Genomic DNA, 107,591 nt, shown 5'->3' on the forward strand with positions numbered 1-107,591 from the left:
ATTAACATTATTTTATGTAACTATCCTAAAATAACAATAATTCTGTCTTCACAAGTGGTTATTGTATGATTGTGCATTTGTCATCATTAATCGAGCAATCCTCATTTTGAGGATCATTTTTTCAATCAAAAGCTCATAAATGACTATAAATTCATGTGATATTTTCAACCTTTTTGCTAGGTTTATGGAAGCAATCCCTCTTAATGGGCGTGAAAGAATTCTTAACATAGACGTACATTGTACAAAAACAATTAAAGTCAATTCAATTTATATTGAATATATTCAAATTATTTACCAGGAGATGAACTTTCACTCCAGATACTGGATGAACTTCATATTCTCCTTTTACAAGAACATCTTTATGAACTTCTTCTTTCAAGCATTTTTCAGTGTTAACAGGTAGTTTAAAGTACAGTGCATTGCAACAAATTGCCGATGTGAAAAATAATATACAAGTCAGGAGTCTCATGTTGATCCGAGTAATATATATTATATAATGTGGGACTGATATAAACTGTAAGTACAACATGATATAATAATAGTATGAAAAAGGTGCGGGGGGGGGGGGGGGGGGGGGGGTAGAAACATACTATTTTTGTATTACATATTCATGAGTATTTTCTCTCCGAACAAGACTCGGTGCTCCCGAAGTATGCAAACCAAGATGGCGGACATCGGAACGTAACATGGGTAACAGGTTAGGGTTAGGCGATAAATTTTTTCCAATTTTCCTTATTTTAGTCCTATTATCAGTTCGAAGACTAGCCAAGAGCCTCCTGTAGTATTTATACCTAAAATTATGGCCTAACACTAACCTAGTACACATATTACATTCCGATGTCCGCCATGTTGGTCGCATACTTCGGGAGCCCCCAAGACTCTGCAAATGAGGCCACTGCTAGGTAAGAAGCCACTGCATTAGAAGTACAGGACTTTTTTTCGGTTCGGCCTTATCCAGCTAATTTATTACACAATGGGGTGGGGGGCATGAGATTTGAGACCAAAATTTGAGTTATCAACTCTAACACTTTACTCACTAGTTCACCACACCCACAAATGATATACATGCTCAACAGAACATATTGACGCTACAGCAATGATAGACCCCATCATTCAAGGATGTGGATATCCTGGTTACATGACTTATGAATATGAACCTAATACTCAACTAGTCTTTTTTATTAACAATGAATAAGTAGGTCACCTAATTAGTTAATCCAGGAAATAGGAAACTAGGAGTCCATTCTGAGTACACTATACTATGAAACAGCAGAAAGTGTTTCTGATCAAATGACACAAATTCTGTTCTGCTAAACATGTTTTTCATAATGATTTTAATTCTATGACAAGGTTGAGAATGTAGAATGATTCCATTAATTAAATGCCAAATTTACGAACTATAATAGTTTTTAAAAAATGATGTAAAATACTCATTTTTGATAAAGAACTCCCCAACGAATTTGGTGGGGTTCCACAAATTTGGTGAGCCAAAAATGTTATGATAAATATATATGTAAAATATAGTTATCAAAAATCAGTGTGGATTCTAACTACTTACTGAAGACGGTGTGAAACACAAAACACAGTTTGAAACAGAAAAATGAAAATGCATCTCAAAACAGAAGGAAATATAAATAAGCACAATACATAATGATTTCCAGTGATATATGTTAATATTGAAATAAAGCACTATCCTACCATATATAATGCAGTAATGCTTTATTTCTGATACCACCAAATTGCACATTGTAGCAGAAATGAACAATCATAAATTATAGGCCTAGGCTAGTTCCATGAATTCCAGAATTCTGTAATTTAAATTGAGACCTCTGTGCCTGTGAAGCTAGTAGAAAACCGAGAAATTTGAGCTGACAGAATTGTGTAAGAGCAAATGTTGCCACTGATTTCTAGTCAGTTCTTGTAATATGGTACCGTACTGCTGTATGATTCAATAATTTCCAGATTTCTGTATTCTTTCAGTTTTTATTTAACAGCTGCACTGCATGGTAGCAATAAATAGCAAATTGATATAAATTCAGACATTAGTAGACTAAATTCTCACTAATGCGATTTTTACAAAACTTCAAGCAACAACCAAATAATTTGTTTTCTCTGAAATACCGGTAAAGGTACCGGGGTAGGTATTCATTCAATGCCAGAATGATATGCGCACTTACTGACTTGACTGCTTGTCGTTACCCTCCCAATGCGACAAGGCAACTTATCTGCGTAAAATGATTTCTGGGAACCATCAAAAACCCTCACATCCCTTTCTAAATTAAACAAACGCTGTGGGAAATGCCTGCCATACGGACGAGTTGCGAATAAATCCAAACGTGGTTTTGGCAATTCATTTACACGTCACTACTCACGGTTAGCAATTTTCAATTTGATGAACGGAAACTTAAGAGCGCCATCTTTTTCATTTTATTTTAAAATATTTCGGCTTTGACATTTCATATTTTGGGTCTTGTATAATTCTTTTAGCTCTGTTTGTTTTTTCTGTCTAGTATAACACTTTTTCTCTCATTTTCAACACACAATAATCCACCACCTTGTCGCCAACCGTACAGCGAAATATTAGAGTTTCAAATCCATAGTTTTCGTGATATTTCACGTCCGTGGCAGTCTTGCATGAATTGGTGGACGTCAACGTTGAATCCAAAACAAGCAACGCTCGCCAGAATAGCTTACTTTCAAAACGGCCTTTTGTAAGTATTGCTTGTCGCTGTTCTCCATCAGTTCATCATACCTTTCCAAACCTACATACCAAGCATGTTTCGGTGACCCAACCCGTGCTTCTGGTTATTGTGATTATTCTGACTATTGTTGTCACCGTTATTCATAAATTTATTTATTTGAAGTTAATGCCCGATTCTGTATTTTTGTTTTATTGTGTTATTTGACTGTTTTTGGTGAACGGGCGCGTATTTTCACGTTTTTAACTTTTCTTTAGGTTATGCCCGTCCTCCAGGTCCTCTGTGTTTGTTCGTTTGTTATTATTTTTGTTTCGTTTTATACCAGAGCGACCGAAATAAAATTGATTGATTGATATCGCACTAGTATGTGTATAGTATAATAAAACACATCCCGTTTGCATGTTCGAAACCCTGTTTCAACTTACATTCATCCAGAAGTATACAAGTCACCTAAACAATTGGAATCTTGTCCAGCGCTCTCACCTATCACGTTCCCATCATATTTATTTTCTCCAATACAATTTCAATGTGGAAATTTCCGTTACTGTATTTAAAAAAAAGCTTTCATGAGAGAAAATAGTGAAGACCTGTAAATATTATATGTAGTAAACAAACATGAGTGATATATTGACGCCGAACCTGTTGTATTTATGCTTATTTAATTGAATTGGGTGGCAACGGACTCTGATGACCCTTTAAGGTCGTATCGTTGCCTCCCAGTCACGTAGCGAAATAATCTGCTTATTTGATATTTATATATGTATGAATATATTGTTTTGACGGAATGAAATAAAACTATCTCAATCATTTTAAAGGACTCTCAGGATTTCTTACCTGAACCAAGTCCATGCTTCCGAAAACGAACTAATCCCATCCCCGACATGGAATGGTAACCGGACAAGAGGCGTGGCTCGCCATATAGTTAAGCCGTCTTATCGACTTTCCTTCACCCCAGGATAAATATGTGAAATCTATCCTATCCCCCAGGATAAATATGTGAATTCTATCCTATCCGGTTTTTACAACTAGATCTTGTATTCATTGTAAAAGAAGAGTGACAAGGTATTCAAATAATTTCAGTGCATTTGTTTTTATAATCCTAGATCAACATCAGACTTTGTAAAACATTTCTATTCACTGCACCAAATTTCGCCAACCCTGAAAAGGTACAAGATACTGGAAAGTGAAAACATTGATTTTTAATAGTAGAAATAAACTAAATAGAGAGGAAACAATAACACTTTGCAGTTTGTAGTAAAACAATTTGTCAGGTTAAATGATGATGAGAAAATCACAATCACCATGACAATGTTTGAGAACTCTAAAATGAATTCAGCAACGGAGTCCACAAAACTTGGGGGCTTCCAATGAGCATGTGACTTCTGTAACGTGTTCCAAAAACTTTTTATCCATGCCCCCTCTCTGATGAGGTCTTTGTATCTTGACCTTTTTCACCAACAGAAACAACTTTACTTTGAACAGCAGTTTTTGGCAAAGGATAAAAGGATTCCAATGCTATGTGCTGATCAGTGTCCAGACTTAACCTATCTTACCGATATATCAAAAGACGGCATAGCCCAAAATCACAGCTAATTTGATAATGATAGATTACTATGACATATATCATAATACTCATTAGTCATTATACTATTTTGCCATTCAGATCCATGGAAATCATCTCTCTGGAATTTTCAACTTCTCATTGGATAAATCCCATTTATCCTGCAACCATTGTCCAGTAGCATGACTGTATTTCTTAGTTTCATTTTCAATTGACTGATACTTATGTAGTGAAGCATTAAAATGATGAGCATCCGATTCCATTATACTGAAAGGAAGGTCTTGTTTAACCTGTAATGAAATGTTGTATATGTACATATTGTGGTGTGGCGCATCGTGCTAATCAATAGAAATTCGCTCGCTCACCACAGCATCTCTGATGACCCTGCATGGGTTCGAATCCCATGAGAGGATAGTTATGTGCAAGAGGATTACTGGACTCCTCGCTGCCGTAGGATGGTTCACTTAACCACTGGTTGGTAACAGCTTCCTCCACCATCCAGTCCATGCTTCCGAGAACAAGTAACTGGCTAACTAATCCCATACCCAACATGGACTGGTAGCTGGACGAGTGTTATGTTAGCTGGACCCCATGTTTTTTTTACGAATTTTCCCCATAGGCTAGAAAAAAATGACCAAGTGAAGTCACAAGTGACCAGAAATCTGCATGATTTGTTTCAAATATTTTTTCAATTCAATTCACCTAGCTACTTTTAGATCAGCCATTCTAGAACCTAAAATTGAAAAAACTCACTAGATTTCTAGCTCTGTGTTCCAACATTGCCCATATAGCATGATGAACTTGAAGCTGCTTAGGCAACGATAAACCTTGAAATCTCCACAAACATGTTCCTGTCCTATCTGGGTCAGAACATTTCAACTGATGAACCTGATGTTATGAATTAAATATATAAAATGCAATACTATATATATTTTACAGAAGTATAGAAATGTGAAAAACACTATCCAACAGTAAGCATCAAATGGGCATTCCCTCTACATCTGATATCACATTATTTTAAAATTATTCAAAAAATTAAAATTTATTTTCAAACTATTTACAAACTACTGCAAAATACAGAGTAAAATATGAAAAAATAACAATATAAGAATAATTTTGATAATGTTGAAACTCATTACCCATGTTTGAGAATCTCTACTAGTCCTACATTAAGATTTGTTAATTATAGCGAAGGCACAAAGTACCAAAATTTTGCTATACTTACCGCAGTGACAACAAAATGATATATCGATTCTGTAGATGGTATGAGTGGTCCTTCACATATATCAATATATTTTCCAAATTTATAAACAGGAATATATGAATTGGGAAGAGAAAGATAAACATTTTTCTCAATGCGCTGCAACTGATACCTGTTGCACGAATGAGACAAATTTTTTCAATTGCAAATAATGATACAATTAGAAGATGCGACTAGGTTGATATTGGCTAAGAAATAGTGATTCGACCTACAATTGTTTCATAACAATTTCTTTTTGCAATTTTGACTAGGGATGAACAAAATAAAGATGGGATGATAAATTATAAAGTTTTTAATATATCAGCTCAACAAAATGGGTCAAATTCTGGTCACATATGGGCAATCAATAATGGCATTTATTCAAAATACACCAAATAAACTGAATGCAATAAGTTTCCATATTTCATACTTACTCATTATGTTTAAATAATTCTTTAGCATCATCTTTATGAATTTCCAAATATTCGAAACGTAATTTTTGTGACAAAATATTGCGTGCTGTTTTTGTTAAAGCGATCAAAACAGATTCATCAACAATCCACTTTGCGGATCCATCAGAATGAATCAAGTCTTTACTCAAATTTATATCATAACAAAAGGCTCCATTTTTCTCTGTATTAAAATTGATACATATTCAAATGTGGAATCAAAAAGTGGAATACCTCATTATGAATGCTCATCATGACTATACAACCAAAACAGTGAAGTATTTAAATTAAATAAGAAAATGTTCAAGAAGAAAAGTAAGATAATATCTGTTTTGTTGGTTAAACTGAAATCCAGGTGTATAGATGCCAAACTATAAAATATAAATCAAGTATAGATTGGCATTCGAATAAGTAACCAGAAATTTGATAAAAGATAGTTCTAGCTTGCCTATCAGAAATACCTGATATATTTGGCAGATAGGCAAGTTTAATATCGACATCTTCCTGGAAAGCTTCTTGAGCAACAGCTCCCAATATTAAGGAACATGATTTCCAGTAAGCCTTAGAAAAAAAAAAGGGAAATATGGTATGTGAACCCAGATGGTACGTATAGCATCACAATGAATGACGATACGAGAAAGTCAAGTTTAGTACTTATCGTGCATATTTCTCAATAAATTACAGTAATATGTAAAAAGAGTATTGAAATAATTGAAATAAAAAAAACCTTCTAAACCATTTGAATATATAAAATATACACACCTAGGTGAGAAATTTTTATGAACATTTTCTGAGATAAATCCAGAATGGCCGATAAAAAATCAAGCATGAATAAATTGCACCAACCCTGTTGATCATAATCATTTCTTCTTTTTCAGGTTGATACATATTATATTTCAAGAGTTTAATTTCGCAATCAAAATCGAGGGGTCTGTGCATATCCCATGGTATCCATTCAGGCTGTGAAATCTCACCTAATGTAATAACCTGTGAAATTATGGAAATGATTTTAACATGTAGACTGAGTAATCATATTGGGTGTGGTGAGACTTCCTCTACCTGCACATATCTGTTCCATATTGCTATGTAATAGATTTAAGTAGATCATTGGAATTAAATTTTGCAGATCCATGATAGAAAGCATGAACTAAACCCCAGAGCAAAATTGTTCAACTTTTTTTTCGGTTAGGCCATATAACCAACATCACACATCTGGCTGGGTCACACAAATACGCGAAATGTGGTTATCGCTTAGCATTACAGCAACCGGGCAAATCTTCGAAATTTTTTATGCATCAACAATAGCAAAAAAACATGTATTTTTACCCATGTAAGCCTTTCTAAACACAAACTGTGAGGTAAGGAATATATAGGTGATGGGGAAAAATCTCAGTGTTGACAAGGGCCACACTAAATGGCTTGGTGAACTTAGATTGTGGCCCGAGGGCCGCCTGTTGTACACCCCTGCGCTAAACCTTTGGGCTATGTGGGCCTCGCAGGTACAGATCTCGAGTTTAATCATCGAGCCAACCACCATTTATGTGTAATAAATGTATGTTATTGTAGGCAATGCTGAACCAAAAAGATTCCAGCCCTTCCAAGATAATAGTGGCTTCTTAGCTATCAAAACCGCTTGTACAATGTACAGAGCCCTGTTTGGAGAGAAGGTGTGAAACCACTCTATAATAAAGAGGTAGTGATGATAGAAAATGAAGTGGGTGGATATTTATATAGAATATCCACATGGTAAAATTGTTTTTCTCTATAATAAAAACCATTTTGTCAAATACAGCCATTCAGCATATCATGCACACGCAAATGTTGAACTATGTCTACAAATCAAGATCACATAAACATGATTTTCCTATATGAACTGATATAAAGTTCTGACCTCTGTGCTAGGATTACTATCATCGACATCTGTCCTTGCATTTTCGGTTTTGACTGCAACAATGACCCCGTCTTGCTGATTAGATTCACCGTTCTTCTTTACTAGTGCAAGTACTGAATCATCGGCAAGATTTTTTGAAATGTCTGAAAACAAGGAATGTCATGATTTTATTAGAAGATTATACAGAAAATTACAAACAATAAATATCTGTGTTAATATTTTACCTTTTAGGGGAGAATTGTGACTTTTCTGAACAAATATATCGAACATTGATAAATCATTATTTGGTTCATTGACAAAATTCAAGATTCAGTTGTTGGAATGACAGAATAGAAAAAAATTTACAACATCAACCTAGTTTTAAATATTAAACTCTTTATTATCTATACCAGGGTGGTCCAAGGTTGTCGTCTTCGCGGGCCACAAAATTATTTTTGCATTGTTCGCGGGCCACTATGGTGTCAGAACAAATAGGTGAAAAGGGAAATACAAAACAAAACTTTTATTGTGCAATCAATTGATCTTTATTTGTCATTAACCAAACTAAAAAAACATGCAAAATACACCAGAAAATCACTGAAACATGCTATGTTTTTCTATATCTACGCTTAATGTAAGATTTCAGACTCTTCACAGCGGAGAAAGAGCTCCCGCAATGTAAGTGCTCTCAAACATCGATGGAGTTCTCGAAGCAAAATCCCTCAAAATTTGGAAATGGTCATTGCTCCCATGATAGCAAAATGCCGTTTTAGATTATATTTGCCATAACTGCAGATTGATTTATCCTCAAATTTTACCAAATGTAAGGTACAGGAGAGTAATTACTAATTTTTCTGACATATAGTAGAGACATTTTTGTAATACTGTTTAGGCTGGTTCCCTAAAGTCACCGGAAGGAATTATATTGTCAGGCTATAACATTAATATTCAGTTATTATACCTGTTGGAATATATTCCCAGCAAAGATAGAAGGCCAGTGAACAATTTGGGCTACCCAAGCACACTATTCAACTCCGCTAGTAGTTTCGGCTAGTGTGACACGAGTCAATTTAGTGACATTAGTGAAGTAACAAAATGTTGAAAATAAGAAGAAACCACAAAATTTTCTGCTACCAACTAGAATAGGAAATATTAATTCGAAAAAAACTAACTTATTTCATACCCACTATGAAAAGCTGAACTATACATTATGCAAATAGATTGATATTCAAGATAAAATAACAAAAATGCACTAACGCATTGCACACTGATATGGTGTTGATAACATTTTATTCATTAACATTGTCGCATCATCTGCTATGTTGCGTCCTCTGTATTCAACCTGGAAACAATATCAATTAGAAAAAACATTGGCTAAGGCTAATTGCCGTCATTGCCACTTTTGTATATAAAAACTTTTGACCCAAATGTTACAGAAAAGTACATCAGAAAGAGATAAATAAACACTAGCATACATATTTGATCTCCAATAAAATCTCACCAAACCAAATAGTACAATGAAAACAGGAAAATGCTTTGTATAGGAAATATTTTGCACTGGTTTGTCAATTTTATATATAATAAAACTATTTGAAAATTGATTTTCTGAAACACAAACCTTAATTTTTTCAATTCTTGGAATTTTAGCCGACATGATTTTGGATTTTAAACTTGAAAATAAATCATTTTGCTCTTTGACGATTTGATCACGGCTTGATTGAGCAATACATAATTCACTGGATTCTTGTGCAGAATCTGTAAAATCAGTTTCGCATACAATAAAACAGATGAAAAACATTCAAATACATGAAACATTCAACATACACAAACATTCAGATATGTAAATAATAATATTCTCATATAATATACTGATATAATGATTTTAAAGTCTAACATTATAACGAGAGCATTTGCAGGGTACCTTACTCATCATTTTATAAGCTTTGCATGTGAAGTAAAATAGAAAATGTCAATGTCTTGATGTGAGGCAGGTTGGGTCATCCACAGAAAATGAAAACAAGCTGTGGGGACAAAACAGCATTTCAATTCATCAATCAATCGAATTAATCACTACAGGCCTATTATGAATCATTGATGACTGTATTTTTTGGTTGAAAAAATAATAAATCTTTCTCTCTATTAAACATTCTAACCTTTTGACCTTAAAAAAAGTGAACTCACTTGAAAACGCATTAGATCTTTGGCCTCCATATTTACAATGTGCCAGACGAAACAACAGGATAGACCTGCATGATCGTAATTTTATGCATCCTTTTATCATTGCAACCTTCCGTATTATTCGTTTGAACACGAGATTCTCGGGCAGCTTAAACTTTCAGGGCAATCAGGCAAGGGCGGTATGTTAGTCGTTGGGCAAGGGTCAACTCTGCAAACGGCAACATGTGAATCCATGTGGATTGTAAATGACTAAATAACTGCTACCGGTAGATGTCAATAAAGAGTATTATCGTTCATCTTGACTTTTCCCCTTTCATCACTGCAACGAAACTCGGAGGCAACTATTTGAATTGCTCATAAAGTTCTGCAGTTCAGCAGTTACATTCGAATATATTTTTAACGGAATACCGTACGGTAGAAGACCGGTAGTCAAAAAACACATTGATGATGAAGAATGACTACGAAACAGGTAGCATTGATTTGATTTCTGATTTGTTTGCAAAATATCAGCTTCGAAGCTTTTATGTTAATAGTCTACCTGCAAACCTACCTAACTTAGGTACTTTCTATTACTGAACAAACTGGGAAAAGAACATTTAATATACATAGGCCTAGTCTATATAGGCTAATTGGGTCATAGCCCACTAACAACACAAAATAAGGCCTCATTTTTAAGGGAATTTTCTCAAACATGTCAAACCAGGGCGCGTGCACACTCATTCGAAAATAAAAGAGATTTAAGTAACATTCAACCTATAATATTAATACACATCCGTACCAATATCTTAGGATATTTTGCCATGTGCATTATCAAATAACGTTATTATGTAGTCTAGATAGAAAATAATAATCTTCTGCTAATTGCCGTCATTCTATAATACAGTAATATGAATTTCAAGCTGAGGATTTGGTATGACTCTGGAAGTCTCTAGCTGTTTGACCTGATTTGACATAGTACAGTAGTATGATTCAATCTAACAATTCTGTCATCTGTCTCAGTTACAATGATATTGCTATTTACCTCATTCAAACTGCACCTCATGTCAGCATGTGGAGAGTTGTCGATAATGTGATGCAGACTTTATTTAATTCTAACTGTTCACCACCTGACTTGCAATATTCTCATTTAAGTGTATGTCTGGGAAAATTATGAAATATTATCTGCCTAAACAAAATATTCATCATATTTCAGGCTTACAGCGTGGAAGAGGATCTCGACACAATATGAGTCGAATAAGATGGGTTTTGCTAGCACTTGTTGTTTTTAACATATTTCTTCTTTATAAATTATGGACCCAGAATGTTGAAATATCTGCAATTGAGGTAAATATTTTTTGCTTTATTAAATATCACTAACCTGACGTTAATTAAGATAAGTCATTCAATTATTTTTGTGGAACATGTAATGCAAAATAGCGTTTAAACGAAGTAAAAACGTAGTTTTAAACTAAACTTTTGTTTTAGACAAAAAATAGTGAAATGCATGAACATATTGAAGATACCAATAGAAAGAAATTAAAAGCGGAAAAGATAACTACGGAAATTCAAATGGAAAAAAATGAATGTGATACGAAATTGGCAGAAGAAAAAGGTAGAAAATTGATTATTATTGCATTCTGAGCAGAGTTTTAGGCATGATCTGAATCTTAGACATCATTGCAGGCTTGAGATAATAGGTCGACACTGATATGACTGTAACACATTGGTTTTCTCTCATTTTATACAATTCCATGCATTTCTCTTTTTAAAGGCCACAGAGCTAGCCTTTTTATTGCGAACAGATCTGTGTAGTCATCTTTATTGATATTAGGGTGGTATCTTGAGCCGAAATTTCGAATTATTCGTATTCGGAGTCTAAATTTTTGTCCTAAAAATTGTTATCAACACAGAATCTAAATTTTAAGCTTGAGTCTGGGGGTCTCCCGAAGTACGCACCTGCAAGTACTTCTAGTTGGTATAGTATAATGATTTTCGCATATAATACTCCTAACCATCACCAGACTATGTCATAGTTTCCAGACCCCTGGTTTTGAGCCAATAGTTATATATTGTTAATCAACCAATGAAGTTTAATTAGCATATGTACGGCATTAGAAATTGAACCGAATCTGGCAGCTGAATAGATATTAAAATATTTCAGGTTTATCAGCCAAATATAAGAATGAGAAGGAATCACAGGAAAGGGTTCTTGATTCATCGCGATCGGATTTAAAAGAATTAACTGCAAGTTATGAGCGACTTAAAAAAGAGAAGGTTTGTGGAAATTTTCATGTTGTTTTCTCAACTTCATGGTGTGATGCTGGAGAAACTTAGGAAATTTAATTTTATAAATAGGAATATCTACAAAAACTCACTGGTACTAGGAACCAAATTCCAGATTTAAAAAAAATTTCTGTTTTGAGATTTCTGGTAATCATATTTCCAGCTGTTTTTTCTGTAAAATTCTGTATGAAAGTTGAAAATACTGGTTCACAAGTGTTAATAATGGACCAAAGGCTAGAATTGTTAGGTATCTACACAGTTATTGTAGCATAGTGAACTTTGATTCAAACATTGCAAAATCAAACCCTTCTAATTATTCTAGTAGTGGTGAATTCTAAAAACTTTTTATCTGAAGGAAACTGTGGACTCAGAACATGAACGTTGCCTTGCTGAACTTGAGAGTACTAAAGAAATTGTTGAGCAATTGCAAGCCAAGATACAAAAGTTAGAGCAAAGTCCTATTGGGTAATTATATTATTGTTAATACATTATTGTGCATTTCCTTTTGAACAAGAATTTAAATTAGCAAAAACCAAAAAAAATTGGTGAGGTTGTTCAACTTTTTATGTTCAATATTTTTAATGTTGAAATGAGTGTTGATTGGAGCATGAATTTATCAAATCAAAATTCAAGAGCAATACACTGATATAAGTGACCTGCTGTTCATCAAAATTGATCACCAAATGATCTACATGGCGGCGCAATCTCATAAATCATGGTATCACAGCATGTACCAACTTCCCTAACGGCCAAAAAAAATACACAAAAAATAGGAGACATATCCATCCAATTCGGGAGTGATTTAATTAGCATATAAAAAATTGATTTTTGTGTCAAGAGCAGCCACAGTAGCTTTCAAAAGGATCAATAGGTAGGTCCGCTTCTCCCAAATATGTGAAATTCATAACTGTAGTATGCTTCATGTGTCTTGTTCTTTATTGCAATGTTCTGTTTTCTAATTCAACCATGATTCATTAAAGCAAAAAAGCATGCCTATTATAGTTTTTTTGATACTATCATAACTCATAAGCATAGCTTAGGAATAAAATGTTTCGATTCGATTCTGTGAAATATATCGGGGAAATTTCCTATCTTTTCCTTGTTTGACAAGAGCCCAAATTTTTCAGTTTATATATTTATTTTTGCAGTCAAACAACTCCGAATGATGAAAACAAGCCAGTTGTCAAAGATATCGGTACCGAAAATGAATCTGAAAATAAGGTAAAACTGCTTCAATATATTTTATGACACAAACCTGTATAGCCTATTTATCACAGGTTTATGTTATGCTGAAATAATACCATGTATGGTAATTCTTGTATTTTTCCCTATACTATTTTAAATGATTTGAGCAATACAAAGATAGATTTAATATATGAAGATTGTGTCCAATAAAATTTATATAGATGCTATAATAATTACATAACATTTATTTTAAAAATTCAGTATTCAAAAACACTCTTTTTGTGTAAATTTTGCACTGGAATAATTTTTTATTTTCATGATATATTTATCCCGACAAAACTTTATATATCGAATGAATGAAAAAATTCAGAGGATAAATGAATTTTCCAAATTATGAACATGAAAAGAATTGCGAAGTAGAATTTCACAATACTTACCGTAACTTCTAATTTCTAATATGGAATAAATCGCATTTTCCATATGTAAAGATACAGTTGCAACAAATTTCGTTTCAAACTTCCTTTTTAAATCGGTGAACTCTACCAGAGTATCTTTCTAAATTCGTTTCAATGGTGTAATCCATGTCTTTCTCTAAACAAAGCTCTGCCCAAGCATGTCCGGTATGTTTCTCAATGTTTGGCTTGCAAGTCATTTTATTTACCTAAATATTAGATTAAAAGTTTTAATGAAAAAAAAATAAAAAACGAAAAGCAAAAATTAGAATTCAATTATCTTTATTTGAGGTTTTTTTTTCTGATATTTTTATATGAGAAAGAGAGAGAAACTCGTTATTTTGTCAACCAGAAAACAAGCAATGGTATAATAAAATATCAACAAAATATGCAAGTCAATTCGGTATAGACTGGAGGGAGCGATACGACCATAAGGTCATTGAAGTCAGCTCCCCCGAAATTCACTATTAAAGAATCACAGTTAATGTATAAACTATGTATCATCAGATCTGTTTGACACACAAAACATTTAGTTTTAATATATACGTTGATAATAAGACACAAATTCAAAGAGTTTGGTCGTTAATTCTTGAGAAAAAAAAGTGTCCTTCGCTCTGAACAAGGCTATGCACAAGCAGCCATTGCCAGGTACGGAGTAATTATAGTTTGGAATATCGGCGAACAAGTTGTTGTTAATACACCCATGGGTGAGGAGGTGAGTCCGGGATTTGAACTCTAAATTTTAACCTGTACTTTCATTGATATACAGGATCAGCCACCCGCAGATGACAGTGAAGAAATCCATGACGCGGATGCACCAGGTTAGCAATATTGAAAGGATTAGTTAGCTCTTTCCTTTTTCCACTCAAGTATATTGCATATTTAATGGTGTATCATAAAATATATCAAAACTCTGTATAAGAACAAAGATTGTTAATTATTATGTATTAGCCTATTATATAAAGTAGTGCATGGACAACATAATTCGTTACACCTAGAAAAAGTGGTGCATTTGTACTGGAGCAATATTGAATTTTTAGTACTTGAATATAGTTGAAGTTGTTAGCAGGCTATTACTTACTGTTCTTATTTTTAAACTGCCTCGATATTTTAATTAATCAAAATTTTTCCATTTTATATGAATATTATGCCACCTCATGTCATTATATTGTCATATCAGTCTGCTACCTTCGTGACAAATCCAGTGCTCATTGCTCAACTGTGCTCTTACCGGTATCGATGTGGATTGCTGTAGTGGGAAATTTGATTTGCAAATTTGAAGCTTAAGTAACAGATTTTAGTACAGGTCACATAGGCTATTTATTGGTAATGCGTCGAGTAACTGCCTCAATGGACCTTCATGTGTTAATATTTTTGGGCATTGCTCATTTGTAATTAATATACATTATTGTAGTATATGTAACATAGCAGCACGGAGTCTTTCCGATTGCATCATATTTGACATTTAAAAAGCAAATTTTACGCAAAAATATATTTATTTCAGGTTCAGTCGCCTTGGTGCAATGCGGATTTGAAGAAAATCCAGAAGCAGAAAGTCCGCTTTGTAAATATCACGATGATTTGAGTAGCACAGGAAAATGGAAAATCGGAAATTCTGACATCATAAACTCTCATTTAGGAGACAACAGTAAAGCTGAAGGTAATGTGTATTTTGAATGATATGTTAATACTAGCAAAATGGTTGGCGTACTTGATAGAACATATTAAATTAAAATAATATTGATTATTGGTTTGGAAGCGGAAGGAAAGAATTATGATAGGAAGGAAACGTGCGTCATCAAATATTCATAATAAGTTAATTTACTCTATTGGACCTGCCTCAACAATTTCGACAAAATGTCCATTGAGATTGAATCTTAAAACTGTTTTTCACTCTGTCTAAGGGCTATTTGTTTTATAAAACTCACCACACTACTCGGCATAAAAGTTCTTTCGATATGAATTCTGTGTTGAATGTGGAATGGGAAATTTTTTTTTCAATGGTATGTTTGGGTACAAAATCCTCCTCCCATAACTATTTTCCTCAAATTGTTCATTAAAGCAAAAGGTTGTTAGTATATAAATTCAAGAGAGATTATGTCCAACTTATGGTTATCTGTATTAATTGGTACTGAAGTATCTGTAACAGGTTAGGGATAGGCCAGGTTAGGTTATTCCGATTTTCCTCATTTTAGTTCCATTACGAGTTCGGACTGTCTTTGTTAGCGAAGTGGATATACCCCCTTCCCATAGGTTTCAGTCCCTTTACACAACTTGATGTAAAGTAGGCAAACCAAATTAGTTACCTTCATATTGGTACACACACTTCTGGAGCGCCATTAATTGAGAGTCACCTTATATTAGTTTCAAATGAAATATTCATTTCTAATAAGATAGTTAAAACAAGCCTCTATCCAAGACTATCCAATCATTTCAGTACCTGTTAGGCTGTTAGCATTATATGGCAAATTGGATTACCAGATAAGTTTCATAGCTACCTTTCCTTGCTCTATGCCTTTGTGAAAGTTCAGTCAGACTTCTTCAGACAAGCATTTTATAACTATTTTCAACTAATTACAGTTTGTTTTAGGTTCAAACTAGAATAGAAATCAAATTTTAACAAAAACAGCTTTTTTTCATTATTTCTGATACCTATTTTTTATAATTTTGATTCCTTTTGTTCAGCTTCTTATCTGTTTATTGATGATACTACACTGGCATCAAATATTCCTGCTGGGATAATATTGGATTCATTTCAATCAAACCAATGTGCGAAATTGACTTTGACAACATTTTCTGTGGAATCAGGTAATAGGTTTTCAAGTAATTTTTAGTAGTTTTCTATATATTTTTTGTATTAAAATTTATTTATATTTATGTCTTTTGCTCTGAGCAAGGCTCTTTACAAGCGACCACTGATATGTATGCAGCTACTTATTTTATAAGATTTTGTAATATCTTTCTGATTCGGCATTACCTCCTCAAACGAAATGGCATTATGCTTACTTAATTCCAACAGCTACAACTTGTACGGTGTGTTACGATTTGTAGGGTCGGCTTATATGCAAATTTTTATAAATGCATCGTTTTTGGGTCGTTTTTAGAGGGTCGTCTTATATGCGAGGACATACTGTATGCCAAAGAGAATTGTATACACATGGTTTGTATTTAAAAATCACTATGTAATTGTTTTCATACAGGTGGCATTAAAATTGAAAATAACGGTGAAATTTTTGAATTACCTGGACTGCTTGAAGGTATGTATATATATGTTTATCATTAGTTTATAAAATTGACGAATGTCAAGGTTATTGTTCCTATTTTCTATTATTTCTAATTTGTTAAGCAATTTTAGTATTGTCACTTCTAGCCAGTATAAATGAGTCATTAAAATTAGTATATGTGACGAAATGCACTGAAAATTTTTTTCAATTGTTTGAAAAAGTGATTCTGGCCAAACACATGGTTTTTCAGTTTTAATAGAATGTAATTACAATTTTTATGGAAAGAAATAGGAAACAACACCGTTTGTATTGTTTGCCGCTTTGATGCTCCTAATATGTTATCGTTATCCTGTTATTAATGATGACTCAGTGTGTTTATGTAATACAACATATTTATACAACTTTTGCTCTGAATAAGGTTCTGCACAAGCAGCCGTTGCTAGGTAGGGAGCTACCATAGTTTGAAAGGGCAGAATCTTTTCCATTCAGAATTGCCTACTTATTTATTACACTCTGGGCGAGGCGCTGGGCTTGGGATTTTAACCTACCAATACGATGTCATGATAGTCAAGTCTAATGTTATAATATGTGCGGTTTTCTCTCTTCATTAAAGTAATTTCTGGGGAAATAAAATGTTATATGAAATTACACATAAACACATAAAGGCCCCTACCAACTACATTTCAATATCCCTGGCATACTTTTCAAACTTTTATTTTTACCGTCAGAGGTATTCATAGATTCTATTTCTGACGAAGTTTTAGTTCCTAACCACACCCGTAGGCTGTAATTCAGCTCAATTTCTGAAGCCTTGAACATGCTTCAAAGAACTTTCTGAATAGAAAGCTTAATGCTGCCATAGCAATCTCATGGAAAATCTTATCATTATCCCATCTGTACAGCTTTAAATCCCAGTCATGTTATGTGTTACAAAAGCATTGTTATTAGCAACATACTCATTCAAAATTATTCTGCATTTTATCAGTAGAAGTTTTAAAAGAATGAAAACTATCTCTAATATTGGTGAAAATAGATTCTAAGACTTTCCATTTTATATTATGAATAAATACATTTCATGAGAGTTATACTGTTGATCTATATGAATATATATAGAATAACTTACTTGCATGTTAAAAAAGTTATTCCTGTGACCCAATTGAGTCATTATATACAATATTTTTTATGCTTACAAATTTACAATACATCTCTACTTCCTCTTAAAATGTTCTTTAAATCATTTTTATATGGAATTCATCATTTTGTTTAAATTAAAATGCTGAAAAATCTTTATATCTGCTATTATTGTAATGGACATTAAGATATAAATGTATGGAAATTTGCTCCAAGATTTTGTCACAAAATTGTCAGTGTGTTGACAAGAGTTTTTTTATGCCACCTTATAATAAATGTGCTCTATTATTTAAAATGCTATTTTGAAACTTTCATATTGTCATATTAGAAAAATAGTTCAATATTTCATTATTGTTTCAAAACCGGATTGTAGAAGCCATTATCGTAAGTTGTGATAATTGTAAATTAATATGTTTAAATCCATTGTATATTTCAAATATATATCTTACAACTTTAGTTGTGATGCTTATTTCTATTTATTAAACTTTTTAGGTGATGCTGAGAAAAATTGGAGAAAGGATACATTTCATTTTAAGAAGAGTGATGAAGCACAGTATAATATTAAAATAACAGGAAGGATGGTATCTAAAGGAGCGTTTGCTATTGCCAATCTTTCAGTAATAGAAGAGAAATGTAAAGAGGTATAAATTCCTATTGAAGTTAACGTCTAATCTCTAATAATTATCACCATTTAAGTATTGTCACTGTTTTTTTAAATTGGTCTGGACAATAATATAAAATTCAAATTATATTTTATTTTCAAAAGATTGTTAAAAGTTGAACCGACAGGAACACACAATGCTATTTTAAAATTTATGTATAAAGTGTATCTCACTTTTCACTCTTGAGGAAAGTTATAGAGAGTGTTTACTGGTATGAAGAGAGCTGCTACTTTAAAATGAATCAAAATCTTTTTGGTTTGGCGTTGCATACCAAATTTTGTTACACTATGGGTCAGGTCACGGAAGTCAATGAAACAGATCTTTAACTCACGCTCCGACTTTAACAAAGTTGAGTAGACAGTCGTAATCACCATGACGACATCAAGGGCACGAAATCATACAAAATTGCTTTTGAACTGCTTTCGTTTTTATTCTGGAATCTTTACTGAGACTGTGAGGTAATGTCTCGCTGTTTCTGTTTGAGATGAATAAGTAACTTCCAGGTGTCAGGGAAGTTGTACTAAAATATTTTTTATTTTATAGCCTTATCTGCTAAATATCCATTTTTCTGCTTTTATTTAAAACAGGAAAAAACTGAAAACACAGAAGAAGATGAAGAAATTACTGATGAGGAAAGGAAAGATATTAGTGAAATTGTGAAATAAATCCTTTTTTTTTATTGTTTTTATCATTATACTTTGGTTTTATTTAACAACCATTAATAATATAATCTTTTCTGATATGAAGTTTTCAAACTATGCTAGATTTTTATAGCACTAAATATGAAGCTGAAGATAATCATGTCATGTGAGTGGCATCAATGATCTCACTTTTATTTTACTCATTTTATTTAAAAAATAATAGAGATCTTGGGTGTATTCTCAGTTCTAAATTTTTTTCAATTATGCATCAAAATTACACATCAATGTCGATGTCATGGTAATTGTCAAAATTTTGTATTGCAATTAAAAAATTTCAAAAATTCTGAATTGAGCTGTTTTGGCCGCTCTATGGCAAATTTCGGCGCTCCAGAGGTGTGTTTATCAATATGGAGGTAACTAATTTTGTTCGCCTAATTTACATCAAGTTGTGTAAAGGAACTGAAACCTGGCTATGGGCTGGGGGATATTCAATTGGCTAACACAAACAGTCCCCGAACTCGTAATGGAACGAAAATAAGGAAAAATCAGAATAAAATTATGGCCTAACTCTAACCTGGTACACACACTACGGGAGTACCAAAATATCTGCTATTAATCTGTCCTTAATGCTGACGACCCTTGTTTCCATCACTCTTGCTTCAGAAATATTATATTTTTGGCGGCTCTTCAACTCTTCAACATAAAATCAATTTTATTTAAAAGTTATATACTACTGTATTCCTTTTTTTTCATGGGCAATATTACGGATCATTGCGGTACATTCACACACCAAAGAGCTTGTTCTTTCAAAATGGTAATTTGTCACCTTATGTTTATATAAATGTCAGGAAATATAGTTCCAAATTTAAATATTTTCACTGATATATATCACAGTCCATCGATTTTGATTAAATAAAATTGGAGGAATTACCGTAGGTGGCATTATACATAATTTTCCCCAAAGATCTGAAATAATGTTTTCTCTATTTTATTTGTCTTTTGTATATTGTTATTTGTCCTTGTTACTGGTCACCACTCAATTTAGTAATATGCTTTTCTAAGTTTTTTTGTCTCACTAATTAGCTGTATATCTAATATCTACATAATTTATGTTGTAGCAATGTTTGGGAAGTCAGGAAAAAATATCTTGGTGGCAAATACAATAAAAAAAATCTTGTTATTGTCATAATGTCAAATTTATGAAAAATAGGAGGTGTGCGTATTTGTGACAGTTTTTCCTAAACATGGTGAATCAATATAGTACTGAAACTGTTGTCGTGTTATTAAAATCGGTTAGTTATTATGTGTGTGTTTCTCAAATATTATACAATAGGAATCAAAAGATTCAGTGAAAACAAAATCCGGTTTCTTGTTCATTAATAGAATCTATTTGTTTGTGGAAAATTACTAGTTAATTTGTAGAAGCACATATCAAGATTCTTCTGCATACTAATTCAATATTAAAGGATTAAACAAAACAAATCATTTTGACATTTTTAAACACAGTTTGACCAAAATTCATACCAATTTGTCTTTGGTATTGTGTGGGTTTCACCTTTAATAGTGCGAATAAGACCATTAGTTATCACACCACCCTCTTTTCAATTCTACATTTACACATTCAGTTTTGTGTTTTTTTGTTCACATTGCACAAAACAATATTTCGTGGTGAAAATTATATGGTAAAGCAACTTTGCTTTCGTTATTTGTTTCCACTGACGATATAATTTGTTTGTCGTCTAGATTTCTTTTTAATTTCTTATTCAGTGGATAAATGTAATGATGACCACAATCGTAATGGGCTTGTTTCTTCTAAACTATTGAGTCAGTAACTAACATTCAATCATGTATTTCACCAAAACAATAATAGAAAAAGATTTTCCATTCCATTGCTCCGAATCTAGAACCTGCTGACATATTGAAAGTATATCATCTAGTAATGTAACACTAACTTAGCATTGAATACCTCAATATTTATTTCAATCTGTCATTGTCCAAAACGTGTCGTGATTGCTAGACTAAAAATGCTTCATCTTCAAGCAACATTCAAGTGATCTGCTAGAATTACTAACGACATCAGAAACTCCGAATAGATTTCTAGAATGCAACTTGGTAGCATCCTATGTATATTCAAACATTTATTTTCTTTATAGACATTAAGTTTCACATTTGGGAATAGCTTACACAGATTTGATGAGCTTTTAAGTGTTGTATCATGTTATTGACTAACATTCCCAAAGCGAAACAATGCAAATAGGGTAATGCTGTAAAAATTACGAAAATACTTTGTAGAAAAGTGATTTTTATTTTGAAAGTATATATTAATCCATTCCATTAATGTTGTCTTAATAATATCGGAAATGTGTTTATTTTATTAAAAACGTTCAACAAAAATAACTTTTATTTTTGGGTTAGTAATTAAAATGCAAATAAATTGTTATAAAACTGCTTCAGTCTTCAACTTGTGTTGTGCAAAAGTTCCAAGTCATAACCAAATTTGCTGTGTCATTATTTAAACTTTTTTTTCTTGTTTTTATGAGCAACTTCTTTGGACAGGCAATGAAGTAGTTTTTTTTTTGAAGCTTGATGCAAGTTTGAGTATTTCTATTTTCCTCTTTTTCGTCATAATGCAAATTTTGTGTCTTAATATGGTGGATAATAGGATTGTAATTTGTCATATTGTTAATGTACTGAAATCCTAATATTTATCATGGTTTAATAATAAACAAACAATGACCACTCAGCTATCTGTTTGTGGGTAACTTTTTGAGAACAATTCTTACGACAAATTTTGTTTTCCATTGCGTCCTAAGTGTAAATTATCAATATTATGGATGCTGCTGACAGCCTCAAATGATAGATGATTTATTGTGTCATTACTATGTACGTAATGTCGAAAATTACTGTGGGTATTTTGTTATTGGGATTTGTTGGTGTGGCATATATATGTATCTTTACACAAAAACTCCAGGCTATGTCTTAACAATTTGTTTTTTTATTATAGCTTCTCAAACAAGAAGTCAGTGGATAGCTTTGTTTAACACTTTATTACAAGGTTTTTCAAGTGTCGACCCATGATCTAGTTTTCACTTGTTTCCGGGTTGCCTTAGATAGAATCTTTTGGCATTTCCACCAGCTTGCGATGGAATATTTTCAAGATTTAGTATATCATTGTGATAATATTAATCTTTCTTTTCATCAAAGTGTCCATTACTATAATTTGCACTCTTATTTTAAATATAACATAATCCATTGAAATTAAATGTGTAAATCATTAATTTTCGTTGGATTTTGCATATAAACTTCATTGAATGTAAGACACTAGATTTGATAGCAATATATTGCATTGTTTGGTTGCATGGCCAATGACCGTCCAGGCAAGCGGTGAAAGACTTTTAACATTTGTGGCCTTTTGCTATTTTATAAAAATACCTAGTTTTAATTTTAATGTAGCCCTCGCAAATGGTATGTGGTGGAGACGCTTGATAATTCCCACCTTGAAAACCCTTATCTAACAGCAAGTTGGGCAATCATCTACTCGCATATCCATATTGTGGAGTATCCTGTTGTCAGAGGCCATCGCTCTGGTATTTGCGCTCCACGCCTTGTCAAACTGGATAACACACACAGAGGGGTTTCGCACAAGAATGAACTTTTTGGAACGTTAATGTAAGTTGTAGAATACGAGTGTTTTATTTGACTTACAACTTCCATGGCCTCATGAGAAGCAAATTGTATGAATTCATGAAAATTGGTTTAGGCTGTCCCAGTCAAAACTGCGTTACACAAATTGTCTCTCGTCTTGGATTGAGAATACAATCGTCATTCGGCACCACGTTGTGTTCATTATGTACTGATATTTACATGAGCACATCTGGTTATAACGTAAAATAGAAGGTAAGCGTTTAGAATAGTGATATATAGCGGATAGCTTTTGGAGCCAGCTCGCGACGAAGTTGCATTGAAGAAAATTTGCGATTTTTACCATTGCAAACATGATGAATCGTAGTAGCTTTGCACCCGTCATGCGTCAACACGCCACAGCCTGTGCTGTATTTATACAATTTGTGATTCTAATACCAAACCAGCCTTGGTAAAAATCTGATCGTACCCGTGTTAAATGAATTTTGAATGGAAGGCAATTTTGAATAAAAGCCTGAGCGACTGAACCCAAACGAGTAGTTGTAGCATTGCATAATGCGACTTGTCCACATCGAAGTTAAGATGCCACTGGGTGCATATCTCGAAGAACGTGTAATTTCACTATTTTTAAAGGCATACTCAGCAGCAGGTTGAGTGTGATACGATAAATTTGTGACACATGGATCTACTGTATGCGTGTCATCGTCGAAAAGTCAAACGCGCGAAATTGCACGCATCCGCCTTACAAAGCTACGTCTAAATTGAACAAATGAAGTAATACCCATCTTCCTAAATGACACAATACTCATGTCAAATGTATGTTTTGTGGTTTTGTAGATCAACAGAAGGACTCGCGAGTGCTTTCATCGTTGCGATTTCCGCGACATCCTCTCCGGGTCAAGAAAAAGTTTCACAAGTGCCCTTTACCCACTTACTGTACACTTTTCGTCAGTTGGCCTACTCGAAACATCGAATATTGTCGAATTATCTTTTAAATCAATTTAAAAACCTTTGGGTGCCAACCAATAATTTTGCTTCCGTCGAGAGTGCTTATTGACGCTCGCTTCAGTAGTTATCCATTCCAAATAAATTTCGGCAAAGTATACGGTTGTCAATGTGTAAAGTTTGAGATGTCTTGCAGTATTACGTCCTATTTCACTAAACTTTTGGCTTTTAACGCAAGTGTTTACTGGAATGTGCTTTTAAATAATTCGGGATCTAGTCAGTTCATGGACCTATCATGAAGGAACGGGCATTATCACCCGTAGGCTCTAAGAATGTTGGCAGTCCAACTCTTCGGAGACAGTCATCTACTAAGAAAACACTAAAACGGCGGAGGGTAAAAGTTGCTGGATGCGATGAAGACATAAACAAGTCCGTCCAAGATTTTTTATCAGCTGTACGAGATGTCCCAGTAAAGCGAGAGACTCGGTTTAAACCGTTACCAGCTATTGGCAGCAAAATAGATACGGACGATTCTGATGCGACAAGTAACACCATCCAATTAGAGAAACTTGCTTTTACCGATTCATCTACATCAGGACTAGCCAAATATGCTGAGTTAGATGAAATTCTTTCCAGTTCATTTGGATCGCCAACAGAAAAGAATGAAAATGTATTAGAACAACCGACAGATGTCAAATTTTGTAACTCACCTAATGTTAACCTAACCAAAATCAGAATGACATCTAGAAATCAAGTCCGTCGGTCGCGAGGTAAGGATGAAACAGAACTTCTAGAAGAGAAATACGTTCCCACTTTCCAGCATCTCGAAAAACAAGAAGTCATAAATAATTCGCCGAGGACAAGTGCCGACATTATGAAAGATTTAAAACAGTGTTCTATTGCGGTTACCGCAATGTCACCTATGTTCACCAGAGCGCGAGTTTCGCGAAATGACTCAAGGGATATTTTCAAAAGTCGTAGAAAACACCAGCAATCAGACATGTTTACTTCTAGTGAAAATGTACATACGTCTCTCACTCCAGAAACTAAACGTCTAATTGTAAAAGAAAGTGATGCAAATCTTGAAAACACAAATGAGGAGCAACAATCTCTGTCTCCTTTTTGGAAAGATGGATGCGACGGAATACTGACTCCTCCGAAACGTATGAGTAGACGAAACATTCTACGTATATCTCCCAAACACGGAGACTCGGGGTTACAAGTAACGAACAATTTAAATGGAAGATATGATCCTACCTCACTATGTTCACCAGATTCAAAATTTGATTTAGTCGATATACCAGCGAGAAAACCTCGTTTGCCTCGCCGTTGCGGTTACAACAAATACCTCCCACCACTGTCAAAGACTACATTTCGTGGCGATGAATCTTGATGCCTCATTCTGTTTTCTTTGTCTTTATAAAAAGTCGTAAATATATTTTGAAGTTGTACTAAAAATGAGTGGCATTCAAAACAGCGCAGTACCTAACCGATCGTTAAATTCATATATATTCAGAATATAATTGAAGAAATAGGAACGAAATTTCCTGTAGTTAACCTACCACTTTGATACCCGCATTTAAATTAGAATTATTTGTGAATATTAATTAAAATATATTTTACATGCATTTGTTAAAAAAGTCTTGTGAATCCAGATTTCGACTGATTTTAAAAAGTTGCTGAAATGCAATACTACGAATATATTTTTAAGGTATTCCGAACTAAAATGACTTTTAACATTTGTTTAGTAGACTTTCGCTCAACAAAAGGCTATTTTTTTGGGGGGTCTTTTGTACATAGTCCTCACCACTAATGCAAAAATGTAAGATTTAAGACAAAACACCCGCGTCACGTTTTAAAATTAAAATGAAAAATTATCCCGTTAAGGTTAGGAATGATTCGAAAATTCGAAATTACCAGTGCAATCTGCATTCAACCCTAACTGAATATTTTTTTATTTTGAGCGTTGGGGGGTGTTTATTGGCCAGTGCTTTGTGCAAAACATTCCTTTTTTGCTTTATTCTAGAATCGTATTACAGAACTGTTTTATTGCATTTGGAAAAATGTTAAACAGCATATTTGTCAAAGAAATTGTGACAAGCATTTGTTATATGAACTGACTTATTGGTGTATGAACTTTTGATTTTTTACACTGTACTTTTGTCGAAACAGCATGCCCATGCCTCGTTATACATATACGAAAAAACAGTATATCTGCTCTAATATATATATAAATCTTATACGGATACATGATTTTTCCATCCCTAACTGGTGAATAAGAGGCGATTGTAGATACATATTTGCTGTCGTTTTAGGCCTACGTTATGTTTAACTATTCTATCTTTTATACTTGTGATTTCAAAATATACTAATGAGCAAAAAACTGAATGCACTCGTTATAATTGATAGATATTCAGAAATAGGCATGAACAACTACGTTTCTTATATATGCATTATATATTATTTGCTTACTAACGAGACCGAACTAGCCTTCATTTTTATGTATACGACTACGGATGCGCGTACGCCGGTTCATGTCAAAGTTACACTGTTTTCCAGCTAGGAAGCTAAATATTTATTGTTCATTTTTGAAACAGATTACTCTTTCCTATCCCAAATATGACCTGCACTAATGACATGTAACGCGTTAAAACTGCACACCACCCACCAGAGAGAAAGAGTTTATTTGTTTTGTTCCCCACAAAATATATACGCAACAAAACATAATTGGACACGTCGGTGGACATAAAGATCGTTTCAATATTATGTCCTGTTTTCTTCTCCTTCGTCATGATAAAATCACCTTTCTCTTCGAATAATGGAACAATTGCTTAGAAATTTTCAGTGGTTAAAGATTGATTTTTTCGTCAGAAGGCTATTACTTTTACTTATTTCAAAAATTTCTGTGGACTTCAAGAGATTCGTTTTTATGTGTCATAATAAAAAAAAATAGTGACACTTTGTGATGTGTCCATATATTTGAGCATAGCTCTCTCGTTAATAGAAAGCAAAATAGTTCTCGTTAAAGACTGGGTGGCAACGATACGACCATGCGGTCATCGGGGTCGGTTACCGCCCAATATTAATATCAATAAATATGAATCAAAAACGCTTCAGATATGGTTTAACATATTCCAGGTGTATTCAAAGCAATATTAAATTTCAATGGAAAGAAAAACAAAAAAAAAATGCGTTACATATACGCAATTGGCAAGTAATATATATGCGTTAAAAACTAAGTAAAATGCCAGACAAATTACACACTTGATCAAGTGTGGTATTGGCCGAATTTGACAAAATTACAAGACTTGAGGAGAGAAGATTCAACAGTACGCTCCTCATTGGTGCAGATACCGACAGTGGTGGGATTCAGCCGGTTCGCATCGGTTCTATAGAACGATAGAACGTAGTAGTATATATTTACGATAGAACCGTCTCACTGAATTTTATAAGATCAGCAAACCGGTTAGCATTACTGGTTACTGTCAATGTTCTGTTTGCAACAGAACCGGCTGAAAAAAATGGTTTTTGTGAAGAAACCGGCTGACAAAAATTAGAATCCCACCACTGGATACCGATATTGCTTAAATCTTTGACCTGCATTTTTTATGATAAAAATTTAACTGTTCGCCATTCCTATGCTCTACTGCCAGCTAGCGAGTCTATATTGCTATTCTATAACCAGAGACAATACATTGTTGTGTAACATTCATGTTATCGAGAGAGAAAACTAGAGCTATTGCTAGCGTAAAAATCACATGATTATGTAACATTTCTGAATTGATTATTCAATTTTAGTACGAGGCGTGACATGTCTGCATGCGGTAATGTGTAGAAGTGTTTTTATGTCAGAAAATACAGATATACCCGTAGCGGTCATGTTGGCAGATGAAACCATCTTATTGCAATTTTTGGGGGTCAAAAGTAAAATGTTATTTCAACTTTACCCCAGAAAAAAATTATTGTGACATAACAATCACCCAATTTAGAACTGTAGTTTCAACTTTCCCCAGAAAAAGTATTGTGACATAACAATCACCTCATTTTAAACTGTGTTTGTAAATACTTGTAGATAATTCTATTGATAAAAAGATCACTGTCTCTGTACCACTTTACACAGATGTTATTTCAAATTATGTAGTTTTATTGAATTTGCTCATATATCAGTATATTGAACAAGAGTGAAGGTTATTGAAGTGGCTATATTTTGCCAGCATGGGTTCTGGTGCAGCAAAGTGGCGACAATTTATCCTCTTGTTATGGAAGAATTTTATTTTGCAAAAACGACGACCAATTGCCACTTTTGTTGAGCTTGCTCTGCCTTTGCTTTTTGCTGCATTGTTGGTTATAATTCGTACAACTGTGGACACAACAACTCATCCAAACATCACAACATGGAGGTAAGAATGTACCTTTTTCGTTTTTGTTCACCAGATTCTAACTTCTGAACTTTTAGCATTAACGTTATACTGGTTTAGTTTAACGCGATGGTTTTCAAATTTTTATGGGGTCTGTTTTAGTATAGTTTAGTACCACATGCACTTCTAGTTGGACTGGCTCAACAACAGACAATCACCCGAAATCAAGCAAGTTAATTCTCTCGTTTTCTCGTCACAATGATCATGATAGAAGAGAGATCGCCGGCGTTAGCGAGTCGTTATCGGTGCATACTTCTAGAGGACCTAGCATGACATTTTTTTCATGTGTCAATCCTAACCCCCACCTGACTATGCCATCCGAAAATTATGTCACTACGACGTCACAGTGAGGTAATAAAGCGCTTCAAACTACACGAACTGCCATCCAAGGCGAGCACCCGAAATCGATCAGCTATTTCTCTCGTTTGACATATCAAATAATTGTATTGCTACGCCCACTAGGGTTAGGTACTAAACTACACGAGACCCTCTATGCACTGCTCTTTATTTAAAAATATCTGGTTTTATTTTAATGCTTTCCCTCCAGTTATTTCATGTGCAATTTTACTAATAAAAAAGCCAACAAACAAAATCAAAACAATAAAGGCTTTGACACTTGATCAACGTGGTTATGGCAAATGGTACCTAGCGAACACCTTCGTTTGTGGCCCCCAGTGAACCGCTCCATGACTATTTAGGTGGATCGAGGGCCTAGTTTGGGAAACCCTGTTCTAGTGTGTGTATCATGCATATATTACTATTTCAAAAGATACTCGTCTTTAGTAATTTAGTAAAAGGTATTTACATGAGTTTTGCTCAAAAAACAAATAATCATTTTTTATGCTTTAATTATTTCAGAGAGTTTTCTGTCAACAATCTACCAAATTTTAAGACCAATGTTGTTCCAAAAGATGGAGTATGGACAGTGGCATACGCTCCGAATAACGACTCCGCAGTGGAAAATATAATGGCAAATTTTGAGACTTTTCTCAAGCATGGAAAATCAGATCTAGAAATCAATTGCCCTGGTTTGTATAACAGTATAAATAAATGAAAGATTTTTTCCATTTTCAAATCAGATTTTTTTTAGATGCAACTAGTGTGAGCAATTAATATTTTTCAGGTTTAAGTTTTGAATAAATATGAAGTTTTGCAGATTAATACAACTTATTCTCATGGCATTGCTTACTAATTTGTAGAAAATTATATATTACGTAACATACATTGTTTGCTATAATGTATATAAATACTTTCATTCAAATCTCTTAGGTCTCTCTTTTGTTAAAAATATGGGATCACCTGATGAAGATGCAGATGTAGGATCTGGGATGGGAGGACCACCACCAGGTGCAGGTGCAGGTGCAGGAGATTTAACTGGTGCAAGAGCTGCATTTTCCATGTTTACGAGTGCTGTAGGAGGAGGAACTATGACCAGATCTATGTCTGCTATAGCAGGTATGTTTCCAAATATTATAAAATACAATGCTTTGTTTATAATAGCTAATTTTGAAGATGGCAAAAATTTATCAAATTACTGCTTTCGTGGTTCCCTTACTTTCTGGTGCTTGGAGTCTTTTTTTGTTTGTAACAGATCAGGCACTTTGGCGTATACTTTTTAGTATCTTATGTTCGATTTTTTTTTACTTCTGTAATGATTTCTGTTAGACTTTATCATGTGTGTCGCTGATCGATAAATCAATGTTGGTGAAATGCCATATTTTCATTATTCTCTATACTCTGAACGTACTAAGTGTATTTTCAGAACGATGAAAAATAAACTTCTGTTTATTGCGTCTACAATGTTATTTCTATTAATATTTTGTTTATTATGTGGTTATAGTTGTTTTAAAGTAGTAATGCTGAAGATCCACAGTCAGACATTTTATTTTCTTTAAAAAAATAGGATTTAACAAGTGAAGCCTCAAGTTTTGTTGACACTCTGACTGGTGCCTAAAAAAACATATATTAAATTATCATGAGGCTGATATTTTTTTAAAATTGATTTTTTAATTTCCAACTTTATTTTAACAGCTCCAATGTTTTATCAAAACATCCCTCAAATTATGAAAGATATTATAATTGAACGAGCAGCTGATGCAGGGAAAGAAAATATCGAATATGTTTCTGATATGCTTGTTGAGTTAGGACCGGAAGAATTTATGAAGGATGTAACAGAAGAACTCGTAAACAAAACAATGGGTGAGAATTAGAGATGCACGGATGAACTTTAACACCTCCAAATAAACACTTTCTAAAAAACACTCAAGTATCCAGATTTAAATATATTAACTGATAGTAATAAAACATGACAAATTTCTATAACCAAGCTTTTTTTTGAGTAATAAAATGATATAAATAAAAATAGAGACCATTTACAAACAAAAATTTCATTTGCAGTATAGTATTGATAGATGGGTTGTTGAATCAAATATATTCCTTAGGGATTGTTATTAGGAATTTTATCAATTTAACGCTTAGCCGAACTCACTCTCAATTTTGCAATTATTGTGTGTTAATTGTTCAGTGGCACAGTTTTTATTTCAGTCAATTTTATTTGTTCCATTCTTATTAAAGGCCATGTTGAAGATTTGTTGAAATTATGTTTTTGTATTCAGAATGTGTTTTTGATGAGCTTGATCCCCGCTTTAGAGAATTTTTTGAAGAAAATAAATCTAATGTATCATCATTGGATACGGATGGATCTTCAGATAACTCAACTGAAAAAAGACAAGGAGGAAATTCATCCAGTGGAATGATGGCAGCTATAGGGGCAATTCCCAAGATTCAAGGTATATTTCACAATATAAGTAGTAAAAATTCTACAAAAAAAATGCAATTTTACTGTCTTATCCTTGTTGCCAAAGCTGCGCAATCATGGGTATTCCTGCAGTATGTGTAACAGATTAGGGTTAGGGCATAATTTTTTTCTGATTTTCTTTATTTTAGTTCTATTACGAGTTCGAGATTGTCTGTGTTAGCCAAGTGAATATACCCCTGCCCATAGGTTTCAGTTCGTTTACACAACTTGATGTAAAGTAGTCGAACAAAATTAGTTACCTCCATATTGGTATTATTGGTAGTATAAAGATTTAAAAAGGGCATGCTTCTGAAGTTTGATTTTATTTGTTTGGTTCCTGTTATTTGGACCATTTTTTTCTTGATGGGAATGACTTATATATTATGTTATATCTTTTAAAATCTTAGTGGCATACCATAGCGTTAGACATGATGGTTACCAATTGCCATATATGAAAGTCTTTTAAATAGAATTTCAAGTATCACGTTATCAATTTGGATATTTGATATCTAACAGTAATATAATTAACTTTCAATAAATGAAAAATCTAGTAAACCGATCAGAACAATGTTTAAAATTCTAATTCTATTGCATGCTCGCTGATGAGTCAGGTATTATTAGGGTTTGGTCATTTACGTCTTGGACCTAAGTATAAATGGATTAAGATGAAATTTTCATATTGCTTACGGGAGAGCTAGTGCTTGTTATAAATATTATAGTACTCTAACCAGATGTATATGGTTATTTTATTCAGCCACTTTCATTATTTTTTATTTATTTATATTGTTATTGTGTTTCTCATTACATAGAAATGTGGTAACAAGCTGTTTGTGTTCTATATGAATATGAATAATTCTTATGGGAAAGCTAGTACTTGTTATAAATATTACAGTAGGTACTCTAGCCAATTTTATATGGTTACTTATTTAGTCACTTATGTTATTTTTTATTCATTTATATTGGTATTGTTTCTCATTACATGGAAATGTGGTAACAAGCTGTTTGTGATCTATATGAATTATTAATAATGGTTTACTATTTTTTTATTATCCGTGGGCCATGCGTGGTTAATATGTTGATCATACTGACTCAACAATTTCCTTATTAGCTTTACATTTCACCTATATTTTGGGTTTGGCATCATCAATTTTAATATATCACTGGTTGTTCTCCACATATAGCTAAATCAATTTACATATTTTGTTTTTTTAATAGTTTGGAAGTTAAAAAATTTGAGTCAAAATTTTATTATCTTGAGATATTCAAATGCTGCTTCATATAAATGCTATCTCATATCTCGGGGTTTTTCGTTTTGATTTTAAGATGTCAAATTAAAGTAAATTCAAGATATTATTCTTTGAACTAATTTCCGTATTTTTATAATCTAACTCTATCCACTATTATTATGATAATGAGTACCTATGTACAAATCAAAATATTGCATATGGTAAGGCAATTATGTCATCTCTGAGTGGATAAAAAATGTAAATGTCAGGAGTCTTAACCTGTAGTCGTTTTTAGTGAGTCTTGTGTGAATTTTTCCACTCTCTATCGAACCAAAATCTTATCATTATGATTTTGTGAATCTAGAATAAAAGTCGAAATAAATACTAAACGAACAATCTTTTGATTACAACACTTTGTAAAACACTATTTGCCATTATGAATACTAAAAAACAATGAAATACTAAAAAACAAATATGTCTCATATGTATTACAACAGGCATCATTATACAAATTTGAAAAAAAGTTCCATACTGATAATTAGATGGAGTTGATCTTGAATATTCGTGCATATTCATATTATTACCGTCGTACTTGTATATATAATATTTTTTTATTGCTTAATCATATACCCTGATACACCTAATTATATGATATTATACTACTCATTTAAGTTATAAATAAAGATGTAATGACAAGGAAAGCACCAGTTTCAATACTTAAATTTCTTCAATAATTTGTATATTCATTGATTACGAGAAGCATTTAATTATAATCAAAATGTAAAAAATGACGGCGCTCCAGAAGTGTGTGTACAAATATGGAGGTAACTTTGTTCGCCTATTTCACATCAAGTTGTGTGAAGGTACTGAAACCTATGGACAGGGGGATATTCACTTGGCTAACACAAACAGTCCTCGACCTCGTAATAGAACGGAATAAAATTATGACCTAACCCTAACCTGGTACACATTCTACGGGAGTACCAAAATGACTGATCCCTGGACTGGCCTATTTTTTCATTCATATCCCTAAAACTTGGCATTGATATATTTTAGTATTTGTCGAAAATAGAAGTTAGAATGGGAACACTTGTACAATCTCATTCAAAATCTGTTGGTAAATTTTATGGGAATGATATATTCCTAACATAAGAGCTATTTGAATGGACCATAAAATTTCACAGCCAATATTATTTGTATAAATGTATACTTATTTGTGTTTTACTGTCAAATCATGTCTTGTTGTAAGCAGTTCACCAAACATGACTGAAGCAACATTTGAAAATTATGTTTGAATTTGTTTCGTTGAATATTACTTTGATTGTATTCGACATTTGATTTATTAATACGGAGAGTTGTACTACAAAACAAAATCTTACAAATATTATGCTTGAATTTAGAAACCTTATTTGAATGAATTTCCTTTTTATATTTAGTTATGGGTTTTGAAGATGAAGCAAGTTTCATGGAGTATGTTACGAATGACACAAATTTGGCTGGAACTCTTGGTGGAATTATATTTACAAAATCGGAAAACACATCAACTCCGAAGTTTAGTTATAAAATACGACTACATTCTGATCCTGTGAATGTAGGACCTGGAGATGATTCAAGAATCACGGGAAAGTATGTTGTTACGAATTAATATATCAGAAAATATTTTTAACAAGTCAATTGATTCTTATGAAAGAGTAGGTTTTTTTTTTCTGAAGGTGCAATCAAGCAAATAATGAAAATTGAATTAGATATCCATTGCTTTCAGAAAATTTGGACGATCAAAGTTAGGGTGATAGATTTTATCAGTTTTCACAAAACTTAGCATTGATATATACTGAAATGCAGACCAAATCAATCGAATATGAACATTCATATTCCTCTCAAATTATCAGTCCACCAATTTCGTATTCCTTTTATTCGACAAGCTATTTATTTTACAATTGAATCTGGCACTTGTTTGTGATGAACATTCACACAATAGAATAGAAAATGACCAATTTCTATTCAAGGGATTTAACCCGAAAGGGCAAAGCTGAAAAAACAGTTTTAAGAAAATTAGGAAAAAGTATATTTTGGATTTTTAAACTCCTGTAATATTTTTTGAAATACGTTGGTGTATATGGCTTCAAACTATAACAAGATAACAGTCTAAAAAAAACGTATTCCTTTGTAATAGTTTTGACTAAAAATTTAAAATTTTCCAACATTTGCTCTTTTGTCTTGAAACCCTCATATTTACACTCATGCATTTATTGATTCACGATGCAATTCACTGAAATATCAGAAAATAAATTATTCTGATTTCCCAATACATAGCATAATTTCATGCTAAAAGTCGGGATGCTTTTCCATAAATAATTCTGTGTGTTGTATCATTGTAAATATTATTTATGCTTTATTCCCAAATAAAACATTGTTTTAATACTGTTCACTCGGAACAAGGCTCTGTGCAGGCTTTCACTCGTATAAGAGCAGCTGTCCCTCTAAGTGTAAGGACTGTATTTTAACATCACTTACCGCATTTATTAGAGCCCGGATGGGGTGGTGAGCATGGGATCTTTAACCTGCGATGCCAATGCTCTAATCCAGGGTGGTCCAAGGTTGTTGGCTCCGCTGCCACAAAATTATTTTTGCATTGTTCGCAGGCCACAATAGTGCCGAGAATAGGTAAAGAGTGCAATACAAAACAACCACTTCTATTGTACAATCACATAGTTATCCGGCATAGCCATTCTAGGCTAATAAAAACCGCATTCAATTTTTAGTTTTCTATGATGCTAATGTTGTTAGCATATGTTCCCGACCAAAAAGTTAGTGAGCCAGATAACAATTTAGACTGCCAAGCACATCATTCAACTTCGCTAGTTTCCCCAGCTAGTTATAACACTAATTGATTCAGTGCCATATGTGATAACAATATTTCAAAAGATTTTTCTGATTAATTTTATGACGAAACAACACAAAATGCGATTTTTTGATTACTCTCCGAATGTGACGCGGGCCACAGATAATGAAGCGGCGGGCCATGGTTTGGACTACCCTGCTCTAATCACTAGGCCATTGCCATACCAAAGAACATTTCTCAACATAACAATCTATTACGTATTTTTCACTAGTCCTGATACTTGGAGAACAACTCAACTTTTTCCTGGATTTCAGCGACCTGGTCCAAGAGATGGCAATGATAGATATGGTGGGAAACCTGGTTATTATAAAGAAGGTATGGCATTGTTTTCTGATGAATAACATGATTTAACAGTATGAACAAAAGGATTTATATTGTCAAATTTAGTTAGATTCTTGTGTTATTCTGTTTAAACTTTTAACAAGGCCTTAGTTTTATCAGGCAAAACTTCCATCTGCGTAAAGTAATTGAGACTTAAGAGACATAGAATTATAAAATAGAAGATACATAGAATATGCATGCTATGCACATGTATTCAAGCAATAAGAAAACACATGTTTAATATAGAATATAAATACTCGAAAACCCAATAATTTACTATTACAAATTTCGGCGTATTCTTCAATGACATTTTTAAGTATGGAAATTTCATATAACATTGTATATTCAAACGTTTAAATTTGGAGATAAGAAAAGTTTAAATGAACATTGGTTTGATTGGCTCTTCACTTAACTATCATTGGAAATAAATGAAGGCTTTTGATATTTCAATTTTTCGAAATGATAAATTATCTAATGAAACGTCTAAATTATACCTAAATTAAAATATAATATAAAGTAATTAGTTTTGAATCAATTTCGATTCACTTCGGCCACCACCCGCTCATGATGAATTAATTTTATCAATAGTTACCCAAAAGGCGGATTGATGTCAGACTCTAATTCAACGACTTAAGATGACCTAATTGAAATAAAAAAATATCAGGCTTAACCTGCATGATTTACATGCTTGAGAATGTTGTTGTGAAAAGCATTGAAAATCCATTTATTATACAAATCAAAATATTGTGTGTTATATGTTGCTACCGAATAGCTGAGTGGGTGAAAACGTGTCATTCTATTTTAGATCCGCAATTAAAAAAGCAATCTTTCATTTTCGATTTGTGTTTAGTTAACGTCCTTCCGATGGTAAATAGATATTATGTAATCATGGACGTCACTGTGGTTATCGGTTTATTCCTCAATCATTAATTAATTGAAGAATATAATATTATTCTTTTCATAACATTTCACAATCAGATCAAACAAAAAATGAAAATGGTATTGGTTTAGAATTGACTAATAACATGGCTTTCTTGTTTTCTAGCAGAGGGGAAAATTTGAGTTCATATCTGACATAATGTTTGATTTTTTCTTAAATTTGCACTCAACATATACCTAATGTTGTGATTGTAAATATTGCCTTTTTCACATTTCAATGGCTTCGCTGAAGTTTGTGTAATTCACTTATCTATTTTTAGGTTTCCTTTCCCTTATGCATGCTGTTGATATGGCAATCCTGGCAACAGTTGGTGATGAGAATATAGTTGACTTGGCTGATGGTAATTTTCGAATGAAGAGATTTCCATATCCACCCTACGTTGAAGATAATTTTTTGGGTAATATGATAAAATATCTATGTTCTACCTGTAAGCTCATCTTTTTATGTTAGTCATGAATTCTGTTTAATTGTAGAAAAGAAAAAGCCTGTTGTATCTTCATCATAATTTTGTTAGTCCATCTGTCTACTAAAACTCATAGGGACAACATTAACAAGATTGAAAGATAATCAGCGATAACTAAAAATATGCAACATCAAATTGGCATTTTCATATTCATAAAATTCACATTAAAAAATGGCTGAATTGTTCAAATTTCTTTCATAGTGTTATACATTATACTGCATAACTATTACAACATCGTAATTAACCGTAACCTACACTCAATGGCAGGATGTGACCTTTATACAGTTTTTCCGTGCATTGTATGCTTAAGTATAAAATTTTCTAATATGGAAGTATATTTTCAACGATGGCTATCCCTATCGGAAGTTTATATCATTTTTTAGGTGTAAGGAATAAATATTTCATAATAATAACATATATGGCGTAAATATAATATACGTATGTAAAAATCAATATGATGGAATATCTCATGAGCTCAATTATAACTAAATTGGTTGTTTTTTACTTTTATTTTTGTTTTCAAATTTCAGTTGCAATATCTCAATTGCTGCCCTTGCTCATCATGCTCAGTTTTCTTTACACTGCTCTGACCATCGTCAAAAGTGTTGTGCATGAAAAAGAGTCAAAACTGAAGGTATCAATTTTTGTAGACTTATTCTTATCTCTAAGATGAAAATCATAGGTGCAACTTCAATAATAATAGTAAGGAATTTTCAAAATGAATCGAACTTGCGATTCGAAATTAATCATATACGATATTTTAAATTCATTTTTGATTTTGGGAATAGTTTAGAATAGTTCTATCATATTGTCAATTGAAGTTTTGCAGTATCACCGAATAAGCATTTTTTTATTTTCTAAAAATTGTGAAAATTTGAAGATAATCAAATAACTTTTTACTCATTAGAATAGATATATGCTTCTATGTGTTCTTTGTTAAACATAACCCAATTTATATCATATTCATGAAAAATGATGTCATAAATTAAAATGCAAACAAACAGTGTACATGTTTACAATGTATTTCAGTAATTGTTAAATGCAACTAATTCCTATTTTTCAGGAATACCTGATGATGACTGGTCTACCAAACTGGTTACATTGGTTGGCTTGGTTTATTAAATATCTGGTTTTTCTCACCATATCCTGCATGTTCTTTACCATATTGTTCAAAATAAATGTAGGTGTTATTTTTATACTTTCTAATTTTCTTGGTGATAATCATTCATTGTCCTATTTTAAACTTGCCCTGGAGCGACTACTCAGTTCATAGAAATAATTTGCTTTATAATATTAAATTTAATTTTGTTAGTGTTTATTTCTGATTGTCATCAGTAAATCCTTCGATTTGCTATTTTTGGATAATGGAATTTTTGAATTTTTCCTTATTAATAGGAGAACATTTTTGTCATTGAGACATCCTATCTTGGTCTTTATGTAAGGCCATGAAATTAACTAACGATAAGAAATGGATTATTGGTAAATTATTTTTCAGTATTAACTTATATAAATACATTTGCATATACAGAGACTAGCCTAGACTGGCGGTTTTGCGCTCCGTTCTATGTTTTACAAACTCCTCATCGGAAACACTACATTTTCTCAATATGTGACAGTTGTGTATAGTAAATTGAGTGAATAATACAATTTCTTTTCCAGACTCCAAATGGCAAAGTCTTCACCTACACTGATGGAACAGTTTTATTTGTGTTCTTGGTTTGTTATTGTGCTGCGACCATCTGCTTCTGCTTTATGATTTCTGTCTTCTTTTCCAAAGGTTTGTTCTGGTATTAATGAAAAAATAATGATGTGAGATTTCATTGAACATGATACATAGTGGACATGTTATGGTATTTAGTATAAACAGGGTGATAAAAACTCGTAAATTTCTAAATATTTCTATGAAAATACTTCTGTTTGTGTATGATTGTGCCCAAAAGTTTGAGCTTGTAAAAAAACATTTTATTTGAATTTTCAGCGAATGTAGCTGCAGCTGCTGGAGGAGTTCTCTTTGGTCTCTCGTACATGCCATATCTGTTTATCGCTCCTAGATACGAACAAATGACTTTCACTCAAAAATCTCTATCAAGTTTGTTATCCAACATTGCCATGGCAAATGGAGCAACAATTCTTAGCATGTATGAAGGCAAAGGTTTGTATAATTCATTTTCCTCAGCGAGAGATAACATCAGGGGATGGGTGGCCCTGATACATTTACTATATCGAATATATTTCACTATATTCTTAATCCAGTCATATTCAAGGGCAAATTCAATGCATTTTTTCTTACAAGCAAGATGTGCAAAACTTGTGTGAAAGTCAATTGAAAATATTCTAAACCAGGGGTGTGCAACCTGCGGCCCAATTTACGATAGAACAAATTTCTGTAGTAAATAAATCATAAAGCACTACTTGATCCACACACTAAGTGCACCGGTTTTTAAGGCGCACAATCGTTTGGGAAAAATAGGATTTGAAGTGCCGCTTGTGGTCCGTAAAATATGGTATATAGAAATAGAATTGCTTGAAATAATTTGAATTACGTTTTTTATCTTTCATTGTTAACATTTCAACTTGCTGAATTTTAGGAACTGGTGTGCAATGGTCGAACATCGCAGACACTGTGACAGTTGATGACAATTTTACATTCCTACAGGTATTGGTAATATTGGGAAGCTTTGAAATAACATTATGCTTGGAATATTCAGTGATTGTGACAGAGATTTTGTATGAGACGTTTTTTCACCAAGCTTTTCACAAGTATTCGCTGATATATAATGACATATTATTTTTAAATGAATCTTTATTATTCGGCATTGTTACCCAATTTTTGACCCCTAGGGTGAGAGGAAGGTTGGCATGGGTTATTAAATCGAGATCTTCAGCTTATGATGACGACATTTCTAAGTTTAACACTCTAACTACTGCGTTCAATTCTGCCCCGACTTTGCTGGAAAATCGAAAAAAGGTTTATATTTTGAGTCTCTTTTGCAGGCAATGTTTTTTCTGATAATTGATGCAATTCTGTACATGACAATAGCATGGTATGTTGAAGGTGTACGGCCCGGGGAATATGGAATACCAAAAAAGTGGAATTTTCCATTTACTGTGAGTATGATAAATAGGACCACAATTAATAAACAATATAATAGACAACAATGTGTCCTTAATTGGGGATGTTTTTACTTTAGTTGGGGTTAGTGTCTTTTGATTTGGGGTGCATTTCACCAACACCAATAAATTTTTGTGTCAGAAACTGAAATCTTCATCATTTACCAATTCGCAGAATCACTAGGGTAGTTGTATAATCCCCATATTTTGCTACTCACTTTTATCAACACCTCTGTGCTCGTATTCAAGGTGATCCAAAAAAACATAATTCAGTTCATTTAAATTTTATATTTGTTAAATAAGTTTCTTTATTTTCGTAGAAGTTATTGAGAAATGTACAGGTTCCGCTTTTTTGGTCACCTTCCACATGTTCATTGCTCTAATGTCAATACTAAAAATATATTGAGATAATCAGTAGATTTACTAATCACCCTAATATCAGCGTTCTGTCACTATCAGTATCAATAACATTTACTCACTTTAGAAATCTTACTGGTGTGGTCCCCCAAAAAAAGTAAATGTCTATGAAGCAGTGGCAGGTGGAGGTAGCAGTCAAGTTCTTCAACCATCTAATGGTATAAATGGTATTGAGAAAGGAGATGCTGATGATGAATACTTTGAACCAGAAGCACCAGATCAAAGACATATTGTCCAGATTTTTAATCTTCGAAAAGTAAGTTAATTTTATTTCAATTTTTTACATATAGTTACTTATAGTAGATATCCAGGTCTAACTTAGGATCAAATCCGCTAAGATATTGAATAGAATAGATTTTTTTACTTCAAGACTTTTGCTCTATTTACTTACGGCACCAGGAATAAAATGAATTATATAATATGAAAATAAAAGGAAAGAAATGAAATGACTAGGCTATTTAATTTGATATCACAATTTAATATTTTATAGCAGTTTAATATAGTTCGGGAGGTTTTGTGTTTTTGATTCTAAACACATGAGGAGGTGTATCTACGCTCATAAATATCACTATAAAATATTTACATTATGTAACATTGTAAAGTAAACAAGTAAATTCCAATTTCTTCTATAAGTCATCCAACAAAATACTTGTTCTCATGCTCATCTTAAAGTTCACTTTAAAAGCAAAAGTAAGCTCGGCTGTATTATGCGATGTCATGCTAAGCGCATTGAATATGCTTGCTATCGCACCTCTGATGACTTTGCGCCTGGTAGAGAAATTAATTGTGCGTGAGAAGATTGCTGTACTCCCGTGGTGGTTCACGTAATTGCTGGTGGGTGGCTTCCCCACCATCAATTCCATGCATCTGGAACTAATAACATGATAACTAATCCCATACCCAACCTGTCTTATCAACTTTCCTCTCCACCTGGATGAATATGTAAATCCTATCCTCTGCTATTAAAACTATGAATTTGATGGAAAGCCTTATTACTTATCGATTTTAATTGGTAAGTATGTTGATAGGTATTTGTCTGTATGTCTGTGTGTCTGTCTGTTAGATGCGCGCGATATCTCACGAAAGCGAGATTAAATCTGCTTCATATTTTGCATGTGCATTCATCATATCTCGGACCAGAAGCCTATTGATTTTGGGCGAATTATGTCGTATAATTAGCGAGTTATTAAATAATTAGTGCTTGGACACAAGGTGTCACTATGGAGTAAGAGCGCTCTTTTTGGGGATCCCCTATCTTTCGATCGATACGTTTTCGGTTTCTGACAGATATTTTCGTGTTTCATATTGATTATAACCATAACATATATGCTTTCTATTGTAATATTATTTTCATCTGATTTAACAACATAGGTATTTAATGCTGGCCAACCAAAAGAAAAGATAGCTGTACATGGTTTGAATTTAACAATGTATGAAGGACAGATTACAGTGTTGCTTGGACACAACGGTGCTGGGAAAACTACAACCATGTCTATGCTAACAGGTATTATTTTGGATTTGTTTGTTTTGAAGGTTTTATAATTGAGGTGTTGTTTGTTTCATACGATATTTCATAGGTGCCTGGGCTTTGAGGTAATGGTTATAGGTATTTATTGGATTTAGATGTTATGCCTGTATCAGACATGTTCTTTTGATACTTCGGCCTCGTTTATATACAACCAGCTCTACATTGCATTTTATGTTTTCATTATATTATTCATTGTTACTTTTACTTACTTGTTGTTATATAATACAATGTCACAATGTTTTAGTATCAATAGGTTATGGCAATAGTGTTGCATAATGCATATACAGTGATACCTCGGTAGTCCAACATAATTCGTTCAAGATTGGTGTTTGACTATTGATTTGTTTTGAGTACGAAACTTTTTTTCCATAAGGAACCATGGTGATTATTTGGCCCACCCTGTATATCGAATTACTTGGAAAAAACATCAGCGAAATCACTATATTTTTCAGGACTTTTCCCCCCATCATCTGGAAATGCTGTTGTTCTTGGTCATGATATAACTACGGATATTGAATTGGCAAGAACCTCAATGGGACTCTGTCCACAACACGACATTTTGTTTGATGAACTGACTGTTGATGAGCATATTTACTTCTTCTCAATGGTAAGTAGACACAATTTAACAAAAAATACAGGGTGTCCATAAAGTCAATTTACAATTTTAATTTTGTCATGAAGTCAGTTCTCAATATATCTTAACCAGGTTTGTTAATTTTCAATCGATAATCGTTCAAGTATTTTTATTTCATTTTATACATTTGTGAGTGCCAAAACAATATATGGTATCGATAATTACCCTTATACTTTGCGAAGTAATTTGTCAATGTTGTTGTATGGTACTTAAAAAATTTGATTAAAATAGAAATTGGAATATACCAATAAAACATACTGTTTTTCAAAGAAGTTTTGCATTATTTGTAAAATATATTTATGCACACCATATTGAGTGTTCATAAAGTCGTGTTACAATTTCAATTTTTTTATAAAGACTGTTCTCAATATATTGTAACCAAGGTTGTCTTATTTTAATAATCCGTGTTTATTTGCGTTTTTTATTTTTTTTAATACATCTGCACTGGCCATCAAACTATAAATATGGATTTGTCACTATATGGATATTTCATAGAATAATGCATATAATTGTAATTGAATTATATTTTTTACATATTGATTTTGATTTCTCTTGGACAGATTAAAGGATTGAGTAGCGAAGAGGCAAAAAAAGAATGTGACAAAATGGCTGAAGTATTAGAATTAATGGATAAACGTGAGGCAAGATCATGCACTTTATCTGGTGGAATGAAAAGAAAATTATCTGTCGGAATCGCTCTCTGTGCTGGATCGAAGGTGACTATTAATAAGAACATCGTTCTTGTTTTTTTACTCGCTACCTTGCAATTTGTGTTCTAGTCCTATTCTATAAACTGTAAATTGTATCTATGTCTGTGGTCAAATAGGCGGATATTTCCAGTTCTGGTTAGAGCAGGGCTGTGCAACAGGCTGTCCGTGGCCTTCAAATGGCCCGCCAAGCGATTTAGTGTGGCCCTTGTCAATATTTAAATTTTTATCCATCAAGCGTAAAATCCTAAATTCGAAAATTTATGTTTAAAAAGGCACTCGCATCAATAAAAATACGTAATGATTTTTGCTCTCGTCACTGCGTTGAATCTTCCGCCGTTTTGCCCCCTGGGTTAGGGCACCGTACCTCACATGTGAATATTGCATTTTGAAGATCCTTGTGTTTAACCTGCGGTATTGTTAATACTAGTAACTTAATATATATGACTGACCGCTTATGTAGAGCTTTGTTCAGAGTGTAGATGTGCAAACTTTTTATTTTTTAAAGTTTATTGTTCTTGATGAACCTACTGCTGGCATGGATCCCGCAGCAAGAAGAGCTATATGGGACGTTATACAAAAATATCGAGACCAATGTTCAATGCTTTTGTCTACTCATTTCATGGATGAAGCTGATTTACTAGGAGATAGAATCGCTATCATGGCTGAAGGAAGAATTCGTTGTGCAGGTCATTTGAATTAAAAATTCTTTTCCGGTGTATGTCTCTAATGTTTTGTTTTCAGGCAATGACTGTGATGAATACAATTGGTTATTTGTTAAAAAAAATCATATTAATGATAGCGTAAATTATAGCAATCTTCTATATGAAATGTTGGTGGAAAATTTGTTGTATCCTAAAGTATTCGCCAACAATTATTTAGGACAGGGGTCGGCAACCTACGGCCCGCGGGCCGGATCCGGAGCACTATAATCCGGCCCGCGACGCTTCACTAAATTATAGTAACAAAACATCCGTGACGAATATATTCTTCAGACTAAATTATATTATAACCTAACAATTATATATTTCACAATTACTCGTTTAATGAGCATATAATTTAATTATAATTAAGCAAATGGCAACAAAACGCAGAAAAGTTGATGCTAAGTGCAAAGGGTTCAATGGCGCTGAAAATATTCAAATGGAATTTTATGAGATGCAATGAGGAAATAAATCTATGTTCTATTCGAGAGATGTATCACTGCTTGATTTTTATTATAAAAAGTACCATTCTTTCGGTTTTTCAATTTTCTGAAAAGATGTGCGGCCCGCCAATGACTTGCATGCAATGCTTGCAATCTTAATTTTGGCCCACGAGCGACAAAAGGTTGCGGACCGCGGATTTAGGGTATCTAAATTGCTTTTATTATTGTGTTCTGCAGATGACATATATTTACTACACTAGAAATAGTCACAATTACAGTCATATGAATAATGAATATATTGGAAAATTTTCTCGTAATGTTCTCGAACATCTGAGTATATATTATTCATAAAAGAATATATTCAAATATCTCTTATTATGAATTAATGGTAATTGATTTAGTAAAATTAAATTAATGATTGTTTTGAGTAATAGGCTTTAGTACTGGTACATATTCATATTTGAAAATCTAAACTTACCGGTATGTATACCAAAGCTATTTTTAATTTTGTGAAATTTTCAGTAATTTTAACTCATTCAAAAATCATTTCATTATGTTCTCAGGTTCTGCTGTATTCTTGAAAAATAAATTTGGTGTCGGATATCATGTTGTACTGAACAAAACACCGGAATGTCAAGTGGAGAAGGTAAACTTTATTTCTTTTATTCTCTGTAAGAAATCTTGGAAAAATTAATAGAAACAAATGTTAACTGTATTTTTTAAACCAAAAGGACCTCAAAAAAAAAATGTTTTTTTTAGATTTGCAACTATAGCACAAGTCATTTTGTGAATAAGTCTCCATATGTTGTCCCCCCTTTTCACAAAACCCAAATTTGAAAAGAAATTATGTGATTTTTCAAATGCACATATCAAAAGCTAACAGGAAATATTGGTAAAAAACTGGGAACGAAAGAAATTTTTTTTTTCGTTATACAGTGTAATTTATGTGAATCCTATTCCTTATCAAGCGTGAATAGATCATATTGACAATTTAACATTAAAAGATTCTAAATAATTTTCAAATCAAGAATTAACTATATTGAATAGGCTATGAATAATTTTGAATGTATATATAAGTTCCCGAAAGGCTCCGCGAGAGAAAACTATGGGCTTCACAATCTATTGGTTTAAAATACTAAATATTTTTCTAATAAAAAGCAGAAAATACATTTGAGTCAATAAATAAAGTGATTTTAATCTTTCAATAGCAATTTGTTTTTGTTTTTATTTCTATCAATTTGTTGTAGTGCTCCTTAAATAATAGTTGACCTCTTTACAGGCTCCGTAACACCAAGGGTTTTAGTTTGAGCACCCCTGCATTAGTCCAACTTTTTCATGTTTCTTTCGAAGGTCTCCGACTTTTTTCAAAGTCATGTACCTGACAGCAGAATGGAGAGAACAGCAGGAGCGGAAGCTTCTTTTCTTTTACCATTTGAATCGAGTAGTCTGTTTCCAACATTATTTACTGAACTCGATAAAGCAATGAATGAACTTGGAGTTCTAAGCTATGGGGCATCAATTACAACATTGGAAGAAGTATTTCTCTGGTAAGAATGTTTGTTTTGAATTTTGTTAGGCGACATTACCTGATCAGGTGTTGCTAGCCTCTGTGTATATTCGAGGCTAATATTTGAGAAGAGTCCTATTCTCCTAATTTTATTCTATTATTATCCTAGTTTTATTTTTATTATCCTACTATTAAGTAATTCCCATTTCAAGTACGGTAATCTAAGTAGATCAATTTTGCAGCAAAAAGGGAAATTTTTTTTGTACTTAGGAAATTGGTGACATAGTTGTTGTTAGTTCTTCAATTCAGCATTCAATCTTCTTCATCTGAATGGTATTTCAGGTTGAAATCAAAGTTGCTTTTGCATTAACAGAAAGACATTTTTTAGATTAGTTTTATGAGGGACAGGGACTTTATTGTTCATCCAGAACAAAGCAGCTACTTATACATAGGAGTCTAATATGCCTTCCAAATCAGCAGAATAATGTCGATTTAGCATAAATTTTCTAATTTATTACTTCAGGAGTGTACTTCAACTTTCAAACCCACTGTCAATAACTAAATTCGTTTGATATCAACCTAATTTTTTTATAGTGTCACAGAAGACGTAGCACAACCAGTAGCTGTTGCAAGCAGAAGATTATCGTTAACAGGAGCAGAGGAAGATCATAAAACACCTGCTTCTCCAACAATGAGCTCCGCAGGTAACAACAAATACTCTAATAGAAGCGATATAAATAGCTTGTTTGAATGCTGCCACGAGTCGGCCTATCTCAGTTAGAGTAAGGCCGTAGACACACCAGCATCTGTCTTACTAAAAGTATTCGTCATCATATTATGATTATTACTTATAGTCAGAAATGGATAAAATCCAATATTCCACTATTCTGAATATATTTTAAAGTTATATTTTTATATGTGTGATATCAAATATACTTTACATTGGACAACATTCTATGAAAGCCATTATACATACAATGAGTTTAATTCAAAAATACAGGAAAGTTCATTGGTTATTGGTTCTCTATCTTGTATAGTTCATGTTATTTTCAAATAATCCTTTTAAATTATTTCTAAAATCAAAAATTTAACAATATAATTAAACTCTATTCGTTTTGGACATGCCTGCTTACAGTCATTGCTTATATATGTACAAACTATGGCAATGCATTGGATGATTAAAAGAGCACTTGCAACCAGTGTGATTGACATTTTTAGTTTGATAAGCATTTTACTGTTTTTTCATAGGTGATGGAAATCCTTTATTTTATTTAACAGATATATTGCAGCCACCTGATGTACCAAATACAGGAACAGCATTATGGTTCCAACAATTCCATGGATTACTCGTCAAAAGAATTCTGCATTCGAGAAGACATCTTAAGGTTTGTAATTGGTTTTTGGAATCATTTCATTTTGCCCATCCTCACACATTAAGTATTTTTCTAAGGCTTCTTTGGACTGTTACAAAATTAGCCAAGTCAGTATTTTAACAAGTAAACGAATAGCTCACGCCCTCGTGGTGCCCCTTGTTTTCTCTTGTGAAGCCATTGGGCTCAGTATGGAACACTTTGCGCGTATTCCTGATGCTAAACATGATGCGCCAACTGCTTTACCAATATGAATTGGCGTTTCCATTTTTTTGCTGAAGATTTCATATTTTGGAAATTATCAAATATTTCATGTTTGGGAATATTGTATATTCAGAATAGCTTATTTTTCAGTTTCAATTGCATTGAAATTTTCTAAATGTTTTTTCTTTGCCTTTTAGGTTCTGATATCACAATTATTGGTTCCTGTTGTTTTTGTCATTCTTGCGATCATCAATGCAAAATATGCTCCATTCCTCGAAACCAACAAAGAACTCGGTATTCACTTTCTTTCTTGAATACTTTTGAATATGATATTTCATAGGAAATGATGACTGCTCATCAATTAGACCAATTTGTTGACTGCTAAAAAAGAAAACAGTTTTAGCCTCAATCATAAAATTATTACGAGACAATTCATCAGTGTAATTGTCTCATAATTAGGAGTGGAGAAAATCGAATAATTTTATTAATATTTTAATATCAAATGTTTGAATAATGGATAGATATATTCTCTTACTCGATTCGAAGCAACGCGATTGGCGGTTGAAAAATTATTTGAATGACGAAAAATTCGATAAAAATGTGCATGTTTTCTGATTTTGTCATAATCGCTGACTGTTTTTAGTCAGTGTGATATTTTCGGCAGTGGAAACCCTAAATGTTAGTAAGCTATCTCCTGTCAGTACTTATTTTTTTTACAAGTATTAAATTTTCGCCCCTGCGAACATTGAAATTTATACCATAATCCCTGAAAATGATAATTCTTATACAAGATATGAAAATCTAAATTAAGAAAATTGCCAGACCGGCATATATCTATTTAGTGTCAATATGCATTAACGTCATAGTTTCTTATTTTGTATGATTTTCCACATTCCAGATCTTAGTCTATTTGGCTATGGGAACACCACAGTATCTTACAATGGGAGCACTGATATTCAAAAACTCACTGATATATATGCACAACAGTTTACAGGTTTGTGAATGTGTAGGCAAAGAAGATAAGTAATAATATTTCAAGATTTGTATGGATAAACCCCTGTTATATTATTATCAGTATAGATTTAATCTTGCCATGATTTTTCGAGATTTGAAAATGGCATTTTCCATTTTCCAAATATTGACAATACTTCAAAGAGTATATATATATAGTAACATAGAAATCTACGGTATATATATATCCATGTATAAAACATTTTACAATTCATTGCATTAATAACAGATTAAAGGTTATTTACTTTATCTCCCCTCCAGCATGTTTTAATCCGCTCGTATCAACTTTTCTACCATTTTGAAATATTGATAAGGTTTAATCTTCCAGAACATCAATTTTATTCTATCATTATTATTGTTGATATTACTGTTTTTGAAACTCGATTCTCGTTGTTTCTTTACTTTATAAATTGGTCTTTTTTTTGTCAGATCTTGCAGATGCCGTGAACATTCAAGGAGATCTAGAAATGCATTTGTCTAATGAATACAAAAAACAAGGAGGCAGCTTCAACAATAAAAATATTATCAGTGGAACCGTGAGAGATAATAAAAGTATGGAAACTTTTTCTAATTTTTCTTCTTATGCTTGGCTGTTGAATGTTCTGAAATACTGTTTCACTGTTTTGAATAATGTAAATATTTTCTTTATGATAATCTTAATTCTCAATTTAATTAATGGGACAACTAATGTTTAATAATATGGTGAATGATATGAATTTTTAAATAAAAATCCTTTTTAGGAAGATTTTGGATGGTAGAAATTATTAGCATTTTCTTTAAAACAAGACGAATGCAGTAAAACTAATGCAAATATAAATGTTGTAATAAGGTTATGATATATTTATTTATTCAAATCGGAGGTTGCCGACGGCAACGATTCATTTAAGAGACAACGCTGGGCATAACAGACATATTACATGTGTCATTTGAATTCCATAATTCTGCCTGGTTGTGCAAAACAAGCTCAAGGTTCTCATTGCTGAGTAAATATAAGTTGTGATCAATTTTCATTTCTAAGATTTGTGGATATTTTGAAAACCTGGTCCGAGAAAAAAATTTTGTTTTAAAATCTTGATATAGATGATTGATTTTATTTCATTTACCTCATTTACTGTATTTCAGGTCCTTTGAATTCCACCGTTGCTTGGTTTAATGCTCAGGGATGGCATTCATCGGCAAATACACTTTTGTATGCTGATCAGGCCTATATAAGATGGAAACTCAACAACACTGGATTCGATTTGGATGTTTCAAACCATCCATTGCCGAGGAATTCATCTGCTAGAGTGCAGGAACAACTCGTCGGGTTTGTGATTAAATTTATTATAATTCTAAACAGTTTGTGCTTTACATTTTAATAAATTTGTTTTCACGACGTTTTCATAAGTCAGATTTCGTAACTATTCTTGAGTTCCCAATCTAAGCTAAGGTGACAATTCACTTTGTAGTAGGGAAGTGCCATTGAATTTTCAAATTGATGATGTGAAAATATTTAAAAAAAAAAGGAATTTAATGATTGTTTTTTGTTTCTTGCACATAATGGTATTTTCAACATGAGCCATGACAATATTTCTCAAAGTAAATTCTTGTGCCGCAAAATTAATATATTCAGAATATTTAAAAAGTGTTCTACTCAAACTATTTCGATTTGGATATTCTGAGCGATATAGCCTACCTTTTTTATATATCACAAATTTTGCTATTAAAATATTCTCATGAGGCTTAAACATACTTATCTTCTTCTAGGTCAATTGCTGGATTCATGATTGCATTCAACGTTGTTCTTGGCTTTTCTTTCCTTGCTGCTTCGTTCTCTATCTTCATTGTGAGAGAGCGAACAGATCGAGCATCGTTACTTCAAACACTAGCAGGTGTCGACCCTATTTGCTTCTGGCTTTCTGGTTTTCTATGGGACTTCATCAACTTTCTGATTCCGTGTTTGATATGTATGGTGAGTGACCATCATTTTATTCAATTTTTGTTAAATGGCTCATTTGCTCCGAGTATCAAGAAATAAGGGCTATGCAGCATAATTCTCGGACTTCATTGGCATATGGGGAGTTTTGCGGTGTAAGATTAGGGTTATGTATGACTAATAATTGTCGGTGCCCAAATGTCCTCTTATAAATCCACATATATTTGTAAACCTAATATTTATTAATTAACTGGCTGAAAAGCAAACTCTTGTGCCACCTCATGGTCTGAGACTAATGTAAACTCTATAAAAAGATAAATGATAATGACTTTGAAATTTGATTGTTTGATTGACCAACAGTACATAATCCATTGGCTGTTCAATTTTTTAAATGCATTTCGCGACCAATCATTTTTCATTCAATCTAAAGTTGGATCTGAAATTTAAAATCCTTTATTCTTCAGATTGTTTTTGCCATTTTTGGAGTCGAAGAATTTTTACACAACGGTCAATTTGCAATCACACTCCTGCTTTTTGCTCTCTATTGCTGGGCTGCTTTACCATTGACTTATTTGATGTCTCTGCTATTCTCCTTGCCAACAACGGCACTGGTTACCATCACCATATTTGGAGATATCATGGGGCTTGCAACCATTATTACAATCAATGTTTTAATGCTCATTGGTACGTCATTTGAATTGTCATCAAGCCGTAAGCTAGTTTGCTCATAGCTGAAATTCTTTTCACTATGTATCACTGTTATATAAATTTCAAGTATTATGTACTAATGTGCAAGCTGCAGCATCAAACGAAACATTGAAAAGGTTTAAAAAAGAGTGGATATCATAATTTTACTATTAGACAGCCTAGACCTGAACTAGACAGCCTATTTATATAATAAGCTATTGTTTCAGCATCAGTTTGACATTAATTTGTACCAATGGAGGTTTGTGTAACAAATGTAACCAACCAAAATTTATGTTAATCATCTTACAGCAGTAATAACTTAGATATATACTGCTTAATTACCATATTGTCTGATGAAGATCAGAAAAACATCTCGTTGTAAATATGAAAATTCATATTTTTTGTTACAGATGACAATACAAGAGATGTTGCAAAAATACTGGATTGGGTGTTTTTGATTTTACCACAATATTCCATTGGACAAGGGCTGGCTGATTTATACACCAATGATAAGATGGTGAATGTTTGTACCACGGATGCCATGATGGAAGCAATTTGTGAGGAATATGGTATGTAATAGTACTGTTGTATTAAAGATTTTCAAAGCGCTTACACTAATCTTCCATTTATATATGGATTTTATTGGTGAGAAGTCACCAAAACAAGTTAGTAGGCATCCACGATCTCCGTTGATAGTTGAGGCCCGCGCTCAAGCAACCAGTCAACCATCTATAGAAACTTGCGTTTCTATAATGGCAGCGTGATTAAGTGTAACTGAAACTGCAAGTTCATTTTGAGCACTGCGCGTTTCGTAGACATTCTCGCGTGAGTGATATACCGTTGCTAATAATTAAAATAGAGTTCACTAAAATCACTAAGGCGTTCCCAGTTTATGGAGTATCGAGACAAAAGACGATTTTGAAGGAGTATTTTCTTCAGCGGTAGCGTTCTTGCAAGTTCAATTTTCGACTTGGTTGATAAGAAAGCAACAATACAATGTAAAAAAATTAGAAATTTCATAATGATCGGCCTGTTTTTCGTTGTTACCATGGAAACTTCAATCCGGACTTTCTATGAAACGCTTATTACTAGGGTGACAGGATAACCCACATGAAATTTCATCCTGATCGGTCCAGTCGTTAAGACGCTAGAGCTTCGACAAACAGACATAAAGAATAAGGGTATCCTATACCGGAGATCCAATATATGAAGCAATGATTAGTAATGTCGTTTTTGGAGTTTAATTGATTAATTAATAATGAGGCGTGTTGTACTCAGCATTATGTCTCTTCCTGTTATCGCATTATCTGCTTGCTTATGTTTGCTCTCAACAAGGTTCTAACGAGCACTCACAGATAAATTAAAATTATGTGAGGATTTGATCATCCTGGAGGGTAAGACTGCTTGTTGCCGCGGGGCTGTTTTTGGTTCAGTTTAGACATTTTTCACTTACTATTACCAGGTATTGGAACAATTCGAACTTGCACGATAATATGTGTCTATTAGTATGATTAGGATATCTTTTATCAGTAATCCTCTCTCTTTTGATAAATGTGAAATTGTATATTATCAGACGATTGACCACTTGTAGCAAAAGTAGATTTTTAATTTTCTATTTCAGGAATCACTTTTCAGACGAATTTCTTGGCATGGGAACGATATGGTGTCGGTCGATTTGTGGTCTTCATGTTTTTAGAAGGACTCCTCTTCTTTGGCATCTTATTTGCAATAGAATATGACATTGAAGGAGTGTTTTTGAGACTCTCAAGATCTCTCCGTAAAAAAGTGACCGTAAATAACATTTTGTACCATGTTCACCATTACGATAAATGATAGTCTATTTAATTCATCATAATTTTTCAACATCTCAATCTAGACTGTAATTTGCTTAAATTACTGTATTTAACGCAACTGTGTGCCAAATGACGGCCTTTGCTAGTGGTCCCAAGCATGCCTCTTAGTGTACTCTTGCTGTACTAGCCAAGATTTCTCAATTTGGCAATTGTCCCTTATTTGTGCCACTACTTTAATTTAAGCAAATTAACTGGGACTATTTTCATTCTTCGACTGTAATCCATTTTTTATTTTCGAATGTGGTACATGAAAGAACTGGTGGAAATCCTTTGAACACAAAACTATTTTGTTTTATTGAACGCCAGGGGCCGCAAAGTCCTTGGAGGTTTTCCATCAACTTTTTCCTCCGTAGTGATAAATATAAAAAAATTTACTTTGTGAATTTTTCATTTTATTAGGTTCGAAGTGTTTAGCATTTTGTATCAATAGACAATAAAATAATTGTACCGCTCTCCTAATTCAGGCTGCCATCATGTACGGAACTGAAAGCACTATTCTGGATGATGACGTTTCAAATGAACAAAATCGAATCAATGATACTCTGCTTCCAGAACTCAAGAAATCTGAATTGATATTTGCAAAGAATTTAAGAAGGGTAATTTTTTTCGCTATATTTTCATTACTAAAAATTGCAAATTTAGTAAAAAAAATATTTTTTGATCAACTGAATATTCGAAAACCCCAATCAAGATAGCATATATTTTGGTACTCCCGAAGTATGTGAACCAAGATGGCGGACACTAGAACGTAGTATGTGTACCAGGTTAGGGTTAGGCCATAATTTCAGGTACAAAATACTTAAGGAGTCACTTGGCTAGTCCCCGAACTCATAATAGCACTAAAATAAGGAAAATTGGAATAAAATTATGCATTAACCCTAACCTTGTACACATACTACGTTCCAGTGTCCGCTATCTTGGTTCCTGGTTCTGGATTACCTATATTTTAATCCAAAGTTATCATTTAGATTTTAAATTTTGTATGTTTCGACTAAAAAGCTCTGTGATATTTTTAATGCATATAATTTAAAACTATATTCCAATATTGACTAATGCTTGAATAAAATTTTGAATTAAATTTTTTCCATATTGTCTTGTTTCTCCACAAATCAGCTTAAAACTCAAGTTACCTCACAATTCTCTGTCTGTAGTAAATCATGTTATTGAGTAAATGTATTGGTCTTCATCAGGTTTATGCTGGTAAGAAAGGTGGAGGTGTTTCTCGAATTATTGCTGTGGACAATCTTAATCTCGGAGTTCCAAAAGGAGAATGTTTTGGATTATTGGGCATCAATGGAGCAGGAAAAACAACAACTTTCAAAATGCTAACCGGTGATGTTCGACCAACAGCTGGTACAGCATATGTAAACGGGCATGATATCATTTCTAATAGAAAACAGGTTAGATAAAATGCTACTACTCTATGCTGATTTAATTAATATTTATTCTGTTGATTACTCGATACCTTCTTTCTCATATAGTTAAGAATTTTCAAAGAAAAAAGAGTTTAAATTTTAAATAACTGTTTAAAAAAGCTTATTCAATTTATGTATTGAAAATCTCTGTTACTTTTCATAATCGTTATACTTTCAGTAAGAAATAAATCAGGATCTTTGTCAGCTTGTACGAATAATTTAGGTACTCCTGACGTATGCGCACCAAGATGTCGCACAACCAGAACCCTAACCTGGTACACAACCTGAGTTCAGGTTGTGCGCCATATTGGTACGCTTACTTCAGGAGGTCCATAATTTAAGTATGACATGGTATATTTAAATATTCATTTTTTAAAAATATAGGGTATCCCAGGATAAATGAAACCCTCAAAATTGGTAAACAAATTAAAGGGTTGTATTTTATTTGGGACACCCTGTATAAGGGGTTCTAGCGAATTTCCAACTATTAAGGGTTGGTGCATTTGAAAAATGAAGGTATTTGACCAAAATCTTTGACATTTTTTCAATGAAATTACTATTTACTAGTTAATTAACTAATAATCAAATTTTAAATAATCACAAGATAGAATATTGAAACGCTAAATAATCCAGCTATAGACACTAGTATTTCCCTCAAATTTTCATTGATGTTTTTTTTTATTTGACGTTCATTCACCCTTCACTTCGAACAATACTATACAAACAGTCACTGATATCTCACAATATGTAAAGAGTTACTTTTATTTGGATTTGAACATTATCAAGGCTGTTCAACTTTGATGTCAACCTATTGCAAAATATTTCACATATATCAGTGCATGTGTATACAACTAAATTTTTTTGTTCAATTTCAGGCACAACAAAAAATTGGATATTGCCCCCAATTTGATGGTTTAATTCAACAAATGACAGGACGGGAAACTCTAGTGATGTACGCTCGACTTCGTGGTGTGAAAGAAAAATATATTCAGGATATTGTTGAAAAACTTGCTAAATTATTGCACTTCAAAGAACATATTGACAAAGAATGTGGTACATACAGGTAAAGCATTTACTGCTCTTTAGATTGCAAGGATTATATTTGATAGTGCAGTTGTTCTCACTTTTAAAGCCTCGCCCCCTTTTTAGAATTTGTCAAGTATCGCGTCCCACCTTAAAAATACCTAGCTAACAATAAGCTACACATAACAGATAGTAGGGCGAAAGTATGTTTTATTCAAAAAATATGTTGAAAATACGTGGATGGAACGTAAATAATGAAATAAATGGAAACTTTTAAAATGTAAATATCCAAAATAAGGCAGGCAAAATCGAATCTATCAAATATTATTGCTTTTAATTAGCTTTATGCCCCCCTCAAAAAATTGTCTACATTCCCCCTTGTAGGGCGCGTGCATCGTTTGAGAATCACTGATGATATTCGAATCACAAGAATTTATGAAGTAAATACCTTCAAAATAAACTAGTTCAACGCTTCGAAGGAGAAAAACGATAGGATTTTTGGATGTTAGATTATTTATATGATTTCCAAGTTTCTGTTGCCATGGATGACATCTTTTTTTAATCTTAATAATATCCTTCGATTTCTTTGCTGCAGTGGTGGTAATAAACGAAAGCTGAGTACTGCAATTGCTCTGGTTGGTGGACCTTCTGTTGTTCTGTTGGATGAACCAAGTACTGGATTAGATCCTGGAGCTAGACGTAAACTGTGGGATACGATAACTCAGATTTGTACTGACAAGAGATGCATCATCATCACTTCTCATAGGTAAGAATGAAGTTTTGAAAGAATGATGCGAGAGTTTTTATACAAAGCCCATTCACACTTTTTGCTCTGAACAAGACTGTGTACAAGCAGCCACTGATATCAACTATACATAAGCAGCTAATATTTGGAAGAACCAAAACCTTCTTTACGCTTCGGCATTGGCGACCCAATTTATTATACCTGGTTGGGGTGGGGGGCATGGGATTAAACCCAAGATTTGTAATCCGATGTACCAAGACATTTACGGTAAGTTTAACGCTTTACCCGAGGCCAGTTGGGCTCTATTTCCATGGTTTTCATTAAATTTGCGATTTGCTCAAAGCATGTCATACGCTCTCACTCAAAGGTACACGATACTCATCTACAAGCGAAGTTATGGGTGTCTTCTGAAATGCAAAACATTACTAATACTATGTGAATTCATAGTGCTACATTACGCATTAACGAATGTCGTTTGATGCAATACTTATAGCAGTTACAGAAATAAGTGTCTTGAGCGCCGGCAAAAATTCCCAATTGTTACGTCATTGTTAACTTATTGCTGATTTGAAATTGTTGCAAAAAAAACAAGGAAATCGATGCTCGGGGAAATATCCATATCTACTGGGCCATTCCATGTTATTTTTCTTCACATCAACACCCTAATTTTTTTCATATTATCTCTCTTTATTATCAGTATGGAAGAATGTGAAGCATTATGTACAAGACTAGCTATCATGGTGAATGGACAAATGAGATGCCTGGGTGGACCACAGCATCTTAAAAACAAATTTGGACAGGGTTATTCTGTTGAAGTCAAATTGGAAAGTAATAACAGCGATCCAGACCCAATTAAGGCATATATGCAGTCCCACTTCCCAGGTATGTAAACAGTAATTAAACGCTAGTAATTTTTTTTATTTTGTCCAAACTATTCCAGCTCGAAAATATTTCCCTTGGAAGGTTCCACTTTTAAAAATTTCCTCCATTGTGTATTCCGGGGCTAAAGTGGGGGGCGCAGGCTTTTAGGGGCTTTAGTACACCAATTTCACACAAAGGAATATATTATATCTATTGTGCTTTTTTAGACTTTTGATTTGAAACACAATGATTTGAACTAGTGCAAAACATCAATCTCACGATTTTGAGAGAATACATAGGATCACAGTTAGGGCTGTCCAAGCGAACCAAATATTCGAAATCGAATCGAATGGCAAATTATTCGAATCGTTTTTCGGCTGATTTTCGAATCGCTAAAATTAGGTATCGGTACATAAAGCGGAAATATTTTTACGGGATGTTTTTCACCGGGCAAGCGGCGGCGCTCCGAGCTCAGACCACTCTCGCTCCCGGCTTGCTTAATTGGTTTCCCGATATTTCTCTCGCCTTCATTTTGTGATAAACATGTCATTACTAATGCCCTCCCGGCACGTGATTAGCCATTTCATGCATGGTCGTCATAACAAGGTATAATCGATCGTGACGTTTTTGAGAGAGAACAAGAAGAAAAAGGAGAGAATTTAGAAAACGATAGTTCTATAAATAGAATCGATTTGAAGCTGTTGAGTTAGTTATCATAGGAACATGGTACAGGCAACTCAAAGCTGAAACAGGTTTTGGGATCCTCATGATGGCAATACCTTCTTTAAATTGGAATTTGTAATTTCTTATGATGGCATTACTGTATTATCCATCTATATACCAAGACAAATAATTGCAATCTTGCATTTTGATGGCTGTTGTACACTAACAATATTATAGTCATCAAATAATATTGTCATCAAACTAGCTTGGAATTTTTAAATGCAATTTTGAACTTGAGCAACAGTTTTATCTATATTGATGGATGTTATTATTTTGCTGAAATTTACACAAAAAAACATAAAAACTAGTGAATAGGATTAAAATAGCATCTACAGGCTTTACATGTCCTATTAAACCTGAATCCATCAAAATTGAGATTGCAATTTTTGAATAGTGCAATTTTTACTCTTAACACTCAACAGTTTTCGAGACCCAAATTTTGGAGTTCTCCAATTTTTTTGACCAGGTCATACAAGCGTGTGATCTCCTTTGATGTAACTGCACATACATTACCACAACATCGAAGGGCAGGCGTTTATTGTATAATAGAGACAGATTTACTATTGCGCAATGATATTCGATTATTCAGTTCGATTCGGAGAAAATATTCGATTCGATTCGAATCAAAAAATTATTCGATTTTGGACAGCCCTAAATTCACAGTTAACAGGGGTAGCGGGCAATTTTTTTAATATATTGGGTCGCAAGTTTGAGAAGCCCTGGTGTATTCTACCCAGAAAAATGCCACCCTAATTTCCAACCAAGGGGAGCCTCTTTTTTTAATCTTCTCGGATTCTCTGTATCTGAAAATAATTGTGCCAGTGATTCACACAACTCTGATTTATCCAAATTTGTTTCTCATGTTTAGAGTATTGAAGTTGCCCTTATTAGATTCATTATTTCGTCAATCAGTGCAAAAATGATAACATTATTTTTCAATGATTTATCAAGTCTAAGTCCAGTGTTTTGTTTAAGGAACTATTATCAAAGATGAACATCAAGGACTAGTTGCATTCCAAGTACCGAAGATCAAACCCTCAGGAGAAGACCTATCTTTAGCTACCGTAAGTAAATCGTTAATATCACATTATATTGTATTGTACCACAGCGCAGGCTTTGTTTGAGGCTATATACTGCCATAGGCATTCTTACATGTCAAAGGCCACATATTAGATATATTTTCTTTTGAAAACTCATAATTACATAATTTGCAAATGACTCTTGATAACGACATGGCCTATCTGTTAAGGCATCGTTAGACGTAACTGAGTTAGCCACGCTGATTACTCATCTTGTGTTCAAATCCCATGCTCCTCTCTTCACCCAGGGTGTGCTAAATTCAGTCAGGCCCTTCCAAAAAAAAGCAACTTGTTACATATTGTGAGATATCAGTGGCTTGTTAGGGCCTTGTTTGGAGCAAAAAGCATGGAGTCATATAAAAAAAAATTCGACACAATTCTGTTTTTTTTTCAATCAGACACTACTGGGACTCGTATAGGTGGATAGAAAAGGGCTTGTTACAATTCTAAGGCATGAACTCAATAAATCTATGTTTTCTCGTTTTTAAAGCGTTGTATATTGTTCTGTCCATAGTAATAAACATCACCGCTATACATTTGGTTTTTAATTTTAGATATTTAGTCGTATGGAAGAAACAAAAGCTGAAATCAACCTGAGAGATTATTCCGTCTCACAAACGACACTCGAACAAGTATTCCTTAGTTTTGCTCGTCGTCAACGTGAAACAACTGACCAATAAAAAACTTCCTAAAACTGTTTATTTTGTTAAAAGATTTTAATGCCTAATTAATGCATATCACATGCACTTATTAGTATCTCAATTTTTCGTTTTGTTTTTTGAAAGATAATTGCATACCAAATAATATATTGCATTTTTTGAGCTTTGATTTTTATGTTTTTGCCTGCTAAATATAATTAGTTTTACCTTTTAAAGTTGTAGCCCTGTTGAACAAGAATATTTTATTGCAGCATATATATGCATCGAATAATACATAAAATTAAAAATTCTCTTTGACCTCCTATTACTTCTAGTTGTCGATTTATACATCCATGTGCAATAACGTTAAAATTCAATACTGACCATTTATTACCCGAGATTCATATTATTCATGCACACAAAGTAGTATAAGAAAATGATTTTACATCGGATTTTGACAGCACACATTTTTGTTTGGTTGCTACTAGTAGTCTGATCTTCTGTATTAGAAATGCTAAAACAAAGACTTAAATAATGGATTTTTTAATTTTAAAATGGTGGACTCTGTAAACGAAGCAATTGTAAATTTTGTATGTGAAAGTGTATCAGCTAATTAGTTTAGGCTTGTTTTTCATTCAACATTGAAATTTTTTAAAAATATATTCCCTATATCGATATTTTTTGTCACAATATATTTATTTCAAAAGGTTTTCTGTTCTGTATTGTATGCAAATTATGATAGTTGTGATAATTTTGCACTTAAAAATAAGCTTTCTGCTCGTAAGTGAATGCACTAGAATAAAGAGAGTTTCAGCAAGATTCTGTAAAATATTACATGTTGACTGTCATCAGTTTCATCCATCCAATTATAAGGTTGTTGGACTCGTTGCAGTAGAAAAAGTTTTATGCATACTATTTTTCTATCACTGACTGGAATGGTTGTAGTACAGTATTTTGTCATCCTAGGTTATGGGTACCTGCCGTGTTTCATACTTTGCCACACCAAAGTTCGCTTTACTGCGCACTCACTTCGGTGCTCCAGAAGTATGCGCACCAAGATGTCGCACAACCTGAATCCTAACCGGTACACACATACTATGTTCAGGTTGTGTGCCATCTTGGCGCGCATACTTCAGGAGGTCCCTCACTTCTTCATGCTTTTTAATTAGAATATGCCGGTTATTAATCAAATTATTATACCCCGTTGAACATGGTTTGCAAATTGTTTTTCAGGAGGTTTTTATTATTGTTAATCGATATTAATTTTGGTATGCTTTTTAAGTGAAACATTATTAATTAATCGGCATATCAATTGCAGGAAGGAGGGAAACTTCTAGAATTACGAACTTGTCCGCAATGTAGGTACACTGTTTTTGAGTATCGAAATTGGTAAAGATATCCATTCTCTATTTTTGATTTCTAGTGAACTACACTATTATGACATGTACAAATTTTACCAAGTTGAATACTGTCAAATGAATTTTGAACCCCTGGAACTGTGATGATTTATTTTATTTCTTAAATGGTAAGATTGCATATATGGAAAACTAGCCTGGATGTCCCAATTTATTTAAAAAAAAAAAAAAAATTTTGTTATTGTCAATTGTGGCAGGTGTATGTGCTCCATTGGGAAATACACCTTCTCAGAATAGTGTTGGTTTATTAATAGTATTCTTTGTTCCTGACTTTGTTGTTAAATTTTTGTCTGATTTTTATTTTTCGGGTTCACTCTTACATAATTCGTCCGTTATTTCATTGCAAAATATCTATTTAATGTGGAATGACAATATATAAAATAGCACAAAATTGAGTTTCTGTTAGTTGTGATGAATATAGCCAAATGTGATAGTCTAACTTGTACATGACGGTGCTGTATCGTAAGCAGGTATACTAAAGGGGTCGCTAAACAGTTGGGCATTTTATGAGGCATTAGGAACTAGCCCATTTCCTGTGCGTCTAACACGATCAATTTTTGAAAATATATTTGAAAAAAAAATTTTTTTGCAGATGCAGGCATCTTAATTTACTGTCGAGAAAAGGGTTTGGCAAATTCTTTTTATTCACTACAGAAAATTTTGCCCCACAGCCATGATTGAGGCATGAACTTAAGTTGTAATTTTTTGTAACATAATCAAAATATTTCTACAATCAACACTAATCTTAATACCTACAAATTGCTTCAGCTTATTTTTTTCGAATTAAGCTACTAATCGGATATGGTTGCGTAATCCTAAATCTGTCTCCATTGTACAATAAAAACTCCCTCTTCGATATTGTGATAACATATATGCAATTACATCTAAAGTAGTGCTAAAATTTACCATAACTGTGTTTCCAGAGGTATAATAGAGGATCACATTCCTTGCTCCATAAACTGGTCAAAAATCAAGGGGGATCAGGGTCTCGGAAGTGTTGCCAGTTGAAAATTGCACAGAATCCAAATACTTCATTTACTCGATTCTGATTGATTTAGTTTTATAAGGACATACCAAGCCTGTAAGTGCTATTATAATCATATCATCACTAGTTGTAAAAATGACGAATATCTATATATTGATTAATATAGATGAAACTGTTACCCAAAATGTTTCAAATTGTATTTAGGCAGGACGCAAGTTCGGTGCTAGTTTGACCGTATTGCTACTGTGCAAAAGCCACCAAAATGCAAGAGTGATTATTAAAGAGCCATGATTAAATACAAGTCGATTGAAAAGAAGTTTTGCCATTATATGGACTCCCCCTACGTGTTTCAGCTTCGAGTCACTTTCATTTTAATAAGAGTACTTTCTCGGATCCATAATAAATTAATACTTTATATCCGAGCTGTAACGGTATAACGCTTCGGATAAACCTGTTGCTACTTGTGATGCTAGCAGATGTGAACGCGTTTCCTACTTTTTCCTCCACTCAACAATTTTTATAATCTTTTGAACAAAAACGATGCCTGATTGAACATTTATACATAGGCTAACGTCAGATATAATGAACAAACTTTTTGCCGTAATCGGGATGCTATTTATTTTACAGATTTTTTCTTCGGTGCGTCTGCTCTGTAATATAATCCAGGTGTTTTAACGTGTCACGGTGTTATTCAGGGTGGGGAGTGGTTTCAAATGTTTTCTGGTGGCGTTATTTAATTCCTAAAACATATGCTTTGCTTTATCATATATCGAGCCGGGGATCCTATAATAAAGCTCGTATCGCCCGCATATTGTTCTAGTTTTTGTTCTTTTTTTCCAGGATAACGCCGTGGATCCTTTCATTTTTCAAGATTGATCGTGCAAGTGGCTCTACATTTATTGTACAGAGCAACATGCTCATGGAGCAGATTGCATAGATATAATTCGAAAACTCGTTAGTCATAATACCCGTTTCTAGTCGAGGAGGCATAAGCTAATTACTGGTAAACGATACTATCATTCAATACTGAAATTATAGATTCTGAGCAATTTCAAAAAGTAGGCTATATATCTGGGAATCGAATAATGATTGCAAATGGGTCCCAGATAGCACAACTACGTTGGGCCAACGTTATAATCCGCCGGCAACCGTTGTACGCGGTTTTACAACCATTTACCATGGTAAGGCCATCATTGGCATTCAACGAAACACGCCATAACGCGATGAAATTGGCGCGCGATTCGAATATAGTACATGGAGTCGCCATTCATTTTGGCGGTACTCGTAATCGGTATCCTGTTACGAGGTTTTTGCCGTGGATTAGACAGTGAAATTGAACTTTTAATGCTATCATAGTATGAATGGCGAAAGTAGAGATAGTTGTAACCATGTAAGTTAATCTCATGGTACCGATACAGTACCCTAAGTGCGTTGTCAGATCACAGTTCTTAAGGGTGATACGGTACCGGCACCATACCGGTATTACATATTTATCCCTGGACACCGTAGGTACCGGTAACGACAGAACGAGATGAGGTACCGGTAAGTTACCGTACTTGGTCTTTTGGCATTTTTTGTTAAACTTTCTGAGGTTGCCATCTCTTATTTACCAGTACCGGTACCGGTATTCGTTATCGAGTACCGGTATTGGTCCTTCATCCCTAGATATGATTTTTTATATTTACTTTATTTGTCTAAGTCCAAACATTTCCGCAGCCCAAATCCAACCCGTTGGACGACTTAATCCAGTAATCTGAATAGTTGCACATTTGTGAACCTTCTGTCTGATGAATTTCAACAAATCTAAATACAGATCTCAATTGGCTGAAATCTAAATATGTTTTAACAATTGCCACAATCAAACTGAAACTAAAATTTGATGTTTTTGGGTAAAGAATAGCTCAAGGATAATTGTTTTCCCTTTTTGTTTTTATAACACTTTAAATAAAATTTTGTTTCTAAAGTATAACTTTTTACGCCACACATGCGAGATGCGACATGGCCCGCCAGTCTAGGTGCGGGCCAGTCTAGTCTATATTTTAAAGTGAATTGGAAAGTAGACCGCTAGCAAAAAAGATTCGGGCGACTGGGCGAAGCCCATCTCTGTACAATGACTGCCAAATGTGCATGCAACTGTGCAATGCGCAGCGACTCTAAAAGCATGAAGTATTTTACGGCACATCCTTTACAAATATTTGGACATATTTTGTGTAATATCCATTTTTTTTCCGGTCATTCTAAATAATTATTACCGATTAGATATTCTGTCAAGTGTCAATATTACCATTGTAAGTTTAATGATATATACCATTTTTATAATACAGTAATAGGCCCTATGACAATGGACTGGAAAATTCACCTGCTTCAATTCTTTCACGCAATCATACACTGTGTCATTTCAAGCATCTCAGTGTTTCAATGCGGACAATGCCCAAAACAGGTGTTTTTGTTTTATAGTTTGATAGTAGCTCCTTGCATATCTGTGCCATAAAATATTGCACAATAGCTAGATATATCGGTTGAATAATTACCTAGTACAACATCATGTGGTTAATACCGTATTTTCCGACGAGTAAGTCGCTTTTCTAGACCCAAATTTTGGGGGGGGGGGGGTTCGTCTTATTAGGCGAGTATGATCATTTTCATTTTTTTGTCGCCTTATTATTGAATCCGGACAATGAAACACCTTCGGCGATAGCATCCCCCACGTCCTCCTCTGGTTAGTTTAAATAAATCGACATTCTCGTGCTGTGAATCTGGAATTTCAATGCTGTGATTATCATATTTGCATTATCATATATGGATTGAATATTACGCTACAAGAAAAAGTCATTATAGGCTATTTTAACCAATGCGCAAACGCGGCGACTGCTCGAAAGGCATTGCATGGTAATTTAAGATTCCCGACGTTGATGCGATTTTACTACCCCGACTTATTAACCGGTTATATGCAAAAACCCATTTTTTCAGGCTTAAAAACAGGCCTCGTCTTATTCGCCGGGTAGACTTATTCGCCGGAAAATACGGTAATTAATATTAATGAAAAATTTATATTCTGGTAATTAGTATAGGCCATTCGTTCACGTTTATCATCTGAAAGACAATCATGTACTATACATTGGGTAACACTAACTTGATTTTCAGAGATCAAGCCATGCTTCAATCCAGTCCATGGAAAAATTGTTGGGACAGGCGGTAGAAACTCTTATGCTACAAGCTACGGCATCTGCAATTTTCCACTGAATATAGTGTGGACTCGGACATACCGGAATTGATGAAATTCATTGTCTGATTACATTTTGATCCAGAATACATTCAAGGATGAAAAAATGGCTCGTAAGTTGAATATTTTTATAGGCTGATTACGGACACTTTACGGCGGTGGTTCCCAAACTTTTTTTTCCGCGACCCCAATTTTTGTAAAATCACAGACTACAGATACTTGCGACCCCACAACGAAAAAACATTAAAAATCAATTTATTCTATTCTGAATATTCTATTTAATCATTCTGATGAAAATCGACTGTAAGTTTGCAGGGCGTTGGTGTAACGTGGTTGTACTTAACTGTTTAGTTCAGTGGTTCCCAACCTTTTTACCCCAGCGGGCAAGCAAAATTAATTTAAAAGAGTTCGCTGACCGGTAACACATGCCATCGTATGAAGACCACGATGTAAAAATCTCTGAGATTCAGAATATTTGTTTAGTTTTAGTACAATGTTAAAATATTGCAGATTACTCCATAATTAATTCGAAAGCTAAACAGAACATGAAAGTAAAATAGGTGAAAATACCTTTGCTGGGTCTCATCTTATTGAGTGCCTTTTTATTTTTTGTCGTTTTGTTTTTGACTGCATGAAGCGCTTCGAAATTATGTATGAAATACAATATGCCCCATATTTTCGCTTCGTGTTCAAGGAAGATTATTTAAATGTCTAAATACGATCCGATTGCATTATTAAAATTGTTCACTTTTATACGAACGCGATGTGGACAAAACACATATGTGTATATTTTCGAGTAGATACTCGCGGTAATTAACATAGAGCTTTTGCAACGGATGGAAACCTTTTCATTAAATGTATTCTCATAATTGTGCTTATTTACTCATTCCAGATAGGATATTTGTCAAGTCTCGGAGGTTGCTCCAAGAAAGACTGGATTGGAGAATCATGAGCTCAATTATAACAAATTTACTCGCCCGCTCTTTCAACTGTGCAGGATGCGGTGGATAAGAAGGAGTGAGTGGGACGCCCTTAGTTTCTGCTATTAAAGGTATGTAATATGTTCATCATATTGTTCCACCATCTTTCTCTGCTCTACCCTCTTCCATTTTAAAAGTATAAGATTATTTTGACTCCAAATCAGCTTAAGATAATTCATAAGGGAAATGAACAAAAATTGATTAAATAGAATCTGACAATCTGGAGTGAAAACAAAACCTTAATTAAGATTAAAGCGTAAAGAATATAAGGTTTTGCCAAAAAGATGCCTATCGTTTCCATGAATTAAATTAAGTTACACACACACAACAACAACAGAGATATAATAAAATAAAAACAGGCGAGAAAATTTAGATAAGTTGGGTATATTAAACTAATAAACGGACTAGTAAACAAAATGTACTTGCCAGTTGCCACACCATTCATTTTTATCATTATGATTGTTAAATTGAATATGGATTTTGTAAACAACTGTGAACAGTAAAGAAATTGAATGTAGATTTTGTATACAAAAGTGAACAATATAGAAAAATATTTATTAAGGAGATATCGCCAAGCTGATTATGATTAGAGTCAAGTGCCAAATTGCCAATCCAATGTTGCCAGAGTTTGGTGCATAATGGCGAACAGTGGTTTTGGAACTTATTTGTATCATCGCAACAGCAAATGATGAAGTTACAACTAAATTTATTGTAAATCAATTAAACAAATAGACTAATCATGGTGCATGATGTTTCTAATAAGATAGATGAATTTCAACAAGGAATATTTCAAGACATTTTAGTCAGATAAAATCGCAAATCATCATTATTCCCTCCAACAAATATTCCCCTCAAAACGTTGTCTACGCCCCCCTTGCGGAATCAAGAATTTCTGTATTTCTCAATTATTATCGTCTTGTCAATGTAAGCTTCACTCACACATTTGCGACTGCAGAATCTTGGCTTAAGATTCCTACTCTGAAAATTTGTTGGGATGCAGTCATTCAGACTAGGCTTTGAACTCTGGTGCTGTAATTTGCTAATACTGCAATTTAACACAGAATTTTTATATTTTTCAGCTCTGGATGATCCGGCAACGAACTCCGATTAATTTTATTACATGTATACATATTTGTAAAATAAAGACATTTTGCTATCTTTTGTATTTTAATTATTTAAATAATGTTAGATTAGTGGGAAATTTCTATGTATAGATCCATACCCTGTCTGTACAACACATCGCCTAACTCGGCCCGACCATATGCCACGATTGTATTACAACGTGTCGCCTACGTAGGCCCGGCCAAATTTCACGATTGTGTTACAACGTATCGCCTACGTTGGCCCGACCGTTTGCCACGGTTGCATTACAGCGAAAGGACCGACGTTGGCCCAGCGGCCAAATCTTCGCTGGAACATGGTTGTTCGCCATTATTGGGCCGGTGGTTCGAACAACGTTCGGCCATGGTTGTTCCGACGTAGTTGTGCTATCTGGGGTGTTGTTTGTATTACTGCACCTCTGGAAGAAATCGCTAGAAAGCTATAACATTTTTAATTCTCCTTTGGTGCTATGAGACACGATACTTTACGTTTACATAGAAGCTGCTCTTCTTATATTTAAATAAAAAAGCACTTTTTCATTTCGTATTGCTCGATCACTTCCGTAAGCTAATGATTTTCACTAATCTTTTATTCCAACTCGGTGCTCTCAGACCTACCATTTTGTTTCAAAATGATGAATTTTTCAATTACTGCAACCAAACTAAAACTACTCGGAGAAAAATGACTATTGAGATATTTGATGGTTCCATTATCTTTGCACACATGTACATTTGCACCCTTGAACTGCACCCAGAACAGTTGTACCTACATACAGATTGCACCCATGAACATTTGCACACAAGTAAATTTGCACCACGCACATTCGCACTCACGCACATTTACAATCGCAGACATTGCAACCGCAAGCATTGGCAATCACGTACAATTGCAGCCACGGGCATTTGTACCGACGGATATTCGCACCCATGAATATTACACCACACTAGACTGGACACTAGTCTTTGAAGTAAAAAAAGCTTCATTGTGGTGAAAATGTACATGGGTGCAAATGTATACGAGTGCAAATTTACGTGGGTGCAAATGTATTTGAGTGCAAATTTCTGTGGATGCAAATGTACATTGTTGCAAATTTACATGGGTGCAAATGTCTGTGGCTGCAAATGTACGTGAGTGAAAATGTACATGAGTGCAAATGTACTTGTATGCAAGTATCCACAGGTGCAAATGTCTGTGGGTGCAAATGTAAGCGTGAGCAATCTATTTGTGGGTGCTAAATTCTGTGGGTGGAAATGTAAGAGTGCAAATGTGGGTGTCAAGTCAAGTTTATTTTTTCCAACCAGTTAAAAATATAACAATCAAAAATTACGACAGAAATAATACACAATTCCAAATGTCCTGGGTGCAGTTTACAAGTGCAAATGTGCTCTCGCCGTATATTTCGTGTTTAAAAACGATCCATGGACCATAATAGGTAAGTTCGTGTCAAACGAGGAAACCGCAAAAACATCAATTTTTAGTATTTATATACTCCATTGGAGGGCGATCGAATGACTGAAAGGGAAAGATTGCCGCGCCAAACTTTTACTTTGTTTAGCGCAGAAGTGGCCAAACTGTAAATTGTGAAATAAAAACGGTACTGATATTATTTTTTCATCATTTATTTATTTTTACAAAACTGTTATGAATCCACAACGTGGACCTTTAAAAAAAAAAAAAAAAAAAAAACGGTACTGAAATGAGTTTTGCGAAGAGATATTTAAGGTCCTAACTTATTACAGTAGTAAAACATAACATTGGTGTAAATCAGCTTTTTGTGTGTTTAGGTGGGGAACGTGCTGTTCAGTCGAACAAACTGGAAAATTGCAGCATTACGGTACAGGTACCCGCACGGTACTAGTCTGGCAGTGTTGTTTTTCTGTATTGTTTATTCAATTTGTGTTATGGTGGTGTAGACAAAAAATGTAATAACAGAATAAAGTTGTATTGTATACCGGTACCGGTACCAGGCTGATGGCTGACTGGTATCGAATTTCGCCATCCCTCAATACAGTAATATGACTTTGCAGTACCGTATGCTACCAACCTTTCTCGAATAAGTATGCAAGTTGCATTGAATACTTCTATTAGTATGGACTTTTCGGTGATTTCATGAATAGCCCCAAATGAAAAGACATCAATTAGCCTATATCGTCGAGGGCAGATCCTCCTGTAACGTTACCAGTGTACGAGACAGTCTGGGCCTTCATATTGCATGATATTGGCAAACCAGCACTGTGCAATAAACTAAAAAGAATCGCAATCTAATAACGTCACCATACTGCTATTGAATTCTTCTGAAAAAATTTATCCAATTTACAGAAAGAAAAAAATTATTTACTGTAGCATTTGAGTGATTAATCCTTATCGTGGCAAATTTATTTTTAGGTTCATAATGTAAGGGAATTTTTAGACTGTCTAAATTTACTCTGTAAAAATTGTTGGGTGAGTGATTTTCATAGCACCTAAAACGAAGTTGATCGCAAACTGGATAAATCGCCTTGTATTGGAATTATCAGTAATATTCTTGAACTGGTTTTTGCATTTTGAAATAAGTTATCTTTCTCCAGTAGTGATATTTTAAATGAAATGAATAATTATCTCAAAAATTTTACAATAGTGTATTTGGGAAATTATTTATATTTTTGTTTTTTGCAGAATTATGGAGACATTGCTGACTTTATTTTGATTCTATTCAAGAGTCTATAACTCACATTATTTTCATATTTCAGTCAACGTTCCATCAATTAATTATTGACCCTAAGCTAGGCAGGGGTATTGAAACACGATGAGTTCAACTTCTCAAAAGCACAGAAATTTTGTTGGTGAGCCCATGGGTGACAAATGTGTTACAGATGTAGCTGGAATTGGTAAAGTATATGGTCAAAAACTTTGTGACAAAGGTTTTGATAAAGTAAGTGTTGTTAAATAACTTGCTGTGCCTCTATTACTGTTTTTGCTTGTTATCCATAAACAAGGTACATTTTTGGCCCCCCTGGTAAATATGAGTTATTTTCTTGAACTCTTATTATTATAGTACATATTTTTGAAAACAGTTTTTATATAAAATATTAGTAATCAAAGTGTTTATATTCTCTAAATGCTTGTTTGAAAAGTTCGAACTTCCTGGCTTTCCAGTGTTTCCTCCCCAAATACTTGGCATATAATAATGATCTTTTAATATTTTTTCGAAAGTTATTTTCATATTTGGATATATTTTGTCTTGTTGTCATAAAGAGGTAAATTTCTGTTTTATTATCAGGATTGTGACTTGATCTTTTTCATTCCATTTTAAAATGATTTACACTTTTTAATACAGGCATATGTACTTCTTGGACAGTTTTTGTTGCTCAAGAAAGATGAAGAAATGTTCAGAGATTGGTTGCTAACTGAAATTAAAATGAGAGATAGAGATGCTATTAATTGTGCATCATGTTTGAAGGAATGGTCTGATGCATTTCTGTGAACACTATCAACTAACTGCTTTTATTTAACTCATGGTTTGCTAGGCATAATTCAAATAGGCTATTGAAAAAAAAAAAGAATTTATTCAAAAGAGTTTGAACAAATTAACATTCACAACAATTAATTTACTGGTATTCCATTTGTTATCTGACAAACATATTGGTGATTGTCTTCAATTAGGATTACATGCGAAAGTATTTTTCAACTACCGGTATGTGGTTTTCTACTGGTGGATCTCTTAGATACGAGGATTTACTAGTAGAAGTGGTTCAAGAATTGACCGAGGGAATACCGGTATAAAAATATTAAGCGAGATAGTTTCATGTCATGTTGATATTTCTAGCAATCCTCTCATCATGATATCTGCCATAAGTGCCATATTTGAATCATACTTTCTGGGTTACAATTTTTTTTTCTGTTCTATGTATGTATGTAATATCCTATTTTTTGATCATTGTTGCATCTTCCGCATTCAAATTCATCAAAGGCATAATTTGGAAGAAAATCAGAAGACATGCAAATAAAGTATAAATATTTGAACCCCCCCTTCCATGACTAAAAGTTAGCAGGGCATTTTTTTTATGCAATTGGCGAGTGTGCCAAAAAACCTCAAAACTTGTTGATATTCTCTTTACTTGTCACTAGGTCAACCATATCCCATTAAATAAGTGTATCAATTTGATTAAACTGAAATCGAACTCACTTACACAAAGTAATTTTCAAAATAAATTAACCAGGTAAAATTGCAATTTCACATTGCTTTATATTATTACATCAATATGATTGTCTTTACTCTCTTGTTATGTTGTTGGTATTGAATGATAAATTTTTTTCGATTGTGTTTGGGACCCTGTAGTCAATGATCAGAAATTTTCTTTACATATTTTAAGAGCTCAATTTTTAAATGCAATTCTGCTTTACTTCAGCTGCTGTTTACTACACTTTCTATATGTAAAAAATATTACCGTACTTCAAAATTTTCTTCGGCCTATATATTTTATTGAAATGTCTATTTTTGAATGAGAATAATGCTGTTATTTGTAGTTGTTAAAGTGTGATGCTTGTCTTTCATTACACTATTTCATCGTCACTATTTTTGAAAAGTGTAACCATGTCTAAGCTATCTATAGCCCTAAATCATCTCCTTGGTTATAAATATTAAAACTAAGAAAAAGCATGAACTGGGAGCATGTTGGGGGAATGTCCATGTTTTTCTCTCTCTAGTTTTCCGCTGGCTCAATATTGAGGCTAAAATCGCACTGATTACAGTTTTAAATTACCGTTTCTTATTTATATAAGTGTACTACAGATACAGGCATCTCTTTTTGAACGAAGTTTTTTCTTGTTGATTTTGTTTACTCGTCGATTATTTCTGCATGTTGAATTAATAATTGATTTGTTTGAAAATGCATTTTTCACCTGTTCATATAAAGAAGTTTTGGGATGACTGGACTATTGTCTTTAATCCAGTGTTTCCCAATCTTTTTTTGGTCGCCGACTATTTTCTCACCAGGGAAAATCATTGCGGACTCATTGTGCGTTAATTGTAAACCCGACTTGTGTGTGAAGAAGCAACAAAATCAAAAACAATTTATAATCCACATTTACAAATTCCGATGGGAACCATAGCGAGGGTGCTCTATCATTGAGACATCGAGAACTGCTCGCTCTGACAAACTCGGAAGATATTATGCGATCGTTGGGGAAAATAATAGGAAAGAATTTGCGGCTAAAATTTTCTAATAAATTTATTCTGATTATTCTCTGTCGTATCGGCTTTGATCGCCTTCGTAAATATAAAAAATAATATATTTATGGCTGGCTCGTCGATTCGCTGTCTTTTTTCCGTTTGTATTTTTCTACCCAGTCTATGTTGTTTTTGCCTCAAAACAAAACCTCTAAAATGTTGTTACTACGTATCCGTTGAAATCTGATAGAATTTTTAATTGTATTTCATATTCACCTAATGGTATTTCATATTCAAATTAGCATATTTGTATTAGTGATTCGAATTTTATCAAATTACCAACTAAAAGATGTGAAACTCATGCGACATTGGCGCACAATACGATCATTTGAAATTGGAGCAATGGAAATACAGGAAACAAATATTAAAAAAAAAATAAAAAAAACATACCAATCAATTTTAGCGTAAGCGAAAGGTACGTGCAAAGTTGTGTTTTTGCCAGAAATCCGCAAGTGCGTTGTGCAATCCAATCGTTTGATTCGGCACGTTCAGTGGCGTAGCCAGCCCAAAATTTTGGGGGGGGCCAAATTTGAAAATTTTAGAAATTATATTGGGTTTAAAACACCCGTTCTTCAAGCGCAAAACAACAACAGTTGGTCAACAAGCAAACTGATTCAATTACTCAGCTGGATTTTTGTGAATACAAAATCCATTAATAAACAATTTTTTATTTGAAACAACAAATATTAACAACGCAATTTAAATAAGTAAAATACATCGCCCCGATTAAAAGTACATCCTTCGCTTCCCGCTAACTATGCTCGACACAACTCGATTAATTTTCTCCTCGGTGACCATTTCACGGTGACAGTGAAGCACACACAAATCAGAAAGGCGATTGGACGTCATTGATGAGCGCAGCCATGTCTTTACCCGTTTCATCCAGGAGAAAGACCGCTCAGCCTCAACGGTGGTTGCTGGTAGCGTCATAACGATCTGTATTGCGGTGTACACGCTTGGATAATCTCGAGCGCTCAAAAGAAGCCCCTCCAAACATTTGTCGTTAACGTCGGAACTTAAAGAAGTTCTCCACAGTCTCACTTCATTCTGGAGGTTATCCAATAAATACAGATGCTCTACCTCATCCACGTGAACTGGTTTGTTCGGTGGAAGAATTGATAGCAATGAAAAAAATGATGGGTTTTCAATGAAGCGTTCCCGAATAGAGCAGCTCAAGCCGTCGACGTATGGGAGATATACGGAACGTTTAAAATAGTGGGATGCTGAATCAGCACAGACATTGTCGCGATACACTTGTACTTCGACTACTCTGGGTATTGTCAACTCTTTCAAGCCAGCTATTTCACAAGCTTCTTTGTAAATATTCAATGCGATTTCAGAGTCATTGCGTTCTTCAGCGATAACGCTCTGAAGAGAGGATGTGAGGTTCTTTACTGACGGCACACTGACTCCGACCGCCTGAAGTGCGCGCGCTAGTGGCTCCATTAGTGCCGAATATCGACCAATCAAACATACGGCGTAGATAACCGACGACTTTTCTAGAGCAGATTTCAGAGAAAAAGCCTTCGCCCGCGTCTCACTGTTAGCATCTCTCGCCAAAGAATCAAGAGCCTCAAGTACTCGTTTGAAGTTGCATTTGAAGATTCGGATGCTCTTGTACTTCTCAGACCATCTGGTGGGGCAGAACAAAGGGATGTTAATTCCTAAACCCGCGCGCCTTTTAGGGCTCTCCCTGAAAAAACGAATAGTCTCACGAATGATATCACAGGTGCTTCTGATGATTGCAACTTTACTTTGGTCATTTATGACCAAATTCAAACAATGAGAAGCGCAGTGCACAAATATTGCGCGCGGGTATTTATCACGAATGCGTTTTTGCACACCGCTGACGTGACCTGCCATTGTCGTTGCACCATCATAGCCTTGCCCCACAAGTTTTTGCAAATCCACTCCTATACCAGAGAGGTGGGTCAAAATATTTGAGGAAATTGATTCGGCAGAAACAGAATCCATTTCCACTAATCCTGTGAAGCGCTCGCACACTTCACCACCTTTCACATACCTCAAAACGATGCTTAGTTGTTCTTTCCCAGAAATATCACATGATTCGTCGGCTATTACGGACACAAACGATTTATTAGCCTCCATAACGATATCTTGCACTATCATGTTGCTTGCTACCTTGAGAATTTCATTTTGTATCATCGGGCTTGTATACTTAGCGTTTCCGGCCATTCGAGCGAAATGCCTTTTCAAATCTTCATCCCCTGCGTCGATACGAAATAGAAGAAGGTTCACAAAATTTCCACTATCACCGGAATGTCCGCGCAAGGATATGTTACCCGAAGCACAGAACATGACAGTCTTGACAATGGAAGTCATTATTCGTCTGTTTTCTTTTGTTTGCGTAGCATATTGGGTCTCCATGTTTGCACGCACATTTTGACCAGTTTCCATGCTTTTGACAAAATTTTTCGCAGCTATATTTGATTCTCGGTGGTAATTTGTGTCTCGATGTGCTACAGCCTTTTCCATAAATTTTTTGTAGTCAATGCATGGTCTTGTAACAAAGGCAGTGTCCCTGAGAGTTTCATGCTTCAAACGTGCTTGCATGACTATGCATATCTTACACAAACCACCCCCATCAGAGAGTTGGGTGTAAACTAACCAACTGCAAAATCTGTTATCGTCAAGCCATTTTTTGAGAAATTTACGACGACTTTGTCTAACAGTATCCAGAATCGTCACGTTTTTCGGACCATCCGAAGTTAGAAGCCTGTATCTCTCCGCATCGGTAAGCTGTGTATGTTTCTTAAGAACAAATCCAAGATCGTTTGTTTTGCCTTCGTTGATTATTAGTTCATCTTCGGGAATAGAAGTGATAGACGTAACTGACGTAACCGGTGCATCCACAGCCTGAGAAGCGCTTATTGATTTTAGCCATCGAAGTAATTTGGTCATCAAAATTCAAGCGTTTCGAATAAAATTCCGGCGAGAACAAATCAAGACCGAGCAACTGACCGAAAGCTTGCGAAACAGTCTTTCCCATACTGCTCATAAGAGCGAACGGTCAAGCCTTTGTGACGTAACAATGACAATCAACAAGCGTGACGAGACAAGATGCCACAAAACTGGTGGATTAGGAATGGAATTCTTGAAATTTTGGGGGGGGCCATGGCCCCTCTGGCCCCCCCCCCCCCTGGCTACGCCTATGGGCACGTTTGCTATTTTAACCAGCCCTACTCGCTAATTATTGACTCGATTAATTTTATGTGAATAAACTTGCTTTTTATGTAAATACTAACGTGATTCATAACTTGGCTGGTACCTAAGTCTGGTGAAAACGTTTTTGCCCCGCAATGAATTTCGCGACACAAAAAAGGTCAGTGACCTACATGAAATATACTACTACATAACTTTTGAATCTCCGCTATAGGCAGGGTTGCCATACCGTGCTTATTTCTAAGATTTGTGCTTATTTTCTAGCCCGCGTCTTATAAAGTAACGATGTGCTTATTTCTAAAAAAGTGCTTATTTTTGAGTCGCGTTCTTATTTGGTCTTAGAAACGTGAATGACCAGTACTTATTTTGCGTACAAAGCTTGCGTGGAAACGAGGGACGAACTTTTTCTGTCAACGGTGAGGTTTGCGGTATTTCCAGGCAAACTGTGACACACACAATAGTTGCTGCTAGTTTTTAGGAATACTGTTTTCAGGGACAAACTGCAATTTAGAGTAAGCGTAACCATGAGTTCTGTTTCGAACATGAAAAGAAATTTTCTATTAACTACTGCTATTGCGACATCGAGATCGGTGCCCACAATACTACCATAAAAACACAAGAAGCATTGCGGGAAACCAAAGTATGAGGACTTTAGATTAGAGGTCGGCCACCTGCGGGCCATATCCGGCACACGGAGTAAAATAATCCCGCTCACAGTGCTTCACTTAAACCTACGGATCGTTATTATGTTATTCTTGTTCTTCATTAATAATTCGTTTTCCATTCTTTATGAAAAAAATCGCTTTTTCAATTACTCAACCAAAATGAAATTTTCCTTGCGAAGAATTAGGATTAGTGATAGACATTTAGAAAATTTTGATTTTATCTAGTGTGTCACATTAAATCGTAAATATATACTACTGTAGCAAGTACATAAGGATAGTTACATACGTCAGCATTTCAGGAATCAAGCAGCCAACCAAACTGCAGTCTTTGGCGGTATGTCAATTTATAGCAACTAACCCCCAAATGTACCCCATTTCATGTTAAAAATATGAAAACAAAGTTAATTTTTCTCAAAATTCGAACAAAGACTTTCGTAGGAATCAAATTACACCAGTTTTAAGAACATAACAGGTTCCATCCAGTCATTATCAAATTAAAATCTATATTCTCAAGACCTTTGGCACTGATTGAAATAATTATATCTAAGTTCCCATCCGTACGATGTACCTAATTACCCTTATTGAGATAATAGAAGTTTCTGTTTATAACGTGAATCACGAGCTCACGTTTACAGCATTTAATTGGATTTATGATCAACGTATAAATACGACTCCGATATCTTTCGATAGGGAGAGAGAAGACGATGTAAACCATTCTAAGCTAGTCTAGATAAATGTTATAAGATTTATATTCTGTGTGTTGTGGAAATATACGAATAAAATCAAACAGAGTTTTCTCAATATATATGCTATAAATGACAACCATTTATGCTATAAATGGTGACAAAACCGACTTGAATTAACCTTCTGAAACGGATCAGATCAACGGACAACAACCAGGACAAGCAACAATTGGACGGAATCAACCAAAAAGCTGACCAAGCAGAAGCTTTCAATAAGTGCCGAGAAACCGTCTCCACAAAACGTGCGAACTTACGAACGTCGGGGAGATTCAAATTGCCTGGAACAACGAGTGAAGTATCAAATTGCTGACAAGCCGACATAATCAAAAACATTATGAAAAGACAATAATTTCAATTGAAAGCAGTTGAACTATGGTAACGGACTCTGGAAACGTTAAAATCATGAATATGGACTGTATTGAACATCGATCGAAATGAACTCTTTTAGAACATGATATATGTTCGAGGTGAAAAACCTAATCAAAAACGAACTGTTGAAAACAATGAACTATATGGACTGTTTTACGGTAAATTACGCGCTCTATTCCGAATAATAGAGAGAGGAATTGTCGCGCGTACCTAATGGATATACAGATCAGGAGCATGTCATTCTACAATTTGTTTCATGATTTGCAGGTTTTTCTTCTCATTGAGACAGACATTTTTCATTCTTCCACTAATACTAAGGTAAAGTACTTCTTTGTCTTCTTAAATATACATGGCGTTTCATTTGGTTTTCAATTTTTATAAATTAATTAATGGTAACAACTTTGAATATTCTAATTTCAAATACCTTTCAAGAGATTTATATTATTGAATATTTGTGGTTAGCATTCCTTTTCGATTAAATAGATTTCGTTAGAATTAAAATGCTTTCTAAAAGTAGATTCGAGCGAGTCATACTTTTAATTATTTACAAAGCCGTCATATCGAACGGTGAAATAATAAGCTCGTTAAACAAAAATTGTAACCAAAAGCGTTATTTTTTCAAAAAAGCCCTGAGATGGCATACACTTAAAAATGCGTTTTTTCTTCCCGACATGGGACAAGCATATATATATAGACCAACTAGGTCGCAACGCGCTTACTCTGCCCGACATGGGACAAATATATATATAGACCAACTAGGTCGCAACGCGCTTATTCTTCCCGACATGGGACAAGCATATATTGACCAACTAGGTCTACAAAATCGTAACAATGCGATAAAGCGAGTATAAGTATTTTAACTTAGCGAAATACATTAAATTGAAAATATGTTTTAACCGTCCAAACCAAAATTTTTCAAATAAAAATACGCCATCCTTCTGTAATTCTACTTTACAACCTTTACCCTTTCTATAAACTCTTCTTCATTTCAATGTCGTGTCTCATTATAGATCATATACATTTAAATATTTGTTTTTTTTGACCTATATCATTAATTTTAGCATTGTGTATTGTATTTTTCTATATATTTTCAATTTATTAGAGTTGCCAAATCTTTAAACTTCCAGTTAGTAAGATGGGGAGATAATATAGCAACTAACCCCCAAATGTACCCCATTTCATGTTAAAAATATGAAAACAAAGTTAATTTTTCTCAAAATTCGAACAAAGACTTTCGTAGGAATCAAATTACACCAGTTTTAAGAACATAACAGGTTCCATCCAGTCATTATCAAATTAAAATCTATATTCTCAAGACCTTTGGCACTGATTGAAATAATTATATCTAAGTTCCCATCCGTACGATGTACCTAATTACCCTTATTGAGATAATAGAAGATTCTGTTTATAACGTGAATCACGAGCTCACGTTTACAGCATTTAATTGGATTTATGATCAACGTATAAATACGACTCCGATATCTTTCGATAGGGAGAGAGAAGACGATGTAAACCATTCTAAGCTAGTCTAGATAAATGTTATAAGATTTATATTCTGTGTGTTGTGGAAATTTACGAATAAAAACATATAGAGATTTTTAACGCATCTTCATTCACGTGGGCGTTGAAGCTGAAGGGTGAACGGGTGACTTGCAAGTTCTGAGACAATATACGAAATAGCAATATACGGTAACATCCCATTCATTTAACAATCCTTTATGCTATAAATTTATTAAGCAGTCAAGAAGGCCAGAACACGGTAGATTTTTGACTCAAAACGAGGAATCTGGACCAGGACCTCCTACGATCAGACAGCACTAACTCAACTTCAACTCTTCAAGTTTAACGCCCGAGTTCGCGCTCGTGTATTTTTATTTTCCAAGCATCAACGCCCAAATTCATGGAATTTGTGTCTCATTATAGACCTATATATTACAACTATATGTTTTGTGTGTCAACCGGATCAAGAAATATGGACTTCAGCAAATCAATCCGTCTCAGAGAAATTAGAAATTACCAGGACAACTTGGTATTATTACTGGATTTTCAAATGTGTTTATCGACAAAGCAAGCTACGTAGAAAAAAAAACATTGATATTATATACGCAAGCCGATTTTTTTTTACACCAAAAAGCAGCATTTAGCGACCTATTGTTTGACGAACGTACGAACGAACATCTACTTTATTCTCTCAAGTCGATCACCATCTATTTCTCTATTTCAACATCACTGGAAAGCAAGTCGAATACCAATACTCATGGCCCACTGAAAAGTCTGGCCAAATCAACAACATCGCGATCTTAACTTCAACTTTAACCTTCAATCATATGACACGAAAACTTCACTCTCCCCTAGCTGATTTAAGCCAATGCTCACCCAATTCCGGGTTTTGCCGGAAAGGTGCGTTTACATTTGTCTGGAACGTTGATGATACGAAAATTTGCACGAAATTCAACGCTACCACACTCTTGTTACATTTCAATTCCTCGGGCAATCTTTATCGATTGGAACTACCGAGAGTTGGACAAAGCTTTCACAGTTTCGAAACTTGCTCTCAACGGACGAAATTTTAACGTCAACATTATTCTTCAAATCAACTATTAAGAAGTCGATTGTCCAAACGCAATGGCTTAGTTCTGGGTGTTATCGAAGATTTCATGAAAATCTGTAGATTTCACCGCAAAAGATCCTTCAACCGGGGGTATCTCAATCAAATTGGTTTTCCTGTGTCGTTGCATTAGTTGGTCATCAGCGACTTTGATGCAGAATTAAATACACCAATACATGTCAAATTTTACGACATATTATTCAATCAGAAACCGTTATTAGCTAGTCTTACAAAATTTAAAAATTAGCAAACTAATTTTTTTTATTGTCGGGGGGAATTGTGTAGCAAGTACATAAGGATAGTTACTGTGTATTTTAATATTTTCACCACTTATTGTTAGTAGTGCATGTTATTTGCCTGGGACAAGGTCGTTGTCCCAATTCATCTACTTTATGATATATTTTTCTCGCTCAGTGTAGCTTGTCTTTGTCGTTCTTTGTTAGTTAGAAATTTGGTTTCATCACATATACTTGCTTTAAGGTTTTAAGTGTAATTCGTTATTTGGATCAATTCGATTGTGCAACTTTACAATATAACAATTGGCATTGTGTGCTTTTTGACCTCTGAAGGAGTCAAGATCGGAGTTACACTCTGTTAACGTGTGTTCAATAACACAGGAGTGTGGACACGCAGATAGGGTCGAATCTTCGTTGCCCTATACTACCACGATTAAATGTTATTTGTAAATATTTTGTATAATAAGACGACTTGAGCCCACGAGTTGTCGCAGTGTTCGCTCGCTCTTAAAGTCCGAAATTTGAAATTCTAATCTGTATAAATAATGTGGTTCATCAGCCACCCGTTTAGTTCTTAACTTTCTTGAAAAAATAAGTGCAGCACGCCAAGATTCGTAACACTTGGTTTTGGCCCGGGAGCGACAAAAGTTGCCGACCCTTGTCTTAGAGATTGCGTGTGGCAGTAACTCCGTGTCTTTCCATAGCTCTTTGCAATTTTGGAGATGCGTACAACCATGTTCGAAGCGACTTCTAATGATAACAAGAGAGCTACGCACAAATATATGGACACGTTAGACCAGAGCGAATCAGTCCTTACCGGTACCTCTGACGCTACCGGTATCGGTACATTTTTTGACGCTGACGGTACCCTCAAAAAAGTTCTGAATTTCCAGTAGCAAGAATTTTGCAGAATCAAAACGTACAGCCAGTCATGACACTGACTAAAATCCGTGTTCCCATGGATAAAAAATAATACAGCAAAATTTTAGACGAAATATCAAATTTCATAGAATTCACGCAAAATTTTGAAATAAATAAAAGTAATAGCCTTCTAGCGAAAAAATTAATCTTTAACCACTGAAAATTTCAAAGCAATTGGTCCAGTATTCGAAGAGAAAAGCGACTTTTTAAAAACGTGTCAAAGAACAACAACAACAACAACATAATATTGAAACGATCGTGTCCAAAAAGTGGGAGACTCGTGTATGATCTCCTTTTCATTCTTATTCTGCGTTTCTGCCGTTGTTAAGTCCCCTCCCCTTGAAAAAGTAACATTTTGACGGCCGTGCTTATTTTTGGCTCTGGGTAGATGGCAACCCTGGCTATAGGAGACCCTTATTATCGGTCGTTCTGTGTGTCCAGCTCTGGCGTCTTAACGGCTGGACCGATCTTGATGAAATTTCACACGCGAATTACTGTGTCCTGTCACCCTAGTACTGTGCGTTTAAGCGGAGATCCTGAGCGCCTACCGGCTTGTCTAAAACGGTATTACTCGTTGAGGACTCATTCAAACGCTATGCGGATTCATTTGAGACCGCGGACTCGGGATTGGAAACACGGGTTGCTCTAATCTTAAAGCATCTTGGAAGACACTTTTAAACAAAGTACTCGGAATCTGCTTACCGACAGGAAAACTCGACTTTAGTCTCATTTTGAGAATTTTCCAGAATTGATGCGAATAACAATTTAGCTCGTCGACTAACGTTGTACTAAAAGAAGGGAATTTTTCCTAGCTGTTGCGTTAATAGCCCAAAATAAAGCTTATTGATGTCAAGAAATAAGTATATGATTTTCGCAATTATTCTGGAAGAGGAAAGTCAATGCGAACGCTGCATGTCGTGTGTGGAAATAAGAGTCGCTCATTTTCTTATCTATCCCGTGAAAGAGGAAAATTATATGGCAATTCGTCCGGTTACTAGAATTGGGATTAGTCGCCATTTATTTGCTTTCAGTATGGGATTGACATATTTGTCCCGGGGGACAGGAAAGTCGATATTACCATAGTTTACTGATATGGCAAACCCTCTTGTCCGGTTACCACCCCCAAGGCATGTATTGGGTTAGTTAGACAGTTATTTGTTCCAGATGCATAGACTTGATGGCGAAGGAAGCCGTAACATAACAGCGGTTTCGTGAACCACCCTACGGCGGCGAGGAGTCTAGCAATCCTGTCGCGCATAATTATCCCACGCGGGATTCGAACCAATACAGGGTAATCAGAGGTGCTGTGCAGAGCGTATTCGTAATGCTTAGCACGATGCACCACACCGTCGAGCCGAGCTTCCAGGTGCGTGGACTTCATAGGTAGGTAGGAGACCGTAACCGACCAGCGATTGCATTGAATCACCATAGGGCGGCGTGGAAACCAGCAATCCTCCCGTACATATGTATCCCCGACGAAATTGAAATAACTTACTGACATGTTGAAGCGGTTCTGATAGACATTGTTCAGCGCCGATTTAGACCGATTTATTCTGGCAAAAATAAACAAACTTGTGATCTAAATCTGCAGATTTTTTGTTTCAATCATGCTCTTGTACACAGCCTTCGCCCCTAATGCAAAAATGCAAGATTTGAGAAAAGCACACCCGCCACGTTTTAAAATAGCAAATTAGTAATATCCAGTTTGAGTTTGGAATGATTTGAATTCAAGCGCAATCTGCATTCCAACCCCTAACTGGATAGCGTTGGTAGGGGCTTTGTAAATACGATTCATATATATATACATTATTTGCGAACTGACTGGAAGATTCGCCCATTAACTAGGAGCTATTTAATTTAAAAACAAATCCCAGAGTAGAACATGCAAATGAATATAGCACACGAAGATTAGTAAAATCATTGCTTATCTTAAGGTTGGGAATTCATTAAGCAAATCTGTCCGTGCGACTGCTAAAACGTCTACTGCTACGTCGATTTTCCGAATTGGAAACAGAGATTTCCCAAGAACTGCTAATAAAATACTTGCTTCTTTGGTTGAGCATGGCATGTTTTTACAACTTTGTGCATTTTATATTGTTTATTATTCACAATCGGCTACTCAATTGCTAATTGCGAACGATTTTTTTCCAAGTTGAAACAGATAAAAACATATTTGAAGTACGCTATTCAATGTCAAGTTAGCGCCTGTCAAGTTTATCTTTGATTAGCACCGAAGAGAAATTCCTGACGAGTGAGGTGAAAGAGTCTGTCGTCCAGACAGTTGTTGCAAGCAAAGTAGCGATTGGACGTGGAAACAAGTGCTTTTTGTTGATAAATGAATTCGATGTTATACATGTGAGTTTGATTAGTTATTTATTAAACAAACGTTTCTATCTTACTTGACCTATGATTTATTTATTCTCAAGTATAACAACATTTATAATCCGTTTATCCCCCAAAGTTAAGTATAAGGGGCATCATTATGAGAAACTCGCCCCGGGCAGCAGAAAAGTTTGGCACGCCCTTGATCGGGAGCCTCGCTATTCTTGAACTGACTTGTTTACTGATGCAGTACAATACCTCCGCTCAGTATTATATTGAAATCATTATTCTGAATTATCTCAAAGTCTCTCTCACCTTGCTCAAATTCATTAAACGGACCAGCATTTTGTTAGGCGAATGACAATCACGTCTAAAATTACAAAAATTATATATATCTTACAATTTTATCAACGATCCACAGCCTAACTGAAAGACTAGTTGTTTGAACTCAATTTTTCTCATTTATAAGATTCGGAAGATCAAAATATGAAAAATTAATAATCAACAAAATAATATCAATAATGAAAAGTACAGAGATGATTATGAACAACAAATATTAAAATGTTTTGTTATTTTTAGGGGAAAATAGCCCATTTATCGGCAGAAAAATATATATATATATGAACGGAAATGGACTGTCAGACTTTCGAACATATAGTAATAATTTAAATGAAAAGAATAAGAGATTGTAGTATGGAAACAAGGATAATCATATGAAAACGATATATATACTGTATAGCCTATATCAGAACTGAACTTTTCTTTTGATGCTTTTCTATATATTACGCCTATGGGAAGATGTCAAATTACAAACGAACTTATGAAAAGTTTTATTCTATGTAAAAAAACTTCGTGTTTTGAAATGTAATAAAAATGGAAATAAGTTAACATAGGTAATAAGCGCAACGTAGAAAATAAAATTAAACATATATCTATATTTGATACATATATTCAGAAAAAAATGCGGATCCCAATTTATATAAAAATCTGGGATACCACGGTACACCAATAGGAATGTCTCTCCAAAGTGGTTGCTCGACACGCCAGTCATGCAATTTATTATATAAACGCAAGGGTGCCATTGTCCAGTGAGCAATTTTGTGACTGTTAAAAACAGCATAGCACGAAGCAGCGACTCCGTTTACTAGAATCGTGCCTTGCTCCGTAAGCGGCGCATAAGCGCCGTTGTCGGACGTTACCGCCGTGACACTGCCAACTCGCGATAGCTTAGTTTTTCGATGTAGGAAATTAGTTTTATTCGAGGAAGCGTGTGTTTCAAGCACGTAGTCTCCGACTTCTACGGATTCAGCGTATATGAATTTTGCGGAATTAAGTCTGTCTTGACCTGTATCGATGTCTGAATCAGGATCTTGTGACTTGATGGCGTATAGGAGATGATTTCTCGTTAACTTCAAGACATTTCCGTTTTCTGTTGATATCTGAAGAAATTTCATTGAACTCTGAATGTCTTTCTTTTTTGAAGGTGGTATCCTATCCATAAAAGATATGATTTTATCCACGACTACTCTTCCTCTCCAGTCCACCGATAAAATTGAATCTCCTGGAAGAAGTTGCGACATTTGAACTGTAGTGCCATCGGGTCGATATGCGACGGAGTCCCCAGCAAAGCATCCTCCATATCTTGCCGCGTCCGATTTATCTGAACGAATGTAATAAAGAAATTGTTACGAGAAAAATTTCAACAAAATATAAATCAAAAAATCATTTTCAGTTAGCTAGATTGCATAGAAGCATGAACTTAGAGACTCTAATTTATAAATATCTTCAAGCTTTAGAATAGTGGGTTTAATATAAATTATGTTGAGGATTAAACGAGCGGATAAACTATGAACGATTTTAACGGCTCTGTTCAGAAGCACTTTAATTCCATAGGTGCGGATCCCCATGAGCAGTCGATGTCATTAGCGAATAAATTGGTCAATAGGCATTGAGCGACATTATACAGTTAAACAATATTCACTGACAATTATATCTTAATGTTCACACAAATATAATAAGACAAGGCGAAGTCCAAAATATCAAATGCTTCAACTAGTCTACGGCTGGAAACCACCATAGAATAACAAATACCTCATCGAATAGGACTTTTTGAAAAACAGTACACAATATGGGGTCGGTATCGTTATTAGATCCGGCAATTTTGATGGTTTTTTCGACTATTCGGTTCATTGTGATATCTAAGTATTTAATTCATATTAGCTGTTATTTTGGTATGTTACTGTGCCATTTATATTTACAGTGCTTTTTGTTAATGTATCTACATGTGTTCTTTAATTTATTTGTGTTATTCAATATATATACCACAACGGTCTCGTGCAATTAACGAATTGGATTGAATACCGATTGACGATTCTTATTATTGTGTCATAACAATTCGTGGTTTGGTAACATTCGCTTGAACATGGGTTTTTCATTTGGTTAGCAAAAATAATAAAAGAAAAAATCATGTAATGTCGTAATTTTTAAGCCAGTAAAATTTGGCATAAAACAATGATTACAAGAAGTCCCAACGAATGTGCAAGAAAATCTCGCTCTCAAAAAAAGAGCAAATCTAAGCTTTTAAATACACTACTAATTAACGATAGTGCATATATAAAATATTGGAACGATACATGTGACAGAGGAACATTAACGACCTAATTCGCCCAAAATCAATAGGCTTCTGGTCCGAGATAAGATGAATGCACATGACAGATTCAATCTCGCTTTCGTGAGATATCGCGTGCATCTAACAGACATACAGACAGAAAGACAAATACCTATCAACATACTCACCGATCAAAATCGATAAGTAATAAAACTAGAATTCGGTTGGAAACCGAAGACTTATCGATCGAAAGAAAGTTAGGGGATCCCCCAAAACAGTGGTCTTACTCAATGGCGACACCGTGTGTCCCATCACTAATTAATTAATAACTCGCTAATTATACGACATAATCCATCCAAAATCAATAGGCTTCTGATCCGAGCTATGTGAGATTCGTGAGATATCGCGTACATCTAACAGACAAACAAACAAACAAACGAGAATATCGGTCAGAGACCGAAGACTTATCGATCGAAAGTTAGGGGATCCCCAAAACAGCGCTCTTACTCCATAGTGACACCTTGTGTCCCATCACTAAATAATTAATAACTCGCTGATTATACGACCTAATTCGCCCAAAATCAATAGGCTTCTGGTCCGAGATATGATGAATGCACATGAAAAATCTGGAGCAGATTCAATCTCGTTTTCGTGAGATATCGCGTGCATCTAACAGACAGACAAACAGACAGACATACAGAGAAATACCTATCAACATACTTACCGATTAAAATCGATAAGTAACAATCCTAGGCTAGAAGAGTAATCACAGATCTGTCCTCTAACGTTATCATACTGCCTATCGGCATATGGTTCTAATGTGGGACTCACAGGCAGGAAAAATAAATGGAGTAGTATAATTAGTGCACCAAATCATGAAATTGAAAATTTAGCACAAAAACGATTTGGTAGAAACTGAAGAACTGTTCTGAATTGGACATCTCTAACGCACACCACAGTTCCCTGGTAAGCGCTCGCCAATCAGGACCGCTGACAGTTTAAAAGATTGGTTCTCCAGTTTGAAAGATATTTTTGGTCCAACTACAACAACACAGATGATGACAATCTAGCAAAACAATTTGTAGGTCTAATTTGTGTGCAATGAAGAGAGCAATGGATATAGAAAGCTTCTTCTACAGTTTTGAAAAAAAAAAGTTATACAGGACGATAATTTCCAAATCAAAATGGACGCTTTCTATCAATACCGAAATAGAAATATGGGCGTAAAAGTCTTAGAATTGTTGCCAAATGGCTTCTGCAGTCACGGTGGATTAAATCTGAATTAGGCGTCGAAAACCTGATCATATGTTCCGTTTATGAGAATTGAATTAAAAATTCATCAAATATGTTTTATATGTGTCATAAATTCAACCTCACTTTTGGTGAAATTGTTTTGTTGTCATCATGGGAATGAATGTATGATTCATCTCTACTACCTCGATTTGGACAAAAATTCTCTAGACGCATTTTTTCCAGGGAGATAATTAATGATTCAATTGTAACTATAATCTGAAACATGGCGACGTTTAATATTGTTTGAGAGATGTGTAGAAAATAATTTAATTTCTACCTGACGCCTTCATTTTATAGGTTTATGATATCATTTTGATGATTTGATTTAATTTCTATCTAACACAAGAATATTGAATATTGTAACTAAGCAAAATAATGGACCTCAATGGATGTCCATGCAGCGCAACCAAAGCGATAGTGTACTGCAGTTCAATCTCGATGACATGTCAGTAATTCGCACCAATGTGACAAACACAGAAAATAAATCAAACGTCGATTGCGGTGCATTAGAGAGGACTGATTTTAGCCGTGACGTGATCAATGCCGTATTTGTTTTCACTTCGTCGTGAAAGGAGGTTGCTGATGTCAGATTTAGGTAATGGTGCGATAAACTTCCCACTTGAGAAAATATTAGTCCTCCCGAAGTAACTAATTGGTCAGGTGTGCCAAACCACCGGAGGAACTTTATTCACAGTAGCGCAGTGGGGTCGCGGGAAAGTTAACGATAGTCGGCATGGGAAAATTGTTACAAATGGACGAAAATATGTGAAATATCGTGTCAATATTGTCTTTACTTAGTGCCACGAATCCCTCCAACACACTTGACCGCATGGTTTGCGTAGGAGCATTGCGATTAAAAAGTTCAAGGGCCGAAGAGACACCAATTTAAATATTGGCAGAAATCCTGCAAAAAATCACTCGAGTTTATTTGGCTTACTCTTACGGTTTAAAGAAGGTTATGAGAGGCCAATGACACGATGACGGTATGGCAAATTATTCTTCACGCTGCATAAGAATACAAGTGTGTCATAACAATGTCAAGGGGGCCTTTTTGAACACGCGTAGGTTAAAACGGCCTGTCAAGTGCTTGCAATGGCAACATTATGCATAAAGGCCGCCCGTGGTAAAATGTCGTTGACAAAATAGAATTTGAAGTTTCTCATAATATAGTCAATAACCTTTGGGTATATTAAGCTCCGAGAAAAAAACGCTAGAAATTGTTATCGCATTGAATCCAAGTTTATTGTTGATTTTCTGCCGTTCTCCCCAAAATAAAATGTTTATTTGCCAAAACACAAAAATATAATTTATAATTATATGAATCACGTGCTTCGCGATCTTTTTTCAGTAGGGGCCATATCCATTTTGTTCGAATATATTATTATTAGTTAGTTATTTTACACGAGGCAGCTGGAACGATTCATCGGTGACATTTCGATTTGAATAAAAGAATTTCACATGGATTAAATAAAAGATATTGGAAAGCGTTTTCACTTAATTTACCTGATTTCACTGAACAATGAACATGGAACTTAGATTGATAATAAACCCAATCAAATCCAGCTTCGACAGCGAGTCTTGCCAATATTCCATACTTTGAACGGTCTGTATCGTTAGTTGTAATATCAACTGCTCGTCCTAAAAATGAAATATTTACTCCTGTTATTTTATGGAAACATATTTAAAATCCCGAAAAAAAACAGTATTTGAGATATTCAAAATATTATTGGGGAAAATTTCCAATAATATGTGTTATTTTGCTGCATTTTGGGCTTCACACTTTTAAAACGATTTAAAGTAAACGAGAGAATTTTGAATAATTTTCTACAGTCAATTTTATTCGTAATTCCGCGAATCAGGGAATCTGCATTATAGGTAATATATATAGGGAATAAATTACCTTCATAATGCAAAGAATTAGGTTCGTGAGCACCGTCTTCATCCCAGGCTTCAACCACCCGAAGAATCACTTTATTCTTCCATTTTTCTGCAACCATAATTGCAAGACGATTGAGGCAATCGCGACATCTCTGGAAAATGTTAAATAATATGATTTGAATTCTATATACAAACATATATTTATAAAACAAGGATGAAATACTAATTTTGAAAATTTCATCAATTCATTTTTCATCGTTGTCATTGTCAATATGCATCGTTTGATTTTATTATAATTATTTGTTCACGACGATGAGATAAAAAACCCATTCTCGTCCATACTTACTCATACTTATCAATCCAAACATGACTCGTGCCACCAATATACTTTAATTATATATATTTCTTGACATAAACACAAATATATCTATTCTCATTCCATAAAATTCAAAGACTCATTCATGTTAATATTTCTCATACACTTGTTAACGATCAAAATAAATGCCCCATGATGCCGAATCTATGTGTTTTCGTGGTAAAAAAAAACACATTATGATTAAACGCCTCAATTGAACGTTGTTAATGCTTAACTCATATGAAACAAATTACGATAATGAAATATTATCACGGCCAATTAATGTTACGATCACTACAGCACAGACTATCAATAACGTCTGCATAAACATGTATCTAATGCACGAATCAGAGGCGTAGCCAGGAATTTTCAAAGGAAGGTGGGTCTGAAATTTAGATGCTCCCGAAGTATGTGTACTAAATGGCGCACAACCTGAACATAGTATGTGTACCAGGATATGGTTCAGGTTGTGCGTCATCTTGGCACACATACTCCCGGAGCGCCGAAATTTGTAATTGCCAAGTTTGAATGTAACAGTGGTCTGGTCGGAGGCCGCAAAACGCGAGTTTCTAACTAAGAGAACTGATCTTCTAAAAATTGCTATGTGTGGTACAGAATGTTTTTAGAAATCGAAACGAAATATGTCAGGATTTGCCAGGAACGAGGGTTTCAAATGAAAATTGCGGACGGAATGGATGTTTTCCCGAGCATCGACTTCCTTGTTTACTTTGTGACATTGGCCAATCAGCAAGATGCAAAGAGTGACGTATTTCGCATCCGCTCAGACACTTTTCTCGCTCAGACAGATTTTCAGGCGTCGTCGTAAACAAAACAAACGTTTTTTACACATTCCAAAAGGAGGAGCTAGGGGGGTCGACTCGCAACCCCCCCTGGCTACGCCCCTGTCACGAATAATTAGCAATTGACACACCATAACTGGGGCTATACTACAGTGCGTGGGGGTTTTGAAAAGTTTGTTTCAATGTAAATCCTTCATTTTCATAGATTCTTGTTACGTGACTTGTTTGTTCTTGCAACTACTCCTTCTCGAGTCAAGATTGTTTTCTCATTTTGTGAAATCAAACTGCCTCATTTCACTATACAAGTTCACTGAGATTGAGCACGATTTTATTGTTTATTAATTTTAACCCTTTCTAAATTGATGGAATGGCACAGTGCCCTCGAAAAGCATATTGTTCGTTTCTGTCGACTCCTCCGACTTCATTATTGTCCTTCGACTATATATATTTTGGGTTTATCTTATCATAAACATTGAAAGGCCAAGATGGGATGAATGAATGTATAATTATACAAGTCCAATTATTTAATCTATGAACTCAACATTCGATGTTTAATCTATAAATGGATTAGGAATGGGAACTAGTATTGAAGAAGGAACATTATATCAAACCACTGAAAATGCCACGAAAACGATGAACTTTTTACGCAAACGAAAACTGCAGTTTCTCAAATTTCAATAAATTTCCGGTGTTATGAGCAGAGCAAACTTGCGTACGTGATTCTTTGATGTTTTACCTTTCATTAGGTGTGAAGACAAACATTTAGATTTTAGAAAGGTAGCAATTTGCTAATCTCAACATACCGCTTCGTACCCACCTATTTACAAGCACTCAAAGTGGGTACGGCTCCTTCAAACCCATAATCAGTCTCTATGGGGCATTGAGCCTGCGCGCTTCTGTCGCGGGTCAACTTTGCGGCAGCTGAATTTTTTAGTATGCGGACACGTTTGTTTTCTATTTGAAATATTTATACCTTAGGTTTTAAAATGTGTACCATTTAACAATAGCTTACACAAGACTTTATTTCATAAGGGTATCTTTTAATATAATGAGATCAAGAGGACTCCAAAATGAGAGACAGTTCTTAATTACTACATTATTTAAATTAACAAATATTTTCCTCTTAATTTTCCTAAATGGTGTTGTCGGTTTCATCTCCCTTCTCCGCTATATAGATGTATCACCAAGTATGTGAAGACACTAGATATAAATACTAATGCTTTTCGTTACCCTTTTTCAATTAAAATGTATGTTGTTTACGTTAAAAAATCTTTTTTCTTTACCCGGTGCTGTAAAAACAGCAACCAGATTAAATTCTTGCAAATGGTAACAAAGCCTAAAAGGGCTTACCGACAGATGTTTGAAGTTAAAGTAAAATATCACAAAATCTCATTCTTCGGTAGTCGGGTATTACGAAGTTTCAACTGTCGGACAATTTGATGTTCAAGCATGTTATTATCATTTCAAAATGACAGCGGTAATCTTAGATATTCAAATCAACATTTTTATAGTAATAGCGAATTGTTTGAGCACAATAAGACATGCCCCTTGTCCAAAAAGTTCATGACAAGGTTAAGACCGACTATAACAATAGCAAATACCTTGAAAACATATGGACAGTCGTGATTTTTTAAACTACAGGCTGTCATTTTTGGCTTCAAATATTAAATCCATAAAATATCGTCAGTGTGTGAGAACAAAAGAAGGTCTTTATCATTTTCAAACTAGCCTGTATTCTTCTAAATCTATTTATCAAATGGTTGTAGGGTATGCATTTTTCATATTCTATTATAATAGGGATGGCAGGGATAACAAATCAACCCTTTTTACCGCTTTCATATAAATGAAAATAAGTTATTTTGAATTATATTTAGCAAGCTGCAATGTTCTATACGCCTAAAAATCGTTCGGAAACTTTGTTACGAGAAATACTACGAACAAAATTTCATGTAGGTTGATTTTATCGGGTTACCGATTGCAAGACTAATGTGTTTTCATTATCCATCGCAACTATATCTTGTTGGTTGCTGCTTTACCAAATAAAATTCAATACTTGAATTGTTTTTGGAAACGATTAGCGAAACGGAGCGATTCGATCAAACGGTTACCAATATTTATTGTGGACAATTCAATTTCCAATTATCGAACGCCAAACTAAAGCTGGCGATCAAATGTTCGGTGATGAAGGTAATCTACCTGGGGAATGCAGCTTTCATTTCATTTAAATACAGTTTATGCTTTAAATATATATTAAACACAAAATTTTTCATTGTCAAGAACTCATAAGAATACATGATTGTCAATCTAACTGTTTGCACGTAAATTGTTACGGCGCTTTGCAAATTTGAGCAGGATTAGGCAAATGCTTATATCAAACTATAATAGGCATTCATGCATAGTTCATTCTGATGAGGGTATAATTTACACCGAATCCAAGTTTTATTACTATTTTTATAATGAAATCATAAGTTCATTTGGATAATATACAGTCGGCGTAAATAAAAAGAAAAGTGGAAAAGATCGTTTTCATGTTTGTGTATTTTTAGGAACGGCATGTCATCAAATACCGCGTGACATATCCGTCACGCCACGGGTCATCGAATAAAGAGTTTTGAGAAAATAATTGAAACACTATATTTTTATAAACATTTTGTTCATCACTTATTTGCGGCCTACAACAGAGGAATTACTTACGTACCAAATCATATACATACCATAGATTTAAAACTAGTACCCCATGCTTGACTTGTTTTTTTTCCATTGCACTGTCATTACGTGCTATTTGTTTTAAGTCAATTTTTCAAAGGTGAAGTTTTTATAGTGAGGTAACAATTCACAATAAAAATATGTTTGGGTTTATATAACCTTTTTCCATTAAGTTGCCGTTTTCGATGAACCGATTCCGTTTAAGATGTGTTGCACAAAACAACCCATAAATTCAATAAATTTCTGTATAGGTGTGGTTATGTTAGTTTATTTTAAGAGAGGGCAGTATTTCAATAACATATATTCTGCCAAAAACAGAAGTGTTACAGCAAATATGTGTGCCAGAAAAACGGCTTCGTAGAATGATAATATTCTATCGATTCTCTATTTCAAGGCATATGTATATGTATATACTGCAACCCGGAACTAGGACTTATAAATTTTTTAATTTGGTTTTCGCTTTACATTTGTTTGATTGGGTTTTCTTAGATATTATTGAGAGCTATATAGGGTTTAATAACTTCCGATCTAAACAGAACATTTATAAACCCGACTTCTATAGGGCATAAATTTGCTTGACTTTATTGACATTTTTTTGGTTAAAAATTGCTATCAGGGTGATGTTAAACAAAAAACGTTGCACACAACACAAAATACGAACTGTTTATTGTATTTTCCATCAATGTGTGGAATTTGCAATAATAGCGACAACCGGATACGGATATAACACGATAATTACATTTGGGGTTTTTCTCTGATTCAAATTACCTCGCAATTTGTCACTCTTATAAAAAGAGTTGTTGCTTTTTGTTATTTAAAATACACGACTTGTATGATACAGACCTATACAAATACCTTCTTTTTAATTAAAATACATGAAAATGGTGTACAACGTCACTTAATATTTTTGAAACACATCTGAAAGGGTGTTAATTAGAATATGTGGTTTGGGAAAGTATCGTTTTCAACAGATTACACGCATTCGTCGCGACAATATGAACACAGTGTAAATTTACAATCAAGAAATAGGACCACCCACATTTCGTTTTTCACAAGAATGCATGTTATTTGCGGCTGGAGATTTAGATCATTACTGAAATGTGTTACGTAACTTCAATTAAGATCAAATTTCGTAATAATTATTTATATATGATGAAGTAATATTCAGTTTGAGTTAATTAACGAAAACAAAAAGTTTTTTTTTTCAAATTGCGTAATATTTTACAAACAAAACGCTAAACAGTATTGCTCTTGGAAACAACGGTATCTAATGCCGTTTATAAAATGTTGCATTAATACAAACGACGGATTTTTCATGAAACTTACAGATAACCGTACACTTACTGTAAATGTATCGCTAACAATATTGACTATAATAATTTTTTTTATTTTTTATAGGAACGTATGCGTATTCAACGTACTTAGGGTTATGGGCAATGACCAATGTCCGTCGCACTTCGATATCGAAGTATACCTTCAAGTTTCTTCGTTTCAAACGTTTTACAGGCATTGGGAGTGAATGTTTTATAAAACAAAATAGAAAAACGGCAACTCTTTTTTGGTTTTTGGTATCATAGTTGAAATCATGCTTTTAACCATTTTCGAAACAATTGACAAATGGCGAAGAAAACAAATAATGATTTACGTTTAAAAAGTTTACACAATACTTCAAGTGGAATCCGGACGGGAGGAGGCTAATGCTTCCATTTCCGTTGTGTCGGTTGGCCATGCTCTAACTTCCACGCTTCGCGGCAAGCGTGATATTCACTAATGGGATTGAAATTGAAGTATAATATATGAACTAAAAGTTTCAATATTACAAGCAGTTTTGCACACTAAATGAAACTATTACACTTGAAGTCGAAGTGATCGAAAGTGCTATAATACTTAGTTTGAGAAACGTTTGGTTCGGACTGGAATCTGGCAAAGACCATCCTATCAAGGAAAATGTTTTCATTTTTTATAAGTTTGGTTACAATCGTTTGGATAAGTTTTCAAACGTTGTAGATGATGAAGATGTGTCTTTAGATTAATTAAGTTATCACGGAGAATTTCGTTCAAGCGCAATTTACAATGATGTAACAAGGATTCTACAAATCCATGGCATTAATTGAATATTTGTTGTTCAACTGATTTTTGAAAATGTTGAAAAGGAATTTCTTACTGTTTTATTAGCAGTTTTGTGTTTATTTTCCAAATTCTTTTCATTTCAGATAAACCCCGAGTAAATATCCGGTAAGGTGTAAACCGTTTTATCCAAAAATGTACGGACTAAAAATGGCGCACAATCCGAAACACGATTACGAGTTTTGTACAATTTGTTTGTCCATCTGCTGGAAGGATTATTTGCTGGCACGCTTCATCGGAAATTGCTTACAAAGTACCTAACTTCTTGCTCGATTAACTTCAAAGAGCAGATTGAGGCACCGTTCGATTAATGGGTCCGACAACGCCCAAGGTTTCGGTCTAAAACACTCAACTTCGGTCCGCGAATTATCCAAAAGAGTTCTTACGTATGCAGGTTGAAATTGAGCTTTTCTCAGTAAATTTATCTACGATCAATCCTCAAATTGATGTTACTGTATCATCATGGTAGTGATTTGGATCAGGTGAAAATGGTATGCCCGTGAAATGACTTGATGAAAAAATATTCGAGGCATGTGTATCATTCTATTACAACTTTGTATGAGCGTCTAAGGACGTAATTAAATGCGTCATTTGTTTACTCGGACAATGAAATCAAAAGTTGGTAGGAAGAGGCAAACGACACGACCCTGCAATAACAAGTACAATGTAACTCTATATAACGATTACGAACATATCAATTTTCACCAAAAAAGTTGTGTAATTGCAAGCGAGTTTGCATTATTTTCTTTGGCCTGTCATTCTGACGCAACAAATCTCTCAACTTACCGGCATTTTTGTGATGATGATGATGATGACGCTCTCCGTATTTACCATTAAGGTGTTATTTACCTATTGTTCGGTCAACAATTGAAATACGAATGGCCAGGGGATATCATCTCTATATGTTAGTCATTGTATAATGTTTTAATTCCATATTCATATCTATGCAATAAGATTACGCTATCCACGTGTAAACTTTATAATTGCGCACCGCGGATACGTACGAAGCGAGCGCGGTGACCCGTGACGGAGAAAGCGACACGGTTCTGCGGTTGTATGTCATCCATTAACAATTTACAAAATTGGTATCGTTACTTGTTTCAGCCAATTCTCGCATCGCAGTGATGTCGGCGATTGATCTTTAGAATAGAGCAAATTGTTACTTTTGGATAAATGAAGCGTTTCAAATTGTGTTTTACCAGAGTCCAATTGTGGATAGAATTGTCCTTGTGTATGTGTATACTACAACTTTGAGTTGAACAAAGCGAAGATTTTGATCAAATGATCCTTTGTACGCAAAGCATGCTTTTTGTGACTACGTAATTACATTTCTAACTCTGCATTGTCGAGTAGAAATATTGGATGTTCTGCGTCCATACATGAGACGTGCATGGTACGTAGTTATTCCGGCAAACTATTCTGATAAAGCATGGCATATATATCATAATTAGTTACAACATGCGTGCATATGAGTCCTAATTAAACATAGCTGAACGAGTAAAATACTTCCTGCATGAAGTATGTGTCACGCGTAACGCAGCGTTCAATTACAAGTATATATAATTTTACCACAAATGGTAGCATAAATATCCAGATCTGGTTCGTAGGTTTGAAGAAAGAAGCTAAGATCATACTTTTAGGGATCATTTCTATAGTGTGTATCTTGACCGTTACGTCCATGAACTGACGGTTTCGCAACTGCGATGATGCGACGTAGCCACCTGCTCTGAGCGTGAAACTTGTTCGCCTTCGAAGTGCAAGCTTCGAAAGCGGACATTGAGGAGTGTTCCGTCGGCAGTCATTGCTAACGGAGGAGCGGGAGGCCGTCTGAGCGGCTGTTTTTACTTTCAAATCTCATAGCTAGTTCTGCTGAACACTGGCTAATTAATACCGTTATCGGTCACTGGACGACATTGGTCCAAACCAAACAATAATCGCAAAATATGTATTTTCCCATTCGGATAGTTTGGCGAGTGCTTTATCCGATACCGGTACAGACTACCGTTCTGACATGACATATATTCGATTCCCTAAAAGCATTTTTCTCACAACTCAATCATAAAATTTCAAAAGCCACAAAATGTGTTGAAATATGGCGATTATCAAAACATTTCATACATTTGATCCCCGTCGCAACGTGCCATTTCACTTGTCAGGTACGTTACTGAAGCCATTATTACATATTATATGAAGGTGATATTTTTGCCTTTAATCATAACATCAAAGGAATGCGCCAGTCAATCCCGAGTGCCCCAGAATTTTTAAAACTTGAAATGTTTTGGATCTACATGTATTGATTTGACAAAAGACGATGAACAACCAAGCATTATAACGTATCGCGTCGCACACGGCCAATTTTAATTCTACAATATGTTACGATGGACGTTGTTATTATAAGGTAGTGTATTAAGGGAGTAGATAAGGTGTCATTAGAACAGACAGCGACTGTAGTCAATTTTGTCGTACCAAGTTACCGATTTACCTAAGACAACACCTACATAATAATACAATGATAGACACAATTTGTCAACTTTGTAATGTAATGGTGTATGAAGAAAGCAAATAATACAAAAGTATTATTTTTTGAGCGATATTTTCTTTTCATCTTTATATGGTTTTACATCTGAAAGTATTTGGTATTTTTATTAAGTGTTCCACAATCTCAACCTATACTCAGTCCTCGTAGGGCATTCACTCATGCGTACGGAGTTAACCAGATTTTTTTGAAATACTCCAATTTTTTTGGACCCTGCTTCGATTGAATGTTAAAAAAAAAACATAACACAAAAACAAAAACATGTGACAACTAAATATTGTAATATCATTATATTATCATAGAAACTGAACGAAAATAGTAAAGACACAAAAACGCCTTTATTTTGATTTTGAATTCAGGTTCTTTGAATATTAAATATTCTTAATGTTTACTCATGATACTACAAATAAATCTGAACTACAACTTCGTTTTCATTGCTACTATTTCAGAAAGCTTAATTAGGTTCAAAAATTGATCTTTTTATCTATGTTGGATTTCAATTTTTCATAACAGAAATTTCGTCACATTTAATGAAACGAACGTGGCATTTAAGATGAGAACCCCGTGGTAACAACCGCATTAAACTTTGATCCTAGGCAAACAATACATCCCTTGAACGTGTTTACTTGCGAACCCTCTAAACAAATCCTACCGCATAAACTTGAAATATCCGGGTTCATGACCCATTTCTAACTTTTGCTAATCGGCTAATAATAGATTCAAAATTACTTAGAAACATTGTTAGTTCAAAGATAGATCATTCATCGATTATCGCTATTAACCTAGCTTATGAATCAACCATGTAAGATGTAATAAAACTCAGTATTTTACCCAGAATTCTAACCAGCGAGATTGTGTAGAATTGTTATGTCATTCGATACCCTTGTGCGCGTTTTAACCTTTGAGCCTGACAACGTGGGAGAGTCGAAATACGTGAATTTGCACAATACGCATTATATTCTATTTATTTCAAGTTAAAAAGTTCCTCTTATATTCGGAAATTGGTAGGCATGTAATACTCTAACTCTCTATCTTTAATTTGATATAATTATTTGATGAGGTTGCAAATATTAATTTTTGTTTTTCTCAAAACTGCTAAAAATGACTTACGCAATTCGGTTATCAGCGTGACGATATATACATTTACATGCTTCCAAGAATATACAGGGCGCTCATAAAGTCCTGTTACAATCTCAAATTCAAATCGGTTTTCAATATCTCATAATCCGGTTACTATTATCAGTGTTAAAATTTTTAGTTCATTCAATCTAACTTTATATGCCAACCATTAGTCGCATGAGGCACATTAACGTGGTTTTCCCTAATTTAAGACAGGACTTCATGTACTGCACCCAATATAACCATCCTTTGAAAATTTTAATATAAATACAGGTGTTTAGGATAGAAAGTGGATGATTTGGCGGAAAAGTATTCCGCGTCTCGTATGTCATTCAATTTGAAAATTGCCTTAATTCAGGAAAACGATTACATCTAATTCTCGTCAAATCTACCTGTATAGCATTATTATGCAGCCGCGTAACGTATTGACAATCGCGTAAATTCAGAGTATTCAAGAAGAGAATTAATGAAACATTGAATGTCACTTACCTCTGTCATCATATGATCAGCCATCGTCCCTTCTTCATCCCTGAAGAAAATATTGGGATTCCAATTGCTTTTTAATTCATCTCTGTATCTTTTAGAATCTCTGGTGATTTTCCCTTCAGATGGGCCACTCGCACCGATCGTATTTTCGGATACATTAGGTATATGTTGTCCACAAACCATAGGAACAATTTTTTTTGGGATATGTCGGCCTAAACGGTAACGACCCCGGGAGTGACAAGCATTCGCTAGGCGGATAGTCGAAAATGACCCATCGGTCGAGCTCAATAAAGTTAATATCGCCGGCAGTAATACTAAATTAAGGATTAAATGATAGCAAAAAAACAGTGGCATAGATGTATAAAATCTTTTTTTCAGGAGAGTTCTCCGAATACAGTATCCTGAAGTTTGTCTTTGTATAGGGGTTACCGCCTTTTTCATTTCGTTGGTAGTTTTTAACACACTGTTCTGATTATTCGCTACAAGCGTCCTGAGTCGTATTCCACATTTATGTCCTTTCAATGGAATATCATCAATATGATGTGAGTGTTGAACATTTGTCGTATTACTCCACCAGTCACTATTCCCACGATGCCACATGGTGAAGATGATGTCATCAATTTTATGATGTCACTATTTAATCATACGTCTCTATTCAGAGCGAGATTAGTACATTTAGTAATCCCCGGAAAGTGTAAAATGCTATTGCCGACTGTCCGAATTACGTTCAATCAATGACCCTCTTACGAATACGCTATACAGGTAACAATGTATAAATTTGCAATTAGTATCATTATTTTATTTAAACAGGTATTCTAGAGCTAACATAAACTGCTATAGACTGGACCTAACTTCTGAATATTTTGACAAAATACTATATATATATATAAATAAATATATATATAAATTAATTTTGAAATGCTTTTTCTGAGATTGAATTAGATATTTTGATTAACATTATCTCGGCATAATCATTGTTCTTCACCTCGTTGACATGAATAAACGAGTTTCATTCCTAAATTGATCAATTTTTGAAAGTGTAGTAATCTCTCGAATAAAAACATAGAAAATTGCTCTAAAACGGTCCCATTTAGTGTAAAATTGACACGCGTTACCGAAGCCCCTTTCATCAGTATAAGCGACGTTGTCGTCGCGACATAGTGTTTTTGACCAACCAGAACAAAACTATCATTTTTTCATCGCTTCATTTAAATATGAACTTTTTCCTTTTAAAGTTTTGAAAAGGCACCATTTTGAATATGTTTTTTAGGAATGCCCCAACAAGACAGGCTGTCTGAATTTAAATCATCAAATAACATCATAATTTCGTACTGATTCTATATCAAAATTATGATGCTACGTATTAGTGTAAATCTATTATTTTGACTCGCCATATTTTCGATGTTTAGAAGTCATTCGGGGATCGAAAGTGAATCACCGCATACCGCTTTGAAATAAATTGAACTGACTAGCTAATCCAATGCCGGACCTCAACCTGGTAATCGGGCGGAAAGATGTGCCCATTATACTATAAAGTCGGCTTGTAGGCCTTCCTTTCTTGACATTTTATTGTGCATGTATAAGTATATATAAACAGAACATATGGCCGAAATGAAAGATTGAATGAATAATTAAATTGGCGCTAGAAATAGCTGATATCGTGCAACTGAAATAATCAAAATCAAAACCACGGCTAAAAAATTAACTACACCGAAATACTTACAAACAACCTCAACAATATGCTTATATCAGCTATGGCAATCATATTGCTTACCAATCGAAAAAAGTTATACAACTTTTTAAAATAAATAACATTCGCCCAGTAATAGCCACAATGAATGCGAAATCATTTTTCTTCAAAAACGTCCGACAAACCATCTTCGTGTAATAACATCTTTTATGTCGCCACTATTTAATTGTTCTCCGGACATATGTTTACTTTTTCGTGCAATAAACCTATCTATACCTACCTATACAGTCCCAAAACTTATTATTCGTTTTCAAGAATGGATCGAAGGTAAACCGAGGGTACCTTGTCTAAAATTATCCCTTGTTCATACCCGACTGGTATCTACGATATCGGAAAGAGTTTTTAGAGTGTTCTGGTTAAAGTCGTAAACTTCAAGCCATTCGGCGTTAAATTCGATACCTAGCTGTATTCTGAACAAACTTCCAATTTCATTCCGGTAGAAATTTGCTAAATTCTTGTCATCAGCTATCCTATAAGACGATAAGTGATGCGTCTAACCTCCATTGGGAACAGGAAACATTTATTTTTGGAAGAATACTCTGGAGCTCACTTCATTTATATCAACCTTTTTGGTGAATATTTCGATGTAAGGGAAAACGGGGCGTCTGGTCTCGTACTTCATTATCAATATATATCGTATAGTATTTTTAAATCTAGTTTCGTTGCTATACTGTCGTCTGAGAGCTTTTGCGGGTGAGTAAAACACAAAGTTTCAACATGGATTGGATGAAGAAACTAAGATGTAAAATAAATTTATACCAATAAGATGATCTACTTTTTTAATCCGGAAATGGTTCGCCCGAGTTTTTAGCGAATCACTGAATGTGGATATTCGCTTACGTCAATGGATGCTTAAATTGGCATTATGTATAGCAAGAGATTGAATAAAAGAGAATTCAATCTAGTGTATGAAATCGTGCCGCGACAATTTTCGGAATGCTATTTCAGAAGCAAGCTATGTTTCCTCCCACCAACCTTTTAATGGACAGATGACACTCTTTGTGGCCGCGAATATGGATTTATATGTCTGTTATAACACCATACATTAACCCCATATGGAAAAGGCTAAATGGGTCAGATTTCCTGTGTTCTCAAAGAATAAGCGCGAACGCGAATATCAAGTTCGATTTTAGAGTTAGGTAAGCCTAGATAGAGAATATATAATGGCAGAGCACAACGAGTCAGAAAGAGGATAGGACTGTAGAAAGAGATGGGCCTGATGGCCAGGCTAGAAGATTCGTATACCAGGTTAACTACAAAGGTACATATTGTCTGAAATATACATGTATTTGTTTTATCCTCTCCTTTCGAAAGTATTGCATTATGACGTCATCGATGTATTGTTGAGTGATTTGATCATGAATGAAGCGGAACTCCGATTACTGCCAGCATTTGGGCCATTCTTGATGTAAGATTAGTCGAACATTGTTTTAGGAAATATTACATAGATATTTCGCTGGTGTAGGCGTTCGAACTTCGCAACTAGCGTTCACTTAATATCGAATCAAATGACACTCGATACACGGTAGCGCCTCAAGAAGGCGACATCAAAGATGCCGCTAACCTGTAAAAAAGTCATGCTACCTTGTGTTGATCCATTACTTACGCCATTTTTGTTGCGCGAGAGCGTCTAGTAAAGTTCAGGAGACACCCAACACCACGACGACGAAAAGACACCGCGCCACTCAGAAGTAGCGATGGAAACATTATCCAAATGCAGTAATAGTTTTACACGCAAATTATGTCATATTTCGAAGCGCAAATCAATCATGCCAAGGCACGACACGGTTGTGTTGCGGCATTTTAAGTTGAAATATGGCGTATTTTGTGCGTCAATCACTTGATTCAGTTGACTAGACGCGAGACTGAATTATGCGGTTGTCAGTATTTCATATTTTACCGGCGTGGGAACTGGGAATGAGAACATTATGATACTGAGTTGAGTAGGTATATCGTAGTCATTCGTTCTTGGCGATTTTAGGTGAATATAAAAATAAATGTTGATTTGAAATTTTCACGTAAAAAAAAAAAAAATAATATATCAGAGAACCTACGCAAATTTTACGAAGTTCTTGTCGTTTTTAATGTCATTTGTGACCTCATTTATCTTAACACAGCAATCTTTATAAAAAAAGCTTTCTCAACACAGGTTCCACCCGCGATTTATATAATTAAATAAGGAACAATTACACTCGCATCAATAGCCATTTTTCAGTCATATAGACATTGTATGGTATGTTGCACAATGTTTACGGGCTTTGCAACGATATCCACGGCGAGGTAAAAAAGTTACTCTGATTTGAAAGGATGAGAAACTCTCGGGTTCGGCATTGCCGTCCTATTTGTTTCAAATTTGGGTGAGGCTATGGACATGAGATTTGAAGCCGAGATTTTCAACCCAGGATGCCAATAAAGTTAAGTTCAGTGAAGCGACCGAAGCAATTACTCATTCTTTTGAATAGAGTATTTTCTGAGTGCGCTTCAAGTCAGCGAATAATCTATAGTTTTATAGCACTAAATTCCTGATTCGGTGGGAAATAAGTAAACCGAAATATTTAATGAATTTAATTCTGCGATAATTCCCTCGATTATACATCCAAACGTTTTATTATATTCCATCATACGCTGTATGGGCATCCACGGATGATGGACTACATGCTTGCTACATGAGCCACATTGACACGCTTGCTCGAAAGTGATGATTTTTACGACAAACAAAGGATGGACTTCAATTACATTGTTTTCATGTAATGTTTTTTCAGTAAATGTTATCCTGACACCTTACCTGGATATTTACTTGACAATCCAAATACCAATGCAAATTAAGCATAAAGTGGTATGACAAATTGTACACCACCTAAAATAACGTACTGAATTTATAGGCGTTTTCCAAAAATAGAATTTACTAGTTCGTGTTCACCTATCCATCGATTCATCGAAAAAATCGAAATAAAAAAAAAATTTGAAAATAATTTGGTGACATCGTTGTTGGTGATTTAAAAAGATTCCGGTTTACATTTCCGTCATGCTAAGCTGCAATGATAAGTTTGATTTTTCAGTACAGTTTAAAATTGACAAGATTGCGCCAAACTACTTTGAATGGGCTCAATTTCAAAATTCTCAATGATTCCTGAAGCTGAAGTTTTGTGAAGACCAATATCTACGTAATGTTTAGGATTCAAGTACAATAATAAGAAACAATTTAAAAGCATTTGCATAACTCTAACCAGATTTTTTACAAATTCAACCCAATAAACAAATGTTACAAAAGGCATCGCTGCGAGGTTTGTTGTGGTATTGCTTTCCCCGGGCAAATAAATGTGTTTGGGCTTAACTCTTTGAACTCTGACGGCTCTGAGCGAAGTTACTCGCTCACCCTGAAGGTTCGCGGCGCCGTATTGGTAGAACAATAAAATAAGTCTAAATACTGGCTATTTGGCACGCTTGTAACTTTTTACCAATTATAGGTAGCACGTTATGAGACATTTCAATCGAAAGGAAATTTTATCGTGCATTCAGAATGTATTTTCCATTTTGAAATACATTTTGTCAAAATTAATAAAATTGACCCTAATCTAACAGTCATTTTTCTGCATGTATGTGAGTTTTGGCTTGAAATTTTGTTAGTTTGGTACAAAATATACTGCCAATATTTGATGTTCATAAAGAATTTTTTATACGCTTTTTGTTGATATTCGAATTACTATTGTGGCTGCCATATAACCAATTTTATATTTAAATATTTAATTGTGTATCATTGTGTCGGGTGAACAACATCGATAAGCGGCCATGACGCACTGATTACGCAGCTACGCAAAAGCCGATCACGTGACTACCGTCATGAAGATGTTGATAAGTACGTTCGAAACGTATTGCGTGGCAAAATGCGCAAGATAACTTTCACGACGACGTCCTCAGCGGGACATCGGTCGCCGAGTTTCGATATGATATTAACCCTGTATGAATTGAAGTACCGACGTCGAGTAATGCGTGCAGTAATAGCGAAGTGAAGTTAATATCGTCATATAAAATTTCACGTGGAAAATGTTTTATTCGCCCATGAGTATTTGTTCAAATATCAACCAAAATAAGTACTTGCCTGCTCTGCAGATCAAAATATCTGATTTTACGAATGTTAGGCGAAGCAAGTGGATGGAATAATATCTGAGAGCACTAATAATGCAGAAAGAGCAACTCTTATTCCAACAAGATCATATGCGTCGCCAGAACTAGATACCCCACCGCAAAACGCCAGTTCTAATAATAGATGCGTCGTATGCAGCAAAATTTACATTATTGCCAAAAAACCAATCCAGCTGCTAAAGACAAAGCGTTGCTGAAACGATGCGAGACAGTATATAAGTACAAATACTGTAATGAGTACCTATGTATAGGTAACGAAACCAACAACCATTGGTATAACTGGCACAACAAAGTGCAATATTGGATTTAGTCTGCCTAATATTTTCATGTTCTTCATTGTTCCGGCCACAACAAAGTGCAATATTCAATTTAAAATTTTTAGCAAGCAGTCTTTTATGTACATACATTTTTCATGGTCTTTATTGTTCCGTTATCCCTAATAAAATCACAATCTTGTTCATATTGCGTATACGTAACCACAACTTAATGGGGCTTGAGCGGGCAGTCAAAGTCAAAGCGTAGTGCGAATTTTGAATGCGTAGCATCGGGTTAATTAATTACTTCCTGCGGACATTTAAATAATAACATCTCGACGTAACCTTATCGCGGATATCGTCACGTTTAGTTGCATTTGCGTAATATGCGTAAAGTTGTGCGTGACGAGACGTTGCCTCTCTTCATTGAGAACATCAACTTGACGCAGCGTCGCTGTTAAATCTACAGATAATCTAATATATTTGGTCATAAAATTTGAATGGCTCATCGTAAAATCGTTTTGGATACGTATATAAAAAGCTATTCAAATTCTCCACATATTTTGCCGATTGAATATGTGGCTATTTAGGCTAGAAGTCGAAATTCTTTATATTAAATATTTGTTATCATACAATAATTTCATACGCACTTTCAAATTGCCAATTTTACTGGAACATCGTATATTAGAGCACCGATCATCACAATATAATTAGTTCCAATAACAAGCTTTCGTGCAATATAATATTTATTTAAATACTCATTGTGGTTCTTGAGATACGAGATCATAAAGTTGATTCCCTCCGACACGAAAAACAAGCCGGTAAACCGGCTTGCCGGGGCACAGAGCGTACTCAAACAAGCCGGTAAACCGGCTTGCCGGGTTCAAGCGGTTAAAAAAGCATAAGAATAATAAAAGCAATTGGTGCTTATGGTAATTTCCCTCTTTCTAAAATTAAATAGCAATAAAGCGATGACGAAAGCGCCGGTTCTTCAAAGTTTTGGTTTCAGACATCGTCAAATTTTCATGTCAAAAACCGTTTATTGGTTGACAAAGCACGTGACCTTTGTTTTCATGGGTCGTTTCACACGGATGCAAAAGATTTCTTCATTAAAAAGAGGCGAAAAAAATTCTCGCTTCTGTCAAAATTACTGGTTTGCCATGACAGAGATTACCAGGCCAACCTTCTCTCGAACTGTCAGGGTGTGATTACTCTGTCAAAAGTTCGCTAATTGCGCGTTAAAATTAAAAGAAATTCTGACAAACCCCCTAGTCGTGTGGTGGCGCGGTAAATTTGATTAATTAATATTTCCTATGGGCAAAGTGAGAATTCAGGTGTATTCGAAAAGATAAGGACTCTGAAGACCAGAATGATAAGGTTCACGAGTCGCCCAAAGTCACTGGTACGCAATTTTCAAAGTACGCGCACGCGAATCGTGGTAAAGATCGCGTGACTTTTGTTGGGTGTAAAACCCGCCGGAATTTGGCGTTGGGAGTGCTTCGGGCAATTAAGGGGAACTCTCGGACCCCTTGGACTTGTAAATCTCTCGATGAGTAAGATTTCGAAATAGATGGAAATAAGGAATGCTTTGGTGTCGGTTTTTGCACAGAACGAATGTTTCGTATTTACTTTGAAGGTCGAAACACTCGACTTCTACGTAGCATTAAGATGTTTTGTTCCACAAGTTATGGGAATAACATTCCCGTCAACTTATGATTGAGTGATGATTCATTTTTTTCAATCTGTTAAGAGCATGGAAATTGTTTCATCACCAAAATTGTATAAACTGTGAG

The 107,591-nt window shown here is 34.4% G+C and overlaps 7 protein-coding genes, 1 long non-coding RNA gene and 1 other non-coding gene across 11 annotated transcripts in view; 5 read left to right on the plus strand and 4 right to left on the minus strand.

Moving 5' to 3' along the window:
* Positions 1-469, minus strand: part of LOC120335829 (transmembrane emp24 domain-containing protein 10-like) — a 2,470-nt gene extending 2,001 nt beyond the window's left edge. Inside the window, exon 1 of the mRNA XM_039403440.2 lies at positions 296-469. Coding sequence (XP_039259374.1) covers positions 296-469 — 174 coding nt within the window. The remainder of the gene's footprint in view (positions 1-295) is intronic.
* Positions 470-3,710: 3,241 nt separating this feature from the next.
* On the minus strand, positions 3,711-10,216 carry LOC120335827 (large ribosomal subunit protein mL39-like). The gene is made up of 10 exons (XM_039403438.2): positions 10,001-10,216; positions 9,438-9,574; positions 9,077-9,161; positions 7,841-7,983; positions 6,796-6,936; positions 6,411-6,510; positions 5,935-6,133; positions 5,486-5,633; positions 5,014-5,148; positions 3,711-4,550 (listed from the first exon to the last, which is right to left on the minus strand). Exons 1-10 carry the CDS (start codon positions 10,098-10,100, stop codon positions 4,374-4,376), a joined length of 1,365 nt encoding a protein of 454 aa, XP_039259372.2. The 5' UTR covers positions 10,101-10,216; the 3' UTR covers positions 3,711-4,373.
* Positions 10,196-22,832, plus strand: LOC120335828 (uncharacterized). Its single transcript, XM_039403439.2, has 12 exons — positions 10,196-10,466; positions 11,190-11,320; positions 11,462-11,588; positions 12,138-12,250; positions 12,615-12,724; positions 13,408-13,480; positions 14,666-14,717; positions 15,401-15,556; positions 16,582-16,704; positions 17,097-17,153; positions 18,744-18,892; positions 19,501-22,832. Exons 1-12 carry the CDS (start codon positions 10,442-10,444, stop codon positions 19,576-19,578), a joined length of 1,194 nt encoding a protein of 397 aa, XP_039259373.2. The 5' UTR covers positions 10,196-10,441; the 3' UTR covers positions 19,579-22,832.
* Positions 22,833-28,207: 5,375 nt separating this feature from the next.
* On the plus strand, positions 28,208-61,593 carry LOC120335314 (phospholipid-transporting ATPase ABCA3-like). Of its 2 annotated transcripts, none has more exons than XM_039402804.2 (38): positions 28,208-28,541; positions 29,418-29,587; positions 29,829-30,014; positions 30,591-30,758; positions 31,175-31,348; positions 34,019-34,208; positions 35,696-35,799; positions 37,005-37,142; positions 37,739-37,842; positions 38,272-38,388; positions 38,868-38,985; positions 39,187-39,360; positions 39,797-39,864; positions 40,203-40,316; positions 40,804-40,992; positions 42,108-42,240; positions 42,717-42,871; positions 43,459-43,614; positions 44,114-44,294; positions 45,316-45,398; positions 46,103-46,299; positions 46,854-46,963; positions 47,538-47,644; positions 48,031-48,127; positions 48,732-48,827; positions 49,274-49,396; positions 49,967-50,150; positions 50,591-50,795; positions 51,224-51,443; positions 51,857-52,015; positions 53,068-53,237; positions 53,764-53,895; positions 54,490-54,699; positions 55,590-55,777; positions 56,333-56,503; positions 57,180-57,364; positions 59,042-59,130; positions 59,700-61,593. In XM_039402804.2, exons 1-38 carry the CDS (start codon positions 28,357-28,359, stop codon positions 59,823-59,825), a joined length of 5,676 nt encoding a protein of 1,891 aa, XP_039258738.2. In that variant the 5' UTR covers positions 28,208-28,356; the 3' UTR covers positions 59,826-61,593. The 2 variants fall into 2 exon arrangements, with proteins under 2 accessions (XP_039258738.2, XP_039258739.2); XM_039402805.2 differs by having other exon boundaries at positions 53,068-53,231.
* Positions 61,594-64,560: 2,967 nt separating this feature from the next.
* LOC144419862 (uncharacterized) lies at positions 64,561-67,541 on the plus strand. The gene is made up of 3 exons (XR_013474326.1): positions 64,561-65,519; positions 66,299-66,457; positions 67,466-67,541. It is a non-coding gene; the product is annotated as an uncharacterized LOC144419862 (long non-coding RNA).
* Positions 67,542-70,191: 2,650 nt separating this feature from the next.
* Positions 70,192-72,360, plus strand: LOC120336140 (barrier-to-autointegration factor B-like). Its single transcript, XM_039403748.2, has 2 exons — positions 70,192-70,398; positions 70,804-72,360. Exons 1-2 carry the CDS (start codon positions 70,273-70,275, stop codon positions 70,948-70,950), a joined length of 273 nt encoding a protein of 90 aa, XP_039259682.1. The 5' UTR covers positions 70,192-70,272; the 3' UTR covers positions 70,951-72,360.
* A 1,062-nt stretch (positions 72,361-73,422) lies between these two features.
* LOC144431302 (zinc finger MYM-type protein 1-like) lies at positions 73,423-75,618 on the minus strand. Its single transcript, XM_078119263.1, has one exon. The coding sequence runs from the start codon at positions 75,616-75,618 to the stop codon at positions 73,423-73,425; it is 2,196 nt and encodes a 731-aa protein (XP_077975389.1).
* Positions 75,619-84,297: 8,679 nt separating this feature from the next.
* LOC120336436 (sonic hedgehog protein-like) lies at positions 84,298-90,758 on the minus strand. Of its 2 annotated transcripts, XM_078119656.1 has the most exons (4): positions 89,869-90,758; positions 89,545-89,674; positions 89,148-89,282; positions 84,298-85,403 (listed from the first exon to the last, which is right to left on the minus strand). In XM_078119656.1, exons 2-4 carry the CDS (start codon positions 89,639-89,641, stop codon positions 84,676-84,678), a joined length of 960 nt encoding a protein of 319 aa, XP_077975782.1. In that variant the 5' UTR covers positions 89,642-89,674; positions 89,869-90,758; the 3' UTR covers positions 84,298-84,675. The 2 variants fall into 2 exon arrangements, with proteins under 2 accessions (XP_077975782.1, XP_039260050.2); XM_039404116.2 differs by lacking the exon at positions 89,869-90,758 and having other exon boundaries at positions 89,545-89,851.
* Positions 90,759-97,134: 6,376 nt separating this feature from the next.
* Positions 97,135-97,346, plus strand: LOC120336980 (small nucleolar RNA U3). The gene has a single exon (XR_005568916.2). It is a non-coding gene; the product is annotated as a small nucleolar RNA U3 (small nucleolar RNA).
* Positions 97,347-107,591: the final 10,245 nt, after the last annotated feature.

The sequence above is a fragment of the Styela clava genome, chromosome 2 (assembly GCF_964204865.1).
Source record: "Styela clava chromosome 2, kaStyClav1.hap1.2, whole genome shotgun sequence".
Taxonomy (NCBI): Eukaryota; Metazoa; Chordata; class Ascidiacea; order Stolidobranchia; family Styelidae; genus Styela; species Styela clava.

Excerpts from the sequence above, each read along its gene's own strand:
- LOC120335827 (XM_039403438.2), bottom strand. The coding sequence starts at position 10,100 with ATGATAAAAGGATGCATAAAATTACGATCATGCAGGTCTATCCTGTTG. Across the intron at positions 9,162-9,437 it reads CAAGAATTGAAAAAATTAAG|GTTGAATACAGAGGACGCAA; the intron begins GTTTGTGTTTCA and ends TATTGTTTCCAG. Across the intron at positions 5,149-5,485 it reads ATCATTTTGTTGTCACTGCG|GTTCATCAGTTGAAATGTTC; the intron begins GTAAGTATAGCA and ends TCATAACATCAG.
- LOC120335828 (XM_039403439.2), top strand. The coding sequence starts at position 10,442 with ATGATGAAGAATGACTACGAAACAG. Across the intron at positions 15,557-16,581 it reads AGACAACAGTAAAGCTGAAG|CTTCTTATCTGTTTATTGAT; the intron begins GTAATGTGTATT and ends CCTTTTGTTCAG. Across the intron at positions 16,705-17,096 it reads AACATTTTCTGTGGAATCAG|GTGGCATTAAAATTGAAAAT; the intron begins GTAATAGGTTTT and ends GTTTTCATACAG.
- LOC120335314 (XM_039402804.2), top strand. The coding sequence starts at position 28,357 with ATGGGTTCTGGTGCAGCAAAGTGGCGACAATTTATCCTCTTGTTATGG. Across the intron at positions 46,964-47,537 it reads TCCAACAATGAGCTCCGCAG|ATATATTGCAGCCACCTGAT; the intron begins GTAACAACAAAT and ends TTTATTTAACAG. Across the intron at positions 51,444-51,856 it reads CAATGTTTTAATGCTCATTG|ATGACAATACAAGAGATGTT; the intron begins GTACGTCATTTG and ends TTTTTGTTACAG.
- LOC120336140 (XM_039403748.2), top strand. The coding sequence starts at position 70,273 with ATGAGTTCAACTTCTCAAAAGCACAGAAATTTTGTTGGTGAGCCCATG. Across the intron at positions 70,399-70,803 it reads GTGACAAAGGTTTTGATAAA|GCATATGTACTTCTTGGACA; the intron begins GTAAGTGTTGTT and ends TTTTTAATACAG.
- LOC144431302 (XM_078119263.1), bottom strand. The coding sequence starts at position 75,618 with ATGACCAAATTACTTCGATGGCTAAAATCAATAAGCGCTTCTCAGGCT.
- LOC120336436 (XM_039404116.2), bottom strand. The coding sequence starts at position 89,719 with ATGTTTGTATATAGAATTCAAATCATATTATTTAACATTTTCCAGAGA. Across the intron at positions 89,283-89,544 it reads TAATTCTTTGCATTATGAAG|GACGAGCAGTTGATATTACA; the intron begins GTAATTTATTCC and ends TTTCATTTTTAG. Across the intron at positions 85,404-89,147 it reads TCATTGTTCAGTGAAATCAG|ATAAATCGGACGCGGCAAGA; the intron begins GTAAATTAAGTG and ends ACATTCGTTCAG.